Source organism: Phocoena phocoena, chromosome 8 (genome assembly GCF_963924675.1).
Source record: "Phocoena phocoena chromosome 8, mPhoPho1.1, whole genome shotgun sequence".
NCBI classification, from domain to species: domain Eukaryota; kingdom Metazoa; phylum Chordata; class Mammalia; order Artiodactyla; family Phocoenidae; genus Phocoena; species Phocoena phocoena.
Window position 1 is genome coordinate 39948219 of NC_089226.1, and position 144179 is coordinate 40092397.

The 144179-nt window shown below is 40.4% G+C and overlaps 3 protein-coding genes and 1 pseudogene across 3 annotated transcripts; 2 read left to right on the forward strand and 2 right to left on the reverse strand.

Annotated features, from left to right (window-relative positions):
• Positions 1 to 23215: 23215 nt before the first annotated feature.
• ANKRD49 (ankyrin repeat domain 49) lies at positions 23216 to 26426 on the reverse strand. Its single transcript, XM_065882969.1, has 2 exons — positions 26066 to 26426; positions 23216 to 24683 (listed from the first exon to the last, which is right to left on the reverse strand). Exons 1-2 carry the CDS (start codon positions 26321 to 26323, stop codon positions 24222 to 24224), a joined length of 720 nt encoding a protein of 239 aa, XP_065739041.1. The 5' UTR covers positions 26324 to 26426; the 3' UTR covers positions 23216 to 24221.
• Positions 26427 to 29998: 3572 nt separating this feature from the next.
• Positions 29999 to 94077, forward strand: MRE11 (MRE11 homolog, double strand break repair nuclease). Its single transcript, XM_065882113.1, has 19 exons — positions 29999 to 30018; positions 32767 to 32899; positions 37841 to 38001; positions 44734 to 44821; positions 46132 to 46273; positions 48879 to 48993; positions 52998 to 53183; positions 53671 to 53842; positions 55439 to 55519; positions 58638 to 58764; positions 61323 to 61423; positions 62661 to 62834; positions 68598 to 68654; positions 76106 to 76325; positions 77242 to 77322; positions 85208 to 85266; positions 87121 to 87188; positions 91426 to 91504; positions 93608 to 94077. The coding sequence occupies exons 1-19, from the start codon at positions 29999 to 30001 to the stop codon at positions 93662 to 93664; spliced, it is 2121 nt and encodes a 706-aa protein (XP_065738185.1). The 3' UTR covers positions 93665 to 94077.
• A 10131-nt stretch (positions 94078 to 104208) lies between these two features.
• LOC136127437 (nucleoside diphosphate kinase 6 pseudogene) lies at positions 104209 to 104688 on the reverse strand (annotated as a pseudogene).
• An 11881-nt stretch (positions 104689 to 116569) lies between these two features.
• Positions 116570 to 128410, forward strand: GPR83 (G protein-coupled receptor 83). Its single transcript, XM_065882584.1, has 4 exons — positions 116570 to 116953; positions 121669 to 121794; positions 124100 to 124233; positions 127730 to 128410. Exons 1-4 carry the CDS (start codon positions 116588 to 116590, stop codon positions 128352 to 128354), a joined length of 1251 nt encoding a protein of 416 aa, XP_065738656.1. The 5' UTR covers positions 116570 to 116587; the 3' UTR covers positions 128355 to 128410.
• Positions 128411 to 144179: the final 15769 nt, after the last annotated feature.

Genomic DNA, 144179 nt, shown 5'->3' on the forward strand with positions numbered 1-144179 from the left:
ACATGCAGAAAGGTTGATGGTAAGAATCTGGGGGAGGTTAAGCGTTTAGGTTCGTAAGTATTGTAAATGTTTTACCCCATTTTCAGGTAGTTTGGGGTGTTATATTTCTTGACTAATTGAAGATGTAATCTCTCCAATTTTAGCCACTGGCTCACAACACTGTTTTTTAAGTAGCCAATGATGAGAGAGTTCCATTAACATGGTGATGGCTGGAACTGGCTTACATGTAGGATCTCTTAATGTGTATTAACTAAATGGAAGTTTTTGTATTAAATCTGGAAAAGTTTGGGTTTTGACTCAAGAGATTATTGACTGTTTCACAGTGTAAATATTTTTAAGTAGGGAAGAGACATACCCAGTCAACAAATCTTTGTTGAGCTGACTTGATTTATTTCATTAAATCTGAGAAATAAACTTGAGAACCACGAACTGGAGGAAGTTTTCAGATGAGCTTAAGAGAGGAAGGAGAATGAAACGTGTATAACCAGAATACTAGGAAAAAGAACTTTATAAGTGGGTGAGGGGGTGTAAGTAATCACAACAGTTATGTATAAAATGAAAAATCTGAAAAATCCAAAGGTCCAAAACATAGAGTAATAAATGCAAAAAAAAATAGTACAAACATATAAAGATTTTTAATATAATTATTCAGTTATATTTTAATGAGTGGGAAATTATATGTTGTGTTATATATATCATACAACGTGATTCAAATATTTCCTATGTATGTAAAGTAAAACATGCATAGGAAAAAAGAATAAAAATATATCAGCATGTTATCAGTGGTTATTTCTAGGAATTGAATTACAGATGGGTTTTTTCCTTTATTTTCCAATTTTTCTATACAGTACATATGTTACTTTTGACAATTGGGGGGAAAGGAAGGTTAGGGGTTTTTTCTCCTTTTTAACCTCTTTTTACCCCAGTAGTATTATAGTACTTGTAAAATGGCCCCCTCCCTTTAAAATCTCTTCATAAATTTCCTGGCTCCTTACTATTTAGTGGACAAATTCTAGAGAAAGGATGAGCTCTACCAAGGCTAGCGTTAAAATGGCTGCCTCTGAGTCAGAGACTTTTCACCTCTGCCATTCATTTACTAACCTTTACTATACCTGTAATTTTTTTAAATGGATGACCAGAATTATATTACAGTGAAAGGTTAACATCTCTAATGTTTTCCTTGAAGTAGACTCAATAAACATGCCTTTGTTTTATCACATTTGACATACTTCATAAAATAAGCTGAAATAGAAGCCCAGTGTACCCTACCTGTGACAACTAAAAATAAGTATATTTTCCTCCATTGTTTTCAGGTGCTTAGCAAACTTTACCAATAGTCTTTCATCGCTTTAGATTAATTTATAGATAGGAACTAATACCGATAATAGGAATTACAGGCTAATATAAATATTTTTAAACACATCTAAACCGTGAAACAAGCGTGGGTTTCTTCTGTTTTTTCAGACCTCAGGAGAAAGTGGTTTCTTCTCAATGGAAAAATTGTTCATCTTATCCTAGAGTAAAGAAATAAGTGAACAAACAAGTAAGTTTTTACTTCGGGGAAATGCTCTTTAATTCCAACCCCGTTTTCATCTAAAATTGATTTAATTTTCTTAACAGTGCTTCATTTCGTAGAGCAGAATATAAAAGCCATACCCATGTGATTCAAGTAACTGGAGAAACCTCGGTCTTCTAGACCCTCATTACTCAGAGTATAGTGTCTGAACGTGCAGCGTCAGCATCACCAGGGAGCTGGTTAGAAATGCAAAATCTCAAATCCCAGCCCAGATCGACGGTATCAGAAACTGCTTTTTGATAAGATACCTATGTGATTTGTAGTCACATTAAAGCCTGAGAAGGGCTGAGCTGGACAGCTTTATTATTATTATTTTGTTGTTGTTACACGCCACAGAATAAGAAGAAAATGATCAAAGTAAATGACTCAATCTTGTTAGCATAATGAAAGCAGGAGATGCCTCATGGTCTCTAACCAAAAACTGTTTTAGAATTTAGAACTACAATTAGATGATCATCTTGTGACTGATAGCGATTGAGCACCTACCGTGCCAGGTACTGTGCTAAGTGCCAGACAAACAGTGGTGAGTAAAAGAGACATGGGTCCTGCCTTCATTGGGTTTCTGACAGTGTTTGAATTAATACTGACCAACTTTTGAGAGTTATCTGTGGGTTTTGTTCATCTGTGATATTGCTGTCTTGCATCTAACTTTCCTAATTGATAATGAGAAATATCTAATTCTCAGTTATCAGCTAATTCTTATGGATTCATCAGTCGCGATTTGTATAGCAGATAGTAGCAGTTTATATGGCAAAATGCAGCTGGTAACTTACAGAGATGAAGCTAAAACATACAACGTCAGTTACATACTATAACATGACCACTGTAAGGGCTTGATGCAGGCTGGAGATAGAGGGCTGAGGGCCGCTAGGAAGGTAGTGTGGATGAGTATCAATGAGTGGGAGCTGTGAATAAGTTTCTCCTAAACCGTATGGGTGAAAGTAATGTAATTATGCTCAAAATCAAACATGTATTTTTTATTATATGCCCCCAATTGATAAATCGGGTAATCTGTTGCACTTCTGTGTCTTCAAATGAAGGTAATTTGTTCTTCAAACCAGTCTTATATTACGGCATTTAGAAAATCATCTCTAAAATAAATTGCTTTGTGAGTTTTCTTGGAATGATGGATTTGCCCACTAGAGTTGGGACCTGACAAATTGGGTGGAAAGCTGAAATAAACAGCCCCCACTGGGCAAGTGTCCCAGACTTGGGTGGAACAACCATTACCTCAGGTCACATCTCTGTGGATTTTGCATGTAGTTGACTCCCAGGTTCCTAACCCTGAATTCCCATGGCCCTGGCATTTGTGCCTGTTTAACCACTACTATTCCACCCTTGTTTTCTGATGAGCGAATTCTCTGCCATGATGGCCCAAAGGTTGAAGCATAGTCTTGGAGTCACATGGAAACAGGTCTGTAGTTCTGGCCTCACTACCCCCTAGACATGGTATCTTGTGTAATGTAATGTCTCCAAGCCTCAGTTTTCTCACGTGAAAAATGAAGATTGAAACTCTCATCTCATGTGACCCTGTGGATTACATAACTACAAAAGACTGCCATGCCTGGCACATGATAAATGGTGGCTACTACTTTATTATTATTAAACCCAGGTCTCTATTACTGGTTCCTTTTTGCTACACGAATCCCCTTAAGTAACAAGTTTTTTGTTTGTTTATTTTTTCACCTTGTGTCCCAGTCTTTAGTGGCTGTATTTTCCTCCTACTGAATCCATATTCTGGAGGCTTCCTCCCTGGGGACCCCCCTCTTTTGAGGCACTTGGGCTGAGCCCTCACGCCATTCCAGATTCACCAGACAGCCCAGTTCCTGTGTACCGTTGGCTCACAGAGTTGGTGGTGCCTCGTGACTTCTACTCACTAGCTGAGTGACTTGGGTAAATTATTCAAACCTTTCTGTGCCTCAGTTCCCTCATCTGTGAAATGAACTGTACTTGTTTCATGTGATTGTTGTAAAGATTTAATATATAAATATATATGAAGAATCTAGAATATGAAGTGCTATATAGCATTTGCCAGTATGACTAATATCTTGGTTAAGAGGACCCAAGCTTGGCACCTACCCACTTCTTTCCTCTCAGCCCAGGGTTCCCTCCCAATTGTAGAGCTGTTTTCAGGACTTATAGACCCAGTTGTATGTCCGTACACTATCTGGACACTGCTTGTGCTTCCATGTCAGAACCCCTGCCTTCTCCACATCCTACCACAAATATTGCTGGCAGACATCGGCTGGGACAGCGAGGAATGAGTAATAGCTTTTCCCCAAACATAATGTCTGTGAGGAACAGTCTACTGGGGCCAGCCTGGTGGCCTCCTACCTAAAATAGGGTAAAACTAATGGAACCTAGCAAAGCAGTTGCCTTATTCTTCCTGAATTCCCTCGTCTCCCTTTCCTCATTTCCACTAGTAAATGCAGATCATCTGTCTAGAAGAAAGGACAGTGCAAGATTCCTCCCCACTGAGCCTGTGTGCTGGAAGGTCTTCTGTGGATAAAAAGGAAAGGAAAGAGTCAGGAGTATAACTCAAGACTGTGAACTTCTATTGTATCTGTGGGGTAAATTGGTTACTTAAACTATCACTATTTAAGTTCCACAATGAGGCAATGTAGCTAAACTACAAGTAACCTGAGAGAAGCAAGTCAAAAGAAGATTGGCTTTTGACTGAGAGCTGTAAATAAAGCATATACCACTGGTTTATAAACCACTCAGTATCCTCCATGCTTGGGGTGGAAGTCAAGGGTATCCAGGTCTTACTTCGTAGCCCTCCGTGCCTCGAATAGTACTTGGCTTGTGGCAGTAAACTGTTTCTGCTCGGCAATCCTGGCTTCAAGCCTCACACAGGGAGATTCCTTTTAATGCTCCAAATCCCTTCCAGGGCCACTGCCAATATTTTCAAAAGCAAGATAATGATTATTAGCTTCTTCTCTTCTCAGCACAAAATGTTCGTAAAGTATTTACTTGGTGACTATTTTCTTTAGCCATTTGGGTGGAAGTTTATTTGGTTTGATTGATTAAACCACCCAAGGTCTTTAGCCTTTGTTTAATCTGTAATTCTAGCTCATTCATTGAATTATTCCCTATGCAATTTAACCTCTACAGTGTTATTAATTTAACCTGCCCTTAAAGAAATAGATGAAAAGTCAATTAAGAAATACAAATAGCAAGATGCAGAGAAATCAGGAATAAATAATCATTAATATATGGACTTCATCAGGCAACCTTATCTGATTCTGCTTTAACTCCTAGAAGCACAAATATTTCCAAAGATAACATAACCCAAAGTTACCAGAGTAATTCATCCAATAGATCCAACAGTCTTCTAAACTAGATGTTGTTTAATCTCCCCCTTGAAAGAAACAGTAAACTCACTGGAAAACAGCATAACAAAATATTTGTAACGTGATGTCTATGCACTGTGCGAGGCAAATTATAGTCCTAAGTCCTGATACCATCAATAAGTATTGGTTTAGTAATGATTTGCACTGGGCTTTACTCCATATCCTAAAATCACATGTTTAGATTCTGCAAATCAGTTAACAAGCATTTAGTGAAAATCTACTATGTAGAAAACTGTGACCCAAGTCAAACAAAGAAGTGAATTCAGGTAAATGCCATAAGTTGTTTTTCCCATTTCTGAAGCTGCAAATGTCAATGCCCAATATTCTCCACAGATCCAAGTCGGCCCACTGGCATACACACTGACATGATCCCTCCCTAAAGGAGTCTGTACCATGCAATGGGTGGGGGCACAGTCTTTGAGTTCAGAGGAGATCTGGGTTTCAGTCTCTGCTCTACCACCTACCAATTCTATGACTTTGGGCAAGTTATTTAATCCACGATGTCTCAGTTCCCTCATGGGGATGACAATAATATCTACCTTGAAGGATTATTATAGGATTTGGATGAAATGAAATGCTTTGTACTCAATAAATAGTAGCTTTTTTTTTTTTACAGGGACGATGATTTTCCTGTACGAGCATGGACTCAGATTCTATTTCCAGAGGCACAGTCACTGAGCTGACTCACCCGGCTGAATGTCAGTCCTTCCCCCTCCTTCCCGGCTCCTGAACGGAGTGGCTGGAGCTATCTGTCAAGATTTGATACAAATAGATGGAGAGATATACCATGTTCTTGGATGGGAAGAATCAACATTGTGAAAATGACTCTACTACCCAAAGCAATCTACAGATTCAATGCAATCCTTATCAAACTACCACTGGCATTTTTCACAGAACTAGAACAAAAAATTTCGCAATTTGTATGGAAACACAAAAGACCCCGAATAGCCAAAGCAATCTTGAGAACGAAAAAAGGAGCTGGAGGAATCAGGCTCCCTGACTTCAGACTATACTACAAAGCTACAGTAATCAAGACAGTATGGTACTGGCACAAAAACAGAAAGATAGATCAATGGAACAGGATAGAAAGCCCAGAGATAAACCCACGCACATATGGACACCTTATCTTTAATAAAGGTGGCAGGAATGTACAGTGGAGAAAGGACAGCATCTTCAATAAATGGTGCTGGGAAAACTGGACAGGTACATGTAAAAGTATGAGATTAGATCACTCCCTAACACCATACACAAAAATAAGCTCAAAATGGATTAAAGACCTAAATGTAAGGCCAGAAACTATCAAACTCTTAGAGGAAAACATAGGCAGAACACTCTATGACATAAATCACAGCAAGATCCTTTCTGACCCACCTCCTAGAGTAATGGAAATAAAAACAAAAATAAACAAATGGGACCTAATGAAACTTCAAAGCTTTTGCACAGCAAAGGAAACCATAATCAAGACCAAAAGACAACCCTCAGAATGGGAGAAAATATTTGCAGATGAAGCAACTGACAAAGGATTAATCTCCAAAATTTACAAGCAGCTCATGCAGCTCAATAACAAAAAAACAAACAACCCAATCCAAAAATGGGCAGAAGACCTAAATAGACATTTCTCCAAAGAAGATACACAGAATGCCAACAAACACATGAAAGAATGCTCAACATCATTAATCATTAGAGAAATGCAAATCAAAACTACAATGAGATATCATCTCACACCAGTCAGAATGGCCATCATCAAAAAATCTAGAAACAATAAATGCTGGAGAGGGTGTGGAGAAAAGGGAACACTCTTGCACTGCTGGTGGGAATGTGAATTGGTTCAGCCACTATGGAGAACAGTATGGAGGTTCCTTAAAAAACTACAAATAGAATTACCATATGACCCAGCAATCCCACTACTGGGCATATACCCTGAGAAAACCAAAATTCAAAAAGAGTCATGTACCAAAATGTTCATTGCAGCTCTATTTACAATAGCCCGGAGATGGAAACAACCTAAGCGCCCATCATCGGATGAATGGATAAAGAAGATGTGGCACGTATATACAATGGAATATTACTCAGCCTTAAAAAGAAATGAAATTGAGCTATTTGTAATGAGATGGATAGACCTACAGTCTGTCATTCAGAGTGAAGTAAGTCAGAAAGAAAAAGACAAATACCGTATGCTAACACATATATATGGAATTTAAGGGAAAAAAAAATGTCACGAAGAACCTAGGGGTAAGACAGGAATAAAGACGCAGACCTACTGGAGAACGGACTTGAGGATATGGGGAGGGGGAAGGGTGAGCTGTGACAGGGCGAGAGAGAGTCATGGACATGTACACACTAACAAACGTAGTAAGGTAGATAGCTGGGGGGAAGCAGCCGCAAGGCACAGGATATTAGCTCAGTGCTTTGTGACAGCCTGGAGGGGTGGGATGGGGAGAGTGGGAGGGAGGGAGATGCAAGAGGGAAGACGTATGGGAACATATGTATATATATAACTGATTCACTTTGTTATAAAGCAGAAACTAACACACCATTGTAAAGCAATTATACCCCAATAAAGATGTTTAAAAAATAAAAAAAAATTTTAAAAAATAAGATTTGTTTCCTCTCTCTTCTTCAAAGACCTTCAAGGAAGACTCCAAGACTCCTTCTGCCAAGACCTTAGAAAGTTCAAGCTTTTCCTTATATCTAACCCAAATCTTCCCTTACTGATCAAGCCAGTTTCCTTTCCTGCCCCGTCTAGAGATAGAAAAGGGTAACAAACTCTCAGATGTAGGAGTCCACGAACACTTATTCAATACCCCCCGTGTCACCCTGTGAGAAACCAAGTAAATAGATTTAGCTTTGTTCCGCATTGTGGGAAGGTCTGGTAAATGGAAAATGGTTAAAAATCCAGAGGTAGAAAACCCACATCAAATTAAATAGAAGAATTGTACTAGTCTAATCCATTTGGCTCTTTCAGATGCAATCACATTTATGGCTTAATAGAGAAAATACCTGAAATGTAAATGCATATGCCTAGAAATGCATGGAAAAAAAACCCTCAAAGCAAAATGTTGTTATACATAAGTGTTTACTGTACTTGGGGATAGAGGGTGCTGGGAAAAGTAGCATGACTTTGATTTGACAGGATATTTGGATGAAGACATTACGGAAAGTGATATATTCAACTGGAGGAAAAGAGGACCAAAAAGAAGCGTGAATATCCTTTGAAGCAGAGGCTTCTTTAAAGGGAAATTCAACTCTCTCAGCTCTGGGCAAACGCTTTCCAGGAGGAAAAGAAGACAAAGGAGGAAGGGTGTGCAGAATGGGGCCAGAGAGACCTCAATGTTGGCAGCTTAACCTGAAAAGGAAAAGGGCAGCAGGCATAAGAGAGACGCTAAGAGAAAGGAATCAAATCCTTTCTTGAAGCTCGGAATCTTAGAGATTCTTCTTCTCTCTCCACTTCTCATGCCCCCAAACCTCTCCTACTCAAACACCTTTTTAGGTGTGTCTTTATCCTGAATTTGAAAGTTACAAAACCAAGTCTTTACGCTGAAAATTTTAGCCAATGGGATCTGACCTGGTCTATCAGAAGGTCGCCCTTTGAAAATATTTTTGTTTCCCCAGCTGTCTCAGGACTGTGAATAAGGAACATGGGAGCTTGAAAAGCCAGTTTAGAAACATATTGTCTATGCTTCCTTTGTATAAACATGGTCAGGAAGAAAATTTTAAGTAATTAAAATTTATGTTTGGTGACTTCTAAGCTCAGTAATTACCTTTTTTGGGGGAATTATCTTGACATGTCTTTGGTGTCTAGTAAGTTCCTTGTATATTGTAGGTACAAAAACATTTTCGTTGAATGAATTAATGAATAGCAAAAATATCGACACTTGCTGGGAAATATTTCACATTTCTTAAATTTGTACTAAACATAATAAACAAACCAGACTCAATGTTAAGTGTGCATGCGTTCAGGCACATATAGACACAAATGAATGCATCTGAGAGTACACTCTTGAAATTCACTGGGAAAGGAAATGTATAAGAGAACACTAGTGAGCTTCATTAATCAAATTTTTCATGACTACTATAAACTCTGCAAGTTTTAGCCTGAAAAATACAAAAGCCTTTGCAATTCGAAAACATTAAAGTAGTACATTAATGTATTTCCACATGGTCCTCTCTAGAAAATTTTCAAAATGTAGAAATAGCCTTAAACTAAATGGCAAAATGAATGCAATAGTCCCATAATGCATGTCTCATAAACCTACCTCTTCTTTTTAAAAAAGTTGTAAGGAGGGGGAAATCTTCAGGGAACCACTAAGAATATATGAATTGTGATGTTAGCTAAATTCTTACTTATCCAGAAGGCTCCATAGGTGGCCCCAATTCCATTTACACCTGGCAGCAGATCTGACTAGAAAATTGCATTTTTTCCTTTCATCATTTCAGGATGATGAGACCCTGTAGATCCAGGCCCCTGTGCTTGGGGCAGGAATGTGTAAAGCCTCTGAAACCTCTTCTACCTCAAGTTTGAACTTAAACCTGGAGAAGATCGTGACAACTTTGTTGTCACTGAAGAGAATACTATTTGCTACCAGTACAGTTTCAAATCTTTTTTCCTCTAAGAAAACATAATCTTATATTTTAAAGTATATCCCAATGGCTAAGAGCAAAGACATCAGCTTCTGATGAGCCTACGTTCAAGTATCAGTTATTCCACTGGGTGACCTCCCCCAAGCCTCAGCTTCCAGAGCTGCAAAATGGGAATAATAATGACAGGGACAGAGTAGGTGATTAAATAGTTAATCCCACGAAGGGATCATAAGTAAAAAAAAAATGTACGGGAGACCCCTCTAAGTTAAATGATCACGCAAGAAAGCAGGCTTGCTTAACAACAAAACCAAGTGGGCTTGCTTAGCACCAAAACCATGCAACAGAAGCATTAGACGGGTCCCAAAACAATAAAACAGTGGTGGAATGAGACCCACATCCTGTCCAGTGAGGTCAGTAAGTTAATGATTCCTAGGACATGCTTCTCTGTGCACGCTAAAGACAAAAATACAAGGAAAAGGTGACATTAAACTGAAACCTGAGATGATTTGCCATATTTTAGTCTATGTAACTGCCTTTTCGCTTATTTCCCTGTTTGACCACTTGGGGACAAGGAAACTCCTGCCCAGTGTGGAGGAGGAACTGACGATGGAAGCTTGATGTCTACCCTCCCCACTGTTCCTTTGATTATAAAACTGCAGCCCACTAAGTTCTTGGCATGCCACCCCTCTTGCCCACCCACTTGTAAATCTCACAAGTGTCCTATACTAATAAACGCTTTCCTTACCTGTCACTCTGTCTCTCACTGAATTCTTTCTGCACGGAGACAGAAGCTCTACCAAGCTCTATGCTCTACTAAGTCCCAAAACGCATTCTGCAGCTTCAGTAAGAGCACGGGGCTGTTGCAAAGATTGAAAGAGGTAATTTGTAAAAACTTTCATGTCCAGGAGACACGCTGTGAGTGATGGCCAATATAATAAATAAATAAATAAAATTATTAATGATTTCCTCCATCATCATCATCATGGTCATCATTAGAGAGACTCCCTTCACCCACCTACCCCTCCCCTTCTCACTGAACCCATATAGCTCTACGTCAGGAGCCTGGAAGGACTCAAAAACCCAGAGGAGGGAAGTCTTAGAGGCCTGGCAGCCCATTTTCCTTGTTGTCACTGATGCCATTCCCCAGACCCAAGTATGGGGTGCACAGTAACAGTCAGCTGGGACATGTTGGCCATTGCAAGGTCCTCACAGCTCTTATTAACTGTTGTCATACAAGAACAGGTGGGATAGCTCAATCACCTGAGGGTCCCTCACTGAACGGCTTTCTCCTGAGTCCCTTCTTGCTACCCAAATAACAATAGTCTAAAATAAATGTAATGTTCACTGTTAAACATCCTTAAAACCTAACTTCTGGATCTTTTGACATTTGGTTGATATTGTTCAACCCAAACCGAAGAAACTTTTGACCTTTTACCAATTTCATTCAACCAAAGGAGAAGAAAGAGGACGGAAATAAGACCACTGCTCTGGGGTACTTCCATTATTGTCATCATTAGCTCCATCGGAAGTAAAACACGCTATCTTTTAAGTTACTTAACTTCAGAACAAATGCCCCTCAATAGACGGTACGACTGAAACCAGGAGATTGAATTTGACCTTCAAGATCACTGCATTTGACCTTCAAGAAAAAGGTCATTTGCAATCCGGAGAAGAACAATTTCCCTGCACTCATGGAAGCAAAAGCCTATTTGGGATGGGTGAAGGAGCAAACGATAAGTAAAGAAGTGAAGACAATGAATGGGTCAAGCATACTTCCTCCTAACATCTGGGAATAGCTACTATATAAGTCATACAAGCCCCTCAGAGTTTTATGCAGAATTATGGGTGTATGTGACAAGGTGTGTTTTCCAGCAAGAGAGGCCATAGCTTTCTTCTGATATTTAAAAGAGTGTGTCACTGAAAACCTCCTTCTAGAAGGTCCAGTGGCTGACCCGAGCTGCCAGCCCTCTGGGCTAGGCTGGAAGAATGCGGCACCCTCCTTGGGTGCTAGTTTCCTATTTTGGCCAAGGACGTGGGGATTCCAGCCATTAAAAGAAGGAGAAGAAGAAAATGAAAAGAAAAAATATAGTAGGTTTTTGTTTTTCATCAATAGAGCCCTTTAAGACTTAACCTTACAGAATCAATCCTCAGCTTTGAAAGATTTTTCTAGGCTAAAATAGCACCTCCGTGCGACCTCTGGTGGATGTTATTAAAAATGCAGCCCCCCATGCCCCCCAAGCATTCTCCATTTTATATGAAGAATATTTGAAAACACTGCTTAGAAAAATGAATTTTTATATCCATTAAGAATAATACAACATCCAACTAGTGTATAAATCAGCTTTTATGTAATCTCTGAAAACAATGAAGGTGGCCCAAAATATAATAGTATTAACTTAAATATTTTTTTTAATCACCAGGGAAGTAGTATATGTAGATTGTGGTTCAGAGAAGTAATTTAGTAGGTCATTTTGCATCCGTCCATAAAGTTCAAGCTCTAAGACTTTAAACTTTCCTTCAAGACACTATATGATCATATGTATATGTATAACTGATTCACTTTGTTATAAAGCAGAAACTAACATGCCATTGTAAAGCAATTATACTCTAATAAATATGTAAAAAATAAAGGCACTACATGAACAGAATGAGCCGTTTTGTTGGTCTCTCTTTCCATGAGAATGGGTGACACAAGAAGCCCTAAAAGGTGTTTCTATGCTGGTTTTAAAACATAAAGTGGGAAAACATTTTTTAAAAAAGAAAAAAAAAGACTTATTATAAAGCTATAGTAACAAAGACAATGTGGCACCGGTATTGAGATCAGTAAATAGATCAAGAGGACCAAATGAAGAGTGAAGAAATACGAAAAAAAAAAAAAAAAGTGGGAAAATACACCATGGAGTCTGAAAAGATGTACCTCTGGGCCTGCAGCATCTTCTCTTAGGAATCCTTAGTGAATTGGGGTCCCACCAGACTGTTGTTCAACAGTCCTCCTCAGAAAATGTCAACTTCTCTGAGTATAGGAGTTGTGCCTTACAGTTCTTTTATATCTTCAAGCAACTGCTGGTACCCAAGAGGGTTGCAGTAAAAACCTGATGGTTTGAAAAGCATGAAATAATGCACCTAGCAATCAGAGAAGGAACTATGAAAATGAGGGGCTCCAGCAGTTTCAAAATAACATCTATGAGGGATTCTTGAGAGCACATCTTTTTTCAAATGAACCATCAGTGCAAGCTATCAATGCCCAGGCCATGTAACTCATATACCATGTGTATGTGGGATAAAATCCGTGGCTGCTTTGACCCATTTAAATGACTTAGATTCTTCTGGGTCAGTGATTTGCAAAGTGGGGTCCCTGGACCAGCATCTTCAACATCACCTGGGAACCTGGTAGAAATGCAAATTCTTGGACTCCACCCCAGACCTTTTCCTTTTCTTTTTAAAAATGTATTTATTTATGTTTGGCTGCATTGGGTCTTTGCTGCTGCGTGCAGGTGAGAGGGGGCTACTCTTCATTGTGGTGCGCAGGCTTCCCATGGCGGTGGCTTCTCTTGTTGTGGAGCACAGGCTCTAGGCGTGTGGGCTTCAGTAGTTGTGGCACGCGGGCTCAGTAGTTGTGGCGCACGGGCTTAGTTGCTTCGTGGTATGTGGGATCTTCCCGGACCAGGGATCGAACCCGTGTCCCCTGCATTAGCAGGTGGACTCTCAACCACTGCACCACCAGGGAAGCCCCCTCATCATCTTTTAAAGAATAAACCTGAATTGTAGTAGTGAGCCACTAATGGACATAGGACTTTTCCCTGTCCTCTAAACCTGCCCCCACAAGACAACACTGCTATAGTTGAGGATGGATTATTTGTTCTAAGTACTTTAGCTACATTTCTTCTGCTCAACCCAGGGAGCGCTGCATCATTTGAGCCCTTCCATCTCTCTAATCTCTCCTGTCAGCTTCTCTCTCTTGCTCTCTGAGCTCCAGCCACATGGCCCTTCTGTCCATCCCCACATGGAAGCCTTTGAACATTCTATTTTCTCTGCCTGAACTGCCTTTCTCCTAATTTTTTTTCCCCGGGTAACTTCTACCTGAATTTCAGGTCTATGCTGAAATGTCAGTTCTTTAAAGAAACCTTCCTTGGCTCCACAATCTTGAAATGCCCCTGGTTACTTTTTCTCATAGTACTCTCCTCTTTTCTTTCATTTGATTTATTGCAATGTGTTTGCAGCCTCATTTCCTTTATATACAATTATTTGTGTAACTGTTAGTTTACCATATGTCTCCCTTACCAGGCCATAAATACCATAAGAGCAGGGATGTTGTCTGTTCAGTTCATTAGAGTCCTAGAACAGAGTTTGACATAATAATGGATGCTCAACAAACGTGTGTTCAAGTGGAACTAAGCATTGTTCAATTAGCGAAAGATTCTTCTATAGGCATGTCTGCGCACGCAGCCTTGTGAACAACAGGGAACCAGTATTTCTAGTCCTAGTGCCCAAAAGCCCAATCCAAGGAGCCATGGAAAACCTAACTAACCAACACAAAGATATGGCAGGTGTCAACTTTTCCTGACTAACCGATACGGAACACAAGTAAATAAATTTGACTTGTGTGCAGACTGACCCAAATAGGGCAAAAGACCTGCTGCATATGGCTGTGGGGCTGGTTCGTTCCTGGTCGTGAGACCCAAACACACCCTCAGACGTGAACAAGGCAGAGTTAGATACTTTCTGCATCTTGTTTCCCCTAAATTAGGAGTCATATGAATAAGAGATGAATGAGGGTCAGAATTACTCTAGCTTAACTTTGGTTTACACTTTTTTGGTTAAATCATGATCTTCAGGCAGAAAAAGGGTTTAAGAAATGTGGCTAAGAAAGAAGAAAAGGCTGTAATAGTTCAGAAGAGAGGAAGAGATCACTTGCTCTAAGTTCAAGTCTCTTGACAAATTTCAGCCCTTCTGTTATGAGAATTTACAGAGGAAATCACCAAAGGTTTTGAGGAACTATGAAAAATGAGAGAGTAGTAAAGAGCTAGCATAGGCAAATATTCCCTGCTCCAAGAAAGACAGAAAGAAAGAAAGAAAGCAAACAAGCTGGCTAATGACAATTGCTACAATTTATCGAATGCTACCATGCCCTAGGCATCTTACATATATCATCTCTCTTCCTGACAATCAACCTATGGGCAGGTATAATTATTCCTATTTTATAAACGAAAAAGTAACTTCCAGAAATCATAAAAATTAAAAGCATGCCTACCTAACTCTCTCAAATCAAGTTACTAAACTAGACAGATTAGGGAGATGCTGTAACCACAGTGTAGTATGTGCATTTAGCAAGGCATGTGATAAACTGCATTTCTCTTTGGCAGAGAGTGCCCATGCCAAAGATGCTGACTGACAGATCAGGGGCTTCTAGAGACTCTACTTGGAACTGTTGGGATCACCATTTAATTTGTTAATTTGAATATAGGAACTTTCAGCAAACTCACCAAATGTGAGAATGGCACAAACCTGGTGAATGGTTTATGTGCTGAATGGCAAACTCAGGACTCAAAGGGCCTTCTACACCTAGAATGAAGTGCTAAAATTCATAGGACGGTATTGTTGGGGATACATATAACGACCTGTATTTAGGACCAAACAAAGGAATTGCATAAGCATAGGACAGAAAAGGCCTGGGTCAAATGTTTTCAGTTGGACGGGGTGGGGGGAAAGAGAAACTAAGGATGTCATAGACTGCGTTTGTTATGTGTGTTAATAATATAATGTGTCTGTCTAAACAGCTCATGTAATTTTAGATCCACCTAATAGAAGTATAATTTTCAGATCAAGGGAGGTTTTAGTCCCACCACATACACTAACCTGATTGTACTGGATTCAGTGATTTAATAAAATGGAGAATACTGGGATAGTTCAGCCAGTGTGGTGAAAGCACTACAAATTATTTTAAAGGTAACACTGAAAAAAGAAAAAAAGAAAGGTAACACGGAGTCTATGAAAGATTTGGTGGGTGCTCAAATAGCCACCACTATATAATTCAAACATGTTTCAGTGGGAAAGCACCACATTTTATCTGTGTATATTTGGGAGCAGATGTGTGATTAGGGAGTAGAAGCTGTACAGAGACTGGGGACCCTTCCAAAAAATAGAGATTGAAGACCTTTCAAAAAAAAAGTTTTGAAAATTGAATGGGTACTTTGTGCAGGTGTAAATATTCTGTCTCTACTTCAGCTGAGGCCAGGAACTCAGGAAGGCTGAGGCAGGAACTCTTTATATGCCCCCCATCCTGACTTTGTGAGCTCCTGAAAGTCTGGACACCTGCCTTAATTCATTACTCATTTCCCAGCAACCAGCCCAATACCTGACATGCAAAAAGGACTCCATAGCTGTCAAGTTGGTGAGCGAATGGTTAATTCCACCTTTTACTCCTACAGTCACAGGGAATACAGAACCTTTAAATTATAGCATCTTTAACAGGAAAATTCCCAGATAGATAGAATTTTAAGTCGGAGTAAGGAATTACTTAAGTATACTGAATACTTATATATAGTGAATTTAGCTGCTCTAGATAAGGTCTCTGCGTGCTGTTGACAATAACAGGAATGAGGTACCATAATCAGGCACGTTGTGGCTGATGCTGAGGGAAGAGGTCCTTTTACCAGGTGGCAGCAGTTCTGTGGCTCCTCGGGGGGTCTCCGTCTCCCAAAAGGAGGGTGCGTGGTCGCTCGAGGAGCGGAAGCTGAGCGGCTTCAGAACAACCCTCGCTCTTCTGTTGTCCTGGCGCAGAGGGAGCCACGGTGCTCTAGAGAGGCAATCAGGGAGGTGCTGCAAAAGGGCTGGGAACGCTTGCCTTCCTCTTTGGCCTATTATTTTCATCTTCATCATTCCTTACCAACTACTGAAGACATGTGGGGCACAAAGGGCTGTGAAACATCTGTAAATTTACGGAACAGTATGGAAGAGCACTTGGACCTAGCGTGGACTCAACCATGTTGGCTGTGACTGTGAGTGAACCAGAACTGCTTTTACTTATTTGAATGTTGTTTGTGTGTTTGGCAGGGCAGGGAGGAGACAACAGCAGTGTGTTAAAACGTGGCCCATAATTGTGAGATTCTAAAAGGATCAGGTAATCATAATTTATGAACTGATAATCCAAGAGATGGGGGTTTAAGTGTTTGAAGGATTTCTCCAGCACTGAGTGACGGTAGGCAAGTCACTTCCTTTCCTCTAGAGCAGACCTCAGTTTCCTGGTCTGTAAAATGAAGGAATTGACAAAAATGATCTGCATATTTCCGTGTGTGTATAAAATTTATGTATTTAAAATATAAACTTCATAGTTTTATGATGTGTAAAATTTAAATTTATATATTACATTTTACACATTTTTATAATTTAAACATATTTTTAAATATATTTAAAACTTAAATATATATTATATTTTACACATTTTTATAATTAAGATATAGTTTATAATTTAATATTTTTAGTATCATATGTATGTATATATACACACAAACAGTTTTTTTCAATACCTTCCAGGCCAATGCCACTACCAATTAAGTTGGAGGATACCAGGACTCAGGTAGCCTTTTATGAAGGAGGGCTTGGGGAAATGGACCAGATGCCTTCGGCCACAAAACCATCACCCCTGCCTTTGCCAAAACAGCAGCTCCGCCCCCTCCCTCCAAAACCTTTGCGGCTTCAGCTAGTCTTAGTGCGGTTTCCCCCAGTTCACCTTTCACCGCTTCTCCTCGCCCACGTACCTCCCGCGGGGTCCGAGGCTGAAAGAGAACTCACACTGCTTCCGGGACTCCTGGGGGCCGCGGCCTCCGGTCTCCCCGCGCGCCCCGCATCCCAAGCCTGCGGGCGGCAGAGGCTGCTCGCCGTCGCGGCCCGCCTCGGGCAACGCCACCGCGGTCACCGCCTCCTCCCCCCTCATGCCGCGGGGGTCTTCTTCGCGGCGCGCGGCCGGCTGGCCTTCTCCGCTCCGCCGCAGGCTGCTGGAGAAGGCAAGGAGTCTCCGGTTGCCATGGTGACTGTGGATCCTCCCCGCCCCCGGCCGCCCCCAGCCGCTCCCAGTGGGCTTGTACAGGTGACCCGCGCGCCCAGGAAGGCGCTGGAGTTGGGGAGCTGCAATTACTTACTGACCAAAGCAAAGGACTTTCTTTCCATTTATCTCTCGTTTGTTTGCGACACCAGTTTCGCAAGAGGGGGTTTACTATTCCTTGGTAGGGAAACTGAGATTAAGAAAAGCAGAGGATATCGTCTGAGGTTACACAACTAGAAGTGCCACAGCCGGAATCCGAATTCCGAAAAGTTTGGCCCCAAAGGCTAAAGAATAAATCACCACCTGGAACAAGTAGGGGCGGGAGGAGGGACTGGACAGTGAGTTCGAGGAAAGGTCTCTGGTTTCACGCAGTGCTTTGCTTGTCGTGTCCCGCTCCCTGCTACACTCACATGATCGAATAAATCAATGTTGAGGATTCCCAACTTTTGGATTGTAAGTTGTTGTTGTTGTTATTATTAATAAACAACTCTTGTAGTGTCTAAGCACTTTTGTATTCACAATCTATTTGAATCCATATAAAAACTAATTTTACACATGAGAAAATCAAACTCAGAAAAGTTTAATTTGAATAGCAAATGGGAAAATCTAGGGCTTTATTTGGAGCAAGAGGTTACTTTTGTTTTGTTTTTGCAGTCTCTTTTTTTGTATAACACTTTGACCTTATACCATGGATGCAGTATCTTATCTGTCTAAGGATATTAATGATACACTTCATTTCCAGTGTTACTTTCTTCTTGTATAATTATTGCTTCCCCCAAGTTACCTGTTCTGGTTTGTTTTGTTCTCTTAGTAGCTTTCCTCTACCTTCAGGTGATCTTTGACTGTCTTGCCCTATCTAGTAGTGGACATATGACTCTGTGCATACAGGTGGACTTATCAACTGGGGGTTTCACTGATGGGTGATCTGTCTCGGCTGTTCAGTTGGGGAAGCCCTCATGTTGGTATTTTAAGGTCTTATCTCGTGAACTGCTCTGATTCTCCATGGAGTGACTCCTCCGGTCTCCCTGCTGGAGGGAATCAGTCTGATACCAGCACCCTGGGAAGTGAGGGGGAGAGGAGAACTGAAGGCTTAATATGTAGAATGTAAGTATTCATGAAATTCCCGTTCCACTATCTGCCTTCAACTGTGCTTTGTACCCTCCATCCAGAGAGCCTGTTTGACTTCCTTCAGTGAATTACCTCCAATTTTCTGCTGGAGTGGAGGGGGGGGTCATCCATCTAGCTGCTAGGAATGGGGGATCTGGAGGTATAACTGCTTTATTTTTATTGTGATAAAATGTACATAACATAAAATTTACTCTTTTAACCATTTTTAAGTATACAATTCAGTGGCATTAAGTACATTCATAGTGTTGTACAGCCATCACCACTATCCATTTCCAGAATTTTTTCATTATTCCAAACAGAAATTGTACCCATTAAACAATAATTCTCAATTTCCCCCTCTCTCTGCCCTCTGGTAACCTCTGTTCTATCTTCTGTCTCTGTGAATTTGACTACTTTAGGTACTTCATATAAGTGGAATCATACAATCTTTTCCTTTTGTGTCTGGGTTATTTCATTTAGCATAATGTTTTTAAAGTTCATCCATGTTGTAGCATGAATCAGAATTGCATTCCTTTTTTAAGATTGAATAATATTCCATTGTATGTACATACAGCATCGTGTATATCTGTTCATCTGTTGATGGACGTTTGGGTTGTTTCCACCTTTAGGCAGTTGCAAGTAATGTTGCAATGAACACTGGTGTACAAGTATCAGTTTTGAGTTCCTGCTTTCAGTTCTTTTGAGTATATACCTAGAAATGGAATTACTGGATCATATGGTAGTTCTGTGTTTAATTTTGTGGGGAACCATTAAACTTTTTCAAGTGGCTGCACCACTTTACATTCCCACCAGCAATGCACAAAGGTTCCAATTTCTCTATATCCTTGCCAACACTTGTTACTCTCCTTTTTAAACATAACAGCTAGCTATCCTAATGAATGTGAAGTGGTATCTCTTTGTGATTTTGCTTTGCATTTTCCTAATGACTAGTGATTTGAGTATCTTTTCATGTGTTTACAGGTTGTTTGTATATCTTCTTTGGAGAAATGTTTATTCAAGTATTTTATCCATTTTTGAATTGGGTTTTTTGTTGAGTTTTAAGAGTTCTTTGTATATTCTGGATATTAATCCCTTATCAGATATATGATTTATAAATATTTTCTCCCATTTAATGAGTTGCCTTTTCACTTTGTTGATAGTGTCCTTTGATTTTAAAAAAGTTTTAATTTTGATGTAGTCCCATTTATCTATATTTTTCCTTTAATGCGGTGTTTTTGGTGACATATCCAAGAAATCATTGCCAAATCTAATATCATGAAGATTTTTTCCATTTGTTTTCTTCTAAAAGTTTTATAGTTTTAGCTCTTACATTTAAGTATTTGATCATTTTAATTTTTGTATTAACATTATAGTGTGATGTAGGAGTCCAACTTCATTCTTTTGCACGTGGATACCCAGTTTTCCCAGAACCATTTATTGAAAAAGCCTATTTTTTCCTCCATTGAATTTTCTTGACACTATTGTCAAAAGTATTCAGTCCTCCATAAATGTGAGGTTTTATTTCTGGATTCAAAATTCTGTTCCATTGATATATATGTTTATCCTTATGCCAGTACCACAAGCTTTCTAGTAAGTTTTGAAATAAAAAAGTGTGAGTTCTCCAACTTTTTTTTTTTTCGAGATTGTTTGGCGCTTCTGGCTTCTTTGCATTTCCATATGAATTTTAGGTTCAGCTTGTCAATTTTTGTGAAGAAGTTAGCTGGAATTTTGATAGAATTGCATTGAATCTATAGATCAATGTGGGGGGTAGTGCCATCTTAACAATAATAAGTGTTTTGATCCATGAAAATGGGATGTCATTCTGTTTATTTTGTGCTTCTTTAGTTTCTTTCAACAATCTTTTATAGTTCGCAGAGCAAAAGTTTCGTACTTCTTTTGTTAAGTTTATTCCAAAGTACGTTTTTTCTTGTCAATGCTATTATAAATGAAATTGTTTTCTTAGTTTAATTTTCAGTTTGCTCATTGATACTATATAAAACTAAAGTTGATTTTTGTATATTGATCTGGTATCCTGGAGCATTGCTGAACCCATTTATTAGTTCTTATAGTTTTTTCCCAGTGGATTCCTTATGATTTCTCATATACAAGATCATATCACCTGCATATAGAGATACTTTTAGTTCTTTTCCAATCTGGATGTCTTTTCTTTTCTTTTCTTGCCTAATTGCCCTGACTAGAATCTGCAGTAAAATGTTTAATAGAAGTGGTGAGAGCAGACATCCTTGTCTTATTATTATTATTTTTTTGAAAATGTGGCCTGTTTTATTTACTAGGGGAGCATTTGAAACTTTGAAAAAGAACATCCATTTTTTAAAATTAATTTTTATTGGAGTATTGTTGCTTTACAATGTTGTGTTAGCCTCCACTGCACAACAAAATAAATCAGCCATACACATAGAGATATCCCCTCCCTTTTGGACTTCCCTCCCATTTAGGTTACCACAGTGAATTAGGTAGAGTCCCCTGTGCTATACAGTATGTTCCCATCAGTTGTCTATTTTGTACATAGTATCAATATACATAGTATACATAGTATCAATACACAGTATATATGTCAATCCCAGTCTCCCAATTCCTCCCACCCAACCCCTTTCCCCCTTGGTATCCATACATTTGTTCTCTACCTCAGTATCTCTATTTCTGCTTTGCAAATAAGATCATCTACACCATTTTTCTAGATTCCACATATATGTTATTATACAATATTTGCTTTTCTCTTTCTGACTTACTTCACTCTGTATGACACTCTCTAGGTCCATCCACCTCTCTACAAATGACCCAATTTCATTCCTTTTCATGGCTGAGTAATATCCCATTGTATATATGTACCACAGCTCCTTTATCCATTCCTCTGTTGATGGATCCTTGTCTTATTCTTAATCTTAGAGTGAAAGCACTCAGTCTTTCACCACTAAGTATGATGTCAAGTTTTGGGGTTTTTTTAGATGTCCTTTATCAGGCTGAGGAACTTCCTTTCTATTCCTAGTCTGTTGAGAGTTTTTATCATGAAGTTTAGCTGTAACTCTTTGCTTTGTTATTTTAGTGGTTGCATTAGTGTTTATGGTATACAACTTTAACTTTTCATGGGCTACCTTCAAGAGATATTATACCACTTCAGGCATATTTTAAGAGCATTCCAAGGACTTCCCTGGTGGCACAGTGGTTAAGAATCTCCCTGCCAATGCAGGGGACACGGGTACGATCCCTGGTCCCAGAAGATCCCATGTGCCGTGGAGCAACTAAGCCCATGTGCCACAACTACTGAAGCCTGCATGCCTAGAGCCCGTGCTCCGCAACAAGAGAAGCCACTGCAGTGAGAAGCCTATGCACTGCAATGAAGAGCAGTCCCTGCTCACCGCAACTAGAGAAAGCCCTCACGCATCAACAAAGACTCAATGCCGCCAAAAAAAGAAATTCCATTTCTCTCCTTCCAGCCATTATATAACTGTTGACATATATTTTACTTTTAGATATGTTATAAACTCTGTAAAAATTGTTAATATTTTTCTTTAAACAGTCAATTATCTTTTAAAGATACTAATTTTCCAAATCTGTATCATAATATTTACTTGTAAAATTAATGAGACCATTTAAGGTACTTTGACAATCACAAACATTTGCAATTATCTTTTCCGTATGACTAATAGTTTTTTTAAACCATCTTAACCATTTTAAAGTGTTGAGTATATTTACATTGCTGTGTAATGGATCTCTAGAACTTTTTCATCTTGCAAAACAGAAACTCTATACCGATGGAACACCAGCTCCCTATTTCTCCCTTCCCCCAGACCCTGGCAACAACCATTCTACTTTCTGTTTCTATGAATTTGAAAATTTTATTTATTTTTTTTATTATTATTTTTTAATAGATTTATTTATTTTTGGCTGTGTTGGGTCTTCAGTGCTGCACACGAGCTTTCTGCAGTTGTGGCGAGCGGGGGCTACTCTTCGTTGCAGTGCACGGGCTTCCCATTGCAGTGGCCTCTCTTGTTGTGGAGCATGGGCTCTAGGCGCGTGGGCTTCAGTAGTTGTGGCACACGGGCTCAGTAGTTGTGGCTCACAGGCTCTAGAGCGCAGGCTCAGTAGTTGTGGTGCACGGGCTTAGTTGCTCCGTGGTATGTGGGATCTTCCCCGGACCAGGGCTTGAACCCGTGTCCCCTGCATCGGCAGGCGGATTCTTAACCACTGCGCCACCAGGGAAGTCCCTATGAATTTGAATATTTTAGATGTCTCATATGAGTGGACTCATACATAATTTGTCTTTTTGTGATTGGCTTATTTTATTTAGCATAATGTTCTCAAGGTTAATCCCTGTTGCAGCATGTGTTAGGATTTCCTTCTTTTTTAAGGCTGAATAATATTCAATTTTCTGTATATACTACATTTTCTCTATTCATTCATCTGTCAGTGGGCTTTTGGGTTGCTTCCATCTCTTAGCTGGAATGAATAAACATGTTATGGATCCAAGGAAGATACACAGGTAACAAAAGAATTCATGCTTTTTTTTTTGGTTGTTCAAAATTTTTATTGTTTTTGGAATATTTATATTTATGCTTTTGTCACTATCCACAATGTGGCTTTTAAAAAAGGCCTGAGCCACTTTGCGGTTCTCACCCCAATATAATCATCATCCCCTCATTCTTAGAATCCCTTTTCCCTGTCACTTTGTCTTTGTGTGGCTTGTATAAAATGAGGACCCTGGAAAAGAACATTTCCTGTGAACTTGAGAGTCTAGATGAGCAGTGCCCAGCTCAGCAGGACCAGGGAGGTAAAACTAGCTGGAGAGCAGATACGTTATGATCTGAACCAAGGTATAGTTGTGCGCATGTCTGAAGGGTCGTGCTGACTCACCAGCAGCATAAGGAATATGCAGGTTGACCAGGGTGAGGTAGGATGGTCCACAGGATTGTGTGGATTGTGGGAGGGGGCAGTATATAAAATTCGTGGATCAAACACCTAGCTACTTCCTGAAAATGGCCTAGGTTCTAGAAAACAAAGATCTAGGTGTCTTGATTTTTTTTTAATTTACGGAGATTCAAGACACTAATATGTTCATTCTTACGGTTTACAATGAAAGCAAATGGCTATGGTGATGCAGAGAAGACAGCTGAACTGCACCAGTATATTAAGAGTTTTAAATGAAATTCTGAGTTACCTGACCTTATAAAAATACACATTAATATACTAACTACTGCACAAAGATCTAGGATGGGGGAATATTTAAAAATACATTTCTCTTGGATCAGCACCAAAAATATCATTAGTTTTCTGTACAGCTTGTGACAAGTTTTTCAGTATAGGTAAGTTAAAATGATTTGATAAAAATCACAAACACCACGGAAATCGTTAAAGATATATCCAATCAACTTCCAAATACATTTTGACATCAAGGTCAGGCAATTCACTTGGAAGGATATTATCGTGAGTACCACTGAATTACTGTCCTAAGACTTTTGATGTCAACTTTGTATGATGGGGACATTTCACATCTCACACAAAGGAGGCACTGGGACTTAGAAACTTAAGAAAATTATTAGAACCATTAAGACTGAGGTGAAGAATTTGTGCAGCCTTCCACAATTTCAAAGAGGTAGTGATAGATGCTTGTCCTCCTGGCGATGTCAAACGCAGTTTCTTCCAGGTTGTTCTTCAGACCTGCTTTGACGTAGCGGTTCATCAGGAGGAGTTCAAGGGTATCTTTGCTGTCTCTGTTCCCAGCAGCTAGATGTAAGGGGGTCAAGAGGCCTTTTGTTTGGGCGTTGATATCGGCATCATGCTGCAGTAAGAAAGAAGCCACTCTGGTGTTATTCCACTTACAGGCACTGTGCAGGGGTGTCCAGCCATCCACAGTCACCGCGTGAACATCTGCCCTGTGTGCAATCAACTCCCGGACCACGTCTAAGTGTCCGCTGTAGGCTGCTCGATGGAGCGGGGTGTACCCATCTTCATCTCGAGTGTTCACGTGGGTGGCCTTTTCTGAAAGCAGTCTTCGCACTGTGGTCAGCTGAGAAGAAAATAGATCTTTTACAAACCCAACTCGAAATGAAACAATAAGCAAAGAAAATTAAACCATCTAGTGTTCGATTTAATTAAGTTAAATAAAAACTTCTTTGTTAGCAGATGACTGTAAAATAAAAAATACGATTTTTTTTGGGGGGGTGGGGAACTGATTTAACAATGAACAAGTCAGTGTTAACTGTAAACTGTTGATTCTAAGAGCATGATTCTCTGAATACCAAACCATACATTTATTCCTCGTCCAATGAAGGCTTATTGTATAAAAGCTATAGTCCTAGATGAATAATACAGGCTAGAATTGTATTAATATTTTATATTTCATCTGTGAAGAAAACATAGTAATGGAACAGACTGATCTTTCTGTAGTAGTATTACCACACCAATATACATACTGTATAAAACTTTAAAAAATACCTACTGTATAGCACAGGGAACTCTACTCAATATTCTGTGATAACCTAAATGAGAAAACAATCTAAAAAAGAATATATGTATAACTGAATCACTCTGCTGTACATCTGAAACCAACACAACGTTGTAAATCAACTACACTCCAATTAAAAAAAAAAAAACTTCTTTTAACAGTAGAATACAATGGTAACAAGGAAGTCAAGATTAAGGAGCGCAATTCCTTCTAACTAAAACAACCTCAGATACATGTTTTCAGGAAGTGATTTTCAGTTTGGTCTGAGGACCTCTGGTGGGATGCAGTCTGCTCTTGGCTTAAAAAGTTATCCAAAAATATAAGACCATTTATTAGTTTATTAACAGAGGCATGGGGGAACTTAGTAAAACAAGATACAAAGGGCTAAGTGGGAAGAACAGACTTTGGCTGTTAAGCAGGGTCATCCTACTATGGACGATTCTGGGCAAATTAATGTTCCTGAATCTCAACTTCTTAATCTGTAAAAGGGAAGAATATGACATATCTTATAGGGATATATGAGGATTAAATCAATAATGTAGTAAGGCACATGGTACAGTTGGTATTTAATAAATGTTAATTCCCATCCTCTTTTTACTAAAGACTTGTCTTTAGGATGACCCTAATGACTTAATATAAATGATTTAAAGATACAGATGATTGCTTGCTCTCTTTATAATTATTCTTAAAGCTCCCCAAAATACCCATGTGACACTTTGTAGCTTACTATGTGTTTTCACATACATTGCCTCTGTATAAAACCCTGTATGAAAGAGGCAGGTATTATGGTGGCCATTTTTACAGATAAGAAAATAGAGGTTCAGAAACAGTAGGCTTTGCCCAAAGTTACAGACTAAAGCAAGATTCAGGACAGGTCTTCTGGCTTCCAGTCTAATACGTTTCCTACTAAATTAAGGTTTCCTCTTTAACTGTTCTTTTTTTACCCGATTTTTTTCAGCAGCCCAAAGAAGCAATTTGCTTGGATCTTTTTCCATGTTTTTTTCTTGCAATTGATACCACTCTTCAGTTTTTTCATCTTGCTCTTCATCTTCATCAGAATTCCCTACCCAGAGACTTTGGGTGCCAGTGGGAATAAGGTGTCCATGTGTTTCTAATAATTCAAGTTGGTTAAAGTGTTCAGAAAAGTCCAAGGAGTTCTCTGGGTCTGGTTTTCCATCATCATTTACTTTCTGTTTTTCCATTTTTACTACTATTCTAAATACAAAGCATTTCAAATGCCACAGTATAAATACTCTTTCCAGAGATGAATTATGTCTGCTTTATTTTATTCATCAAGATCTGAAACACAAACACAAAAATTAGGAGCAAAATGGTTATTGAGGCTTTATCAATAGCATAGATAAGTCTTGCAAATATACACAAATAAGCCCTGTCTAAACTTTTTTGGTGTTTATTAATACCCTTCACATTCATTAAATATTGGAACTGATAGATTTCAGTTATCTTTATTTTTAATATTGTTTTTCTACCAAGTCAGTGGTTATAACACTATTTTGAATCTATTGGTTCACATACTATATTGTATTATGCTAACAGTGATTAATGCTTGAAGCTTTTAAATTATACCTAATAAAGATAACCACATTCACGATTTTTATAGACTAGACACACAGAAGCTATAAAGCAGGAGCAAAAATTTTTAGTTCCTAAAAAATCTACTTCCAAGAATCAGAGATTCTTAGAGATGGAATAGCCCCCAGAGGACATGTGTCCCAATCTCTCATCAATGCAGATATCTTTATCATGACATCTGTAATAATCAACCTATTTCTACTTTAACAATTTCAGGCTTAGGAAAATTCACTGCTTTAAAACGTAGTCCTATTCATTGACAGATAACTATAGTTCTTAGTTGGGTTCTTGTTTTGAAACGGAACTTTGGCTGTCATTTACTCCTTCATTCAACAAAGATGAATAGAATGCCTGGTATGTGCCAGTCTCTGGGTACTGGGATTCAATAATGAACAAGATCCACGTCTTAACCTCAAGAAGCTTCCTGTCTCGTCAGGGAGATTGGCAAAGACAGTGTTTAAGTGCTATAATAAGACCATATCTAGATATGATGAATATACAGGAAGGTCATAATTAACCCAGTCCTCAGGGAGTAGAGAAGGCTTCCTGAAGGAAATGATATTTATTCTGCTAGGCTGCCATAACAATTTATAAACCAGTATCAGCTTAAAGAGTTATGCAGCAGATTAAACTTTAAACAAAATGAGAATAATAGATATTTTAAAAATATTTCTCAGCTTCCCAACTATACTTGTCGAAATCTTATCAGTCTTTCATGACTCTTCTCAGATGTTGCCTCCTTCATTGTCTTTCTTGAGCCTCCAAATTAGATCTCTCTCTAGTTTCTACTTTTTTTGTGCTACATACCGTTTTATTTCACCACTAATTTTGTTCTTGTTTTAGTCTCTTAAAAGATTGTAAGCTTAAGGATAGGGACTATATTTAACTTACATTTATGTCCCACTTATATAAAGCAAACATTAAGAAATATTTGTAGAATTAAAGCCCTATCACTTGATTTTGCTTGGAATGGATTCTGAGAAATTTGAGAGTTAGTCGTGTACCCCTAAGATACTGATTTCTTTCTACCTAATTTTCACGAGCTTTAATTGATACAATCCTAATGCATCAGTAGATTTTATTACTACTGCCAAGAGCATTAAAGTCAAGTTTAAATTTATCACGCATGACCAGTACCTTCTCTGGACCTGTTACTTTGTTGCACAATGAAAGGATTGTACTAAAGGATTTCCAAAGACTGTCCAACTTTACAGAGTCAATCGAGAGACCCTATCAGAAAGGCTTTATGTTCTAATATTTTCACTTTCCTCAAACTGTTCTCTGAACTTTGCAATACAAAAGTGATCACAAATCTACTCATTAAACACTTTATTAAATACCTTACTGTATAGTTCACTTGTCATTTGTATCAACCACAGTAACATTATAGCACAGATCTTATACCCCCCTTTCCTTTCCATAAAAACTCTTTTTATAATTTAAATTTACTGTTCCAGGTACAATAAATTACATATTAAAATTTCTTAATGGATTTAATTTAAAAAGTCAACCCCAGGTGCATCTCCCTGATTCAGGGCTTAAAAAGCCGATCAAGATACCTACTTGATGATACTCCACCAAGAAGAACTAGGGTATGTTTTTTAAAGATCACATTCCATAAGAGATCTAAACTATGTTAACTCTTAACAATTCAGTGACAGGTGGGGCCGTAAACCCCATTTTACAAGTGAAGGCGCTGAGGTTCTGATAGATTAAAACAACTTTCAATGGAACTAAAAGCCCAAATTTTCTAATTCAAAAGTTTCACATTGTTTTTTAATGTACTCTATTTTACTGCTGTCAGCACAAAGCAATGCAGATGTGCTGAACCCGAGATCCAGGCAGACAATAAGGGGACGCAGGGAAAGTCTTGTAAACTGGAGTCCGAATGCTCAATCTCTGGGGAGTGGAGGTGAGGGAGAAGACCACCAGTCCCGGCCCTCCAGCACCGGCTGGTCACTTCCCAGGCCCAGGAGTCGCGTCTGAGGCCTTCCGAACTTCTACGAGCGAAGAAGCCGCTCCAGCCCTACTTAGGACCCACGACGCGGCCCGATTTGCAGGGCTCGGAGGGGTCGACAGGAGACCCGCCCCTTTGGGCCCAGGAGTTCTTAGGTGGCGCCAGGCGACCAGGAAGCGTGGCCCCTGGCCCCGGACGAGAAAGACCTACCCACCTTAGAGAGGGGAAAATCGCCGCCGGAAAGCTCGCTTCCGGGGTTCGTCCCCCGGGCTACTCAGGATTGGCTCCTGTATGAGGGCGGGTCCTCGCTGCAACTTTTCCTGCTACCTTACGGCAGTCGGCAGCCAATGAGAGGAGTTGAAGCAACTACGTCATTTATGAGGTATCGCGAGAGAAGGAGGTGCTTTTTCTCTCCCGCTTAATTCATGTTTATGGCCAAGCTGCTTCTCAGGCGGTGCTGTTGCTTTTCTTCTCAAGAATCTCCCTCCTTCTTCCCGGGTAAAAGACAGCCTCGGGTTCCAGGGTGGGGCTTTGGAGAGTCCAGATGTGGGGTAGTTTAGGAGTCGCTTTCTGTATCTGCAGGATCGCGAGCGGAAGCCCAGAGAGGATTGACTCTGGGCCGGGTAGGCTCGGGAGGAGCCTGGGAGGTTTCCGCGTTCTGGTTTCTGAGGGTCCGGTGGTGCGGGACTGCTGAGGCTTAGAATCCCCACCGAACCAGGAATCCGGACGTGGGAGGGGTCGTTCCGCGGTGGCAGCCGCTCCTCCCCAAAGATCCTGGCCATTTTCCTTAAACCACGTGTTTCTGCTTATTTATACTAGCTTTAAACGTGGACCCCCTATCTTTTCAAAACAAGCCCATTCCTTAAAAAAAAATTTTTGTGTTTAAGCAGGAAATACGGGGTCGCCTCATGCTCCAGAGTAGCCCATGCATGCAACTTAAACATTTCTGCACATCCAGAGTTCGTGTGCTAAACCAGAACTATTGGATGTGACCCTTTTTGCCCGTTCATTTAACAAGCATTAGCTTCCCGTGGGGCATAGAAAGGGAAACAGGAGAGGAGCTTAATCATAATGGTGAAACTAGAGTATCACTGGAGATATGTTTTTCTGTTTTGTTTTTAAGCTCTGAAAATAAAAGTATAGTAGGTGCTTAATTGAAAATGAGACACTTCCAAAATTGTCAGTCTGCTTTTTAAAAATGTGTTTTAAATAATATAATTTTGTTTTAGAATTTGGAATCGAGTGAGTTTTCTGACGTGTTTGAGCACAGGACCCAGGGGTACTTGGAGAGAGAAGTGGTCCTGGAGGAGCTGGACTGATCATAGAAATGAGTCCTGCAGATGCTCTGTAAGCACCTGTCTTCCGAAGTCGTCTTTGTTGCTTTAGGTTTCTACAGTCTATCAACTATGATCACCATAAAAGAAAACTTATTTAATAAATTATGAGTAAATAAAGACCTTGCCTCTGAATACAAGTGTTAGTCATCAAAATGAATATTTGGAATGGTTAACATTTCATGCTATATGTTTATTAACTAAAGATAATATGCAGCTATAGATTGGGGTTTTGCAGTAGGTTGGCATATTGCTATATAAGTTTATGTTCTTATGCTTTGTCTTAAACTATTGAAGCTATAAATATGCTTGGACTAAGTCTTACTAGCTAATGCAAGTCTTTTTTTTTTCTTAATTAATTTATTTTTGGCTGCGTTGGGTCTTCATTGTTGCGGCGGGCTTTCTCTACCTGCGGCGAGCGGGGTTGCGGTGTGCAGGCTTCTCATTGCGGTGGCTTCTCTTGTTGCAGAGCTCGGGGCTCTAGGCGCGCGGGCTTCAGTAGTTGTGGCTCACGGGCTTAGTTGCTCCGCAGCATGTGGGACCTTCCCGGACCAGGGATCAAACCCGTGTCCCCTGCATTGGCAAGGGGATTCTTAATCACTGAGCCACCAGGGAGGTCCTAATGCAAGTCTTTTAAAGCAGATTTTTTTTTTTTTTTTTTTTTTTTGGTATGCGGGCCTCTCACTGTTGTGGCCTCTTCCGTTGTGAAGCACAGCATGGCTCACGGGCCCAGCTGCTCCACGGCATGTGGGATCTTCCTGGACTGGGGCACGAACCCGTGTCCCCTGCATCAGCAGGCGGACTCTCAACCACTGCGCCACCAGGGAAGCCCTAAAGCAGATTTTTAAAGAAGTAAATTGCTTTATTACTGAATAAATTGCAAATGAATCTGACTAAAATGAAAATAAATAAAAGGACTAGAAAAAGTTATGTGGAAAAAGCTTCAAACTTGGAATCTTTCACCCTTGTTTTAATTTCTTTTTATCTATCTGTCTGTCTATCTATCTATCTATCTAATCTATCTAGGCTGCACTGGGTCTTCGTGGCAGCACGCCCCGTCTTCCTTGCAGTGCACGGGCTTCTCTAGTTGCGGGCTCTAGAGCGCGTGGGTTTAGTAGTTCCGGTATGTGGGCTTAGTTGCGGCATGTGTGGCCTTAGTTCCCCAACCAGGGATTGAAGCCGGGCCCCCTGCATTGGAAGCACAGAGTCTTAACCACTGGACTACCAGAGAAGTCCCCTTAATTTCTTAATTAGCATTGTGTAACCTTGGACAAGGTAGCAAGCCTCTAAACTTTGTCTCCATTTCTTCATTTGTATAATTGGATTACAAATGACTCTCACGGCTTCCCTGGTGGTCGCGCAGTGGTTAGGAATCCGCCTGCCAATGCAGGAGACACGGGTTCGAGCCCTGGTTGGGGAAGATCCCACATGCCACCGAGCAACTAAGCCCGTGCGCCACAACTACTGAGCCTGTGCTCTAGAGCCCGTGAGCCACAACTCCTGAGTGCACGTGCCACAACTACTGAAGCCCCCGTGCCTACACCCCGTGCTCTGCAACAAGAGAAGCCAACGCAATGAGAAGCCCGTGCACCGCAACGAAGAGTAGTCCCTGCTCTCTGCAACTAGAGAAAGCTGGCGCACAGCAACGAAGACCCAACGTGGCCAAAAAAAAAAAAAAAAAAAAGACTCTCAGATTAATTCTCATATTTAAGTGAGAGACCTCAAGGGAAAATACCTTACAAATTGCTATGGAAGTCTGGGTAGTAATCTGAAAGTATTCTGACTTACCCGTATGTATATAGCAATCAGAACTGTTCATATCATTTTGAAGTTTATGAAGAGAAATCTTTTCTGGAAAATTCTCTTATGTATAAAGATTTGAATTTTGGAGATATATATATAAATTTTTTTTGAAGTTCGTATGGTTTAGTGAAAACAGCCTGAGTGTTAATACCGGGTTTTAGTTCCATTTCTACCATTTTGTTTCATGATAAATCAGTTAATTTCCTTGTATATAGCTTTCTAGTTTTTCAGAGATAACAATACTTAACCTGTTTACGTGTGGGAGTTGAGATGAGATCAGGGATACCAAAATATTTTAAAGACAATTAAAAGTTATATTAAGTTTAAGAGAGAATTAATAACTATCATATTGCTGCTTCACACGAAAGTACTTTTGAATACTACCAAATTTAAATGGCATTGTAAATTAGTTTTGTTACTTGGCCAAAGTCATTAGTGAAAAACTAACTTTGTATGGAGAGCAAACTTCTTCAGGGGCCTGGATGTAAGTTACTAGTTTATTAGGATAAAAATCTACTTATAAAGTAAGGGGAAGGGCTTTTAAAATTAACCAGTTAATTCTAATTTTCGTGGGAAAGTGCAAAGTAGATAAATAGCAAGTTTAGATACTGGGATCAAATCCTCTTGGATTTTTGCTGTAGAACAGAGCAGGAAAACAACCAAGCTTTCAAATCCAGGTTACATATCAGTTTATGAAACTGGTTGTAATGAGGTTATACATTTCTGAAGCAGTTACAAAACCTTTTAAAAATGTGTGTACATTTGTTCTGCTTTGTATTAGTGGTAAGAAAACTGTGACATTAATGGTCTGTTGAATGCTTCAAATTTTTGGACCTAGTTTAGGGCTAGAAAAATGATTTTACGTCATAACTGCTATTATTTTATAGATTTAGGTTTCAGTTTGCTTGAACATCCTTTTAATGAATTATATTGACGTGTTTCTTCTTTTTAAATACAGCGATGATGAAAATACATTTAAAGTCTTAGTTGCAACAGATATTCATCTGGGATTTATGGAAAAAGATGCCGTCAGAGGAAATGATACGTTTGTAACACTTGATGAAATTTTAAGACTTGCCCAGGAAAATGATGTGAGTTTAGTTTGCATTTTTGCGATTTCTACCAAGTTCCCTTACTCAACTTGCTCTTTTTCCTTTTAAAGATAGAGGTTTGTTTTATAGGCCCATGTGCTCACACTGCCTGCTTAAATATCAGTATACTGAAAGCCCAAAGCAGATTTTGTGTGCTTTATTCCCTGAATTCAAGTAGGAGCTACTTTTGTAAATAGTCTGTAAAAATTTACAAATATTTACAGTGTTTACTGAGTGCAGTATCCCGTGGCAGTTTCTATTTGAAATGTAAAGATGACTGTCATAGTTTCTGCTTTCAAAGAACATGCAGCAAGCAAGTCAGTATGTGAGATACGATAAATGTCAAAGATGCTCAGATGCAAGAGCCATAAGATTATAAACAGCATTTCCTGGGAGTTTGGAGGTAGAAGAGATCACATTTAGATGAGGATAGCAAGATGAGGTGAATGAAGTGGCATTTAACTTGGGCTTAGAAGGATGGTAGGCTTTTAATGAGTGAAGAGCAAAGAGAGTGTACACCTCCCGTGAAGCAGTAGGAAGGGCACAGAGGCGAGATGATTGGTCCATTAGGGGTACAGCAGCTGTTTGGCTCACTGGTAGGTCGCGTGTTAGAAAGCGCACTGAAAGACTAGAAATGTGGTTTGAGCTGCATCAAGAGCTTCAATACCAGATTGAGGAGTTTGTACCCCGTTTAATAGAAAGTCTTCTGGCAACAGAGTCCAGCATGAAGGCAAGATAAGTTGGAGGCTTTTTAAAAGTGGTGCCATGGAATGGAAAAGAGGAAGTGAATGCAGGAGATAATACAAAGAGAGGATTTGGATACTTTGATTGGTTAGTCAGTCGTAGGGGGTGGGGATGAGGGAGAAGGGGATGACGGTGACTCTGGAGTGTATTATGTTTGGGTGGATGGTGGTACCAATAATAGAAGTAGGTTTTAAATAAGGAAGATTTCTTCCGTATTTTCATACTTCCTTATAACATCCTTCCTAATGTGGGAAGGTGATGAATTCTGATTGAGACCATTTGAGTTGGAGATTCCAATAGGACATTCAAGGAAACATTCCAGCAGACAGTTGAAATGTCCATCTCGAGCCCAAAAGGCAGCTGGGGAATAAATATAAATTCTGGGGACTTGCAAACTTCAACCTTGACTTTTCCTCAGAGTTCTCTTCAGTTTTTCTACAAGTTCTTTGGTTCTTATTCCCAAATGTATACAAGTGGAACCTCTCTACTATTTTCTACCTTCATGTCTGTAAACTTAGTCCAAAACTTTTGTCATATTTTGCTGGACTGCAGTAGCTCCCCTTAGGTTTTTTTACTTCCATTCTTTCCCCCTACAGTATTCAGCATAGCAGCCAAAGTGAACTTACAAAAATCATGTCAGATCATGTCACTCTGCCGCTTATAATCTAAGTGGCCTTCCACTGAATCTAGAATAAAAATTAAACTACAAGGTTCAGTGTGATCTGGCCCCTGCCAGGAGACTTCATCTCCTTCCACTCTGCCTGGTTGGTTTGTGCTTCATCCATACAGAGATGTTTTTTCTACTCTGGTACCTCTGCATGTGTGGTTCTCTTCCTGCTCAGAGCACCTTGATCTTGCCAGGGTTGACTTCTCAGTTCTCAATTCCAGTTTTACCTTTTTGGGGGAGGTCTTACCTGATGTCTCCAAACACTCTTATCACATTACTCATTTATTTTTTTTTAATAGCACCATCTGAAATAATTTATTGAATTAATTACGTGTGTATTATCTTCTTTACTAGAAGGTGAACTCCATGAGAATGAAAAATCTTTTTTGTTTGCTCATGTGTATCCTAGTACCTAGAAAGGATCTGGCAAGCAGTAGGCACTTTTTTTTTTGCGGTACGAGGGCTTCTCACTGTTGCGGCCTCTCCTGTCGCGGAGCAGAGGTTCCGGACGCGCAGGCTCAGCGGCCATGGCTCACGGGCCCAGCCGCTCCGCAGCATGTGGGATCCTCACGGAGCCGCGTCCCCTGCATCGGCAGGCGGACTCTCAACCACTGCGCCACCAGGGAAGCCCAGTAGGCACTCTTATAAATGAGTCTCCTTTTACCCTGAGGGCAGAGAAATTTGCAGTCAAAGAAGGTCTGTTTCCTGTCAGAGAATCTTCTGTCCTTTCTTTTCTAACTCTTAGATGCTGAAGTATTTCTTTCCCTGAGCACGAGCTTTTTTTTTTTTTCTTTACCTTGTCCTTTCCTTCCCTTCCATTTCCTCCTGTTTCCCCTCCCTGCATGCTTTAATCTTAACTGCCCCCTCCCACCTACAGCCCTATACTGGTACTTCCAAATACATGTTTACTTCCCCCCATCATTTGTGTTTATTATTTCTTCTTATTGAAATCTAAGTTTTTCCCGATTTTTAGGTTCTCTATTTTGTGGGCCTGTGCCATCTAACCAGCCTTATTTCTACTCTCTAGTTCTTTGGAATCCTTTTTTTTTTTTTTAACTTTTAATGTTGAAACAATATCAATCTTACATAAACATTGCAAGAATAGTACAAATAATTCCTTACCCTTCACCGAGATTTTCCTACACTTTACTACTACATTTGATTTATCCTCTCTCTTCATAAATACACACACACACTTTTTTTTTTTTTTTTTTTGGCGGTACGCCGGCCTCTCACTGTTGTGGCCTCTCCCGCTGCGGAGCACAGACTCCGGACGCGCAGGCTCAGCGGCCATGGCTCACGGGCCCAGCCGCTCCGTGGCATGCGGGATCTTCCCGGACCGGGGCACGAACCCGTGTCCCCTGCATCAGCAGGCGGACTCTCAACCACGAGGGAAGCCCCACACACTTTTTCTGAACCATTTGAGAGTAAATTACATATGCAACCACAGTGCACTTATCAAAACCAGGGAATTATGTTGATTCAGTACGATCATGTAATTCTAAGATGCTGCCAGTTGTCTCGACAAAGTCTGTCATAGCAGTTTGGGGGCAGGTCAGTGGTGTCCAGTTGCCAATCCAGGATTACATTTTGCATTTAGTTGTCATGTCTCTTTAGTCTCTTGTAATCTGGGATGTTTCATCTGTCTGCCTTGTCTTTCATGACCCTGACACTTTTGAAGAATCCAGGGTAGTTACTTTTGCAGAATATTCCTCAGTTGGAGATGTCTGACGTTTTCTCATGAGTAGATTCACTTTGGGCAGGAAGACCACAGAAGCAAGTTGTGTTCTCAGTGATCCCTGGAGTCACAAACCAGTTTTTAAAAATATTAAAAAAAAATTTTTTTTTGTTTGTGGTAAAATACACATACCATAAAACTTACCATCCTAACCATTTTTAAGGGTACAATTGAGTAGTGTTAAGCACATTTGCATGGTTGAGTGACCAACCTCCAGAGCTCTTTTCGTCTGGTAAAAGGGAAACTATATCATTTAAACAACTATTTCTCTTTCCCCTCCCCTGTAAAAATGTTTGTTTGCTTTGTTGTTTTTGTTTTGTTTCTTCTATGCCTTGGATTATGATCATTTTCTCCCTTTACTCAAATCACGTTTAGTTTTGAAGACCTGGCTTAAATCCCACATTTTTATTGAAGTCTCTCTGACTGTTGTCAGGGCAGAAATCTTTTCCTTCTTCCCTTCTAAGTTCCCTGGCTGGTCTAATAATCAAGTTGATGTAAGACAGATTAACAGGGTAAAAAATAAATTTCATATGTATGGGAGCCCCACAAAAGTATGAGACTCCTCAGCAGTGAAGTAATTGAGGCTTATCTGCCATCCTGAGCTAAGGAGAAGGGGAAAGGAGTCTGGGGCTTTAAAGGGGAGGAAGGCAATGCACAGGAAGATGAGACGAGCACATGTTTGGTAAACAGGTGTTTGCCATGCCATGCGATGTCTTTCTGATATCAGAAATTGTCTCTAGTCATAGCTCTCTTCCTGGTACATACCCCCTATCCAGATTCTTTTAGGCAGTTTAGAGAGAGGTAAAAAAGCTTTTCCTGACTCTGCTGGGTCTTAATTGCCTTCACCTCAAAACAGTCCCCATTGCCACAGTGGTCCATTTTGTGGTGACATATCCTGCTGCCCTCACTACTGTAGCCCATGGCGATCTGTATTGCTGGGTTCTTTTGTATAATTAAGAACTTAATCAAGTTTCTTTAAGTAGACTGTACACTTTTGAAAGTGTGTTGGACTTTCTTTCTGTGTGATTTCCCTTCTCTCTGGTTGTTCCTGAACGTTCTTCCTCGAAATCTCACTTATCCTTCATGGTGCAACTCAGGTGCCACCATGTGAGCCCATTCTTCCCAGACGTTGTCCTCAGGTGAATTTCCTCCTGTCAGTTGGAATTAATTGTAATGCCATCTCTACTCCTGGTTTGTCTGTATATCTGTTGTATGCGCGTCAGAGTCTGGCTTACGTTTAGATGCTTTAGCAGTTTGTCTCTCCCATTAGATTTTGAACATATTTAGGATAGGGATCGTATTTTACTTATCACACTCAGTATAGGGTATGGCACGCTGTCTCTATTTAATGAGGGCAAGGACATGATACATTTTGTAGATTGCTATTTCCTTAGCTGCCAGTGCCTGTAGGGACTCTAAATAATTGTTGAACGAATCAAGTGAATAATTTGGATTGAATCTGCTATCCCTTCCATAGGTTTTATTAAAGTGCTAAGTTTATGTTTGATTTGGATAACTTTAAAAAAAGAAGCATGATCACTTTGGGTAGTGTGAATTAGAAACTTGGTGTAGTAATTTGAAGATGGCCTTTTTGAAGGTGGTCTAGGAACCTAAGCTGAAGTCATATTAATAACCAGATTGAAAGGCCCTTTAACTAAACAAAATATGAAGCTTTAAATCTCCACACATAATTGTATCTTTTACAAGATTTTTTTTCTATCTCTTTGCGCTCTAGTTTTAAAAATTTTACCTATAAAGCATACTAATTTTCACACTATTTTCTGTTGATTAGGTGGATTTCATTTTGTTAGGGGGTGATCTTTTTCATGAAAATAAACCCTCAAGAAAAACAGTACATAACTGCCTCGAGTTATTAAGAAAATATTGCATGGGGGATCGTCCTGTACAGTTTGAAATTATCAGCGATCAGTCGGTCAACTTCGGTTTTAGTAAGTAAGTATATGTAAATGCTTAAATGAATGTTTCCTTATGACATTTCAATATTACATGTATGTATAATATATAATATTTTCTGTATAAGACACATGGACACAGTAACAATTAGCCATTTTACCTTTACTATAAGCTATTTCCTTGGTAAATGTAGTTCTTTGAATTTTCTGTACATTGTTATATTAAATTCTATTTCCCTAATTAATAGTGAGATGAGTAACTTCTCAAATTTTTTTTGTACATTTGGTATCTCTTCTGTTCATATCCTTTGTCCATTTTAAAAATTGGGATATTTTTGTCTTTTCCTGTTGAATTTGCAGGAGTTATTTCTAGATATTAAGCCTTTGCTAGGCACGTATTTTTTCCCAATCAGTGGATTGTCTTTTGACTTTGTTTACAGGGCCTTTTGATGACAGAAATATTTAATTTTGATGTTCATAGTCAAACACGTTATTTTTCTTCTTTAATATTTGTGCTTTGGGGACTTATTTACAGTATTCACCTAGAACCCCATGTCATAAAGGTACTCTGTTTTTTCTTAAACATCGTACAGGATACCACATTGCATTTAGTTGAAATGGTCTCAAAATCTCCTTTCGCCTATGCCAGTCTTTTCCAGACAGACACTGACACTTTTGAATTGTACTGGTCAGATATTTTGTAGAATGTCTCTCAACTTGGGTTCTTCTCGTGATTAGACTAGGGTTATTGGTTTGGGGGAAAGAATATTCTTTATAGGTGAAGTGCCCTTCTCAGTATGTAAGGAGTACATGCTATCAACATGGCCTGCACTGGTGAGGTTAACCTTGGTCACTTGGTTAAGATGGTGTCTTGCAGGTTTCTCCACTGTCAAGTTACTATTTTTCCCTTTCCATATACTGTTTGTTAGAAGAGAGTAGCTAAGTCCAACCCACACTCGAAGAGAGGGCATTATGTTTCACTTCCTGGAGAGAGCAAAGAGTATCAAAGAATTTATGGGCGTGTTAAAACCACTACAGTAATTGGTAAATATTTTAGGGGAGGCTATGCAACTATTCTGTTTCTCTTTAAAGTTTGTCCAATAATTTTAGCACTCGTCAGTGGCTCTTGCCTACAGCAGTTTTAACTGTGGTGTCCTAATGGTGATTTTCTAAACATTTCCCACATTCTTTCTGCATTTATTAATTGGAATAGTTCTGTAAAGATTTGTCCCTTGTCCCCCATTTGTTTATTTATTTATTCAATTGTCTATATCAGTAGGAATTTATTCAATTGTTTATATCAGTATGAACTCATTTTTTTCCTTTGAATTGTAATTTAATACTATTATAATCTATTTTGTTGCTCAAATAAATTGTTCCAGCTTTAGCCATTGGACACTCTTTCAGACCACCTCTTGGGTCCTTTCAACATGGCGTCATCTTTTTTCCCCCCTTTTTGGCTCTGTAAGATGCTCCAGGCTAATTTTGTATTTTCTTTTCCCTAGCTTTAGACTCATCCATTTCTTCAAGAAGTCTTGGTTCCTTTTGGAAGCTAGAATCTGGATGCTAGTCATGCACATGGCTATTGTCTTGTCACTGCTTCTAGGCTCTCTCAGTGCACAGAGCTTAAATACACACACACACACACGTATACATGTAAATGTAAAATAAATTAAAAAATATATATATATATAAAGTAACCCCTGAAAACAGACATAGCTATATTTATTTCTTATCTATTTGTATATATATATTTTAAAAATGAGTTTATATTGGGAGGTAAATTTTTGGAGATATTTTTAGGTAAGAAAATGGCTATTTTTAACTTCGGATTGATAATTTGGCTGAGTATATAATTGGATTTTAAAAGATTCTTGTAATTTTTAACATATGTCCTTGTTTTTAAGAATTCTGATCAGTCTTTACCCGTCTTCTATTCAAATCTAAAACTTTATTATTTTTAAACTGCTTCACCCACCCCATAGACGTGTTTACCTATTTCTTTACTTACTATTGCTGTTTCTTATGTTTCATTCCTTTTGTCTAGATTCAGTTTCCTTTCTGAAGTACAGTTTTTAGTAGTTTTTCACTGCCTGTCAGTAAACTCTTATTTTTAGGTGCTTTTGAGGAGTCTTGCTATCGTTTTAGTTGCTGGAAAAGCAGTATAACGTAGTACTTAAAAGCATGGATTCTGATATAAGACTGTCTGAGGTCAAATCCTGGATTTGCCCTGCCTTAGTTTCATTATTATAAGATGGGAATAGTGCTAATCTTACAGAATTGTTGTTAGGAGTAGTTAATAAGAAAATTGCTTAGAATAATAGCTGGCATAAAGAAAGCACTCAGGTAACCATTAAGTTTTTCTCATTGCCCTTAGCATTTTGCAGTCTTACTGTGACATATTTAGTTGTGGATTTAGTTCTATTTATCCTGTTTGGGCTACATGCATTTCAAACTAAGAATTTTTTTTGCAGCAATTTTGGAAAATTCTTATCCAGTATGTTTTCTGTTTCCTATTCTTTTTCTTTCTGAAAATTATTTATATTTTACCCACTTTTTAATATTCCCTATAACTTTATCTCTTTGTACTATATTTTGGATAATTTTCCCTCTGGTTTACTAGTTCATGTAAAAAATAGACCAAAAAAAAAAAAACCAAAGATAGGGAAACTCTGAGAAAAGAAGACTACTAAGTAGTGACTAGCTCAGTTCAATCCCTATCAAAATTCCAGTGGCATTTTTCACGAAAATAGAACAACCAACAGGTACATGAAAAGGTGCTCAACATCACTAATCATCAGGGAAATGCATATCAAAACCACAGTGAGATATCAACTCACTCACACCTGTTAGGATGTCTGTCATCAAAAAGATAAGGGAGAACAAGTGTTGGAGAGGGTGTGGAGAAAAGGGAACCCTTGTGCACTGTTGGCGGGAATGTAAATTTGTGCAGCCACTATGGAGAACACTGTGGAGGTTCCTCCCCAAATTAAAGATAGAATTATTATGTGATCCAGCAATCCTACCTCTGGGTGTATATCCAAAGGAAATGAAAATGGGATCTCAAAGAGGTAATCTGCATTCCCACATTCATTGCAGCATTATTCACAATGGCCAAGATATGGCAACAACATAAGTGTCCATCAGTGGAAGAAGGGATAAAGTTGTGATATATGTATGTGTGTGTGTGTGTGCAGATATATATGCACACACAGCCATGTATATATATATATTCAGCCATGAGAAAGGACATCCTTTCATTTGAGACAACATGGATGGACCTTGAGGGCTTTATGCTAAGTAAAATAAATCAGACAAAGAGACAAATACTGTGTGATATCACTTATACAGTATATGGAATCTGAAAAAGCTGAACTCATATAAATGGAGACTAGAATGGTGGTTACCAGGAGCAGGGAGTTGGGGGGAAAAGGGAAGATGTTGATCAAAAAAATATATAATTTTCAGTTTAAAAATGAATAAGTTCTCAGGATCTAATGTACAGCATAGTGGTTATAGTTAGTAATATTGTATTTTATACTTGAAAGTTTCTAAGAGAGTAGATCTTAAATATTCTCATTACGAAAAAGAAATGGCAGTTATGTGACATGATGCAGCTGTTAAGCTAGGTGTGTGTGAAGCTTGAAGTGGTAAGTAAGCTATAGTGGTTATCATTTTACAAAATATGAGTGTATCAAATCAACACATTGTATACCTTAAAGTCATAAATGTTACATGTCAATTATATCACAATAAAGCTGGAAAAAAGAAAGTATATTATAATGCTACAATAATTTAAAAAGTGGTATGACTCATGAATTGATAGGCAGATAAGTGGAAGAGTATAGAAATTCCAGAAATAGCCACAATACATGTGGGTATTTAGTATTTGATAAAGGTGGTATCTCATATCTCCACAAAAAATATAGCTTATTTAATAAAAGAACTAGAAGAAACTGTTAGACATTTTAAAAAAAGATCTGGATGTGAAAAAGACTTTTCTAAGTGTTAACACAAACCCAGAATCCATAAAAAAAAAAGATTGATATGTTTGTCTTTGTAAAAGTAAATTTCTGCATGGCAAGAGCCTCCCAAAGCGAAGTCAAAAGTCTGGGTTCAACCAGGAAGAATATTTGCAACTCATGGCAAATTACGGTCTAATTTTCCCAATAGTTAATAGTTAAGTAGTTCTTTCAAGTCAATTAAAAAAAAATCCATGACTTAATAAAAATTAGGTAAAGAATATGGACATAGTTCATAGAAAAGGAAATAAAGTAGCATTTTAACATATTAAAAGAATATGAAAGATGCAAAATGAAGTATACTGATATATTTTTCTCCTATAAGATTGATATAGATCAGTATTTCTCAGTCCTGGGTGCACATTATCATTACCTAAGAATCTTAAAAAATACTGATGCCCAGTCTCCAGGTCATTTAATCTCTCTGAGAGTGTCTTGGACATTGGTGGATCTTCAAATACTCCTAGAAAATTCTAACATGCAGCTAGGGTTTAGAACCACTGGCATAGATTGAAAAAGCTTGATAATGTATTGGGTTGGCCAAAAAGCGCCTTCGGTTTTTAAGTAAAAATAAAAGACACATTTTTCATTTTCACCAAGAACTTTATTGAACAATGTGTTCACCCTTTTGTTCCACTACCTTCTGCCGTTTTTCAGGCAACTTCATAATTCCATCTTCCCAAAACTTTTTATCTTTTTGAGCAAAGAACTGTTCCAGGTGCCTTTTGCAGTCTCCAGGGAATTGAAATTTTTTCCATTAAGAGAATTTTGTAAAGATCTAAATAAATGGAAATCGAAATATGCAATGTCTAGTGAATATGGCAGATGAATCAGAACTTCCAGCCAAGCTGTAACGGTTTTTGCCTGGTCATCAAAGCAACATGCGGTCTTGTGTTATCCTGATGGAAGAGTATGCGTTTTCTCTTGACTAATTCTGGATGCTTTTCGTCCAGTGCTGCTTTCAGTTGGTCCAGTTGGGAGTAGTACTTGTTGGAATTAATCGTTTGGTTTTCCAGAAGGAGCTCATAATAGAGGGCTCCCTTCCAATCCCACCATACACACACAACATCACCTTTGGATGAAGACCGGCCTTTGGTGTGGTTGGTGGTGGTTCATTTTGCTTGCCCCACAGTTTCTTCCCTTCCACATTATTGTACATATCCACTTGTCATTGCCCATCACAATTTGTTTTAAAAATGGAACTTTTCATTACATTTAAGTAGAGAATCACATGCAGAAATATGGTCAAGAAGGCTTTTTTCGCTTAACTTATGTGGAACCCAACCATCAAAGCGATGAACATAACCAAGCTGGTGCAAATGATTTTCAATGCTTGTTTTGGATATTTTGAGTATGTCGGCTCTCTCCCACGTGGTATAACGTTGATTGTCCCCAGTTAATGTCTCTATTTAATCGCTCTCAACTTCAACTGGTCTGCCTGACCAGGGAGCATCGTCCAGTGAGAAATCTCCAGCACGAAACATCTCAAACCACTTTTGACATGTTCGATCAATCACAGCACCTTCTCCACACACTGCACAAATCTTTTTGCATTTCGGTTGCGTTTTTACCTTTCTTAAAATAATAAAACATAACATGCCAAAAATGTTGCTTTTTTCCTTCCATCTTCAGTATTAAAATGACTACACAAACCTTCACCAATTTTCATAAGTCTTTTTTTTTTAAATGCCCCCTGATATGACAGCTGTCACATACAATCTAACAAAATTGTTTCAAATGGAGTTAAAGACAACTATGCGCTACTAGAGCCATCTTAGGGAAAAAACTGAATGAACCTTTTGGCCCACCCAGTATCTTGGTGGAGTAGGGGGAATTAGTCTCATGGATTGCCATTGTACTATGAGTAAATCATACAACCTCTGTGGAGGGAAACTGGCAGTAGTTATCAAATTTACAGATGCACGCGTTCCTTTTGACCTGACAGTTTCCTTCTAGATAGTTTCCTATACTCTCGCAAGGGCAACTTTGTACAAGATTACTCACTGTAACAATATTTGTAAAACAAAAGGCTGGAAATAGTCTAAATGTCCATTGATAGGTAACTACTTAAACACATTATAATAATCCATGCAGTGTCCTGCTAAAAAAATCACAAGGAAGCTCTTTATGTACTGGTATGGAATGATTTATAAAGTATGTAAGTGATAAAGGCAGGGGCCAGAAATCTATATTGTGCTACCATTTGTCTAAGAAGGAAGATGTATTTATTTGCTTTACAGGTATAAGATATTTTTGCACAGATACACTAGAAATTCCTAGTGTTATTTGCCTCTGAGAAGAGAATCTTGGTGACTAGGAGCAAGAGTGGGTGGGAAACTTTAAGTCATCCAAGTAGTAAGTGATAGAGCTGGAGTTTTTAATCTAGGTCTTTTGGATTCCACAGTAGATGTATTTCCCCTCCCGCTTCTACAAATAAAAACCTTTTATAAAGGCTTTCAAAATTTTGAAAGCCTATTTCCTGTTAATCAGATATTCAAATCTCTCATACAATTCATAAGCATCATATATTTGTATGGTTTTCTTTTAAAGTGTAGTACTTTGAGAACTTTTGAAACTTGAATTGAAATGAACTGCTGCCTAGGATTTTATCTTTTTAAAGCTCCAAACTAGTGGTCATTTGCCAGCTTAGATCATCCAGTTTGCCTATAACTGTATTAATTTTTTGGAGGATAACGGGGAAACAGCTTTTGTCTCTTACAGAAACTTTTCTTTCTTTCTTTTCTTTTAAGGTTTCCATGGGTGAACTACGAAGACAGCAATCTCAACATTTCAATTCCTGTGTTTAGTATTCATGGCAATCATGATGATCCTACGGGGGTAATTATTGGGTTCTTAGTTTGTTGAAATTTTAGAAACGATCAGTTTAGTTTGTCTTTGGAAAGCATTCTTTCACTTCTTCCCAGCAATTTGTAGTCAAATTGATTCAAAAGTTCAAATTGACTTTTTATCATTCATAGAAGCTTTTATACTGCTTTTCTGATAATTTTTTAAAATCTGGAATAATAATTGGCATGTGACATACACATTTATTTCATAAGTGCCAAGGTTAACAATAAGTAACCAGGAGGAGGAATAAACACCTAACATTTGTATAATGCTTTACAATTTACCAAGGGCTTTTGTATCTCTTATCACATAAATCTCACCTGAAGGAAATGAGGGTTTCATGAACAGTTTTAAATCTAAATTAGAACATCTTATTTTCTGTTTGATATGAAAGTACAGACTGTCCCTAGTTTATGAGGGTTCGACCTTAGATTTTTCAACTCTACAGTGGTGTGAAATGGATATACATTCAGTAGAAGTTGCGCTTTGAAGTTTGAATATCTTTTTTGGGCTAACGATACGTGGGAAGATACTTTCGTGTGATGCTGGGCAAAGGCAGCGAGGCACCCCGATCAGCCACAAGGTCACGAGGGTAAACAGCTGCTACACTTACAGCCATTCTGTACTCATACAGCCATTCTGTTTTTCACTTACAGTACATTATTCAGTATATTACACAAGATACTCCATACTTTATTGTAAAAGTATTTATACCTTTGCCCAACTGTAGGCTAATATACGTGTTCTGCGCATGTTTAAAGTAAGCTAGGCCAAGCTATAATTTTCGGTAGGTTAGGTGCTTTAACTGCATATTTGACTTAATGGTATTTTCCGTTTACGATGGATTTATTGGGACCTAAACCCATTGTAAGTCGAGGAAGATCTTTAATAATAGGGCTCCTAAAATAATCTCAAAATACCTTTTTGTTTTATCTGGTCATTAATGTATTATAAATCACTACTTAGCTAGTCTTTTTTTTCTCACCTCTTAAGAGGTCTGCTTAATATGACAAGGCACTGATTTCATGGCTGTTTTTTATTTTTTAGTGGACAAGACATCATGCGTTTTGATGAAATGTTAACTTTGCATTTAGCATGTGATTCCAGTCGCAGTGGGTCACTTGTAATAGAAAAAAGATAGCGAATACTTCTACTATTGTAATTTTGTTTTGAGAAGACATTATCCTAATCTAGGTTTTTGTAACTACTATATAAAATATACTTTTAATAAGTAATAATATGATATGCAGATTACTTATTTTTAGATATACATTTATATTATTTGAAAATATTGTCCATAGGCAGACTCGCTCTGCGCCCTGGATATTTTAAGTTGTGCTGGATTTGTAAATCACTTTGGACGTTCAATGTCTGTGGAGAAAATAGACATTAGTCCGGTTTTGCTTCAAAAAGGAAGCACAAAAATTGCTCTATATGGCTTAGGTAAGATGGTTTTATTTTACTATTTATGTCAATAAATGTTTAAATGTTTAAGCAGCTAGGAAATCAAATTCTGGAGTTAACTTTGCTGCTGTTTGGGGAAAAGTGAGGCAAATCTAATTATTCCTTATGGGTGACTTAAAAAAAATGATAGAAGGTTTTGGTAGAAATTTTTTAGTATTTTATAAGCACCAATAGTCCTTGATACTTATTTTTAATAGCAGTTTTGGTGAAAAAATATTTTTCCTTTAGTATCTATTTATTGTTTATTTTTTCTTTCTTTTAGACTCAGATAAAAGTCCTGAACATTAGCATTTATCGAGTAATTAGAAAAACTGCATTTTGATATCTTGGAAGTCTTTGAAAGTTCTAAAGTTTCACTGCCCAATACAGTAATCATGTAGATACTGGGCACTTGAAATGTGGCTAGATATGCTATAAGTATAACATACACATCAGAGTTCAAAGACTTAGAAAAAAATGTAAAATACCTCCGGTATTTTGGGTTAAATAAAATATCTTAAAATTAATTTCACCTGTTTCTTTTACTTGCTTTAGTATGGCTACTAAAAAATTTAAAATTACATATTTAGCCTGTTTTAGTAGCTCACATGATATTTTTATTAGCGCTAATCTAGAGCTATCATTTACAATGCTCAGAAAATTTCCTTTATCAGCTTCACTATCTTCAACTTATTTAGTGTCCAGTAGGTAAAAGCTTGTTTTTGCTACGCTTTATTCCATATGAATGGAAAACTATTTTTAGAGTGCATTCAAAGGCTATTTTTTGTGTTTTCCTTGGATTAAGTTCAGTTTGATTTGTTTTATGGATGCAATAGTTTTATTGATTTTGTAGTGTATAGAGTATTATAAAAATTATACTTCATGTTAAACCAACCTTAAAGTACCGCAAGAGAAATTGAGAAAAAGTTTCACACTGTAGCTTCTACATAGTTTTTATTATTTTTTGAGTGACTAGTATAACAGAAGCCTTAGAAAATCTTATTTACTTCTTTTCTCTTTGTGTATGTTTTTTAAAGAATAATTATGATGGATGGTTTATTTAAATACTTTCTCTAGGAAGCTTATAGTCTTTGCCCAATTTTCATAATTTCGCCAACAAGTAGAGAAGCATCGTGGTTATCTATATTTTAGAGATATGGAAAATGCGATCAAGGAATTATGTCTGATTTTGCAAGTGATAGAGCAGGAAGTGGAATATGCTTTTTTAAAAAACTACAGGTATTTTAATCACTGTAACGTTAGGGATCATATCTGCAGAAAATGGTTGATCCTCCTACTTTCAGACTAAGGACAGATCCCATTATGCCTCAGTCACTGCCAGAAGCAAACTGCTTCAGACATCCATTTTCTCCCAAACTCTCATCTCATCCTGTTCTGTTTTCCTTAACTGGACTGTCTCTACCCTCCACCCACTCCTCTCACCCCAGCTCTGTATACTCTAGAGCTCTTTTTAGTTAGCAAATTCCCTCATTTCATCAGTCTCTGAATGCTGCCTGTACTCTCTAACCCTCAGTGAAACTGAGTGGCCCCTGAGGTTACTGTGTCCCACGAAGTTCTCTCGTGGCCTCTTATGGGCTTTAGGGCAGAAGGAGTGGAGGGCAAGTCACTGTTCTCCTTGCTTCCTTTCCTGCCTGCAAACACCCTTGAAGCTAATTGCCAACTGGCTAAACTGCCTTCTCCATTCCCTCAATTTTCTTACTTGCCTACCTTCCAATTTTGTCAGTGTTCTCAGTGCTTTGACACCCAAGTAGATCAAGCTTCTAATGCCCTGGATTTTTTTATGTCTTGGCTTTTTTGTTCCAGTTATATGTTCTGCATGCCACCATCTATTTCATTGGCCACACTAGGAATTCTTTTTAGAAGCTAGACCTCTTCTAGCTCTTGTACTTATGTGGTGTTGGCCTTTCTTCCCAGCCCTTCCCTAATCACTCCATAAAGTAGCAACCTTGTCCTCCCAGTGATAATCCCCATCTTAGCATCCTGACTTTTTTCCCTTTTATAATATTTAAAATTCAAATTTTCATGTTTCATTGTTTTTGTTGGCCTCCTTCACTAGACTAAGGTGATCCTTTGGGGAATAGGAAGAGTTATTTAAAAGTCATTAAATTATTAAAAAACACAGTATTTTTATTTAAAAGCATAATATACATAAGATGATTATTTTTAAATACATTTTTAATCTCATCCCCTGTAATATCTCTTCCTGTGTATTTTACAATGTATATGTTAAATCAAAAGTACATATATACTTAGAATAAATAAAGGGAGAGTGGAAAACAATATTATTAGAAATTTTAATAAGAATTTGAGCATAGAAAACTCAAATTTTTATTCCACATTTTCCAGATCTTGAAAGTATATATGCTTGACCTGGAAAACATCCTTCAAATGCAACTAACTGCTTAGCAGCTGTCAGGCATGAGCCTGGAACATGTTCATTTGTAAATAATGACATCAGATTTCAAATATGTCTCTAATAGGAAAATGAAGTACTCAGAGAAGCACATAATTTAGAAGCAAATCATATTCGTTTTTTAAAACCGCGTAAGAAACCACTTTTAAAATAATGTAATATCCATTTCAGGATCCATTCCAGATGAAAGGCTCTACCGAATGTTCGTCAACAAAAAAGTGACAATGTTGAGACCGAAAGAAGATGGGAACTCTTGGTTTAACTTATTTGTGATTCATCAGAACAGGTAAAAGTAGTCTCTGAAAATTTTTGAGTCAAGTATTGACTCAAAATCTCTGTTTCCAAGCTTACCTATTTCAGTAAAATGCTCCTGATGCTTTGAAAGTTGTCAGTGCAGGATCAGGCAGGACTTCGATACGCATTGCGTGACTGCATCTTGAAATTGTTTTCAGTATATATTCATACTTACAAAGAATATTTCTAGCATATGGATAAGAAGAACCATAAAATGAATAATCCTAAATTCAGAAAGAAGTGGAACATTACCAGTGCCCTACCACATGCCCTTCCCTGACCACACCTTTTTCCACAAACTCCAGAGGAAGCACTATCTTCAAGTTTTATTTCATCTGTCCATAGCTTTTCTTTATTGTTTAATCACATACACATCCATTATGAGTATTTTTTATTTAGTTCTGGTATAGCTGGAACACCATACTTCATATTTTGCAGTTGGCTTATCTTCTTCAACATTATGTTACTAAGATTCATCCATTGTGATGCTTAAAAGGGTAATTCATTTTCACTGATGTATACAGAGTTCAGCTTTCTCTCCTCTTAGTGAGTGTTTTGTGTTTTGTGTTATTTCCAGATTTTTGCTTTTTTAAACCTTCTTGTTAGGAACATTCTTATAGATTTTTCCTGGTACATATATACAAGTGTTTCTCCAGAATATTAAATAGATCAACTATTTGATCAACTTTCTTTTGTTAGTAGTTTTAAGAAATTTAATCTGTTGGCGGGGTGTAGGTTTGATTGAAAGGAATAGAGATTTGAAGAAGCAAGATTTATTATGTGATCATTATAGTAAAAAAAAGTGTGAGATGGTAACAGTGATGGTAGTGAGAATGATATGTAAGGGACAAAGCTGAGAAGTTATTAAGGAAGAATCTAAAGGGGTTTGGGGCCTGATTATATAATTTATTATTTATTGAAGAGATATTTATTGACAGCAGAATACTCTGGTACTTACCCATCACTGGTACTCAGTGAAAGAAAGGCTTTAGGAGGCAATCTTATGTTGCCTTATGTATATTCTCGAATAAACGGTGTGAGTTAAAGGAGGAGCAGTCCAGAGTTTTGATATGTGTGGTCTCCATATAACAAACTGGGAGTTTGTTCCTTCTCTTGCTGAGGGCTTTCCAGTTCTGCTACACTTTGTACTTTCCCAAGGTAGGGATAAGTCAGAAGGAACAATTATCAGCGATTCCAAGCCAGAATGAAAGTTTGGAATGGCAGCACTGGTAAGGGGAATGGGTAGTATAATGTTGGTATGGCTGGTTACTGGTGATGTTAATAATCTTGATCATTCAATTAAGGTGGTGTAGACCAGGTTTCTCCCCTGTAGAGGTCCCATTTTCTACTTTGTAATTAATAAATATTTGGGGAAAAATACATTGAGACTATGTGAACATCCTGTTTCAACTTAAACTTTTGCCCACAAATTTTAGCATCCATTGGTGGATCTTGTTTCCAGCAATTAATACTGTGATGTTGTTTCTGATTTTTTTTCCCCTCATTCTTTTTATAATTATTAATTGAAATTCTTCTGTTAGGAAAATTTGTCCCTTCTCATTTATTTACTTATTCATTCATTCATTTATTTATGTTACTGTGGACTCAAGGATGTTTATTTAATTCTTTGAGTTATAATCCAATCCTTTAATTTTTTGATGTTGTTTTTGTTGCTCAGGTTGTTTCAACTCTGACCATTGGGAGCTTTTTTACATTGGCTTCTATGTCCTTTCAACATGCCCTCTTCCTTTTTGTTTTTTGAGCATGTCCTTAACCTTCTAGTACCACAAGATGCTCCTGGCTCATCTTGTATTTTTCTCCTCAAGCCCTGGAATCAACCACTTCTCCAAGGAGCCTTAATTGCTTTTACTGGAGAGTGGTATTTTGAAACCCAGATATGGCCGCTAAATGTGCTTATTGCTACTGTGGGTCTCTTAGCCCTCATGACTAGAGTTAAAGAAATATATGTATATTCACTAATCCATGCATACATGTCTGTATGTATACATGTGTTAAAAAAAAAAACAAACAAGCACGAGTTCATACTGATTCGAATCCAGCCCTACAGGATTCATTTTTGTCTTTCTTATTTGTGACTTCTTTCTCTAACAGTTAGAAACCTCGATTGTATTATCTACGGTATGTTTACTTTTTTTTTTTCAATACTGGTTGACATAACAAAGTAATTTCAAAATTGCTGACCCATAGCCCTGTGAGAAACAAATTTGCCAGCTAGAGTACAGTGTTTGTATGTTATTTTAGTCCTTAGCCTTACTATATCTAGTCAAAAACACCACTTTCTAAAGTTACTTCGGTCAGTTCCTTTTCCCTTACCCCTTCACTGTGGTTATAATAGTTTTTTTTGTGACGCTGTTAGGTTCATTTATCATCCTCTGCATTCTTAGGTACTTCTTTTGTTACTGTTTTCAGGGTCTTATAAAAAACAGGTTTTCTCATATTAAGCGAGAATTCTTGAGCCTTTTGCATTTTACTTTATTTTCCATTTGTTTCTATATGTGGACCAGTTTCTTTCTCTTGCAGCAAAAGAAGGTAAACCCTGAGCAATTCTGTCATGCAAAATATTTCCACAAAGATGTTTTGATCAGCTTCTAGGTCACAAATCAGAGTCAGCCCACCAGCATAATCTTCCCTTTACCAGTGCTCCATTAAAGCATAGTTACATCATGTCGTATTTGAGTTATTCTGCATTTCTTCAGTAATTGTGATAGGATCATAACGTTTTTTACATAAAAATGTTTTTTACATAAATATTCCTAGATACATGAGCTTCTCTGATTTCACTCCCTGCTCTTCCTTGCATTCATTCTGCTTAGCCACGCTGGTCTCCTTGCTGTTCTTGAACTCACTGAATACGTTCCCATGTCAGCACCTCTGCCATCAGCTCATCCCTCTGCCTCGGACTTTCTTCCCATGCACACCTGATCCCTCCTCTAAGTTCTCTGCTCATTTGTCTCCTGTCAGAGATGCCTTCCCTGACCACCCTTTGCATAGTAGCCTCCCTTTTCCATGTAATTTTTCCCTTTATTTTTCTTTATAGCACCTGTCACTACCTGACAAATTTTATATATATGTGTGTGTGTGTGTGTGTGTGTGTGTGTGTATGTGTGTGTGCATGTGTGTGTGTATGCAGATACGTAAACATATTGTATTATTGCTAATTTCCCCCACAATGAGCAAGGACTTTGTTCATTGCTATGTCTTCAGTATCTAGAAGAGACCTGGGAAACCTGACACATAGTAGACACACAGTAAATATTTGTTCAATGCGTGAATGTCAGTTTGCCTTAAGTGAATGCTGGTTGAAGTATTTGAACACTTTTACTTAAATTCTCAGTGATATAAATCAGTATTAGGGAAAACTTTTTTTGTCTTCCTCTCTTTGGGTTTTCACATATCTTAATAATAGCAGCTAATCTAGGTATAAAATGAGAGTTTGAAAATCACATATTCATACAATATTTTATTTAATATTGAAAACTTATCTCTGTGTAAGACTGACATTCTCATTTTTATAGTCAGTAAAAGAAACATGTTATTAAAAAAATGATGGAACATATTTAGAGTTTTGACTTTATTTTACAAAGCTTAGACTTAACTCACTTCCCATTTTCTGTACTCTGGTATACACTCAGACCAATTTATAGGTTTTTACTATTTTTAGAGCTCATGCTTTTCTGACTTTCCCATAGGGGGAGTTATTCCTCTCTAAAGCCTTTCGTGATCTGCCTGTGTATGTAGAATTGACTGCTTTCTCCTTTGAGGCTTCTACTTGTCTGTGTCCTGCAAGTTTGTAAACCCTTTGAGGGCAGGAATTAGATACTGTCTTTGCATCCCCAATCCCTTGAAAGTTTCTGGCATATAGAAGGGATGTAATAAATCTTTAGTTAATGGAAGATCTATACAGACTTACTTATTATGAAGTTTTTCTGTATCTCTGGACATTTATAATATTTATTTTTAAAAATCTTGGCATAGGAGTAAACACGGAAGTACTAACTTCATTCCAGAACAGTTTTTGGATGACTTCATTGATCTTGTTATCTGGGGCCATGAACATGAGTGTAAAATAGCTCCAACCAAAAATGAACAACAGCTCTTTTACGTATCACAACCTGGAAGCTCAGTGGTCACTTCTCTTTCCCCAGGAGAAGCTGTAAAGAAGTGAGTAATTATTATAGTTTTTAAATCAATTTAAGAAAAATTTGCTATGATAGTCTAACCATCTCATAGGCTCAAGGTACTGATGATGCTGTTATTTATATGATAGATTTATTCATAAAGATTGATCATTCAATACGGTCTTACTGTTTGCCCAGATTTTAAGCTGTTTTCAACAGGAGAAGATCCCAATGGTATTAATGATTTTGCTGCTCATTAGGCCAATTCAAGACTAATGTTTTTATTAATTAAATTTTAAGTTAAAGTGCTGTAGGAAAAATGATGTATGAATGGATTTTATTTTGGGGAAGAAGAATGTTTAAGTTTTTTCCTGGGATACAACATTAAGATTAAGTTACTAAAAACACCTTTGAAGGGTGTGATTTTATAAATAATTTGTAGAAATTTAGAAATATGATAGTTTTGACGTGCACATTTTCCTGAGGAAGTTTGCAATGTGACTATGCTTTCATTCCCCTCCTCATTTCAGACACGTTGGTTTGCTGCGTATTAAAGGAAGGAAGATGAACATGCAGAAAATTCCTCTCCGCACAGTGCGGCAGTTCTTCATGGAGGATGTCGTTCTGGCTGATCATCCAGACATTTTTAACCCCGATAATCCTAAAGTAACCCAAGCCATACAAAGCTTCTGCTTGGAGAAGGTAATTCTTATAGATAAAGGTCAGTGAGATCTGCTTTAGTTGAGAGGTTATTTGCCTTGAATTAAATACTTCGGTAGAGTACAGGGAAGTCATTATATTTGTTACATTCTCATGAAGCCTGTAAGGAACCACTGTTGTTTTATAAATGAGTTCAGTTGTATCAGATTTTTTTCTTTCTTTTTTTTTTTTATAATAGGGACTTCCCTAGCAGTCCAGTGGTTAAGACTCTGCTTTCCAGCACAGGGGGAGCAGGTTCGATCCCTGGTCAGGGAGCTGAGATTCCCACATCCCTGGTGGCCAAAAAACCAAAAACATAGAACAGAAGCGATATTGTAGCAAATTCAATAAAGACTTTAAGGATGGTCCACATCAAAAAAAAAAAAATATTCCAGAGGGAGGAATGTTATAAATAGAAGAAACTTTGTTTAATTAAGCCCCTCTCCCAGATCCTTTCCTCCTTCTCAAAAACATATACGTAATCTTTTCTCTCTTTTTATCCTAATTTGATAATTTGTTCATTTTATTAATGAAAGCAGGCAGTGGCTTTGATTGGAGAATGGCAGGATGTTATGGTAGATGAGGAGAGCCTTAGCCTCTCTAATAATCTCCATTACGCTAATAATCTCTATCACACATCCCTTTCACCCTGAAATCTCCCTCCAAATAAAATCTTAAAATGTGTGCTATGCACCTTGTCACTTCAGTGTAAGTCCCATACCCCCACCATGCAGATTGCCATCCCTAAACCACTGCGGAAATTCTAGAGCCACTATGAAGTTGGGTGAATGCATTTAATAATATGGAACTTGACAGCTTAATAACATTAATTACTGACACTTATTCAGTTCTTACGCTGTGTAGGCTCTTCTGCTTTGCGTTTTATTCTTATAAAAATCATGATAATGATAATTATCACTGATATTCATTGGCGGCGTATATATTCTGGACACTGTTGACAACATTTTGCATTTAATCCACTGAATGATGCTATAGGTAGGTAGAGTCTACCATACACATTTTATAGAAAGAGGAGCTGAACCTTAGATAAAGTAACTCGCCCAGTGTCACGGCTTACTAGCAACATGTAACTCATATAACTGGAAAGTTTAAGAGTTTGCTGGTTTCAGAATGACTAGATCCAGAAGCTCAAATTAAGACTGTAGTTTTCTCTGTTTCTGTGTCTAGTTCTGTGCCACCTAGTCTGATGGTTTCTGTCTTAAGCTTCACTATAAGGAAGGCATTTTCACGTGGTGGCCCACAGACTTACATTGTCCTTACAGCTGAAAGAATCCTTTTTTCCCAGTAGTTCCAAATAAACCCCGAGCATTGAGTTTCTCTGGACTGAGGTCATGTACTTGTCCTTGAACCCAATCTCTGAGGCCAGGGAGAAGGAAAATGAATGGATTTATCTTGGCCTAGTCAGGGAGCCCGGGATCTCTCAATCTTGGCACAATTGACATTTTACTGGGTAACACTTTGTTGTGGGAGCTTGTTCTGTGCATGGTAGGATTTTTACAAGTCCTCTCTGACCTCAACCACTAGATGCCAGCCGGTAGTACCTCTTCCCCCTAGACATGACAATATCTTTATTTTAAGATTGAAGAAATGCTTGAAAATGCAGAACGGGAACGTCTGGGAAATTCTCGACAGCCAGAGAAGCCTCTTATACGACTGCGAGTAAGTCCTCTTCAGATAAATTCAACTTTATTGATTTTCAGAGGAGAGTATTGTACAGTTTACATGGATATTTTGGGAAAAGTACCAAAGAGAGTACGTATACTAAAAAGAGCAGTCATCGTTGGTGGAAAAAATAATAAAGCAGCCAGGATTTGATTTAATCATAGTTGCGTTTTGATAGGTTTGGTTTTTTTCTCTCTATTTTTCTCTTTTTCTAAGTAGTCTATTGTATTTGATGCGTTGGCTGTGCTCTCTGACTTCATCGTTTACTGTTCCCTTCTCTCCCTCCCTTCCAGACACTTGGCCTTCTTGTAATTCCTCAGATGCATCAGACATGCTCTCACCTCCTCCAGATCTGCTCAGATGTCACCTCAGTGGGCCCCAGCCTAATTAAGATTGCAACCCCCATACCCTCTCTCCAACACTCCTGATTTCACTTCCCTTCTCTACTTTTTCTTTTCTTTTCTTCCCACAGCACATCCTCCTAACCTACTACACCCAATTTATTTATTTTGGTTATTGTTTGTCCTTCGTTACAAAACTGTCAGCTCTGTAGAAGCATGGAACTTTGTGAATCTTCTTAACTAATATATCCAAATATCCCAGAACAGTTCCTGACCATAACAAGTGCTTGATAAATATGTGGAAAGAATTGATAAGTATCTGACAGTATTAGAAAAGTCTAAGAAATTGAAGTGTTTCCTGTGCCTAAAAGCCTGCTTATCTTATCTATCATGATACATACAAACAACAAATAACAACAGACTTTTTTTTTTGCCCCTCTGCCTTTCCCTTCTCCTAGCTCCTGCCCTTTCTGATTTTCTTTCAAAAAAATACATTGTCTATATTGCTCATGTAATACTCTCTTCCTCAATCCACTATAATCAAGGCTCTGACCCCACCATCTAAGGTGGAAAAGATGACCTTCAATTGTCAAATTCAGTAGATTTTTGTCATCTTACTGAATCACTCTTCGGCATTCTCTACTACGAATGATGTTTGTCCCTTCCTATCTTTCAGTTAGCCCTCTGTTCAGTCTAGGCATATGGTCACCTATAGAATGACAACTCCCCGATTTTTTTTTTTTTTTTTGCGGTACGCGGGCCTCTCACCGTTGTGGCCTCTCCCGTTGCGGAGCACAGGCTCTGGACGCGCAGGCTCAGTGGCCATGGCTCACGGGCCTAGCTGCTCTGCGGCATGTGGGATCTTCCTGGACCAGGGCACGAACCCGTGTCCCGTGCATCGGCAGGCGGACTCTCAACCACTGCGCCACCAGGGAAGCCCCCAAAAGAAGCCTTTCTTGACTTCCCTTCAGAGTCGTTCCTTCTTCCTTTGTGTCCTCATTCTACTTTGTACATACTTCTTTTTTTTTTTTTTTTTTGAGTTTGCCAAGAAAGAGAATGGCTTTATTACATCTCACTATCAGAAGATGTAATAAAATGTTATATATATGTAATAATGTTTTATTAAATATTTTTTTAAGTTTTTTTTTTGGCTGCACTGCACGGTGTACATACTCTTACAGCACCATCACATTCTGCTTGCAATTACTTCTTTACATAGTTTATCTTCCCAGTCAGCTTGTGAATTTCTTCACCCCTGGCCCTTAAAAGAGTGCCTACACATTGTGGACACTCAGTAAAGTTTGCTTAGTGAACGAGCTTTGCGACTTTTAGGAACAGAAAATTACAAATAAAACTAGGCTGGAGTACAGTTGTTAAAAATGTCTGAAGAGTTTTGGGGAGGCCCAATAGCTTGAGCATTTGGCATTTTCTGTTTTAGAACATGGCAGCAGCTGTAGAGATGGTCTGGGTAACAGAAACATAGTTGCTTCGGGGGAACCACATAGTTCTTTTTATCGGGGCAGAAGGTCCCATGTTCCTCATCTGTGTCTGCCTGATACCATTAGAACCAACCAGACTTGAATTGAAAATTGGCATTCCTTTTTCTAAGCACACTAAATTATTAATTCATTAAGGAAACAAAAGAACAAATATTTTCACGTAAGTAGTATTCCAGAAGTACATTGTGTTGGCTAGAGGACGCTTACTGATTCACTAATGCAGTGAGCAAATGTATGTTGAGTACCTTCTTTCTGCATGCTGGTGGGCGGGGAGGAGGGCCACAGTGATGGTAAAATAGACGAGGGTTACAGGAGGTGGAGGTGTGAGGAGAGACAATAAACAAATAGTGAATACATGAACAGACTCTTAGCTAGTGCTAAGTATGATGAAGAGGGTAAGTGGGGTGGAGGTTAGGAGTAATCTGGAAAGGCTGGTGATGTGGTACAATGCTGATTCCCAGAGCATACTTTGAGAACAGCTAGTTTAGGAGAACAATTATATCTCTTGAAAGAGATGTAGTATTTTTCTTTGTAAAGAGCTTGGTACCACCATAGACTTCTTTGGAAAGAGCCTGCCTTGAGAGCAATTATTAGTTCTTTTGTAAATAGAAACAGTTGGCCCTCTGTACCTGCACTTCTGCATCCACGGAGATGGAGGGCTGATTGAACTCCGCCATTTTATATAAGGGACTTGAGCATCCACAGATTTTGGTGTTCTTAGGGATCCTGGAACCAATGCCCCGTGAATACTGAGGGATGACTGTACTGTGTTTTGAAGGAAGGTGATCATTTCTCAAAGCTCACAGACTAGCTTCTTTTCTTCCATGGATTTTTCCCAGCATTTATTTTTGTCTAGTGTAAAAGCTTATCCCTACATGATAGACCAATTAACAAATGCATCTAGGGCCAGCATTTTGTTTTGGTAGAGAATCTCCTTCTGTTTTAAAAGTTTAAAAAAATTTGTTTAGAAATTTCACATCCTTTTCAGATGATATTCCTGGTACCTAGACTGCTGGTTTTATCATGGAGAGATGTAATTTTCTGACATTGTGGGAATTCTTATTGTATCTTGATTCCATCAAACAATGTTCTGCATGAGTGTAAACCTTTGAAGTTTTATTTTCTCAGTAGAATAAATGGTATAACATCATCATGATCTTTAAAATGAATTGTGGAACATTAACATATTAACTTAAAAGTATTATACATAAACATGAATACTGAAATTGGTGATCTGTTTTTTCATAGCCTTCATAGCTTATTCTGTATTTCCAGGTGGACTATAGTGGAGGCTTTGAACCGTTCAGTGTTCTTCGCTTTAGCCAGAAATTTGTGGACCGGGTAGCTAATCCAAAAGATGTTATCCATTTTTTCAGGCGTAGAGAACAAAAGGAAGACACGGGTAAGCTAGTTATCTTTACAAATTAAAAAATGCTCTTACAGGTTTCACATAAATCAATCTCTAGTAAAAGTATAAAACAATAATGGAAAATGTTTTATTATGATTCTAATATCTCAGACAAATAAACTGATAATTGGAATAATTAAATCTCTTCTAAAAATTAGGTAGAAATCATTTGTAAACTTGTGGATATCAATAAAGAAATGAAGCCTTTTGTAGTTTTTTTAAGACGTGCTGCTGATTAACAACATACTTTAGAGATAAAGTGTTTAAATATCTACTATTTACTATACATTATCAATGTTCAGAGAACATACTCTCAAATTTTGCAGGGCTAAATATTTCAGCTTTACAGTGTACAGTGATTTAAGAAGACTCCAGTCTTTTGAAATAAGAGGTGTCCCAGAAGGTTAAAAAGATATGTACTTAAGGGCTTAAGTTTGATGTTTCTATTGATCAGATAATTAATTTCCAATTAAAGTTCACAAAAACGAATTGCCCTTATTTTAGCATTTATCAAAAACAGGTCATCTGACTGAAGCAGTGCTTCTTCTTAAGAAGTATTGGTCCTTTTAAATACAGAGGCTCATCTCCTTAGAGCTATCGAGTCAGAATTTTCATAGAAAAATATGGCCCTTGTTTACATGTACGCTACCTTGATTTTTATTAACCCCGATTTAATGAGCTTCTGTTTTTCATAGTGAAATTGTGATCACAATGGTGTGTGCTGTTAATTCAGCCTGAAACAGTCATTTGGATATTAAAATGGAGCTCATAGAATACTGTTTTAGGGGGGGAAAATCCATACCAGAGAATATTTTTATGCTATGAATTTTAGCTAGTTACTTACTGATGGTGATTTACTTTAATTGTCCATCCTTATCAATTCCTTGAATTTTTTGGGTGTAGCATTTGTGAGAATGTGGAGTATAGAACCTAGTACTTTATGTTACTTGAGTTTCATCCATTGTCAGTTTTGTTCTCATGATCCCTTTTTTGTTTAAACATTAATTGCTGAATGGAAACGGTGACCTTTTGTATATCTTATCGAAAGCATGAAATTGTTTGTTGTTTTGGCCAGCTCTGCTACTTTAACTACATGTGTGACATCATGCAAATTACTTAATCTCTTATGTTTTGTTTTCTTGTCTACAAAATCAGGATAATAACTGTGCCTGCCTCACAGGATTGTTGTGAGGGTTAGATGATATGCTGTGTGTAAATGGTCTTAACATAGTGTCTGGCGTAGTAGAATATAGTAATCATATTTATGAAGCAATATTAATTCTCCTGTCTTGAAATTCAAAAAAGATTTCTATTCACTTGTCCTCACCACTTTGTAAGAGGCACACTGAACTTTGTGCCTCTTTACCCCCTTAGCCATTGCATAAACTTTTCCCTCTGCCTAAAATACTTTTTCTTTTTCCTTTTTTGCTTAGTAAGTCTTATTCATTCTGCAAGTCTTTTTTTTTTTTTTTAATTTATTTGTTTTTATTTTTGGCTGTGCCAGGTCTTAGTCATGGCACGTGGGGTCTTTGTTGCAGCATGCAGGATCTTCAGTTGCGGCATGCGGACTTCTTAGTTGCAGTGCAAGTCTTGAGTCAAATGATAACTGCGTTTGCTATCTGCATGTTATTTTCAGCCTTCTTTGAGAAGAATTAATTTATTTCTTCTCTGTGTGTCATATTTTCTGTTCTTACCTCTGTTGTAGCACTTACCATCTTGTGTTGTAATCATTTGCTATTATGGGCGGCATCCTGTCATTTTATCATTGTGTTTTCCACACCAGGTCACACACGTGCTAGACAGTTAATATTCATTTCCCTGACAAAGGTTATGAGCAGAGCACCTACTGGACCCTATGCTTTTTGACTTCTTGCCCAGTATTCTTTTTATTCCATACCTGCTGTTTTTTGAGACAACCATCCTGCCTAGGAATGAAGCAAATGTGCTTTAAACCTACTTCCCATTTGTCTCACAGAATATTAAAAAGATTTGTGTTTAATGGCCAAGATTTAATTAATAATTTTTTCTGTTTCATCAAGGACATTCTTATGTGAAACTGGCTTTTTGTTTTGTCTTGTTTTGAACTGTGAGTACAAAGTGATGACTCTCAGTAGAGCTCAGAGACACTGCCTTGACTCATCCCAAGGAACCGGCAGTTTTACCCACGACTGCTTTTGTATCATCGGTGCAAATGTCAATACGGTGGAAGAGATAAATAACGTCTTAGTATTATTATGAAAGTACGTTTGACCTTAAGCCCCCTGAACCAGTATGGGGGACTCCCAGAGATCTGTGGACCACTCTGTGAGAATAGCTTCAAGAGACATACTACTTGGAGATTTGGAAAAGAAATACAGACTTTGGGGAAATGACTCTAGATATTAGCAAAAATGACACGTTTTTGCCTCAAAATTTACTGGGTTGAGCAAACTGACAGTTGATAAAGTTTGGCCATACCTCCTTCACTGACAGCAACCTTCAGTGAGTTTGGACACTTTAACATTAAAAGAGAAACTGCTACTTTTTTTTTTTCATGGACTTCTTTTTTCTAGGAGAAGAGATCAACTTTGGGAAGTTCATCACAAAACCTTCAGAAGTAACAACTCTAAGGGTAGAAGACCTTGTGAAACAGTATTTTCAAACCGCAGAGAAGGTAATTTCTTAGTTACAGTTCTCAGTGTAGATAATGGCTATCTTACAATAACAGATTTTAATTTAAGATATGTGTAATTGATAGTTTAAACAAAATGAATCCTCAGAATGTCCCCATGAAGTAAGCAGGGTGACAACTACATTCATTTATAGTTATTACGTATCAAGAAAAATAAGTGCTTAATTAATGTCAGTCATTAATATTGTTATTATTGTGTCTATTATTGTCAGTGTTGTTGTCCTCTTTCTTTTTATCGCTACTACCTAAGTCTGAATCCAGGATTTAATTTTCTTGCATCTGGATGTAATTTCAGAGTTACTTTATTAATAAGCCACTGGATGGTGAAGCTATTCTTATTTTTGTGGGTATATGCCACTTTGAGATCCTCTGGTTGTATTAGCTTCCTATAGCTGCTGGAATAAATGTCCACAAACTTAGTGGTTTAAAACAACACAGGTTTATTACCTTACAGTTTTGTAGGTCAGAAACCAGACACTGGTCTCACTGGACAAAACCTTGGTTTTTGTTGGAGGTGTTGTCAAGGCTGTGTTCCTTTCTGGAAGCTGTAGGGAAGATTCCATTTCCTCATCTTCTCCAGCTTCTGGAGGTACCCGTGTTTCTTGGCTCCGGGCCCCCTTCTTCCATCTTCAAAGCAAGCAACGCTGGATCTGTCTGGCCGTCATTTCCCCGGATACTTCTCTGTGACTCCCTTCTTCGGCCTCCCTCTTCTATTTTCAAGGATGCTTGTGATTACACTGGGCCCACCTGGATAGTCCCTGATAATCTCCCAGTTTTGTAGCAGCTGGTTAGCAACCTTAATTCCATCTGTAACCTTAATTCTCCTTTGCCATGTAACGTATTCACAGGTCCCAGAGATCAGGATGTGGATATCTTTAGGGGCCATTTTTCTGCCTACCACACTGGTTAACCTGCTCTCTTAGTCATCAGCTGCTATTTCTGGACTCTGTGTCCCAGCCTCTCAGGCCTCTGCATTTTCACAAGTCCTGTACTCTACTCCTGTTTCTTGTTTTTACTTTGCTTTTTCTGGCCCTTAATATTTATCAGTAGGCTTAATTACCATCCATTGATTTATTTTGCTTTGCTGTGTTTTCCTTCCAATAACTAGATGACTTTTTTGTCTTTTTCTCTGGCAAAATTATTCTGTAATTTTCCTTGCTTATACAGAATTGTTTTGTAAGGAAGATGCTGCATCCAGTGATGTATATGTCTCTTACAGAACGTGCAGCTCTCACTTCTAACAGAAAGGGGAATGGGTGAAGCAGTACAAGAATTTGTGGACAAAGAAGAAAAAGATGCCATAGAGGAATTAGTGAAATATCAGTTGGAAAAAACACAGCGATTTCTTAAAGAACGTCAAACTGATGCCCTAGAAGATAAAATCGATGAAGAGGTGAGTAACTGATTTGGGGTGGAAAATCTATTATTTAGATAATCTCTCCTTAAGAGTAGCTCTAAGTTTCTTTCTGGTAAATCACTAACTTCACAATTTGTTTAGTTTCCTCGTCTATAAAATTGAGATCATAAAGTGAGGATTAAATTAGAAAATGTCTAATAAGTGTCTAGAACACAGTCTCAAATATGATTGATACCCAGTGAATGTTAGTTTTGTTGCCCATAGCTAGTATCTTCTCTTAAAGATCATGAAAGTGCTTTAAAATGAACCTCATAGGGTGAAAATGTCTGCTTATCTCAATTTTTTATTAAGTTTTGATTGAGATTTTGAATTTCATCTAGGAAATGCAGTCCCTCTGAGCATAAAAGCAGAGGAAAAGCTCTTTAGATTTGACTACATAAAATTTTTAAATGTTTGCATGTCAAATTGTCGAAAAACAAAATGAGAAGGTATCGACATGGAGAAAATATTCGTATGTGGGCAGAGCAAAAGGTTAATATTCTTACTACATTAAAGGGGTCTTATGAATCTTAAGAAGAATATTAAACATTTCAATAGAATAATGAACAGAGGACCTGAATAGGTGGTTCACAAAAGAAATATAAATGGCTAATAGGCATATGAAACCGGTATTTAACCTAGGATAATCAAAGAAGCTCAAATTAAATGTATTTTTTATCTATCAAAGTGGCAACAATTTGAGAAAGATACTTAGTACTCTGCTGGTAAGAGTATCAGAGTTTGAACAGCTGCAATGAAAAGCATTTTTGCCTTCTTAAGCATGTCAAGAAGCTTAAGATTTGTCCTTTAACTCAGCCCTGGGAGATTTTCCTAAGACAATAATGAGATAGAGATTTAGAATGGGGAATAATTTATGTCAGTGTTATCTGCAGTGGGGAAAAGTTGGAGATGTTTTGGTAAAATAAATGTTGGCACATACACAGTATGGAATACTATGCAGCTATTAAAAATTACACTTTTGAAGAACATGCAAAAGTATTTTCAGTGTTAAGTGGGAAAAGAATTCCAAAGTGGTAAAACTATGCACAATGTCATCCCAGTTATTTTTATTTTATATGTGAGTGGGTGCATGTATGCAAAGAATGGAAGAAGATATTCCAAACATTATCAGTGGTTATGCTCAGGTAGTGGGATTATAAGGGATCATTTCCTGTATTTTCCAAATTCCCTCTGAAGAGAAGAACACAATGTTATTTTTAAAACTCATTCCCTTTTACTTTTATTTTTGTGCTTTTAGTCATTTAACATGATTCTTTTAAAGCCTTACGGTGTCAACTAATGTACAACCAGTAATATTAAATGCCAGGTACTTTGACAGGGAAGGCAGATAATCCACACTCTAAAACTACTTGCTCTGTGGCTCTGGATGTGTTAGATTCATAAATTTTTAGCAAGGGTGGATTTGTCAGTCAAGTGCCATAAATATAACATGACCATACCCCCTAAATGTAAAATGCAAAACTGCAAAACTCCTAGGAGATAACGTAGGAGAAAACCTAGATGACCTTGTATATGGTGATGACTTTTTAGATTCAACATCAAAAGCACGATTCATGAAACAAGTAATTGATAAACTAGACTACATTGAAATTAAAAACTTTTGCTCTGCAAAAGATAACGTGAAGAGAATGAGAAGACACGCCACAGACTGGGAGAAGATAGTTGCAAAAGACAAATCTGATGAGGGATTATTATCTAAAATATACAAAAACTCTTAAAATTCAACAGTAAGAAAATATAATAATCCAATTAAAAAATGGGCAAAAGACCTTACCAGACCAAGGAAGGTAGTCAGTTGGCAACTAAGCATATGAAAAGATGTTCGACATCTTATGTCATTAGGGAAATGCAAATTAAAGCAAGGAGATATGCCACTACACACCTGTCAGAGCGGCCAAATTCCAGAACACCGACAACACCACATGCTGGTGAGGATGTGCTGCGGCAGGAACTCTTAGATTGCGAGTGGGAATGCAAAATGGTGCAGTCACTTTGAAAGGCAGTTTGTCAGTGTCTTATAAAAGTAAACATACTCTTCCCATACTCTCCAGCAGTCGTGCTCCTAGGTATCTACCCAAAGGAGTTGAAAACTTATGTCTAAACAAACACCTGCACATGGTATTTATAGCAGCTTTATTCATAATTGCCAAAACTTGGAAGCAACAAAGATGTACTTCAGTAGGTAAATGAATAAACTGTGGAACATCTAGACAAGGGAGTATTATTCTGTGCTAAAAAGAAATGACCTATCAAGCCATTAAAAGACATGGAGGAACCTTAAGTGACTATTACCAACTGAAAGAAGCCAATCTGAAAAAGTAACTTAATGTATGATTCCTGCTATGTAACATTCTAGAAAAAGTAAAACTATGGACATAGTACAGAAATCACTGGTTGTCAGTGGTTGGGCAGAGATGGGATAAGGGAATGAGAAGGTGGATTCACAGAGGATTTTTAGAACAGTAAAACTACTCTGTATCAAACTGTAATGGTGGGTTATACATGTATACGTGTCATTATACATTTGTCCAAACTCATAGAATGTACACCACCAAGAGTGAACCTTAAGGAGTTTAGGTGATATGGAGTATGGAGTGTCAGTATCGGTTCATCAGTTATAACAACTGTACAGTTCTGGTGGGGGATGTTGATATTAATAGGGGAGGCTGTGCATGTATGGGACAGGGCTATATGGGAAATCTCTGTGCCTTCCTTTTAATTTTGCTGTGAACCCAAGCTGCTCTAAAAAAGTAAATAAATAAAACAAACAAACCCTCCTTCCCACCCTCCACTCCCCAAAATGATCATCCACACCTGGAGTGACATCATGACTTTTGAGAGAGAGAGAGAGTGTGTGTGGGTGTGTGGGGGTGTGTGTGTGTAGCATGGTGGCTAAGAGTACGGACTATAGACCAGATGACCTTACTCGCTATGGAACCGTCAGTGAAGTATTTAACCTCTCTGTGCCTCAGTTTCCTCATCTATGAAATGGGGATAATAGAACCTCATTCAAGGTTTTTGTGAGGATTAAAAGAATACATGTAAGCCCTCAGTACGCTGACACATAATGCCTGCTCGGTATTTTTACTCTGATGCTCATTTCTCTTCTGTGAATGACTCAGTGCTTTTGATATATCACATGCCACCTCGAGCACTGTTACATGCTGTGCCGTCTTTTAAAAAAAATATTATTCCTGTATTCTTCCCCTTCTACTGAATCTTAACAAACATGCTGCTATTTCTTTCAACAAAACTCTGGAGCCTAGATCCTATTTCCCTTTCGCTGTTATTCTGTTTCTTTTTTCCTCTTTTATAGCAGAATTGCTTCACAGAGTTTTCTGTATTTGCTGCCCAGATTCTTCGCCTTCATTTTTCTCTTAAATCCATCTATTCAGGGGTTTCGACCCCCTCTTTCCAGTGAATTTACTCTTGTCAAAGCACCAGTGACCTCCAGTGCTAAATCCATTGTCCGTTCTCCATCTTAAATCTCACTTGACCTCTTCTTAAAACCTTTTTTCCACTGGCTTTTAGGGCTCCACACTCTTCTGGTTTTCTTCCCAGCTCATTGTCTGTGTATTCTCAGTCTCTGTTGATTCCTCTCACCTCTCCAGCCTCTTAAGTTGGAGTCTCCAGAACTCAGTCCTTGGACCTCTTCTTCATCTACATATTCCTTTTGTATTCTCACCCAGCTTCCTGGCTTTAAATACTGTCATCCGGTGATGACTTTTCAAAAGTCTAGCCCAAACCTCTCCTCTCAACTCAAGACTTATGTAGCCAACACCCTGCTAGACCTTCCACTCAGATGTTTAATAGACCTCTCCAACTTCCAACATTCCCAGTCTGAATTGATGAACCTTAGCCCCTGCTCTACCTGTAGGGTTCTAGTGGAAGCATTATTCTTTCATTTGCTCAAGCGGTAAACCTTGAAGTTATCCTTGACTCCTCTTTTTCTGTCACCTATATCCTGTCTGGAAATCCTTTAACTCTACCTTCAGAATATATACAGAATGTGACTATTTCTCACCACCTTCATCTCTATCAGTGGTCCAAGGCCTGGCCATTTCTCACCTAGATTACTCCTGTTGCCTCCAAACTGGTCTCCCTGTTTCTGCCTGTGCTTTTCCTCCACACTCTGTTCTGTCCTCAGCTCAGCTGAGCTGTTGGTGATCCTAACATAGTTTAGGTGAAGTCACTCCTGCCTAAAAACAAAAGTCCTTACAGTTGCTCCCAAGGCCTTACTCAATGTGGTTTCTGTTACTTCTTCATCCTCATGTCTGCTCCAGCCCAGCGACCTCCTTGCTGTTTCTTAAACATACCATGCTTCTGCCCCGGTGCCTTTGCATATATTCTTTCCTTTGACTGGAATGATTTTCCCCAGTTATTTTCAAGGTTCATTCCCTACCTTTTAAAATCTTTGCTACCTTCTTGCTTTGCTACTTTCTCCGTGAGGCCTTTGATGATCATCCTGTAGCCTCTCCTCGGCACTGTCTGTCCCTCTTCCTGCATTACTTTTCTCTGAGCACTTAACACCTTTTGCAAAGATTTCACAGGTTCACATATTTGAAAGGACTCATAAGACTCCACTGAACATACTCACTTAAAGTTTTTATTTAAAGGCAACTGATAACGGTACAGCAAGAGAAGGAGTATAGGCAGGCATTAGGGATCTGAGAGATACCAGGCGTCTGTTTCTCATGTCCTTATATGCACACAGCAAACCCGGGACAGAGCACCAAGATCTGTGCAGAAGTTTCCAGGGAGTCTTTTATGCCTCTCTGGTCGCATAATCAAACCACGCTGTCTAACTGCTCATGCGGGTTGAAATCCATCAGTAAATAATTTGGCCCTGGGAATGCCAGAGGCTCCTCAGAGGTAAGGATGGAGCTTTCTCAGTCTAGCTGTAAATTAACTTGATCCTGTACACTTTGTAAAATACAACATAATTTTTTATTTTGTTTCTTATTTTGTAACACACACACACACACACACACACACACACGCACACTGATTGTAAGCTCCATGGAGGGCAGAATTCTTGACCATTTTGTTCATTATTGTATTCTCAGTTCCTACAATAGCACCTGGCACATAGCTTGGCTCAGTAAATATGTGCCGAGTAAATTATTAAATAAATGGAGTTTCTTTCTAGCTACATAACTATATTATAAGAGCTGTATAGCTATATAACTATATTATAAGGAACCAGTGAAAAAGGAAGCTTTGTATCCTTCATGGCACCAGGACCAGGGTTGGCAGACAGCAAACATTTGGTGGTTGACTGTTAGCAAAATGGATCTTCAGGGGCCCACCCACTTCCGATGCCATTTCAGAGAGCCTCCTGGATGACTTGCAGCCAGGTGCCCAGAATGATTTGAGCAGTGTAATAATTCAAGCCTATTAAAAGAGAGGCTTTTGTTTTTAGCTCTTTTACTGAACTATAACACCCATAGGACATTAGAATTTTTTCCTTTGCAGTCCGACAGGCTGTTTCTCAATGACTTGGAGCATTTGGTCAGCAGGTAATATCATTTTGCTTAGGGCCAGTTTTTCTTAGAGTACATTTCTGAATTTTTAACGTAAGTCACTGGGGGAATATGACTTCTTTAATCTTGTGTGAAACAAAACTGTACTTGAATTTCCGAATTTTATGTTGTAATGGAAAACATAAGTTAATCAGTTTTATATTTACATAACAGACATGTTTGTAACATTTTTGTGATTTATTCTGTTACAATCCAGGTACGTCGTTTCAGAGAAAGCAGACAGAAGAATGAAGAAGATGATGAAGTCCGAGAGGTAATTTTTCTGAAAATTCCTTTATTATATGTCAGCTTGTTAAATCAGAATAACTAGTAGGTTTATTTAGAGTAGTCAGTCCACAGGATCTCTTTTGGGTGGGTAGGACTGAGCAGGGGTTGGCTGAGGACCGCTGCCTTTGACTTATTCCAATTCGGCCTACGAGTATTCGGCTTGCTGATATTCTCTTTTTGTTTCCTTTTGCTCTTGTCGAAAACTTACTTAATTGCTCATATGTGTGTGTGGTGGGTGCAGGCATGGAGGGGAGGCGCAGGAATAGTAGCCCGAAGAGCTCTTTTTAATGAAAATAATTCCCAGCTGCTATTATAAAATAATGTAAACTTTAAACATAGAATTGCCACATGATCTTGTGATTCCACTTCTGAGTATTTACCCAAAAAAATTGAAAGCAGGGACTCGAACATGTATTTGTACACCAATGTTCATAACATTATTTACAATAGCCCACAGGTAGTAACGATCCAAAGTCTATCAAAAGATGAATGGGTAAACAAGATGTAATACATACATCCATTGGAATATTCTTTAGCCTTAAAAGGAATGAAATTGAAGTATAGAATGGAACATACTATATCATGGATAAACCTTCAAAACATTATACTAAGTGAAGTAAGTCAGACATAAAAGAACAAATACTATGTGATTCCACTTACATGAGATACCTAGAGTAGTCAAATTCATACAGACAGAAAGTAGAAGAGTGATTATCGGGGTTTGGGGGAGGTGGTTAGGGAATGAAGGGTTATTTAGTGGGTATGGAGTTTCAGTTTGGGATTATGAAAAAGTTGTGGCAATGGATGATGGCAGTGGTTGTACAACAATGTGAATGTACTTAATGCCACTGAAATACACACTTTAAAATGGTTAAAATGGTAAATTTTTATGTTACGTATATATTACTACAAAAAAGTGCAATAATACTAGGGTAGTATATTTTTAAATCTCGCAAAAAGTATATGGAAACATTGTCTTGCCATTGGCCCTATGCCTCCACTCATGAGCTAAATTCATAGAAGTAATGTAGTTCAAAGATATCAGTAAAGTCCACAGTCTGTTGTACAGAAAGATGAAGTATTATCTGAGTATAATGTTTGAGATGCTAAAATGAAGATGTAGTATTTAGACAAAGGCGAAGTATGAAATTTGGCAATGATGATAATTCATTCAAAGAAGTAATAATCAAAAAAAGGCATGTGTGTTTTAAATTTTGCTAGATTCTGCCAAATCACTCCAAATATGTTACACCAGTTCCTCTCCCGACCGATAGTATTAGGGAGTGCTTATTTCCCTGCATCCTTCCGGCCATGACATATTACTACATCTTTTGATCTTTACAAATCTAAGTGGTGAGAAATTATTTCTTACTGTTGCTTTTAACTCATACTACTTGTATTACTAGTGAGTCTGAGTAATTTTTATGTTTATAAGTTATATTTATATGAAACACCTGATCATGTTCTTTGCATAGAATATTTTTTTCTTTTGCCTAGGGCATTGGTCTTTCTCTAATTGGTTTATAAGAGCACTCGTTTTGTTATATAAAAGAAGTATCCACTTGTTCCTGAGAGTTTTTTGTTTGTTTGTTTAAATCCAGAATGGATAATGAATTAAGAGCTTTGTTGGCATCTGTGAAGATAAGCATGCAGGGTTCTTCCTCCTGTGTTCTGTTAATATGGTGAATTATATTATTTTCTATCCTATTTTTGACCCAACCTTAGTATCACTTTGTGAAGCCCCTGATAATAGGTGTACTGGTCTTTCCATGCGCCCCGGGATTCCTTTTGTTTGCTTTGATATTCATGAGTAAGATACTGTAATTTTCCTTTTGTACATGCAGTCCTTTGTCAGTTTTCAGTACCATGTTATGCTGGCTTTATAAAAACCAGCTGAAAGCTTTCTTTCTTTATGCTCTGTTCCTATTGAAATAGCCATGGAATCATCTATTCTTTGAAGATTTGGCAGAATTTACCTGTGAAACTTTCTGGTTGCGATCCTTTTCGGGAGCGTAGTTCTTTTAAGAATTTTCTCAAAATGTTGTTAATTAGTCTGTTGAGACTGTCTATCTTTTTTTGATTCAGTTTAGGTCATTTATTTTCCAAATTACTTAGAATTGAGCAAAGTGTTTTACCACAATTCTTTTAATTTTCCTTACATCTTTTTTTCCCTCCATTCTCCTTTCTTTGCTTTAATTTAACAATTCATTTTAAAATTGTTTCATGTGTTCTGATATGCAGTATTTTTATTATCATTTTCTAGGTATTCTACAATTTTTGTTTTGTTTTGCAGTTTGGAGTCCAGGCTTTTGTCTTATTAATTTCTAATTTTATTGCATTGTGATTAGAAAGTATGATAATATTCTTTTTACTATTTAGGATTGATGTTTTTCTTAGCATCCCATTATATATCGGTTAAAACATTTCATGGGGTCTTGAAAAGAAGTATATTGTTTATTTTCAGAGTACAGAGTTCAACATGTATCAGCTAGATCTACCTTATTATGTAATTTAGGTTTCCTTTTTTCTTTTAAATATATATATTTTTTATTTTATTTTATAAATTTATTTTTGGCTGCATTGGGTCTTCGTTGCTGTGCGCGGGCTTTCTCTAGTTGCAGCGAGCGGGGGCTACTCTTCCTTGTGGTGCGCGGGCTTTTCATTGTGGTGGCTTCTCTTGTTGTGGAGCACAGGCTCTAGGCGCACAGGCTTCAGTGCTTGTGGCACGTGGGCTCAGTAGTTGTGGCTCATGGGCTCTAGAGTGCAGGCTCAGTAGTTGTGGTGCACGGGCTTAGTTGCTCCGTGGCATGTGGGATCTTCCCGGACCAGGGCTCAAACCTGTGTCCCCTGCATTGGCAGGCAGATTCTTAACCACTGTGCCACCAGGGAAGTCCCTGTATATATATTTTTTAATGTAGAGCTGGTTCTTGTTATTCATGGTAGTTGTGTTCTGTAAAGTCACTGTAAACACTGAGTGAACACTGAACTGTTGCTCCGAGGGGAAATATAGGAATAGGTTCCTGCCAGCCACTGGTTACAACATTTTTGTTAACTGATTAATACATAACCCTTTCCATGTGTGTTTCTGTTTTAAGACCTTACTCAATATATATCATTGATTCATTAGCATTGAACTTGTGGCCCATTCAGTGCATGCCTTAATGAAGCATATATGACACATGTGTTTCCTCCATAAGGCACATCACAGCTTCTTGCACTTAAGAACCCTAGACAGCGCTGTAGCACTACACTGGGGGGCGTTTTAAAAGTAAAATCCCCAGCTGAAAGCACAAAATTGTGAACACGGCACTAAACGTACTGTGAAAAGGATACTCGTTTAAAGAAGGCTCAGGCTTCCCTGGTGGCGCAGTGGTTGAGAGTCCGCCTGCCGATGCAGGGGACACGGGTTCGTGCCCCGGTCCGGGAGGATCCCACATGCCGCGGAGCAGCTGGGCCCGTGAGCCATGGCCGCTGAGCCTGCGCGTCCGAAGCCTGTGCTCCGCGGCGGGAGAGGCCACAACAGTGAGAGGCCCGCGTACCGCAAAAAAAATAAAGAAGGCTCAGTGTCGCCTCGTTCGACCTCATCTGGGAAGGTGTGTGTCAGGCGATTCAGAATTTGCACCTCTCTGCACGTGTCCATGAATGATCACAAACGCATCAGGAGTTAGAAATAAATTTTGGCAAGTAGGTGAATTTGCATATACGGAGTCTGAAAATTATGAGGACTGACTGTACTTCATCTGGGACAAGAAAGATGAATTGAAATCTTTTTCAACTATTTTTTCTTTGTATCTTTTTGGTTGTATTCCCTAAAGTTTTGTTCTTTTGGAGTTGTAATGCCATGTTGAGCCGTTCCCGTAGTGACTTAGCTGTTGTTTCACTTCAGCAAGTTCATCAGCGTGAAGCTGGGTTACCTCCGCCTCTCCCCACCCGCTGCACTCCTGCTTCTGCCCTGCCTGCTGTGTGCTTATCTCCTCATCTAGCCCTGTCTCTCCATATTTCATGGCACCACACAGAGCTTAGAAAAGCTCTAGATGCCTATTCTTAGACCCAGAACTAGTCATTCCAAGCAAGAGAGACTGTTGTCATGGCCTCTTGGCACGGGTAGATCAATTTTGGAGCTCTCTACACTGTCTGAAACTCTTCTCAGCTTTCTCCCTTAGCCAGGCCAAATATTCACTATACCCATTAACTCTTTCTCCTAGGTTTTGTGTTTTGTGGGTGGAGCAATTTTCTAATTTTATTCAAAAAGGTATTTTTTAAATTTTTGTTCTCCTTGTTACATTTTGATAGGTTTAAAGGAAGAGATCAGGGCAGTATTGCTCTTATTCTGTTTTTAATCAGAAAATCTATATTCATTTCAGAGTTAGGATATTTCATTAAGTCTCAAACTTGTCTTTTCTAGACAGTTTCTTATCAAATTAAAATTTATTAAGTTAAAATCTTGGCCCTCACATTTTTATTATTTTCCAGGCGTTCAATTGTTTTGTTCTACCTAATTCTTTTTACTATATATTTGTAAGAGATTATTGCTTGTGTTTTTCTGATTACAAAAGTAATATTTTAGAAAACGTACATTGTAGCAAATTTGAAATATTCAATAATAATGAAGAAAACAAAAAGCACCCTAAAATTTCATCACCCAGAGATAGCAGCTATTTTTGGTGAGTTTTTTTCTTTTTTCTTTTCTTTTTTTTTAGTTTCATGAAAAAAGGAATCACTATCTTTTATTTAAATCCATACACCTAAAACAAATATCATATAATATCGCTTATATGTGGAATCTAGAAAAATGGTACAGGTGAACTTATTTGCAAAGCAGAAATAGAGACATAGATGTAGAGAACAAACATATGGATACCAAGGGGGGGAAGGGAGAGTGAGATGAATTGGGAGATTAGGATTGACATATATACACCACTATATATAAAATAGATAACTAATGAAAACCTACTGTATAACACAGGGAGCTCTACTCAATGCTCTTTGGTGACCTAAATGGGAAGGAAATCTAAAACAGAGGGGATATATGTATATGTATAACTGATTCACTTTGCTGTACAGCAGAAACTAACACAACATTGTAAAGCAACTATACTCCAACAAAAATTAATTTAAAAATATAAATCCATACACCTATTCTCAGTCTTCATCTGGGTTGAACTCTCAGCATCTTTTAAAATAAAACTATTTTTCAAAAAAAAATTAAGAAAACAAGTCCATTTATAAGAACATCAAAAAGAGTAAAATACCTAGGAATAAACCCAATAAATGAAACATAAGACTTGCACAATAAAAATCATAAAATGTTGCTGAAAGTAATTTTTAAAGTCCTAAAAAAAAAGTACTGGGCTTCCCTGGTGGCGCAGTGGTTGAGAGTCCGCCTGCCGATGCAGGGGACACGGGTTCGTGCCCCGGTCCGGGAAGATCCCACATGCCGCGGAGCGGCTGGGCCTGTGAGCCATGGCCGCTGAGCCTGCGCGTCCGGAGCCTGTGCTCCGCAACGGGAGAGGCCACAACAGTGAGAGGCCCGCGTACTGCAAAAAAAAAAAAAAAAAAAAGTACTAAATAAATGAAATGATATCCCATGTTCATGAATTGGAAGACTTAGTACTGTTTAGATGACAGTAATCCCCAAACCCCATCTGCCTTTTTTTTTTTTTGGCAGAAATTGACAAACTGATCCTAAAGCAATGGTAATTAAAACAGTGTGGTACTGGGGTAAGGCTAGACAAGTAGATCCATGAAACAGAATCAAGAATCCAGAAATAAACTCTTGACATTTATGGTTAATTGGTTTTCCAGAAGGGTGCCAAGATAATTCAATGGGGGAAAGAACAGTCTTTTCAACAAATGGTGTAGGGACAACTGGATATCCATATGCAAAAGAGGCTGGATCCTTATATCACACAGTATAAAAAAATTAGCTCAAAATGGATCAAAGAAAGGAAAAAAAAGGATCAAAGACCTAAATATATGCATTAAAACCATAAAACTCTTAGAAGAAAATATAAGAGTGGATCTTTGTGACTCTGGATTAGGCAATGGCTTCTTAGATATGACACCAAAAGCTCAAGCAACAAAAGAAAAAATAAACTGGAATTCATCAAAACTTAAAAACTTTTGTGCATCAAAGGACACCATCAAAAAGGGAACAGACAACCCAAGAAACGGAGAAAATATCTGCAAATCATATATCTGATAAGGGTTCGATATTCAGAACAAATAGAGAACACTTATAACCCAACAATAAAAAGACAAATAGCCCACTTCAAAAATGGGCAAACTATTTGAATAGACATTTCTCCTAAAAGATACACAAATGAAAAGATGCTCAACATGATTAGCCACGAAGGAAATGCAAACCAAACCCACACTAATACACCACTTCGTATCCATTTGATCTTTTGTTGGGTCTTCATTGCCGCATGTGGATTTTCTCTAGTTGCATCAAGCAGGGACTACTCTTCACTGTTGTGCGCAGGCTTCTCATTGTGGTGGCTTCTCTTGTTATGGAGAACAGGCTCTAGGTGCGTGGGCTCCAATAGTTGTGGTGAGTGGGCTTCAGTAGTTGTGGCTCATGGGCTTAGTTGCTCCGCAGCATGTGGGATCTTCCAGGGCTTGAACCCGTGTCCCCTGCATTGGCAGGCAGAATCTTAACCACTGCGCCACCAGGGAAGTCCACATCCATGTGATCTTGATGCTTGGAACATTCTTTTTGGGTGGCATGGGGTTCATGACACAAGATTATTTTTCTTTCTCTATAGATTCAGTTACTTTAATTGGTTCTTCACTAGAGAAACAAGAATCTCATAATTGGTTCTCATTACTTGCTTGTAAAGCTCCTTCTGCCGTGCCTCTAGATTCCGCCATTCTTCCTCGGAGAAATAAACGGCCACATCCTTGTAAGTCAGAGGTAACGGAGCTGGCTCGGCCATGGGCCCTTGCAGTCCCACCAGGCCCCGGACGGGGTTACGGCCAAGCCACGTGTCCCGGCTGCCCACGGCAGCCTCCAGCTCCCCACTGACCTCCAGTTTTTTTTTCTTATTATTTATCAAGAGCCCATTGTACAAAGTAGCTCAAATGATGACAGTCTCTTACAAATGGCGGTGTTGCGTTAGGGGCGGTTGCCAACATTCCTCCCAGTTCTGAAACTTTTGATTCTGTGAAATTTTATGGTTCCCGATACACATTTTCAAAAGGTCTCATTTTACAGGTATCGGTAGTATTGTAAATTGATCTAACAAATCGTAGGCACTGAATTTGATTGATGGGGGAGGGAGCTTCTCCTGTTTTACATGTTTTAGCATGATTAGTGAAAAATAATAGTTTAGACAGTTTGGCAATATGAAATGTCCATCTGAGTGACTGGATTAATGACTTTTAAGCTGCTGCATTGTCTACTGATGTGTATTTTCCTCTTGTCATCCCTCTTAGGCCATGAGTAGGGCCAGAGCCCTCAGATCTCAGTCAGAGGAAGCTGCTTCCGCCTTTAGTGCTGATGACCTTATGAGTATAGATTGGGCAGAACAGATGGCTGATGACTCTGATGACAGCATCACAGCAGCAGCCAACAAAGGAAGAGGCCGAGGAAGAGGCCGGAGAGGAGGAAGAGGGCAGAATCCAGTGTCAAGAGGAGGATCTCAGAGAGGAAGAGGTTAGCACTGAGTCTTTCTTACACAGTCACACTTGGCAGTTGTGTGGGAAATTCAGAATTGTGTTCATATTGGCAGAATTGAGTTACACAGTCCTTTAAAAATTTATTTTTACAATGCATTAAAATGGTCTTTAATGTAGTTCCAACATGTACATTTCACGTAAATAAATTCTGAATGGCCACATGCACATATAGTTTGAATAGTTCTTAACACGTTCTTTTTTTAAAGAATTCCATAGTGCCTCTCACACATTGGAAACATTTAATAGACATGTTTACTCTCCCATGTACAAAGTAATAGTGAGGCAAACACTTAAGGAAAATGTCTAGCTAATGCCCACTAACAGCAGGAAGAAAACTCCAGATTATAAAAATTATTATTTTTGAAAACTGCCCCTACACAATTTGATTTTTTAAAGCAATCATTAAATTAATTGCCATCATTGTGTCTAATGTGATACTATTGTCATTGAATAGGCCAAATAATAGAAGATAGTCATCCAGTGACTTCCTGATGCATTATAGAAATCCATCCCTAGGAAGAGTTTTAAATTATTTTTCTATTAACTATTTATCTGTCGGAATTTTAAGCTGTTAAAGTGGGTAGTACTTTAGTTAAAAATCTCCCAGGAGAGAAATCCCCATCTTCTAGTGATAAATGTTTTCATTATCCTTACATTTATAAATGTTTTCCTTACATTGTAATTGGAACAATATGAACCAAGTGCGGCCTAAGAATAGTCTCTGAAAATTGATTGATCAGACGCTAGATGTTTCTTCTTATATATATCTTTGACATTTTACACATAGACTATGTTTTGACATAACTTTATTTAGTGGTGTTTTTTTAAAAAAACCAAAAAAACCTTAGCCACTGATGGACTGGTATACTGACCGCTCATTATTCTAACAGCAGGCGCTGCTCTGGAGACTTCTACTCGAGGCAGAAGTTCAAAGGCCACTATGTCAACATCTAGAAATATGTCTATTATAGATGGTGAGTATAGACTGCAAAAGATCACCTAGCAGGTACTTATAAATTCCAACACAGGAAGACTCAGGAAAGCCCATGAGTAAACCTTACTGGTTTGTGTTGAATCACAGGATAAATTATGCTGATTTAAAAGACCTTTGCCATTCATGGAGGCTATTGAAGAGGGTGGGCTCTAAAAATTAATTTTTATATCCCACTTTAGACAAATTTGGTTATTTCCCTTTTATAGTGGGATCACTAAGACGTGGAAAAGGCAGTTGGTCAGCGTATCAACAATGATTAAGAGAGAAGGAACTGCTCCTTAATGTACTGTAAACTTTCTTTCCTCATGCTGCTTTTGTCCATCTCTACTGTTAGTATAGAGTCATGTGAGCTGCATTTAAGGGAAGTTATAGTTAGGATTCTTTGAATTGATTTTGTGTATGTTGCTGTGGTCTAAAAATTAGCCTCAAACTAAGGGAACCTATTTTTATAAACTATTTTAGTAATAATTTAATATAGAAATTTAATAAACTATTTTTAATATTACAGTTTATGAGATCAGAGGAAGTTGTAAGTCAGATCTGTGTTGTAAGTTGTAAGTCAGATTTAAAATATATGTTAAAATAGGTGGTGATATATTTTTCTCCCTACCATTCAGAGTATATCCATATGTATTTTATTTATATTATCTTATTATTTGAGATTAAATTTTGACAGATTGGAGAGTTGGACTAAATCTCACAAGATGAAATTTATCAAGGGTAAATATAAACTGTATTTATGTCCAAAAGAACAGCTGCACAGAGAAGTATATGATATTAGTAGGGAACCAAGTAAGAAAGACTTAGGTCACTAAGGTTGTGCAGGTTGATCTAACTGTCCAAATCTAATGGTGCCTTAAGCACTATTAATAGAAGTAATGCTTCTTGGCAGCAAGGAAGTTCTCCCTCGTACTGATTGGATGTATCATGCCAAGAATACTGTGCTCATCTTTTGAAACCGTATTCCAAGAAAGATGTCAACTTTATATGATCATTCAGAAGAGAAACCATATAATATAAAAAATTTGATAGAAGGAACTTGTGATATCTAACCTGGGAAAAATTCAAGTCTTTACAGAAATTAAGTTCTGTTATATCAAAGATCGGATAGATTTGATTTGTATAGTTCTAAAGACAGTGGTTTTAAATCCATTTTAAGTTATGGATTCTGAAAGCTATGTCTCCTATCTTTAAATAAGTACCCATATGCAATTGCGTGCCATTTCAAAGGGCTCAGGGACCCCCATGAAGCCTATCCATGGGCTCCAGGTTAAGAACTTCCAACCCAATGAGGATAGATGGAAAAGCTAATCACACACAGATTTAAGTTTATTATGTGATAAAGTGGACCTGGAAGGCTTAAGAACAATTTCACCTACTCCCTCTTTTATAGATGAGGGAATTGAGCTAAGTAATTTGCCCTAGATTGATAAAACCACTAATAGTACTAATAATAGCTAATACTTATGTGACGATTACTGCAGGCCTCTCAACAGCTCAGTGGGATAGGCACTTATTATTTCTCTGTTTTACAGAAAAGGGATCTGAGGCTTTGAAAAGACTGGCAACTTACCCAAGGTCTCACAACTAGTAAATTCTAGAACTTGAGTTGATCCCACATTCTCTGACCTTCAGAATGAGTAGGTAACCACTCTACTGTTAGTTTCCAGAGCAAGAGAAGATTAGAGGTTGAGCTACTGGCTCTCAGTAGAGAAGTCTTTGCATTATACGGAATAATCTATCAACCAACATAAAGATGGTGTAAGGTGCCTCAGAAGGAAGTGAGTTGTGACTCCATCAGAGGAAATTTTCAATATTTTCTGGATGGCAGTTGACATTGGAGAAAGGATAAAAACATCAGCTCTATTAAATGATTCTTAAAGAACCTTCTTATCAAAAGTTCTGCTGTTATTTTGTTGTTGTTGTTTTGTTTTGTTTTTTTGCGGTACCCGGGCCTCTCACTGTTGTGGCCTCTCCCGTTGCGGAGCACAGGCTCCGGACGCACAGGCTCAGCGGCCATGGCTCACGGGCCCAGCCGCTCCGCGGCATGTGGGATCTTCCCAGACCGGGGCACGAACCCGTGTCCCCTGCATCGGCAGGCGGACTCTCAACCACTGTGCCACCAAGGAAGCTCCATGCTGCTGTGTTTTTATTGAAGGATTATTCAGTACTTGAGTAGGGCCAGCTGAGATCCTTATCTTTTGACTTTAGAAGTATATTGTCTCTGTTGCCGTTTAGAAAATGGCATTTAGAAAGATGCTGTGACATTCTTGGAAGGTGTAAGATAAAAGCAGAGAAGGGAAAAGGAAGTGAAAAAAGGCAGCACAGTAAGCGATCTGGGATGAGTTCAACGTGTAAAAAGCTTTGTGACTTTGGACAAGTCACTCACTCTCCTAGTTTGTTTACGTGTGCATTGGGAATAATCTTGCCATATTGGATTACTCTGGGGATTAAAAGCAAAAAGCCTTGGAATTCCCTGGGGGTCCAGTGGTTAGGACTCCACCAAGGGCCCAGCTTCAATCCCTGGCTGGGGAACTAAGATCCTGCAGGCCTCTCAGTACAGCCAAAAAAAAAAAAAAAAAAAAAGGAAAGCCAAAAGCCTGGCACATAGTAGGCTTTTGTGAAATGTTTATATATATATATATATTATAAAAAAAGAGAAAACAGAGGGAGTTAGAAAAGGGTCGTGAGTAAAATATGAACACGTCCATGTTAAACTACCAAAAGTTGGTCAGCGTGCAACACACAGGCATAGACTTTGTAAATTACCTGCCTTTACCTTAGCCCAAACTGCCTTTTCTCATCATGGCTTTGTTGTTCTATGTGAAACTTTCCTTGACACCAGTGGGCAGAATTAATCACTCAGATTGAGTCTTCAGGTTTCCATTGTTGTCATTAAGAAATCAGCTATTGGGCTTGCCTGTTGGCACAGTGGTTGAGAGTCTGCCTGCCGATGCAGGGGACACGGGTTCGTGCCCCGGTCTGGGAAGATCCCTACATGCTGCGGAGCGGCTGGGCCCGTGAGCCATGGCCGCTGAGCCTGCGCGTCTGGAGCCTGTGCTCCGCAGCGGGAGAGGCCACAACAGTGAGAGGCCCGCGTACCGCAAAAAAAAAAAGAAATCAGCTCTTAGTTTAGCTTGTTGCTTTATTTAAAGTAGTCTGTTTCTCCTCCGGCTGGCCGTCTCTGGTGTTCTGTACTTTCACTATGATGAATCTAGATATGGGATTCTTTTTATCCTGCTTAGGATTTATGGGGTTTCATGAAACTGTGAATTGGTGCCTTTTATCATTTCTAGAAATCCTTTGCTCTTATCCCTTCAGATATTACCTCTGTGCTATTCTTTTTCTTTCCTTCTAAGACTTCAATTAAATAAATGTATGACCTATTCACTGTGTCCTCCCACTGGAGGAGGAGTACTAACTTCCCAGAGTAGTTTTAAGTGTTAAATGAGCTATGCATAACCATTACTGAGCACAGCACTTAGAAAGAATCCAATAAATGACTGCTGCTGTTAGTATTAGTGACAGTGTTTACAATTAACTCATGATAATGGATGTTTCTATAAATCAGTCTAAATTTGTCTTTTATGCAGTTGATTTGGTCCAATGGTTTTGCAGTTTAACTCCAACGTGGGCCTTTTTTTGAAAAACGGAACTGACTTTTTAATATGGTCTCTGACAAAATAACCATGGAGTACTAACTATAGTTACTATAAGTTTGGGATAAAAGCAACTTTCCCTAACACGATACACAAAAATAAGCTCAAAATGGATTAAAGACCTAAATGTAAGGCCAGAAACTATCAAACTCTTACAGGAAAACATAGGCAGAACACTCTATGACATAAATCACAGCAAGATCCTTTTTGACCCACCTCCTAGAGTAATGGAAATAAAAACAAAAATAAACAAATGGGACCTAATGAAACTGCAAAGCTTTTGCACAGTAAAGGAAACCATAAACAAGACCAAAAGACAACCCTCAGAATGGGAGAAAATACTTGCAAATGAAGCAACTGACAAAGGATTAATCTCCAAAATTTATAAGCAGCTCATGCAGCTCAATAACAGAAAAACAAACAACCCAATCCAAAAATGGGCAGAAGACCTAAATAGACATTTCTCCAAAGAAGAAATACAGACTGCCAACAAACACATGAAAGAATACTCAACATCATTAATCATTAGAGAAATGCAAATCAAAACTACAATGAGATATCATCTCACACCAGTCAGAATGGCCATCATCAAAAAATCTGCAAACAATAAATGCTGGTGGAGAGGGTGTGGAGAAAAGGGAACCCTCTTGCACTGCTGGTGGGAATGTGAATTGGTACAGCCACTATGGAGAACAGTATGGAGGTTCCTTAAAAAACTACAAATAGAATTACCATATGACCCAGCAATCCCACTACTGGGCATATACCCTGAGAAAACCAAAATTCAAAAAGAGTCATGTACCAAAATGTTCATTGCAGCTCTATTTACAATAGCCCGGAGATGGAAACAACCTAAGTGTCCACATCGGATGAATGGATAAAGAAGATGTGGCACGTATATACAATGGAATATTACTCAGCCATAAAAAGAAACGAAATTGAGCTATTTGTAATGAGGTGGATAGACCTAGAGTCTGTCCTACAGAGTGAAGTAAGTCAGAAAGAGAAAGACAAATACCGTATGCTAACACATATATATGGAATTTAAGGAAAAAAAAATGTCATGAAGAACCTAGGGGTAAGACAGGAATAAAGACACAGACCTACTAGAGAATGGACTTGAGGATATGGGGAGGGGGAAGGGTAAGCTGTGACAAAGCGAGATAGAGGCATGGACATATATACACTACCAAACGTAAGGTAGATAGCTAGTGGGAAGCAGCTGCATAGCACAGGGAGATCAGCTTTGTGACCGCCCGGAGGGGTGGGATAGGGAGGGTGGGAGGGAGGGAGACGCAAGAGGGAAGAGATGGGAACATATGTATATGTATAACTGATTCACTTTGTTATAAAGCAGAAACTAACACACCATTGTAAAGCAATTATGTTCCAATAAAGATGTAAATAAATAAATAAAAGCAATGAAAAAATTTTTTTAAAAATGAAGCTTGGTCACAAAAAAAAAAAGCAACTTTAAACTATAGCTTCTACGTTCGTATTGTAAATGGAGGAATGAAGAGATAAATAAAGGTTCAATCCTATTATAACAAGCTCCATGGAGTGTAAAGATTTGTACAATAGTCCTGGAGTTTTATTGGGAAAGGTAGATGTTACACTTATAGCCAGCAGCGGTTGTGAATGAGAGTTATCAGCCCAGACTTTTCCACTGAAGTTTGTCTGCAGAGGATAGGGACTAAGTTAATAAAAGAAGCCTCTGTCTTTGCATTTAATTTATACCATGGTTACCACTGCTGCTACTCCATCCACTATTACTAGCGAAATCATTTGAATACCTACTACATCTAGGTGCTTGCCAAAACAATTTACATTAACTACCTCTTTTTATCCTGTCCACAATTTTCAGCATGAAGTATCAGTAACACTGTTTTATAGGTGGGGAAACCGAGACTTGAAGAAGCCAAGGAACTTGGCCACAGTCACCCAGCTAGTGAGTCCACATGGCTCTAACTCTAAAACCAGAGCTTTTAACCCCCAATACTGTATATACTGCCTTCCTAACAGAACCAAGTGCTTAATTTTCTGATAATGTTAATTTATCACACAAATATTTATTGGGGATAAAAAGAAAGGAAGGCTCTTGTTTCTTCCAGGAGCCGAGAGTTTGAGGGGTCAATTAGTGAATAACGATTGAGCAGAAATAGTTTTTGAAAGAGTCATGATTGCTGGCCTTTGCATTCAGTTGCCCTCTCCAGCCTTTTTCTTTTTTTTTTTTTGCGGTACGCGGGCCTCTCACTGTCGTGGCCTCTCCCGTTGCGGAGCACAGGCTCCGCACACGCAGGCTCAGCGGCCATGGCTCACGGGCCCAGCCGCTCCGCGACACGTGGGATCTTCCCGGACCGGAGTACGAACCCGTTTCCCCTGCATCGGCAGGTGGACTCTCAACCACTGCGCCACCAGGGAAGCCCTCTCCAGCCTTTTGAGTAGAGTAGGATGTGAGGCTAGTAGTGATTGAGTACGGTGGGTAAGAACTCTGCTTCTGCCTTTCCTTTCTCTCAGGTAGACATCCTAAGATTGGGGATAGAACCTGGAATAGGAAAAATGTGTAAATCATAAATTTAGGCTAGGTGGAAAGATTCCTGAGTTTTCTGACTAGGAGAATTTTGGACTTTGTAGGGTTCTTTGAACATTTGACTTCTTCAAGTCCTCTGTCTTTTTATCTCCTCTTGCTCTGTTGTTTAGTTTGGGGGTTATCTTGGGGGAAACTTTTTTTTTTTTGTATTAGGAAACTGGTAAGGCATAGGAGAAAATTAAACCTCTAATTGGGTCTTTAAATTTTATTCTAGGTTTTTAATAATCTGCACTTAATTCCAGTGGGGGTGTGTGTGGGGGGGTTACCCACACCACCAAGCCGTCCTCAGACACCTGCTGGGTGTCCTGCAAGTCAACTCAATTCTGACACTACCTGCCCAGAGACAGCATCAGATCCCACAGGGGAAGGACTCAGTTCCAGAAGACTGCCCCCCTCTACTTCAGATGCCAGTCACAAGTCCAGGTTGTTATCTGTACTTCTGACTAATAGGCTATCAATCAGAGGTCCCCTGACTCCCTCCTTGGATTCAACTAACTTGCTAGAGTGGCTCACAGAACTCAGGAAACTAGTTTACTCACTAGATTACTGGTTTATTACAAAAGATATGAAAGGATATGAATCAATAGCCAGATGAGGAGATGTATAGGGGCGAAGTCCAGAACAGAGGAGCTTCTGTCCTCATCGAGTTTGGGGTCCAAGCATGCTGGCATGTGGAAGCATCTTGATTCACCGCCTGGAAGCTCTCTGAACCCCCTTCCTTTTGGGTTTTTATGGAGGCCTCGCTACATAGGAATGATTGATTAAATCATTGACTGTTGGTGATTGATTCAACCTCTAGCTCCTCTTCCCTCCCCAGAAATCGGGGATGGGACTGAAAGTTCAAACCCTCTATTCCTGGTTGGTTCCCCTGGTAACCAGCCTCCCTCCTCAGTTGTGGTCCCAAAGTTATCTCATTAACATAACGAAAAGCACCTTGATGGCTCTCATTGCTTTATGAAATTAGGGTTTTAGGGGCTCTCTGCCAGAAATGTGGATGAAGACCAAATGTATATTTCTTACTGTAAAATCAAAATATTATAGTTTTGGTCTCAGGAAAAATAAAATGAACTAAACTTCATGTTTCTAACCAAGTTTACAAAGCTGAAAATGTAAGGATTCATAGGAAGGTTATCATGGAATGAAAGGCTGTTTTCTAGCATTCCCTCTGGACTATTTCTTAGGTACTGAATATTTCTAACAAAGTAGAGGAGAATAAGGAAGCGCTTACTGGAACCATGTGGCTCCCACAGGGAAAGAGATTGCCAACTATGAGAGAAGGCAGACCTGAGGAGGGTTACTTTCACTGTATTTGGAGTTCAGTCCATTAGGTGATCAGATTTTATCCTTCAGGTATTTTTCTATAAAATATTTTTAGTGTAGGTGTATTTATGAACACTGCTTACTACTTTATTTGAGTAAACCGGGAAATCATATGAGACTGGTAATTAGACATATAATTCCATCTCCCGATTTTAAAGCATATTAAGTGGTTTTATAATCAGTCATCATAGATTTTTGCAGATAGGACTTAGGAAACCTTCAGTTAAAGAAGTGTGCAAATTTTTCTAAGCTTTTTTAAGAATAACATAATGGATGTTTCATCTTTTTCATTATAGCCTTTAAAGCTGCAAGACAGCAGCCCTCCCAAAATGTTGCTACTAAGAATTATTCAGAGGTAAGAAAAAAAGTTTTCTAATTGTGTACCAATTTATGTTTCCTACATTATGATTGTCAATTCTTTGGTCTACAAAGTAAATAAAAGAAGAAAAAATGTGGAACATTAAAACTGCAGAGAACTTTACTGATTATCTAGACTGAGGGCTTCTAGGGTTTCTGCGCGGGAGGAAGGTTTCTCTTTTTCTTTCTTTAATAATGGATCACATGATTGGACACCCATAAATGTATGTACCCAGTAATATTTTTAAGGATAATAATGTTGAACCAAAAGAGTCCATGCATGGAAAACTATGATTGAAGATGGGCGTTCAGTGCGTAGAGAGGTCTTATTTATTGCTGGCTTCCTTTTGTTACTTACACTCTCATAATACTCTGACTTGTGTCTTAATGGCTGAAGCCAGACTCAAGACAAGCTACAAGGTCTGAGTCTACGGACCTCTGTGTTCAACTCTAGATTTAACATGAAACTTCTGCTCTTCCTTTGGATTCCAAGAAGAGTCCAGAATGGGCTTGATTTTCCTGTTACCTCTCTTTCAAAACACATGTGTCTTACTTCCCAGGCACCATCCCTGGCCTCTACCTACTAGATGCCTGGGGTGTCCCCCCTAGTTATGATAATCAAAATGTCTCTAGACATGTCCAGATGTTTCTGGGATGGGGGGCGTTTAAAAATCACACCTAGTTGAGAATCGTTGCTCTATATCATACTGCCCCACTAGCATTTTCTCAAATTTCACTCCTTGATTTCTTGAGTATGTGACACAATTGACCACCTCCTCTTCCAGAAGACTTCTCTGTTTTTTTGTTTTTTCCTCTCTTATTATTATACAATTATATATGGGTACACTGGTGCTAACTTTTATCCTGAGCTCCATTTCATTATTCCTATTCAACTGTTGCCTGCTATCGCTTCAAGATCATATCTGAAAACAAAATTATCATCATGTCCACAAGGTAGCTTCCCTTCTAGATTTTTCTTTTATAATGCAAGAACATGAGTTCAGAAAGAGCAAGTCATGGTAACTTTTTCTTTCATGTTTTTGATTGAGGTGACATAGTGGTAGATCAGGGGAATGCTGAAGGCATTTGATCCCTTCAAGGCACTTAAGACAATCTCCTGATAGTTTCATGGACAAAATGCAGAAATATTGGCTGGATTCATAGCCATTTAGAAACTTCATTTAATGGTCTTTGATTAATAGTTCAATGTCAGCCTTGGGTGGGGGTGGGTCTCAAGTGCTGCTTTTTTCACTGTTTTGTCTTTGGCTTTATCAGTTGGATGAAGACATGGCAAATGTGTGTATTAAGTGTCAAGATAACACAAAATGTAGAGGAGTAGGTAGTAATTTGGATGATAGTATCAAGAATCACAAGTATCTTTCTTGGGGCTTAAAAGCAGCAAGTGCTATTTAACAGGGATAAATGTAACAGAAAAACAGATATCCGGTACTTCCCACACAGTCTTATACCTCATTTAAAATTGGAGATGAAACACCGATGGCCTAGTTCCTCATTAGAACCCAAGAAAATCACAGGGCACTGTCCGCACATGACCCAATGTGAGTCATTCACCAGTCTGAGTGCATGTTCCTATAGGTACCCAGGCTGCCGTGGTAGTAGGAGAGAAGTGAGCTCACACATGTTGTATAAAAAAACCATTTGTAAATGAAGAGTGACATTAGTGGGGAGGTTAGGCAGAGCTTTCGTTTTTATGGTTATTGCTTACATGGTATCTGCCTCCTTTTTTGTAACTTTTTATAAAAATATATATTTTTGGACATTAGTTAATGCATTTTTATTCAGATTTTCCATTCCCACAAAGACTATTTGCTGTTGTGTTTCTCCCCCTTAGGTGATTGTGGTAGATGAGTCAGATACCGAAGAAGACATTTTTCCTACCACTTCCAAAGCTGATCAAAGGTCGGTGCAGTGACTTCCTGCAAAAAGGAACATCTGAAAAAATTAAAAATTATCCAGAATTCAACATACATATTTCTCTATGCTATAGAAGTCTGATTTTTTAAAAAAAAATTTTATTTATGTATGTATGTATGTATGGCTGTGTCGGGTCTTCATTCCTGCACACAGGCTTTGTCTAGTTGCTGCAAACGGGGGCTACTCTTCATTGTGGTGTGTGGGCTTCTCACTGCGGTGGCTTTTCTTATTACGGGCTCTAGGCGTGCAGGCTTCAGTAGTTGTGGCTCACAGGCTCAGTAGTTGCGGCACACGGGCTTAGTTGCTCTGTGGCATGTGGGATCTTCCCAGACCAGGGTTCAAACCCATGTCCCCTGCATTGGCAGGCAGATCTTAACCATTGCGCCACCAGGGAAGCCCTGGAAGTCTAACAGATTTATTTCAGCTAGTCACGTATGTTCAAAAGTGAAAAATAGACCAAGGGGTAGTTCGTGGAGTCAATGCAGCATTATTACAAGTATTTTCACTGAAAATTTGAATAACTTGTCATTCATTTCCTTTTGCCTTTATTACCCAGTGATTTTCTTGCTGGAGTACTATGTCCTTTCCAATGAACAGAAAATAGCTTTGTATTTTGTTAATATTCTGTTTCAGCTTTCAGCACTTCCTGTGTGTCAGGTACCATTCTGAGCCTTTGCCTATGAATTAGCTTATTTGCTGGTCACAGTCACTCCAGGAGGTAAATGTACTTATAACTCTATTTTCCCCCTTTTACCTTTGAAGAAAGTGAGGCGTGGTAGTCTACGTAACTTACCTAAGGTCACACAGCCAGTCACGGAGCCAAGCATTCTGCTCCAGGACTCGTCTCTGCTGTTGCCGCTGCTGCTTCTTTTCATTTTTTAAAAAATTTTATTGAAGTATAGTTGATTTACAATGTTGTGTTAATCTCTGCTGTACAGCAAAGTGAATCTGTTGTACATATACATATTCTTTTTCATATTCTTTTCCATTATGGTTTATCACAGGATACTGAATATGGTTCCCTATGCTATGCAGTAGGACCTTGTTGTTGATCCATCCTGTGTATCAATATAATAACTTGCATCTGCTAACCCCAAACTCCCACTCCATCCCTCCCCCACCTGCCTCCCCCTTGGCAGCTACAAGTCTGTCCTCTATGTCTGTGAGTTTGTTTCTGTTTTGTAGATAAGTTCATTTGTGCCGTATTTTAGATTCCACATGTAAGTGATAGCATGTGATATTTGTCTTTCTCTTTCTGACTTACTTCGCTTAGTATGATCATCTCTAGGTCCATCCTCTGCTGTTGCTTCTTCACATAATAGATTAAGCTCTCAGACCTCTGTGCATGTAATAAGAATCATTTAATTGATGAGAGGAGATTTAGAAACGAACATTTTGGCAAGAAATCTGAAATCATCCTTGGCAGATTTGTGTTCGTGATGACAGCCACGGGGTGACGCAGTTTATGCTGTCTTTGAAGAATTGTTTAGTAATGGCATGGTTTGTATAGGTATTTCACTCATGATTTAAAGTATTTAAGCTCTACCACTTACTGAGTGTGGACGTTGTGCAAGTTTTGTTGACTTCTGTGCCTCAGTGTCCTCATTTGTAAGATGAAGATAATAATATTTACCTCAAAGTGTTGTTATGAGGCTTTAAAGTGAGTTAATATTTGTGAAGTGCTAAGTACAACACCTCTAGAAGGGCTTTTTGAAGAAATAACAGGCTAGGGAAATAGAACAAGAATAATGGAAAGAATGGTAAGCAGTAACAGCACTAATATTCTGGTAGTTGACTTTAAAAAGGAAAGAACTTCCAGCTGTAAAACTCCTTTCTGCTGGATGGGCAGTGGAAATCCACCCACTTTCCCCTGGAAAAACTGCACCAAACTCTACATGGTTGTACTGGGGACAAAAGGACCCTTCCAGATTTGATAGAGCTGGTGGCAACCTTCCCCTCCCTGCCGACCTTAAAGCAGTGAGCAAGAGAAGACCTGGCCCCATCAGGCCAGGTAAAGGAGGAGAGATGGAGGGGATTCTATTAAACCTTGCAGCGCGGGGAGCCAACATTTTGGGGGCACCTTTTATGTAGGCCAATTTAACATGTTCTCTTATGCTTGTGATGCTGTTACAACTGACATAATTGGCTGAACATCTCTAGGTAGGAATTCTGACTTGTGCCTCCAAATTATATCTGTACAAAAATGGAGAAGACTTACAGCTCCTGGCACTCAATGTAATACACCCTGTCTGCCTTATTTTTGAGCCATCCACAAGAAACTAATCCAATTAAACATTTTTTGACATCCAGGACAAGAGTCCATTTATTTGACCCAGTAGTCAAAACTGTATAACTATTCTTCTCTTCCTGCCACTGCTCTCTGAGGATAGGGGACCTCTCATAGACTGGATCTGTAGGTGTGTGAGGTCCTCTGGTGCAGAACTGGGGGCTCCTGCTATGATCAAATGAGCCAGCATCTGGTATAGAATGCCTGGCTTGTTTCTGGACACCACTGGTTGTTTGTCTGGGGAGACATCAGCAAGCAGAGTCAGGCCTCAGTGGGTGCTTCTTCCTATAACCCCCCTCTTTCCCCAGCTCTCACCTGCGGTGGCTAGCCTTGGCACTGTGGCTTCATGCTTTTGATCTGCTTCTTCCTATCACAGATGATGGAAACAAGTCAACAATGATCAGTTCCTGCTTAGGTCAAGTACAGAGAGTTGGGGACTTCCCAGGTAGATTGGTTGATAAATTCCTTGATCCTCTACCTCCAAAGCTATGTTGCTCTTCAAGTTTGCTCGGCAAATCCTCCTGTCCTTTACTTTTGTGCCTAAGAGCCTGTGGATTTTTCTGTTTCCTTCTGATGCATAGACCTCTTGACTCTCAACAATTTGTCCAGACAAGCCCTTTGCTATAGTAACATCCCGAAGCATGGTAATAAATTGTTGGCTAAGAGTTCACAGACACTGCTTTTATTTAAGACAGGAGCCGGCAGACTTTTTTCTTAAAGGGCCAGGTAGTAAATGTTTTAGGCTTTGCAGGCCAAGAGGCAAAACTGTGGATATTATGTAGGTGCTTATATAACCATTTAAATATACCCATTTCAAAATGTGAAGACCATTCTTAGCTCACAGGCTGTAAGGAACAGGTAGGCTGGATTTGGTGTGCTAGCCAAGTTTGCTGGCCCCTGTCCTAAGATGACCTAAAATTTCTGTTAGTAGAAATACATAGGAATATGAGTTGCATTGCTACAAGTTAAGCTTCATAAAAGAAGATTTCTGATTATCTTGCTTACTGATGTTTCCCAGGGCCTATCATAGTACCTGGCAGGGGTCAAGCACTAAGTAAATATTTGTTTTTCGGACTGGACACAAATAATATTAACAGTGAGACAACCCTAGAAAGCGGTGAGCCTTTCCTAAGATCCTTTTATCCTGTTATAGAAACGTAACTGAGATTTGATTTAAAATATTTCAGTATTGCCATAATTTTCAGGAGTAGAGGGTGGTAGTAGGTACATGTTAATATATGCTAAGAACTATGATGTCAGCAAACATCTGTGGCGTGCTTCATGTGTGTCAGGCACTGAGCAAAGTGTTTAAGTATATAAACACATTTAATCTTTAAAAAAATCTTATCGGGCTTCCCTGGTGGCGCAGTGGTTGAGAATCTGCCTGCTAACGCAGGGGACACGGGTTTGAGCCCTGGTCTGGGAGGATCCCACATGCCGTGGAGCAACTAGGCCCGTGAGCCACAACTACTGAGCCTGCGCGTCTGGAGCTTGTGCTCCGCAACAAGAGAGGCCGCAATAGTGAGAGGCACGCGCACCGCGATGAAGAGCGGCCCCCGCTAGCCACAACTAGAGAAAGCCCTCGCATAGAAACGAAGACCCAACACAGCAAAAATAAATTAATTAATAAACTCCTACCCCCAACATCTAAAAAAAAGATTTAAAAAAAAAATTCTTATCATCCTCGTTTTACAGGTGAGGAAATTGTGGCACAGGGAGGCTAAGCTGCTTGAAGCCGTGTGGCTCCTAAATGGCAGAACTGGAATTCAGACCCTGAATTTCATTGCCACTAAGCTTCTACTGCCTCTAATGTAGCTCGAAGGGAATGTGTTATTTTTATTCATGGCTGCTACTAAAATGAAAAACTTAGCTCGAAAGCCTTCTGTGATGAATTCTTTGGTTCATTTTCTCTGTTTTGCTCACATTTTGCCTCAGGTGGTTGAGCACTTCATCATCGAGCAAACGCACGTCCCGGGGCCAAATCGCTAAAGGGGTTGATTTTGAATCAGATGAGGTAATAACGTAATACGTTAAGTCTTAAATGATTCTTAAATGTTTATAAAATCTGAATAGGGACTGCTAAGCTAGTTGCCGAAAATTATTTCTAAAAATAGTTTCATTGATCACCTTCCTTTGAACCATAGTTAATACTGAGTCAATGAGTGGCCTCTGTTGAGTGCTCATCGATGGAAATACCTCAGATGTGAAAGGCCTGCAGATCCTTAACATATAATATCACTCAGCTCTTACTTAACTTGCCCAGTTAACAGTAGGATCAGAATCGTTTTTTCAGCTTCTGTTGTTTATGTTTGGAGAAATAGTGGTGATGATATCGTGGAAGCCTTTAATGTTGCTTTACAACAGAATGTTTATTAAATGTTCACTGTATGCTCTCCACACTTCCTGTATATTTAAGGCGGTACATGGTGGTGTTTTAACATAAAACTTACCATCTTAACCAGTTTTAAGTGTACAGGTAGTTCACTAGTATTAAGTATATTTACACTGTTGTACAACAGTCTCCAGAACCTTTTCATGTTCCCAAACCAAAAATCTATACCCATTGAACCACATCTCCTCATTTTCCCCTCTCCTCAGCCCCTGGCAAGGGGCTCTTCTACTTTGTGCATTATGATTTTGACTACTCTGATACTTCATATAAGTGGAATTATACAGCATTTGTCTTTCTGTGCCTGTCTTATTTCACTGAGCATAGTGTCCTCCAGGTTCATCCCTGTTGTACCACATGACTCACACCTTTGGTTTTTGAGCTTCACCTGCTGCCGTCATGTTCTCTGTGTCCCAGCTGTGGTTTTGAAACAGCTTGAAGAGAAGACGCCCCAGAACTCAGGCTGCAAAGAAAAATGGCACCATGAGCTCAGTCTGCCTATTAAATACTAGCATGTTGCCTCCAGGAGAGAAGTGGGCAGTTGTTGACCCGTTTATTAATTCCAAAGCATCTAGATATACATGTGGTTATATGTTACTTACAGAAATTCATATAGTTCATGTTAGCTCCAAAGGAGAACTATTAGCAAATTCTCTACTCTAGTTTGGATTTATCTCTGGTTTATCAACAAGTTCTGCCTTTTATGGTAGCAGAAAGTGAATCAATAAGAGAGAGCGAATTTGTGTTTCTCAAGGCATCCATATCTCACTAGAGATGGCTAATTTAGCGAACACTGGAACATGTTAATATCACCAGCAGAGCCTAACACCAAATAATTATCCCTTTTTATTAATGTCTTAAAGGAAACATAAATCAAAACTTTACAAATTTGCTTTCTCTTTTGAATAGTTATAGAATGTATATCATTGATTTTATGTTAACCTCATCAAATTATGTATTTGGGGCTTATCGAAGGTTTAGTTTTCATTCTCTCTAATTAAATTCTTAGTTAACATCTGATATTCCTGCCTGTTCTTACTATGCATATAATCTACGTCCCAGCAGTCTTTGAAACTAAATAGTTCCTCTACTTATTTTTCCAAAAAACATATTTGAAAGATTGCTTTCCTAGGTTGTTTCTTGTACCAGTCTGAGAGTAGCTGTCTATTTCTAGCATTAAATGGGTAATGGAAATAAAAATTACAGCTATTTCTGAGTTAGGTCATGTGGCTTCATTATTTTTTTGGCTCTGAATTTCCAGAGCATCAGATACACCAGTTATAAAATGTAAGTGGAAAAAAAAAACAAAAACCTATTTAGAAACCTAATAGAAATGACTTGAAGAGGGTTTTTTTTGTTGTTTTTTTGTCTTGCCCATGCCTTATTTGCTTTTATTAAGGTGAATAATTGAGAGAAATATATATGATATATATTGTGGGCTTATATATATACACACATATAGAGCAGGATAAATTTTTATTTTTAATGCTTGCTAAGAATTTAGTTGGACTTTCATTGTTTTAACAATGAAATAGCTACTAAGGAAGGGAGGAAGAGAAAAAAATTGACAAACTATTCATATTTATAAAGGAAATAGAAAAATGAAAGTCTACCCCATGTGAAAGGAGGAAATGGCTCTTACTGGTATTGTTTTGCCCATAAGAACTTCTGTCTTGTTTCAGTGAAGCGTGGAACAGTCACTAATTTTACATTTGGATGTCATTCCAGGATGATGATGATGATCCTTTTATGAACCTTAGTTCTGCAAGAAGGAACAGAAGATAATATATTTAATGGCAGTTTGAAGTTTTCAAGATTCAGGAAAAATCGAAACGTTGCAAACTACGAGTTTACCAGTTGAAGATTTTTTGAGTATCGCTGTTAACTGAAGAATTTGAATGAGTCTTACTTAACAGAGAAACTAATGTATAAAAATTTATGTTTTTGAATATCATTTCCTGAACATGACTTCATTATTTGAGAAACTTCCCAGCTCAAGGGCGTATAGAATAGCATTGGTTTTCCTTATTTTCTAATCTGGTTGTTAACATTACCTGTTCTATAAATGCTCCATAAAACTTAGAATGTTGTTTTTCTGACATACATCAGTATATGTCTTACCGAGTGAGAGCTTTGCTTAAATATAGTCTTGAGTAAGGACTAAAATAAATCTACCATTGTACATTTCTGCTTTATAATCGAAGACTGTGCCAGTATTTTAAGGTTATTATATTTAGCCAAAGTTGAGGAAGAGAGCTCATAGAATCTAGCCCTTTTTATAATTTTCGTAATTTCTAGACATCCTGGATTTCCTGCAGGTAAAACAATTTATATGAAACGATTCCTAAGCTCACTGTTACTCAGTATATGTTCTTTTTCTAATGCTTGTGATAGTATCAGCCAGAAACTTTGAATGATTACATATACCCTATACTTTGAATAATTAGATATGTTTGTATCAAAAAATAAAGTCTGTCACAATTGTTTTTTATTCCAGTTGTAGCAAAGATTCCAGAGGATTATGTTCCCATTGAATGGTGGTAATTTTCTCCATTATTTTCTATTATTAATGGTTCTCTCTCTCTCTCTCTCTCTCTCTCTGTCTCTGTCTCTCTCTCTCTCTCTCTCTCTCCCCCCCCCCTCACCTGTTTCTAGGAGGAAAGTGTTAAAATAATTTAACCATATCTTCTTAGAAGCTATTGAAGAGTTTTGTTTTGTTTTGTTTTAGATAGAGTGGTCACTTGAACCTTATGGTTATATTAGATAAACATTGAAATATAACTTCTGTGGAATATCAGTGCCAAGGTTTCTCATTAATATTTTATCTTAACATTGAGCATGGGCAATTCCAAAATCTTAGAGAAGCAGCTCCTGTTACATTTTCTTACGTGTATTCGGGGGACCTAAGGATTTGACCTCTTCAGATTTAAGTTCAATAATCCCATTCTCCTTTTTAAGACTCTGTTTAAAGACTCCCTGAGAGTATTCCTTCTTTTCATCTAACAGTGCAGCTATATATTCAAGACTCCTTAAGGAAGTTATAGATCTTGGTGGTACAACAGCCTGACATTTCTTTATATGTAGAAACAAACGCTAGACTGAGTGATGTTCCTGATTATTGGCATATTCATACCTAGAATGTGTCAAACTATAAAAGACAGCATTTGCTTAGTGGCTGCCTCTATATCATAGCCCTTTTAATGGGTCTAAGTCAAGAATTGCGATTAGCCGTAGTTTCTTTAAAAATGTTTTCTGTGCCTCACTTGAGCATAAGGATTATTTTAGCAGGTTGCATTAACTCAGCAGAAGGCCTTGTCCTGTGAAAGATTCTCAGACACATCTGCTCCCATCTTTAATATTCCCAGTATTTGAATGAAGCAAAGATGAAATCATGAGTAAGAGTTGCTCTCCATGGTGGGATGGAAGCTGGTTTGGGTGGCTGTCTGGGAAGACTCAGCCAATGGCTCTTCTCACCTGCCAGTGAGATGTCACCTGCTGGGGTGAGGGTCATAGTGAGGGAGATGGTCACTAATGCGTCCTGACAGGTTCCTGAGAAAAAAAGAGTAAGGCTTTCTCCCTTTCTACAAACTGCTCTACGGTATGAAAGAGGTTCTAAATGTGATTCTGTTAGCTCCTAGGAGAAGTGATTCCATGGCAGTGAGAGAGGGTGAAACTCTCAGCCAATTCAGGTCATTTTGCGAATAACGTGTGTCACCTCCTGGAAATACAGTAAATAGGAAAGAAAAACCTTTTTGATGAATATTGCTGCATAGTTAAATATGCCACATATCCTTGATATTCTGTATTGATGCAGTGAAGTCTAGGGTTTTTTGGACAGTTCTCAGACATGTTGGGATAGGTGTGTAGCGGTGATTTCCAGATGACTGCAGAGCCCCTACAGTTCCTCGAGGCTGAGACAGGGCCTCAGTGAAAACGTTCTGAGGGAAAAAAATCCTTCCATCGTTTACCAAAGAATATCCCTCTTTCTGACATTTTGTTGTGTATCAAAAATACAATAGTGCGTTTACAATTCTAGGAAATAAAACTGGTACTTAGAAAAATTCAAGCATTTAGGCATACGACTTTCAATTTGGGTACAAATTGGACATTTTTCCCCTAAACTTTTAAAATTATGACCTGCAATAACAGAAAAGTCATGTGCTTTAACAAATAATGATAAAGTGAGCCTCATGGCATTCTCTATACAGGTCAGGAAATAGAACTTGACCAATGCCTCAGAAGCCCACCAGTGTTCTCTCCTGGAAACACGCCTTGACTCCTGCAATTCAGAAGTTCTTACTTTTGCCACAAGGTGGTGCTTCCAAATCTAAACTTAAGACAGTGTAGTTTTGCAGTAAATTTGGAACCTGTGCATACTAAACTATGCTAAAACTAAGCTAAATTAGAAAGTTAGCTTTCTAATTTTATGTGTAAATTGTTTGACATATTTCACCTGGCTCAGCCTGTTGAAATTGCCAGGAAATTGCCCGTAAAATTGATAAATTTTACATGTAAAGGGTCAAGAAGAAAACGTTTTATGTTTTAATAAACAAAGAGGAAAAACTCTTTATTAGAAAAATGGAATAAAAAAGTCTCCCATTGTAAAAGTTTTCTGTTGAAATGTACTATATTTAAAAATAGCGGGACTTCCCTGGTGGCACAGTGGTTAAGAATACGCCTGCCCATGAAGGGGACATGGGTTCGATCCCTGGTCCACTCTCTTCCGCCTCTCTTCTGCGAAGATCCCACATACTGCGGGGCAACGAAGCCCGTGTGCCACAACTACTGAGCCCACGTGCCACAACTGAAGCCCGCAGTGCCTAGAGCCTGTGCTCCGCAACAAGAGAAGCCACTGCAGTGAGAAGCCCTCGCACCACAGCGAAGAGTAGCCCCCGCTCCACACAACTAGAGAAAGCCCACGCACAGCAACGAAGACCCAACATGGCCAAAAATAAATTAATTAATTAAATTTAATAAAAATAACTATCCCCCAATGTAACCTGATGTCCTCTTTTGTATCTCATACATTTAATTCACAGTATTTTGTGGCTTTTTAAAGCTAACTACCATTAAGGTTATTATAAAAGATTTTATAGAATGAAGAGTTGGTTTTTTGAGTCCAAAGAGCTTCCATATTTTGAATGAGAAATGTCCATATTTCATCATTTGCTTATCTCATTTTCTGTTAATAGTCTGAACTTAATGTTTAATAGCTAGGTCTGAAAATACTAGTGATTTAGCTTAGCCTCTTAAGAAGTCAGTTCACGTAGCTTGCTATTGCCATGACTGATAACTAGATCTGATTTTAGCTGTTTAAATCGTAAAGGAAATGCATATTTATTCTTCAAAATTCAGACATTGAAATTTTATCAAAACGTGTGTATTTCCCTATAATCCTCTCCCCAGACACAACCTCTCAACAATGATGTATATATTTCTCCAGTTATTTTCGGCATGACTACTAACAAAAATTGTTGAATTAGAACCCCAAATTGTATAGTCAAATATTTTAGTCTTTGTATCAAGGTATATGTTCACCTTGATACTTTTCTTGACATCCTGATTTTTCCATATCTTCTTTATCAAACTCTTTTATTTAAACCATCATTGCCTGTTTTAAGAGGTGATTGTACTGCTTTCTGATGTGTAATTTAAATGTTATCACTCAATAATAATTTGGGTCAAATAAAAGAATATTTAATCTGTGTGCCTTGATGTCGTAAGTGGTAAAGTGAGATTCAAAGGGCTCTTGGCTGGTGATTGCACGTAATAGTTGATTAAATGAAAGAAGCACAATGGATATTAGGCTGGTTGGCCCAGGCCACGCTCTCTTCTGCCTGTCAGAGCCGCTAGGCAGTGCTGATGGTTCACGCACAGCTACCTAACACTAGTGCTTGAGTACCCTTGACCACAGTGCCTGTTTTAATTTCAAGAGTTTCATGTTTGTCTTGTTTAATAATCAGTATTTTCTCCACTGTAAGCTTATAAAACTAACTTCAGCCTACCTATGATTGCATTTGAACTGATTGCGGGGTGTATCTGGACTTTGCGCAAATGCTGCTAGAGGCAAAAAGCCACTGCCTAATGGAATAAGAGGTGCAATTGCACATCTGTTGGTTTTTTGTGGGGTTTTTTTTTTTTGTCTGTTGGTCTTAATAGTCCGGAAATAGGACTTGTGAAATGACGTCTATCCATTCATCATAGACATATCTGAAAACGCCCAGTGGTTGATCATCCCAGTCTTGATTTCTGAACTTTTTAGTAGTGCTTTAAAACCAGGTCATGTTTTTTAAACTTTTAATTTTGAAATAATAACAAATTTATGGAAAATGTGTAAGAATAATAGAGTACTTTTTACCTTTTACGCAGAGTCACCAATTTTTAACATTTCATCATTTAAAAAGTTATTCTCTGTGTATGTTCCACACATATATATTCATATACAAGCAGGAACATGCACACTTACATAGACTTTTTTTTCAATCTTTTGAGAGTAGGTTGCAAGGGGTAATGCTCCTTTACCCCTTATTATTTTCTCCAATGTATATTCATGTGTCCTCAAATCTTACTCCCTTCCCTGTTGCCCCATCCCCTTCTCCTCTTTCTGCTCTATCCATTGTAGGTAAACAGTTTCATTCTTGTTTATCCTTTCTGCATTTCTTTTTGCTAAAAGTGGATATGTGTATTTTTAATTTCCCCATTTTTCTTATACAAAAATTTGTACGCTATATATATTCTCACTCTGAACAATATATCCTAGAAATTATTCCCTACAATTTTATACAGGTCTTTTCTGTTTTTCATAGCTACACAGTCCTCCATTGAATTTAAATACCATGGTTTATTCTATCATTCTCCTACATATGGGTATTTAAGTAGTTCCAATATTTACAATATATAAATAATGCTGCAATATTAACCTTATTAGTATTTTCATATTTTTGGAAGTTTATCTTCAGAGTAAATTCCTAGAAGGTGGGATTGCTTGGTAAAAGGGTGAATGCATATGTAGTTTTGCTAAATACTGCCAAATTCCCTCCAGAGAGTTTGCATCGTTTTGTATTTCTGCCAACAATGTGTAAGACTGCCTATTTCTCCATATCCTCACCATCAGAATTTATTGTCAAGCTTTTGATTTTTTGCCAATCTAGTGGATGATAATCTCCGTGTAGTTTTAGTTTTCATTTCTGTTATGAATGAAGTTGAACTTGTATGTGTAAGGGCCATTTTTGGTGCATTGCTTGTTCGTGTATTTTGTCCATTTTTCTAGGATTTTTAGTTCCTTCCCCTCAAATTAATTTTTTAAAAACTTTTATATTAAGGATATTGACCCTTTGTCTATAATGTATTGCAAAATTTGTTTTCTTGCTCTCCTTTTGTGCTCTTATAGTTTCATTTCTTTCACATTTACATCTCTGATCCATTTAGAGTTTACTCGTGTAAAGTTGTGAGAAATGGATTTAATTTTATCTTTTACAAATGACTATCCAGTTGTCTGTGCATCATTTATTAAAGCGGCCTCTTTGCCCCATCAGTGTGCTAGATTTTCATATGTAGTGTGGTCTATTTCTGGACTTTCTATTCCATTCCATTAGTCTGTCTCTTCATGCATTGATAGCACGAAGTTTAAATATGAAGGCTGTGTAGTATGGTATAATGTCTGATAGGGCTAATCACCCCTCATAGCTTTTCATTTTCAATGTTTTCTTAGCTATCCTTTTATGTTTGTTTTTCCAAATGAACTTAAGTATCAATTTTGCAGCTTCAGCAACAAAAAACTTTTTGTTTTTTTTTTTGGAGGAATTGCATTAAATTTATAAATTAGGAAGAACTGACTGGATGTCAAGTCTACTTTATATGTTTCAGAAATGTTCTAAATGTTCTTCATAGAGGTTTTGAACACTACTAAAATTTAATCTTAAATATTGTCTTTTGTGCTGCTATTGTGATTGTAGTTTTTCTCTTCCATTATATCTTTTTTAAAAAATTTTATTAATTTTATTTATTTTTGGCTGCATTGAGTCCTTATTGCTGTGCGCGGGCTTTCTCTAATTGCAACAAGCAGGGGCTACTCTTCGTTGCGGTGGCTTCTCTTGTTGTGGAGCATGGGCTCTAGGCACGCAGGTTTCAGTAGTTGTGGCATTCAGGCTCAGTAGTTGTGGCTTGTGGACTCTAGAGTGGGTTCAGTAGTTGTGGTGCATGGGCTTAGTTGCTCCACAGCATGTGGGATCTTCCCCGAACAGGGCTGGAAACTGTGTCCCCTGCATTGGCAGGAGGATTCTTAACCACTGTGCCACTAAGGAAGCCCTTCCATTATATCTTATAACTGGTTATTTTTATATATGAAAGCTATTCGTTTTTGCATGATAATTTTATATCCTGCTAACTTGCTGAATTCTGTCATTTAAATTTGTTTTATCTTTGATGCGCTAGGATTTTCCAGGTGTAATTTTATGTGACCCACCAATAAAGATATTTTTGCTTCTTGTTTCAATTCTTATGCCTTTAATTTTTTCTCTTATCTTAGTGCATTGGCCTCCACCTCCATGTTAATATATCAAAAAAACTGGCAAAGTGCAGACAGGGAATGTAAAGTTTTTTCTATACACTTTGGTGGAATGTTACCAAAGTTAAAAAACTGTAACTAGAAATAGCTCGGAAAATTCTTCTCCAGGCAAATTTTATATATTTACCAAATAATAACTTCATTCAAATGGAATTATATGATGTGTACCTTATTGTGTATGACTTCTTTCTCACAGTGTGATGTCTGAGATCATTCATGTTGTATCATGACTCTGTACTTTTTCATTGCTTATAGCAGTTTCCACTCTCACCAGTCCATATCCTTGCAAAATATTTGGTATTTTCAGTCTTTTTAATTTTAGTCATACTGATGGATATGTAATAGTATCTTCTTGTGGTTTTATTTTCATTTCTCTGATGACTAATGATGTTAAGGAACATTTCGTATTTTTTGTGCAAATTTTGATGTCATCTTTTGGGATATATGTATTCAGATATTTTGCCCATTTTTGAATGGGTTGTCTGCCTTTTTCTTACTGATTTCTGGGAGATATATTTTATACAATTCCTTTGTTGAGTATATGTATTGCAAAATCTTCTCCAGTGGCTTACCTTTTTGTTCTGTAAATGATGTGTTGTTGAACAGAAGTTTTTAATTTCAACAAAGGTCAATTTGTCAATGATTAATGTTTCTGTGTTCTGTTTGAGAAAACCATGCTCTATCCTAAGATCATAAAGAGATTCTTCTGTGTTATGTCCCAGAAGCTTATCTGATTTGCCTTTCACATTTAACTCTGCAGTCCAGCTGGGAGTTGATTTTTATGTGTGGTCTGAGATAGGAATCATGTTTCATTCTATTCCACATGGAGATGCACTGGCCTCAGCACCATTTGTTGAAATGACAGTCCCTTACCCCTGCTCCGCAGAGCTATCTTAGTCATTAATTAACAGACCATATATATACAGATCAATTTCTGAAATCTTTATTCTGTTCCATTGCTCTATTTGGAATTAATTGCTATAGTTTTTTAATGAGTTTTATAATAAGAACAAGTCTTCCATCTTTGTTTTTTTCCCCAAGGTTTTCTTGGTAATTCTTGGCTCTAAAAATTTTCAAGTAAATTTTGTAATTATATATACTGCTTGTGAGCTAATATAAGGTCTTAACAAAAATACCTGTGTGGTTTCAGTTTGGTTAAATTTTTTTTTTATTGAAGTATAGTTGATTTACAGTGCTGTGTTAATTTCTGTTGTACAGCAAAGTGATTCAGCTATGTATGCGTATGTATATATATATATATATATATATATATACACATTTTTTTAATATAAATTTATTTATTTTTGGCTGTGTTGGGTCTTTGTTGCTGTGCGTGGGCTTTCTCTAGTTGCAGCAAGTGAGGACTACTCTTCATTGCGGTGCGTGGGCCTCTCATTGTGGTGGCTTCTCTCGTTGCGGAGCACGGGCTCTAGGCATGGAGGTTTCAGTAGTTGTGGCATGCGGGCTCAGTAGTTGTGGCTCACGGGCTCTAGAGTGCAGGCTCAGTAGTTGTGGCACACAGGCTTAGTTGCTCCACGGCATGAGGGATCTTCCTGGACCAGGGCTCAAACCCGTGTCCCCTGCGTTGGCAGGCGGATTCTTAACCACTGTGCCACCAGGGAAGTCTCTACATTCTTTTTTAATATTTTTTTCCATTATGGTTTATCTCAGGATATTGAATATAGTTCCCTGTGCTATATAGTTGGTTATAATTCTTAACTGTTGTCAATTGCAGTTGATTTAATTTAAACCTTGATCTTATTCCCAGGCTTGGCTAGATATTTCCTTTGATAATCAAACCGATTTTGGTTGCCAAAGCTAAAGTTTGCTGGCTGAGATTAGGAAAATACCCTGTTCTTGCTGGTATCTTCCTGTTTCCTACCTGAAACGTTATCAACCTCATTTACCTGGCCTAATGTGCCTTTGCCCATTGGTGGCATAGCCCAGTCAAGAGAGGGTAATAATGTTTCTTATGCCCCCACCTCACCCACCTTCTTTTCCTCCAACTTGTTTAAAGCATGTGCTGTTTTTCCCTCCTCTCCTGAAACGCTTCCTACACTTACAAAACAGTCAATCCGGGCTTTCTTCCAGTTCTGATCTTCACTACCCAACCCCCTCTGCCACTCCACCCACTAGTTTCCTTCCATCTTCATTTCCACCTCCTAATACGCATCTCCTCATATTCTGCAGGGGTCCCTTCTCCTCATCAGATGCAGCAGGTGCTACTAAGGGAATGAGGAAAGGAGGAAAATGAGGCAGAGAACTGTTCATTGAGTTGCTCTTGCATGCCAGGCCCAGGTGTATATACACATTGTCATTATTTAATTCTCATAACACTACATAGTAGGCGTTATTACCCTTTTTTAAATAGCTGAAAATCACACAACTAATAAATGTAGGGCTGAGATTTAAATCTAATTCTATCTGAATCCAAATCTCATTCTTTCCACATGACCACACTGCCTTCCATGAACTGAGGCATGTTCTGACTTGCAGCTTAAAACAGTCTCAAATCCTAATGCATCTTTGAACAGAGACTATACAGAAAAGAAGGGCAAAGTCCAAAGCAGAATGTGAGCTAGATCTCAAGTTGGTGACTGGCCCAGATGGGGTGAACACCCAGAGGAGAGCTTTCCCTTGGAGAGAGACATTTCAGGTGGTTACAGGGATTCATATTAAACAATGAGCAGTAAATATGGGTGACTCACTGACCAAGTTCTTATGAATATTGAAAAGTAAATGGTTTCCAGTTGGTCCAGATAAAATCTGTAATAGATGATAGACAGACAGACAGAGAATGGGTGACCACTGGGATTCTCAGGATTGATTCAGTTAGGTTTAATGTGTCCATCAACTAAAAACTTGTTTAATAGTAATTTCCCACAGGAGGTTTTTCTATTTTGGGGTTTTTTTCTCCAAATCATATTTATTATTTTTTCTCTGATTATTTAAAAAAACTATAGGAAAACTAAAAAGTACTAAACAACACAAAGAAAAAAATATATATATAATTAATATAGTAAATGTATATGTATTTGTGAATATAGCTGCTTTGTTTCTTTAAGATAAATTCTTAGACGTGAACTTTTTGGACGTCAAGTGTGGGTCATATTTTAAACACTTGGTAAAAACCTACAAATTCCCTTGTTGAATGGCCAGAGGACATGAATTTTAAAATGACAGACTGGAAATGCAAATAGCTAATAAGCCCAGGACTTTATTAGTAATTAAATTAACTTAAGGGACATATCATTTTTAACTATTGAAATAGAAGCTTTTCATTCATGCGATTTTTTTTTTTTTTTTTACTTCAGAACAGGTTTAATTACTCCAGTTAAGGATAGAGAGATAGCACCTAGAGTAGTGCTCCCAGCCTTGAGGTTTCAGTAGAACACTGACTTTCATTAAGGAAAATAGACCAAATATTGCTAATACAGAGCCACTGCGTTTCTCAGGCACGTCAATTAGGAAAGCTCCTCCTTGAAAACGGATGAATAGTTCTCAGAGAAAGGAGGAGCCATTATTCCTCCGAACCACCCATGGACATTCCAGAGAAGAGGCAGATAGAGAGTTAGATTCTAGAAGAGATGGCAGCAAGGAGCTAGGCCCTTATGCAGGTGGCGGTGGCCAGCAGAGATGGTGCAATGAGCCCCAGGCCTCCCTGGTCCTAGGAGAACACTCTGGACCAGAGGTCTGTGAGAAGAGGCCAGGTAATGCCACCAGTCTTCACAGACAGACAGCCCTCCTCTGGACTGTAGTGTAGCTAAGGCTCCTCTTCCTCATACCAGCACTGTTCACTGAAGTCAAGGGAAAAGGCTGCAAACTCTCTAGTGGCTGAAACCACAGTCTGAGCCATGGGTTGTGTTACAGGTGTTGGTGAGGCCAAAACTCCCACGAACTGAATCTGGGGCCACGTGGCATGCTCAAAACGCTCTGGTGGGTCCCGTCCCTCTGGGTCCTCCAGATCTGGATGGCATCCTTGTGGGGGGAGGATTTAGGCTCAGACTGGCCCACTGGCCATGAACTCCACCAGCTGCTGAGAGAAGAAATGCCCTCCACGTTCTTGGTACAACTTCTGGCAATCTTCGCTTCTCCACAGAAATTCTCTCATTTGTACAGCGAGGAACTTGTTGCTCTGAATCGGCTGATGAGCAGCCTCCAGAATCAGTGGGTGAACACCTGCAGGCTTGAGCGGGGCCAGAGTGAGGTGGAGAGCATGAGGGCTCCGCAAGATCGAGGTCATCTGTCTCCTGCCATCAGAGAGCCTGATAAGAGACCCATCAGGGCTGCACTCCCCACCCTTCCTACTCTGGAGCCCTCATTCATTCGATATTGAGTGCCAGCGATGCGTCGGACACTGAGCAAAGGCAAAAAACAAAAACAAACAAAAAGCAATAAAACCCCAAATAAAAACAACCCACCATAGACATGACCTCATGGGACATTTAGTCTAAAATACGTATACCATTTATTGAATTCTGTTTGCCAGGACTGTGCTAGGCACTTTATAAACATTACATCTGATCACCACAAAACTCTGTGGTAGTTATTGTTACCGACCGAATGAGGAAACAGATGTTCAGAGACTGACTCACATGTCACATGGCTACACAGGCTGAGGATTGAATCTCAACCTTGGCTGACTCCAAAGAGCTCACCATCAGCTTCTGGATGAAGAGGATTCTTTCAGAATGCATTTCAAAAAATCAGTTCAGGACTTCCCCGGTGGCTCAGTGGTTGAGAGTCCGCCTGCCGATGCAGGGGACACGGGTTCGTGCCCCGGTCCGGGAAGATCCCACATGCCGCGGAGCGGCTGGGCCTGTGAGCCATGGCCGCTGAGCCTGCACATCCGGAGCCTGTGCTCCACAGCGGGAGAAGCCACAACAGTGAGAGGCCCGCGTACCACAAAAAAAAAAAAAAAAAAAAAATCAATTCAATGACTGGGTGTTGGTTAGGGTGCAGGGAAGTGGTGTTCTCATGTTGCTCATGGGAGTATAAATGGATATATCTTTCCTGCAAAGCAATCTGGCAAGATTATCATAAGCCTTGAAGAGTTTTCATCTTTACCTGAAATTCCATTTTTTGCATTCTATCCCAAGGAGAGAATCAGAAATGTGATCAAAGATTTATGTACAGACATACCTCAGAAACATTGCAGATTCAGCTCCAGACCACCGCAATAAAACAAATATAATAAAGTGAGTCACATGAATGTTTTTGTTTTCCCAGTGCACGTAAAAGTTATGTTTCCACTATAATGTGATCTATTAAGTGTGCAATAACATTATGTCTAAAAAAGAGTACATTCCTTCATTTGCTGACTGACCAGGTGGTGGCTGCAGAAGGGTGGGGTGACTGTGGTAATTTCTTAAAATAAGACGACAGTGAATTTTGCCCCATCGATTGACTCTTCCTTTCAGGAACAATTTCTTTTTAGCATGCAGTACCATTTGATAGCATTTAGCCCACATAGAAGTTCTTTCAAAATTAGAGTCAGTCTTTTCAAACCCTGATGCTGCTTTATCAGCTAAGCTGATTTAATATTCTAAATCCTCTGTTGTCATTTCAACAATCTTTCCGGCAGCCTCACCGGAAGTAGATTCCATCTCAAAACACTTTCTTTGCTCACCCATAGGAAGCAACTCCTCATCCGTTAAAGTTGTATCATGAGATTGCAGCAGTTCAGTCACATCTTCAGGCTCCACTTCTAGTTGTCTTTTGCTATTTCCAACACATCTGTGGTTACATCTGCCACCGAAGTCCTGAATCCCTCAAAGTCATCCATGAAGGTTGGAACCAACTTCTTCCAAACTCCTGTTAATGTTGATATTTTGGCTTCTTCCCATGCATCATGAATGTTCTCAATGGCATCTAGAATGGTGTATCCTTTCCAGAAGGTTTTCAACCGACTTTGCCCAGATCCATCAGAGGAATCACTGTCTATGCCAGCTGTAGTTTTACAAAATGTGTTTCTTAAGTAATAAGACTTGAAAGTCGAAATTACTCCTTGATCCATGGGCTGCAGAACGGATGTTGTGTTAGCAGCATGAAAACAACACTTATCTCTTTGTACATCTTCGTCAGAGCTCTTGAGTGGCCAGGTGCATTGTCAATGAGCAGTAATCTTTTTTTCTAAGCAGTAGGTCTCAACAGTAGGCTTAAAACATTCAGTAAACCATGTTATAAACAGATGTGCTGTCATCCAGGCCTTGTTCTCCCATTTCTAGAGCACAGGCAGAGTAGATTTAGCATAATTCTTAAGGGCTCTGGGATTTTTGGAATGGTAAATGAGCACTGGCTTCACCTTCAAGTCACCAGCTGCATTAGTGCCTAACAGAGAGTCAGCCTGTTCTTTGAAGCTTTAAAGCCAGGCATTGACTTCTCTCTAGCTATGAAAGCCCTAGATGGCATCTTCTTCCAATATTAGGCTGTTTCATCTACATTGAAAATTTGCTATTGAGTGGAGCTGCCTTCACTAATTATCTCAGCTAGATCTTCTGGATAACTGGCTGCTGCTTCTACATCAGCACTTGCTGCTTCACCTTGCACTTTTATATTATGGAGATGACTTCTTTCCTTAAACCTCACGAACCAACCTCTGCTATCAAACTTTTCTTCTACAGCTTCCTCACATCTCTCAGCCTTCAGAGAATGGAAAAGAGTTAGGCCTTGCTCTGGATTAGGCTTTGGCTTAAGAGAATGTGGGAGCTGGTTTGATCTTCTATCCAGACCACTGAAACGTTCTCCATATCAGCAATAGGCTGTTTCTCTTATCATCTGTGTGTTCACTGGAGTAGCACTTTTAATTTCCTTCAAGAACTTTTCCTTTGCAGTCACCACTTAGCTAACAGGTTGGTGCAGGAGGCCTAGCTTTCAGCCTATCTTGGCTTTCAACATGCCTCCCTCACTAAGCTTAATTATTTCTAGCTTTTAATTTAAAGAAAGACGTGTGACTCTTCCCTGCGCTTGAACACTTAGAGGCCATTTTAGGGGTATTAATTGGCCTAATTTCAATATTGTTGTATCTCAGGGAATAGGGAGGCCTGAGGAGAGGCAGAGAGATGGGGAATGGCTGGTTGGTGGAGCAGTCAGAGCATGCATATTTATCAATAAAGTTTGCCATCTTACGTGGGCATGGTTTGCAGCACCCCAAAACAATGACGATAGTAACACCAAAGATCACTGACCACAGATCACCATAACAAGTGTAATAACAATGAAAAAGTTTGAAATGTTGTGAGAGTTACCAAAATGTAACACAGAGACAGAAAGTGAACAAATGCTATTGGAAAAACGGCACCGATAGACTTGCTTGACACAGCATTGCTACAGTTTGTAAAAAACACAGTATCTGCCAAGTGCAATAAACGAAATGCAATAAAATGAGGTATGCTTGTACAACAGCTTGAATATTTGATAATAAAAAAATGAGTATATATATAATATACTCTAACAATACATATTATTATAATTTATAATAATATATGTAACTATATAGAGAGTATATATACAATTATATATTATTTAATGTATCAAATTAAATGATATAATGTCTGGAACTTGCTCCAAAATAATCTGGACCAGGGGAGGAGAAACAGATTGAAGCTGGGTGATGGATACATTTGTTTATTATGTCATATTTCTATATAAAAAGGCTTAAGATATTTATAATGAAAGATGATTCCATCAAGCATTATTTATTACAGTGAAAAATATGCCATGAGACAAAATATACAGCCGTTAAAAGGGATGTTTTTGAGAAAAATGTAGTAACATGAAAAATGCTCTCAGAATGATGTAATCAGGGCACAAAACTGATAAAATTTCATTTCAACTATGTGAAAAATGGAAAGGAAACACACCAAAATGTTAATAGCAGGATTATGGTGATTTTTATTTTCTTATTTATGTTCTTTTGTATTATTTTACGAATACCATTTATACTCAGAAAAAAAAAAAGTAATGTACTGAAGAAAAAAGTCTATCTTGACCTCTAACAGGTCCCTTACTATTGTCACTATTGGAGATGGGTCACTGGTCTAATTAGCCATCTGAGCCCATGTGACCTGGGTGGTAGTTTTTGGTTATGTGTAAAGGAGGTTGTTGGAGAGGAAATAAAACAGCTGGCTTTGTCATTTATACCCTATGTTTCTGCAGGACACAGCCAGTTGTGTTTATGAGAGATATTTCCATTGTCAAGGAGTGACACTCAAATTAACAGCTCTGCTCTAGTTCTATAAGTGTTTTGGAATTTTTTGTCTTTAGAAACATTCCATTGATGTTTTCATATATACATTCATTAAGTATTTAGTAAGAGCCTGCTCTGTGCCAGGCACCATGCTAGGTTTGGTTTAAAATATGAAAAGAGCAGAGTACCCGCACTGAAGGGAGTTCAGTCTAATAGGAGAAACTGGTGGAGACAGTTATATCGTATAGAAAAGGCTGAGGTAGAGGTAAGCTCAGGCTGAACCGTCAAACCCAGAAGTCACTTGCTGCTAAGACCTTTCACTTAGCAATTAAACTTTTGGTATAGTATAAATGGTATGGTCTTTTTCGTCACACAATTTAGATTAGATATTATTACTCTGCCCTTAATTTCAGGCTTTTATGATATTCCTAATGTGATTTTTTTAAATAGTCTGACTGGTTGGCCAGGATCTGACCTTTACATTCCAATCTTACATGTTTACTCCACTGCAAATAGTATTTTTTTCCTCAGAGAAGTATGACCATCATATTTCAAACACCACAACCTTCCTTGGTTCCCTTGCCTGCAAGCTGAATTTTTGACTGTAATGTGTCTTTATTATAGCATGAACTTTATAAAATAGAAGTCAGGGTAAAATTAATATGAGAAAAGGTGGCGTTTTTTATTCTGGCACTCAAAACCAATGGATTCAATTGGTAATTCAAAAAAAAAGGTCTTATGGAAGCATTTTTCAAAAGAGTGTAAGATGATCAGTGAAAGCTATTGCTTATATCCTGCAAAAATGAGTTGCAGATCTGGTGATGCTTTCTAGAAATAGCATTAACAAAATTTGTATTTGGTATTGCTATAAAAAAAAACCCCACTAATCATCATTCCTCCCTCTATAAAATGCAGTATTAATCACATGGCTTAAATATCATGCTTAATTATTCTCTTTCACTTTCGGAGGATCTGATTTGAAACAAAGCACACAGCAGGAATTAAAGAGAAGGAGGAAAAAATCGCTCAAGAGCAATTAAGAGCATAGAATTAGAGCCGGTGCTAAGAAATATGACTCAACCCGTAGGATTACAGAAAATCTCCTTGTAACATTAGTTCCATGGCTCTACCCATAGAACTATATTTTCTTCTCTTTGCCTCCTCAGAGATTGACTGAAGAAATCATTTTAAGTGGTTAACCAGCAATAGAACCAGAAAATACAGTTATTTTCTCAGAAGGCAGATTTTACATTGAGTTTAGAGGATGCAGTTTGTATAATTTTAAACGATTAAAATGTAGATATGTCCCTGGACCCTACTAGATAGAAAAAGGAGTATTCAGAAAAATTAAGATTTGCATCCTGGGTTGTCTAATTCCATGTTCAAAGCCTCTGTCACAGTCCTGGCCATTTCCCCTGTCTGGGTACTGGGCTAGGCTCTAGGAGGTAAGAAGATAAGAACAAGATCAATCTTAGCCTGGAAGAGCTGACAGTTTATTTGGAAAGACAGATAAATTGCAAACTGACTGCCACAAGGGAAAGGTAACCTCAGAAAACAGCTCACATGGTATGGGAGCAGTTTTATTTATTTATTTATTTTTTCAATCAGATTTTTGCTAGTTTATATTTTTTTTGTCACTGAAATCATTAAAACAATTTTTAAAACATCTTTATTGGAGTATAATTGCTTTACAGTGGTGTGTTAGTTTCTGCTCTATAACAAAGTGAATCAGCTATACACATACATATATCCCCATATCTCCTCCCTCTTGTGTCTCCCTCCCACCCTCCCTATCCCACCCCTCTAGGTGGTCACAAAGCACCAAGCTGATCTCCCTGTGCTATGCAGCTGCTTCCCACTAGCTATCTATTTTGCATTTGGTAGTGTATATGTGTCCATGCCACTCTCTCACTTCGTCCCAGCTTACCCTTCCCCCTCCCCTTAAATGAGAGATTTGGGGGCACTGACTCTGCTTGTTCTGGGGTTGTGGCCACCAAGGGTGTCTGAGAATATTCACAGGAGAGAGAGCAATTGAGCTGGGTCTTGAAGAAGGAAGAGGAGCCTTTCTGGCCCGGGGGGTGGGAGAGGGGATGAGTCTAGACAGAGAAATAACAGCATCTTCAAATAGACAGCACCAAAAAATTGCTGGGCTGTGACAAGACCCCAAGATTCTAACCCTAGCAAATGGGTGAACAAGAAAAGGGGCTAATATAAGAAAATGAGGGAAGAGTGGGATATGGTGAGTTTAGTTTGTAGCTGGTTGAATTTTAAGTATTCCAGGTGGAAATGTCCAACCGACAGTTGAATATATAACGTTGATCTGGAGCGTTCAAAGAGGTAGTAAGTAGAGGTGCAATTTGGAGTGATTGGTGGGTGATGATGGTTCAACCAGTAGAGACGGCTGAGATCACCCAGGGGGACATTTAATTCAAGAGGAGGAGATAGTGAAGGATGGCACCCTAGATAACCAACACTAACGAGCGGTCCTGTGGGGGTTACAACAAATGCTACTATTTATCTACATCATGGGTTAAATGGGCTATTATGAGTTGGTCCAATACCCATGCCACCATTTATAAAGATTCCTATGTAAAAGTGCAGAGTGAGTTCAAGCAACTTACAAAAAAATTGGACCACAACCTGTAAGTTGCTTGTGTGTACTTCCTTTTACTTATCCTAAATATACCATTTTACTCCATGGCTCCAGTGTCCTGGAACTTGGAAAGGAATTCCAGCCAACCATTTCCTGGAAACTAATGACCTGCCCACATGCTTTATGTCTGTATTCCATTTGAGACTATCTTCAGCCGTAGCTTATATTTTAGCCCTACTTGGTTCATTTGTAGCTCAAGAAAGATGACATCCAACTTTTGCCATTAAAACAAACTCCGTGTGACTGTCATGTACTGGCAATGGTGCTACGGGCCCTTTCTTTCCCTCTGCCACTGTGATTGTCACCAGAGAAGGACTGTGGGAGTGGCGACTTTTTAAATCAAGTAGGGCTTTTCAGGAAACAATATTGGTGTTCAGTGAGCAATTGCTCGTGGTGCCAGGAATCTTGGTGTGGTGAGACTCTCAGAAACACCTTTCTAAGAGCTCTGTGTGATATTGTTATTCTATAATTCTTTGTCTAGTTTTTGTTAAAAATACTCGTGAAATGATTTGCTTTTTTAATTTTTTGTTTCAAGTCCATTTGAAAGAGTTAAACACTAAACTCCGCTCTCTGGTTTCTTTAACACGTATGACTATTATTAGGGAGAGAAATATAATTACTATTTGGCACTGAAGGGGTTCAGATTGAGCATCCCTGAAATATGCCACTTTGGCTTATGGACTAGTTTGAGCTGAAGTCAATTCAGGCCCAAAAGATTCAGGAAGAGCTGTTGCTGTTACCATTGTTTTACCTCCCCCTTAACTGCCTAAAAGAATTTAGACAGAGGGTCTGGTCCAGGAAGAGAATTATCACCAGAGATAACTACAGAGAGTGTGGGCTACACGTGGAAACCTGGGGGAATCCAGCAGGACCTATCTGTTCAACATCCTCTCTGTTCCACTGTCTCTGCACGGCATGGCAAACATTTGTTTACCAGACATTGGTTCTTCCCATTTTCCTGTGAATTGTCTTCCTTCCCTTTGGAACCACAGACCCCTACTGCCTTCTTCTTAGTTCAGAATATGGCATCTCAGCCTCAACTGCCTGACTTTCAGGGAGCCTCTCACTGTCTGTTGGGATCCCATACGTAGGTAATTAAATTTGTTTTTCTTTCGTTAATCTGCCTTTTGTTAATTTAGTTACTAGGCCAGCCAAAAGAACCTAGATGGATAGAAGAAAATTTTTTCTCCCCAACAGCACATACTGACTCTACACGGCATCTTTGGTTCTATTCAGAAGGGACAAAAGAAGGAGCTGCTTCATTCTGGAAGCTCTGTGTCTTCCAAATCTCTTTAGTTACTGCAGTAGTAATGCTACAGAACTGAGAAAGCCTCTGAGGGAGGAACTTCTCTTAATAAATTAGTCTTAATGTGAGGGGGTGAGGGGTGAGAGATGTTCTTTCATTAAGCACTAGGCTGTTCCAGCAGTTCAGGGTAAGTCGAGGATGGTGGTGCTTGGCTGGAAACTCAGGAGGCCCAGGCCTGGCTGAGCAGAGAGCCAAATGCCTGGAGAAGAAGAGGAAGATTCTAGAATTTATACCTACCCTTGTATATTGTGAGTACCCCCGACCCCCTCAGGGCATACGAGTCCAACTTCCACCTCCAATCTGAGGGCCTTCTCTGGCCTCTGGAGCCCCCTTCAGCTACCTACTTGGCAAGCAGGAAGTGAAGGAGAATTACCACATCCCTGGGAGCGGCGTTCAACCAGTGATTGACAGGAGGTGGTATGTAGATACCCCAGCTCCCTCACCTGGCTTGGACAGCTGACGTGTATGCTTTATACTGGCTTTCCCAGCAGGATTAAGCTCAGTGGCCCACAGTGGTAGCTGGTCTGACAGTACATTCTTCATCAGCTACCTCCCCTTCCTTGTCTCACTTCTCCTCTTGCCCTACCCATGTTTGCTTTCACTTCCCCAATAATCCCTTGCACTGGAAACTTTGGCTTAGGATTTACTTCTGTGGAAAGGTGAGAACTAAAATATGTCACCTCGTCTTTCAGAGAGAAAGTTTCAAGCCCCTGGCACAAACGCCGTCACACCTACAAGGTGGGCATGGTGAGCAGGAAATCAACGTGAAGGCATGAGGTGCATCCAGATTAGTGTGAGGTCCAGAGCACCAAGCAGGGTACTTAGACGACAGAGCTTGGAAGGACACTGCTTACCCTGGGTTTCTTTCTCTGTGCTTGATGCTGAGAAGCCCTCTTCTGCGCATACATTCTTTCTCAACACTGGGATTAATTCGACTAACAAGGGTTCCGTTTTCTAAATCACCGTCACATTCCAGACTTGCCTCCCTGAGATGCTGCCAAGTCATCCTGATGGAGCACCCTGTCCACCCAATGTCTTGAGTTATATGTTCACGGGCAGTATCTTGGTTTCTTTCCTGTAGCTAAATATCTATGATTTCATGCGCCTGGCACCCTTGTCCCTTCTCCTAGGATCAGTCACATAATCCTCTATTCCAACCACAGGATTCTGTGAGACCCACCAGGTCCAGCAGTAGAATCGAAGGACATCTGCTCGTCACCTTCTCCTCCCAGACACAGCTGTTTAACAAAGGAATGTAAGGTGATGAACTGGAGACAAGAGCGGACGTCTTTGAACTTCTGATAATGGAGAAAGGTAGGCTAAAAGCTCTGGGAGGGGCTGAGGTCCATGGAGGATCTTGGGTGTTTTTTAGTGTTTGACTTCGAACACACCGAGAACTTGGCAATCATCCCTGCTTCCTCCCTCCAATCTCTGTCACCCTGCTCCTCCCGTTGTCGACACCTGGATCCAAGTCTCCCCTCTGTTCCTGGATCACTTGAACAGCCTTCAAACCTCCTGCCTCAAGCCCCAGCGCCTCTATTCTCCCGTTGCTAGACTGTTCTTTCTAAAATGCAGAGCTGATCTTCTCAGTCTCTACTTATAGCCCTTCTGTGAATTCCTGTAGCTCTCTGGAAATCATTCAAATCTTGATGAGGATTTCAAAACGGATGAGACACTTCTTGTTTGGGTCCCTGTCTACCTCCCCAGCCCTCTCTCTCCACTCAACTCTTTGAACAAAAAAACATGTGTTGCCTGCCATTTCCGCAAACAAAGACTGTTGCCCGCCATCAAGCCATCTCCCACTGCAAACCAACCGGAGTGCACCCTGAGGAGAATTCAGGATGGAGAAAAAGAGGACACTGGCCCTAGATAGTTAAGGTGTATGTCAAAGGAATGATTTCAATGAGCCCAGACTCTTGCATCTTCCCATACATAGAAAAACAATAAGTTCATTAACTTGAGATGTGTGGGGTTTTTTATTAGCAGTCATCTTTTGGTGTTTGTTTGTTTTTATTTTAACAAGAACTTCTCTATATTGTGGATCCTCCCTTACCTCTCTGGAACAGTTCCTCAGAGCGATCTGAGAGGCTATCTCCTGGGCTATAATCTTGAGTGTGGTCCCTGAATAAAACATAACTGGCAACTTCTAGGGTGTACGTTTTTCTTCAGTCGATCGCTCTTTGCGTAACACGCTCTAGCTCTTTCCACTCCTGTAGTTGTCGAATGAGCTGTACTCACATTCATCTCGGTACCTTTGCATGTGCCATGATTCCCTCCTTATGGAATTCTCCATCTTCTTCCCTCTGCCTCCTCCTCTGGGACCTAATATCTCTTGCTGGTCCCTTAGGACTGAGCTGAAGTGTCACTTTCTCTGGGAAGACTTCCCTGATTCCCTCTCACCTAGACAAGTGCACCTGGTACTTTAGTACGGTGACACTTATCAAACCGTTTTCTAATTGCTTATTGACCTGTGTCCCTGGAGCTCAACGGGGTGTAGAAGCTGATGTCTAACTTTCCTGGAAAATTTCCAAAGTGAAAGGTGGCTAGGCTTCCCCTCAAGGCCCAGTGAGAAAAGAGGACTTTGGTGGGAGGGGTCTATTCTCCAGGGTTTAGGTGGGACAAAGGTGCAAGATTTCTCCTGAACCAAGTACCTCAGAAGGTACCTGGGCTTGAGTTATTTGATGGAGTCCCAGCCTAAGGGCACTGCTCAGCAGGGTGTGATGACAAGAAAAAGTCTACATGGCGTTTGCCAATAGGACGGGTGAGGGGGCAGTTATAAGCAGTCGACCAGTTACTGTATATAGCACCCGAGAGTAATGTGGTGGGAGATCCCTACCCAGGTCTCTGAAAACCTCACTTACAGGAAAAAGGAAAACTTTCCACCAGGGCCAGAAAAGTTAAATACTCAGGATTTCACAGCGAGGATGTGATAAAACTGGAATTTGACTCTGATTCCATGGGATCTGGTGAGACAGATGGCAGGCCAGGGGTGACTGGGAGAGACATCACAGTGGGGAGAGAAAGAACAGGTCAGCAAGATATCAAGATTTCCTGGAGGAGCAGGTGGGGAGCAGAAAACAACATGGGTAACATCCCTTACAGATACAGCTTCAAAAACTCCCAGGGCAGAAAACTCAGTTACCCAGGAAGTGGGCACAGAGCTATTGATCTCCTTTGATTCCTGGATCACGTCAGGAGAACTGCTTTGAAGTGTTTCCTTGAAAAACTAAGCCCCCACCCCCCACCCCGCAACACACACACACACACATATTGAGTCTTAGTGAAGGGAAGGAAACAAAACCTGGCCAGCCTCCCAGGACATCTGCAGTCTGATCACTGAAGGCGCCTGGAGAAAGCCTACATCGATTGCCTTGCTCACCTTGTGCCAGAACTGCCAGGCCCCAGTGACCCACCTCAACCTGAAACCTGCCAAGCCTGACGCTCAGACTCGACCAGAGTCGCCCCGCGCGGAACAAGGGGTTGCCTGGAGAGGGACGGCCCCAGTCCCTACCGCGCGCCCCCCCCCCCCCGAAACCCCAACCGCCCCGGGGCGCCTTCCGCCGGCTCCCCTTCCGATGGCGAGGCTTAAGCAGAAAGCAGGCGGATGAGTGTTTTTAGGGAAACAGCCCTGACGCCTGGCTGGAGTTTTATTTCTAGAGCGAGAGGGGGCTGGGGCCGGGGGTGGGGAAGCCCGCCGAGCCGGAGCGCGTCACGGTCGCCCGGAGAGACGCCGCGCCGCCCGATAGGCAGAGGCACTCGCTCGCCCGCAGCCGGGTGGCGCAGCGGAGACACAAAAGTGCGGCCGGCGGCCCGGAGCGCGCCGATCGCGGGCGAGAGGCCGGCGGGGAGTGGGCGCCGGCCGGGCGCTGCGAGGCCGGGAGTCCCTGCGCACACAGCCCCGCGCGCTCCTCTCCCCGCGCCCGAGCGCACGTGCGCGGCCTGGTGGGACGTCCCGCCCGCCCCGTCCCGTCCCGGGCGCGGAGGCTCCTGCAAAGATGACCCCTCGGTGCGTGCTGCTCTTCCTCCTCGCAGTGGCGCGAGCCGCGGAAGAGCACCGCCCGGAGGCGGCCCTGGTGGGGCCCAACGCCTCGCACTTCTTCTCCTGGAACAACTATACCTTCTCCGACTGGCAGAACTTCGTGGGCCGGAAGCGCTACGGAGCCGAATCCCAGAACCCCACGGTGAAAGCCCTGCTCATCATGGCTTACTCCTTCATCATCATCTTCTCGCTCTTTGGCAACGTCCTGGTCTGTCATGTCATCTTCAAGAACCAGCGGATGCACTCGGCCACCAGCCTCTTCATCGTCAACCTGGCCGTCGCCGACATAATGATCACGCTCCTCAACACCCCCTTCACTTTGGTGAGACCGCGAGGGCTGGGCTGGCGCTCCGCTCTCTCCTCTCTCCGTCCTCCTCTCTCTTGCTGTCTCGATGTCTCTCTTATTTCCGTTTCTGTCTCTCTCTGCGTCCCTCTCCCTCTCTCCACCCGATTTCTCCTCATTTCCCTGCCGGTCCCCCTCTTCTGCCTGTCTTCCTGTCTTCATCTTTCTTAGTCTCCTCTCTCTTGCCCTCTCATCTCTCATTTCTCGTCTCTCAACACTCTCCTCTGTTGGTCTGTCTCTTAGTGTGTCTGTCTCTGTCATTCTTTGTTTGTCTTTCTGCCTGTCTCTCGGGGGTCTGTCTCTCTTCTCTCTCTCGGTGTCTTCATCTTTTTTTCCTCTCTGCGACTCTGTCTTTCTCTGTCTCTGTCTCTCATCATCTTCTAAGCCAGCGCTTCTGCAGCTCATGGCATTGGGGTCAATGAATCGAGTGTCTGCAGCCAGCTGTGAATAAATGACCATTTCCTGTTCAATGTCACTGAGCATGAATCTGCTTGACGATGGTGCAGTAAATCAAAGCCCCTTGAAATTCCAGCATAAATTGTTAGGTTAATTACCCCCCGCCACCCCGCCTGCCAACCGGAGTACAGCCCATTAAATGCCCCAGCATGGGGTGCTGCTTTGCACCAAGCTGAAATATCAAACAGTTGCTAGTTGTTAATGGAACCATGAGTGAATTTTCCTAAACCACTTATTTAAATTGCATTTGCTTTCTGTGGTTTGACAGCAAAGTCTGTGTGTGAAGACTGTGTTGTGGAAGAGATGAGGGTTAGGTGGGCTTGGGCCCCAGAGCTGGGGGCATTCGCGCAAGGGTGGTGGGTGAGCCCCCCTTCTTGCTCCCACGACCTCCACCGAGCCCTGACTGCTGGGCCTTAGGGGTGTCACTTCTCTCCCTCCGTGACTTGGGACTGTGATGCTCATGGATGATTGAGACTGGGAGGGCTATGACCAAGTAATCATGACAGTTACACCTTGTATTTCTGCAGCATGAGTTACATTTTTCCAATTTCTGGAATAGTCTTTTTGATACTTGAGTTATTACCAAACCATATCTGTTCATATCTCTTTCTCTCTATCTCTTTCTCTTTCTTACACACACACGCACACACACACTTGACCAGAAATAACAGACAAGCAAAAAGAAGAGGGTGAACTCCCACAAGCCTATCCACCTGTGAATGTCCTTCCAACCCTATGTTTAAAAACTACATTTTCTCTCGTCCTCACTTATGAGAACTTCACTCACATTTTGCAGATAAGGAAACTAAGGCACAGAGAGGTTCAATGTCTTGTCCAAGGTCATATGGCTAGTAATTGGCAGAACCAGGATGAGAATTACTTCCCCTGTCTCAAGTGCAGCCAGAGGTCTGTCCACTAAGCCACTCACCTGGGACCTAGCGGGCAAGGCACCCTTGGACCACTAATCCAAACCATGGACTTCTCCTGCTCTCCTTCCTGCCTACATTTAACAGATTCCTGGTCACTCAGGATGTTCTGACTAGTCAAGGACGAAGGGACTTCCAGATACCCCCCTGCCCGCCCACCCCCCCCCAACACACATACACACACACTCCCCCCCTTCTGCCTTAAAGCACAGGACAATGCATCTCTGGCTCCTCCTGGATCCCCCTTGGCTTCTGACTTGACAATCTGCAGTGCTGGGGTTGGACTGGGCCACCCAGGATGGGAACTGGGAAGCCCCAGGGTATGGCCCTATGCTGCTGCCCAGAACAGGATGCATGGCTGGATCTGCGGCAGACACAGGGCAGGTGGGGAGGGAGGCCAGGCTGCGGCTGAGAGCTGACAGCCCCTACCCGGAGGATGTCCTGCAAGAGAGGAGATGTCAGCGTCCTGAGAACCCAGCCCCCGCTCCCGCTTGATCCAAAGCAGCTTGGCCTTCAACCTGACCCACGCAACCACCCCAATCCAAATTCCGGTCAGAGCTTCCAAGGCTCTTGCAACCAGGGTCGGGTCTTCTAAGCCCTCAGCCAGGCTCCTTGAAGGGGTAAGATGTCCTGCCCTTGGCTGGTTGGTGATGATATCCTTCCTCCCTGGTCTCCCTTTATGTCCACTTTACACTCTACGTCGGCATGAAGTCCAGCTCTGGTCATTGAGAGAAAAGCAAACAGTTATTCACAACTCCCACGGCAGAGCCGTACACAGAATGTGGTGGAGCCTGGAGAAGGTGATCGTTTACTTTGACCTGCCAGAGTCCCACGAGAGGGTCAAAGGAGACTTTTCAGGGCATGTGGCATTTCGAAGGGGCCAGGATAAGTAGGCATTTCCCAGGCCTAGATGAACGTTCATTGCAGACAGAGGGACCCGGGCGAACAAAGGCAAGGGTGTCCAGGTTCACGGTGTGTTGAGGGAACGCTGAGCGGTTCACTGTAGCTGGAGCAGCAGAGGCAAGAAGGCCAGCGGAGGAGGCAGCAGGGCAGGGGGAAGCAGAGGTGGCCGGAAGGGAAGGCTGGGGCAGGGCTGTGAGCGGGCCTGGGCGCTCGTAAGGCATCTGGCTGTCTCTTGAAGGCCATGATGATTCTAAGCAGGCATCTGATTTTTGATTAAGAAAATGCTGTCAGCAGCGTGAAGGCTGAATTACAGGGGGACAGACTAGAGGACAAGGAAAGCCGTCTGGAGGCTATCATGGTCCAGGTGAGAGATGACGGGGGATTCCACTCGGGCCACGGCCTTGGGACTGAAGAAGTGGGGATGGATTTGAAAACCCTTCGAGGTAGCACTGGTCGGCTTTGGTGATTCATTGATTGTGGGAGGCGAGAAGTAGGAGTAGCTAAGGATTTCCTGCTCTGTAATGTTTCTGGGCTGCTCCGCCCTGCCTATTCCAGAGAAAATAGTGTCCATGGTCTGCTGTCCCAGGTTCATGATCAGACCAGACTTGTCCCTCGTGACTCTCATCCACACATTCCAGCCAAACAGTCCCAACCCTTGTTCCCCAAACAGGTCCTGGGATTTCTGACCTAGTGCCAAGCCCTTTGTTCTTATCTCCCCATGGGCAAGTCCTACCTATTCTTTAACGTTCATCTCAAATGCCTAGTATGTTATAATAATGGCAGTTAATAGTGTTAAGTACTTGCTATGTACTAGGCACTGTCGTACCTGCTTTACCTGTGTTATCTGCCTTACATGTGTTTGAGTTTCATAACAATCGTGTGAACAAGGGTTAGCCCCATTTTACAGATGAGGAAAATGAGGTTCATTGGGCCTAAGTGCCTTGCCCAAGGTGGCAGCTATCACTAGCAAATACTCTGCTGTAAATCACTACGCAATATTCTTCCTCTCGAGCTGACCTGCTCTATTTCTTTCGGTGTCTTCTCTCGTTCTCTCTGCCTCGGTGCACTCCCACCCCGCCTGGTGGCCCTTTATCTGGGCCTTCTGTAGGGCACTGACTACTTTCTGTCTTGCATCTGAGATACCTGAGTCCTCCTCTGCCCACATTGGAAGCTTCTTTATCAGAATCAAGGCCTGATCTCTCTTGGGCGTGGGGCATCACTCACAGGAACTCAGGAGCTGAGTGAGTGAGCAAATAGCCATGGAGGATGTGGAGTGAGGCCTAAGTCTGCTCCCTCGACCCTACATGCCCTGGGAGCTTGTCTTGTCTGCCTGCCCAGACCCTGGTCCCTGCTCCCACCTCTGCAGGCCCCTGGGACTCCTTTCCAGATGACATGTTGCAGGCCTGCTTAGCTAGGGTTCCAGAGCACAGCCCACATGCTGTGTTGTGACTCTTCAGATATGTCTCCTCCATGAGTCTGAACTCATATGAGCCTAAAATGAATTTTACTGTTACCATAAAAATGGCTACTATTTATTTCTAATCATATCTTTCTAGCAATCTGCCAGACGTGTTCCACACTTTGTAGCCTTTTTAAAGTTATTTTATTTTTTAATTTTTTATTTACTTACTTATTTTATATTAGGTAGTTTTTTGTGTGTTTTGGCTGCGTTGGGTCTTCGTTGCTGCGCGTGGGCCTTCTCTAGTTGCGGTGAGCGGGGGCTACTCTATGTTGCTGTGCACAGGCTTCTCACTGCGGTGGCTTCTCTTGTTGCGGAGCACAGGCTCTAGGCGCACAGGCTTCAGTAGTTGTGGCACGCGGGCTCAGTAGTTGTGGCACGCAGGCTCTAGAGTGCAGGCTCAGTAGTTGTTGGCACACAGGTTTAGTTGCTCCGCGGCATGTGGGATCTTCCTGGACCAGGGCTTGAACCCGTGTCCCCTGCATTGGCAGGCGGATTCTTGACCACTGTGCCACCAGGGAAGTCCCTGTAGCCATTTTTTTTTTAAAAAGTTGATCCCTACAATAAGATACAAAGTAGAGATTTTTAAGCCTTTTTTGTTGTTGTTGTTAATGAGTAAACTGAGGTTCAGAGAGGTTACCTACCTTGCCAAAGGTCACACAGCTAGAAAAGATTAGAGGTGGGAAATCTAACTCCAGAGCCCATGTCCTTCCCACGCTGTCCTGGCACTGAACAGGGCCCAGCCATAACGGCAGGGTCAGGGTTTGTTGAACTGAATGACAGAGAAGGAGTCATGCTGGAGATAAGCATGCGTGACCCACAGTCCAGCAGCACAGAGGAAGAAGGAGGAGGGGGAGAAGGCTCCTGTGGGATGCTCCTCAGAGACCACAGGGAGCGAGCGTCAGTGTCAAGGCCTGTCTGTCTCCTGACGTTTGTGGGCTCGTCTCCAGGTCCGCTTTGTGAACAGCACCTGGGTGTTCGGAAAAGGCATGTGCCACGTCAGCCGCTTCGCCCAGTACTGTTCCCTGCACGTCTCAGCCCTGACGCTGACAGCCATCGCCGTGGACCGCCACCAGGTGAGGGCACCCACCCGCCGACGCCCTGTCCTTCCCTCCCCGGCTTTGCTTTCCAGGGGGCTGAAAGCAGTGTTTTAGCCCATGTTTCAGTGAGCACATTTGTGTTCTTATTGACCGCTCTGAGCATTAAATTAGGCATATAGCCGCTAAAGTGGGGCTAAAATAGGCATATAGCTCCCTTTGTGCTAGGGGCTGCAAAATATTATTCCACGTTTGTTGCTCCAGTGAAGACTCGCTGCTGGCATTTTGTGTGTCAGAAATGAACGAGTTTGTTTTGGGGGGATTGAAAAGCAGATCTGGAAAATCACAGATGAAAAGAGAGTGGCAAATGCAGGTCCGAGGCAAGGCTCCTGGCTGGGATATGAGATGGATATTTCTGGACCCAGGTTGTTGAAGAGGTAAATAAGCTGGAGGGGGACGGGCAGGTGGCAGGCGCAGGTGTCGGGTTGGGTAGGGAGGCCCAGCTCACTGTCCCGCTCCATCGGATTCACATGGGTCAACATGGTGAAGGGAGCTGGAAAGGACCTGAGGGTGCCCGTGGCCTCTGACTGAGGCTTCTACTCCCTTTATCAACCTGAACCACGATGGCGTGTGAGGGGCAAGGATGGCAAAGTCCAGAATGGAGATGTGCTGGGCAGCTTCTAAAGCCTAGTCCGTTCCTCCCATAAAACCTTAAAAAATTGGGAGCAGACTTTGGGAGGACACAGCAGAAGGTCCAGTGTGTCCTGGGATGGCGTCCTGAGACAATGGTAGCTCTTTATGACCTCTCTTTCTGACCCGACTCACCTATCCCCAAATGGCTTTTTCAAGAAATAATGATTCTAATCTTGCAACCCACGTGTTCATCAACAGGTGAATAGGTAAAGAAGATGTGGTATATGTGTATAATGGAATACTACTCAGCCATAAAAAAGAATGAAATTTTTGCCATGGATGGATTTGGAAGGCATTATACTAAGTGAAATAAATCAGCCGGAGAAAGACAAATACTGTGTGATACCGCTTATATGTGGAATCTAAAACAATACAACAAACTAGTGAATATAACAAAAAAGAAGGAGACCCACAGATACAGAGAACAAACCAGTGGTTACCAGTGGGGAGGGAATGGGGGAGGGGCAATATAGGGGTAGGAGATTAAGAGGTACAAACTATAGCTTATTATAAAATAAGCTACAAGGATATGTTGTCCAACATGGGGAATGTAGCCAATATTTTATAATAACTATAAATGGAGGATAACCTTTAAAAACTGTGAATCACTATATTGTACACCTGCAATTTATACATTACACATCAACTATACTTCAATAAAAAAAAGAGGAAGAATGATTCTAATCTTAAAATGAGGATGCTGTTAAATTCCCAAGTCTTTACTTAAACCTTTTAGGAGAATTGATTGGCATACAGTAGCAATCAATTCCAAGATGCTTTTCAGCCCAAAGCCTCTAACAATGGTTTAATTTGGGGCTTGGGAAAGCTGAAATTGCCCCACTGCAATTTTAGAAATGGCTTTCAGAGACAATGTGGTGAACCCCCAAATAAAGGGCAACGCAGCTTCCCATGGTAAGTGGTGAGAGTCTCCTCCCGACCTGTGTCGCCTTCAGACCCCTCGGAGCCCTTTGTAACTTAAAGGATCTGGAATCACTGGCAGATGAGATGAGATCCGGAGGTGCCACGGCTGCTTCTGTGCCAGCCTCGCTGTGGGTGTCATGGGAACAGACCTCCCCCTTCACCGCTCCCCCATCCTCTCACTGCAGTCGGCTTCTGCCATGCATGACCTGCAAGAGGCATTTTTTTAAAAATAATTAATTTATTTATTTTTGGCTGCGTTGGGTCTTCCTTGCTGTGTGCAGGCTTTCTCTAGCTGCGGCGAGCGGGGGCTTCTCTTCGTTGCGGTGCATGGGCTCTAGTTGTGCGGGCTTCAGTAGTTGCAGCACGCGGGCTCAGTAGTTGTGGCGCACGGGCTTCGTTGCTCTGCGGCACGTGGGATCTTCCCGGACCAGGGCTCGAACCCACGTCCCCTGCATTGTCAGGTGGATTCTTAACCACTGCGCCACCAGGGAAGTCCTGCAAGGGGCATTTGAACTGCCTGGAGTCTCTGAGTCTAGATGACACCCTCTCTGTACCCCCGTGGGCTGGACGGTGTGGTGATGCAGCTCAGGGGCTCGATAGTGAGTTAAGGGGTGCTTGACTCTAAGTAGGACCTACCTGCCTCATTGTGACACGTGAGCTGCATCGTCTGTATTTCTTAGTTGCTTCAAACTGTCTTCAGCCAGTGATGCCCAATTTGCTTGTCTTCCAGGTCATCATGTATCCGTTAAAACCCCGGATCTCAATCACAAAAGGTGTCATCTACATCGCAGTCATCTGGACCATGGCGACGTTCTTTTCACTTCCACACGCTATCTGCCAGAAATTATTTACCTTCAAGTACAGGTGAGATGAGCTAGTGGGGAGCAGCCTGGGGATCCGGAGAACCTTGACAGAGGGAAATCTGAGCCCCCTCTGAATCTCAGAGTTAACCAGTACCTGCTGCGCTGAGCTGTCCTCTCTGTCTCCTTCCCATCCTGTTGCTTCCAGGCCCGTGCATATCCTCTGCACTTTTTCTGCTTTTTCTCATCTTTTCTTCGCAACACTTGTAGCTTCTTCTTTAGTCTCTGTCCCTTTGTCTGTAAGGTCAAGGCAATTAGCAATCAGCTTCTGCCACTGGGGACAGGTACTAACCCAGACTGAGATTCAGAGTCACCCAGGCCCTGTTTAAAACGGTGATGTTTAAATTCTCTCCCACAACCTACAAACATGTATATCTCTAAGTGTCTCAGGCAGGATGCTCTACCCGCCTCCCCACTACCTCCCTTCTATCATATGCTTTGTCCTGTGCTCTCACAGAATGGAAAGCACTCAGTGTCTTGAAATTTAAACACTCGTGCGTGCTGCCAGTCAGTTAAAGGTGATCTCCCCTGTTAGACTGTGAGGTTGGGGGGAGCTGGCGCCATTTCTGATTTTGCCATCTTGGTGTCCCTAGCATCTATATTACTGTCTCACATCACGAGCTCTCTGTACGTAGTTACTGAATGAATGAATGAGCTTAGAGTGATCTTCATCAGTTCATTGTTGTTTCAGCTGAAGTTCCAAAGAAACAGATCCTGAGATAAAGGAAGGTACATGTGCCTGGGAATTTTAAGAAAGTGCTCCCGGGGTAATGGGTAAGGCAGTGGAGAAGCTGGACAGCAAATGGGGAGAGACCAAGGGAGGGTGTGGTTTGCAGGGGGAGCTCTGGAGCAGCCTGCTAACACAGAGTTTGCCTGCTTTGAGCCAAGGGGGCTGGGCTTTTGTATTCCAGGCCTTCCTGGGGGAAATGGAGATACGTGGCCACTTCTGGCTCGTAATGGATCTGTGGAAAGTATCTCCAGTGGCCTTCGGGTAGTCCTAGGCCCCTAGAAGATCACGGCTGACAGCTGTGTCTTGTCGGGTGGGCCGGAGCTGGGGGGCCTGGTGCTCCAGACCAGTAAAGGGGATCTAGGGGGTGCACTGCCGGCAGGTCTTACCATGTGCTGCCTCGCCTGAGACATACATACAGTCCTGTGACATAGCGGGGTCCAAAGAACAAGCTCTGAAGGCCGATTTCAACTAATTTATAAAGTCTCTGTCCCCGAATTCTAGGCTATCGAATGAATCACATACCCACCCCTTCCAAGCATTCAGACTCCTGAACTGCCTTCATATATGGAAGGCTATTTCTTTTTTCTGCTAACAAAAGCAAAGAGAGTTTTCTTTCTTTCACTAGTGATGGCCAGCTGCACCTATAACAACATCAACAAGCTACATGGTATGATGGAAAAAAAAGTAGCAATTTTGAGTTGCTGCTCAGAGATGTCACAGTACGAAAACCCTGCTCGCACCCAGAGTCTGGACATTTAGATAAAGACCGGAGCTTAGGATTCCTGCCACAAGTTCCCGCCTTGCTTTTCCTGGGGCATCTTTTTTTTCTATTTTAATTATTTTTATTTATTTACTTATTTGGCTGCGTTGGGTCTTCGTTGCGGTGCACGTGCTTCTCGTTGAGGTGGCTTCTCTTGTTGCGGAACACAGGCTCTAGGCACGCAGGCTTCAGTAGTTGTGGCATGCGGGCTCAGTAGTTGTGGCTCGTGGGCTCTAGAGCGCAGGCTCAGTAGTTGTGGCGCTCGGCTTAGCTGTTCCGCGGCATGTGGCATCTTCCCGGACCAGGGCTCAAACCCGTGTCCCCTGCATTGGCAGGCGGATTCTCAACCACTGTGCCACCAGGGAAGCCCATCGGGGAATCTTTTAAAATGACCACTTGTGAAAAATTAGTGACCTCTGCCTCAACCACCTTATAAGTAACAGGTGTTTGCTACCCTGGTCTCTCTTTCTGCTGCTCACCTGTGACCTGGGAGGGAGGACTGCCCTTCTCCTAGCTCACGGTGCCCCCATTCTGGGATGTAAGTAATAGTCTTGTGGCTTCCTTTGTGTGAGTGTATTGAAACTGCGCCTTCAATCAAAACAGCCCCTGGGTTTTCGCTTCTGCAAAGTGGAAGGAAGCTGCCGAGGGAGCTCCCTGCCACCTCATTCAGCAAATCATAATCTGCATATTCTTAACCCACCAGCTCTGGCTTTCCCAACATACACAGATGTCCCTAAAAATTTTCAAGAGGACTGGGTACATTCCAGAGAAAATAAGTACTTTTTGTCTGAGTGGCTAAAGGTGTATGAGTTCAGGCACTGCCACTCACATTCTCAAGACGCATTTCTTTGCCCCATTCCTTGGATCCCCTCTGGAATGGGAGTAGGTAGTACAATGGGAAATTCCAAGATTTCCTGAGTCCATCATGCTCCCAGGATGAGTTAATTCTAAGACTAGGAACACCACTGTTGCATTCATTCATTGAACAAATATTTATTGGGTGTCTATTCTGGGCTAGGAATAATACAAAGTAAAGAGGACACAGAGTGATCTAGGTGTATTTCTCTTTTTTGAAAATTGAAGTACAGTTGATTTACAATGTTGTGTTAGTTTCAGGTGTACAGCGGAGTGATTCAGTTATATATATATATATATGAGTGTGTGCGTGTGTGTATATATATATAAATTCTTTTTCAGATTCCTGTTGATTATCTATTTTATATATTGTAGTGTGTATATATTAATCCCAAACTCCCAGTTTATCCCTCCCCCCCGACCTTTCCCCTTTGGTAACCATAAGTTCGTTTTCTATGTCTGCGGGTCTATTTCTATTTTGTATATAAGTTCGTTTGTATCTTTTTTTTTTAGACTCTACGTGTAAAGCAATATCATATGATATTTGTCTTTCTCTGTCTGGCTTTCTTCACTTAGTATGACCATCTCTAGGTCCATCCGTGCTGCAAATGGCATTATTTCTTTCTTTTTTTTTTTTTTTTTTTTGCGGTACGCGGGCCTCTCACCGTTGTGGGCTCTCCCGTTGCGGAGCACAGGCTCCGGACGCGCAGGCTCAGCGGCCATGGCTCACGGGCCCAGCTGCTCCGCGGCATGTGGGATCCTCCCGGACCGGGGCACGAACCCGTGTCCCCTGCATCCGCAGGTGGACTCTCAACCACTGCGCCACCAGGGAAGGCCATTATTTCATTTTCTTATGGCTAAGTAATATTCCATTGTATATATGTACCACGTCTTCTTTATCCATTCACTTGTCGATGGACATTCAGGTGTATCTCTTACCTGTATAGAACGCCCAGCCTAGTGGGAGAGCTGAAAACGTAATCAGATAATTAGGCTGCTCATCACATGTGCTGTAACAGACGGATGTACCAGGAGCCCAGTGGAGGGAGAGGCCAGTGGTTCCTGGGATGGGGCTTTTCCACGCTGATTTCACACCTTCCTTCTCTATCCCTCTCCCTCTCTGTCTGTCTCTGTCTCTCTCTCCCCTGCCCCCAGTGAGGACACTGTCCGCTCCCTGTGCCTGCCAGACTTCCCTGAGCCAGCCGACCTCTTCTGGAAGTACCTGGACTTGGCCACGTTCATCCTGCTTTACATTCTCCCCCTCCTCCTCATATCCGTGGCCTACGCCCGTGTGGCCAAGAAGCTGTGGTTGTGCAACACCATTGGGGATGTGACCACGGAGCAATACCTGGCCCTGCGACGCAAGAAGAAGAAAACCATCAAGATGCTGATGCTGGTGGTGGTCCTGTTTGCCCTCTGCTGGTTCCCCCTCAACTGCTACGTCCTCCTCCTGTCCAGCAAGGTCATCCACACCAGTAATGCCCTCTACTTTGCCTTCCACTGGATCGCCATGAGCAGCACCTGTTACAACCCCTTCATCTACTGCTGGCTCAATGAGAACTTCAGGGTCGCGCTGAAGGCATTACTGCGCGTGTGCCAGAGGTCACCCAAGCCTCGGGAGGAGCGGCCGCCCTCCCCGGTCCCTTCCTTCAGGGTGGCCTGGACAGAGAAAAGCAGCGGCCGCAGCGCTCCACTAGCCCACAGCCTCCTGCCCCCCTCGCAGCTGCAGTCTGGGAAAACAGACCTGTCGTCCGTGGAGCCTGTCGTGGCAGTGACCTAGAGGAGGAGAGCAGGAAGTGGGGGGGGCAGGGCTCTGTCTCCAGATGAGGCTGGGAAAGGGTCTGAGGGAGGACAAAGCCTGGAAAACAGCCTGTCCTCACACCTCTTCACATGCTGGAAGCAGTTCCTGAAGAAGCCCAAGGACGTTTGAGTGCCTAGGCAACTCTGCCCAGGCTCCTCGACCCGTTAGATGGGAAAACGAAAAGACAACACCCAGCTTGACACGTGTTTGTGAACTCCTGTCTGAGACATGCTGGTCCCCTGAGCCAGGGGACCCAGAACGGCTTCAGCCCCCGTGGGGGCTGAGTCAGTCAACTGCCTACACCTGTCAGGCAGCTGCCTTACAGCCCTCCCACCACTGAGTACCCACGAAGGACCCTGGAGTCAGACGTGCGCAGTGGCTGACCCAGATGCACAGCTGTGCTTGAGAAAGGCCTGTCGGCCAGTGAAAGGTCAGCGAGCCGGAGCCGGCGTGGAGGTGTGTATGCCTTGCTTTCTGAAGTCGCTGGAGCTGGCTGAGTCCCGGTTCTGTGGCGGCCCAACACATGACAAGAAAAGACCGACTGGGTTCCTTAATATAAAGAGGAATTACTGAGTTTCCGTAAAACAAAGAAACACTATTATGGAAACTTTGGAACATTCAGAGAAGCACGAAGAAGAAAATAAAAATCACCCCCTTCTCCCTCCAACTTCTGATAAGTTCTGTCAAAATACTGTGGCTTTCTTTGCAGCTTCTTTTCGTGTATGTGTGTGTGTGTGTGTGTGTGTGTGTGTGTGTGTGTGTGTGTCTATGATTTTCACTTCATGCTGAATTACACTTCTCCATTTAGAAGTAAGCAAGAAACTGGGCATAGCCGAGAACTCCTGAGCCCCTCTCCCGGGAATAGTGTCCACCAGAAGACTTCGAAGATGAGGTGTGAGAAGAGCCCAAGGGAAACACCGTCCCAGAGCGGACAGACTGCCTTCGTCTCGCAGCCAGTGGTGGCAAGGGTCCGGCTGAAGGACCTCTCCTCGGAGGGTGGCCATCGTGATGAACCGGGAATAAAACTCATCCGGGAGGCATAATTCCTCCTCTCCTGCCAGCACACAGAACAAGAGGTGGTGAAATACTGCCCTGCTTTTGCAGGAGATGAGGGAGCAGGCTTTCCAACATGCTGGAAATACCCGTGCTTAGACACCTCATCCTCCCAAGCTGTCTAGTCAGGCCATTTCTCCTCCATGTCATCTGAATACTAAGGCTTCTTCACGCCAGTTCTCATAAGGCGACTCACTGTCAACATCTCTCACGTGTCACTTATCAAACCCTATGGCATCGTGATGGTCCTTAGTGACTCAACTTGCCAGAGAAATCTCATTCCAAAGACAGTGAGTGTTTTCATCACCTTCCATCTGGCCCTGAGTGACTCACTGGGTCACCCGGAAGAGAGACGCATCGGGCAGAAGAGAGCTTCATTCATCAGCCCTAAACAACTGTCGCTCTCACACTGGTTTGAGGTTTCTTTCTAGCACCAGAGAGATCCTGAAAGCAAAGCATGGTCATGGAGCTAAGAGGGAAACTGAGGCTCAGGGAGAAGGGGTTTGTCTAAGGTTCACTTAGATCTCTTGGCTGTTAATTGAACCTGAACTTGGTCATATCATCTGCTTCTCTGTAAGGAACCATGGGGGTTCATTATCCTATTCTCTCTATTTACGAGGATGTTTGAAAATTTTCAAGACGTAAAGTTTAAAAAATAATCTTCTGAACAGTGGATAGAAAAGTGACTTTCATGGGACACAGAGAGCCTTTTAAGCCCATAGGGATCCCCAGGTGGATTTTTTTTCAGACCAAGTGGCTCCCAGGCCTGTGTGTATTGTCTCTTAATGCTGCCATGGAAATTCTTACCAGAAAGAGAACAGGTGACAGGGTTACAGAAAATTTGTCCTGCTCTGAAATCACGGGGAAGGCTTCACTTTGTTCCTTCCTCTCTGAGGGCATCTAGAAATTCTGCCAAGTCCCAGAGGAGGCTCTTCTCTTGCAGAAGACCCTCCCCACTGATGGCTCATGAAGTCTGGGTCTCCTGTCAGCTCCCTGTCTCCCCCCACCCCACGTTCCCTGTGTGCCTCAGAGCAGAAGTGATTTGTGTTTGTGAATGTGACATGTGTAAAACTGGAATCTTCCCGCTGTGCCGTCACGAGGACTTGACTGTAAATTGCTCCTGTCTCAATAAAATACATAGTGGGTGTGTGGCCTGTGCTTCCTGGATTTGTGATTAGGCCACAGCTGATGACCTTTAAAGCGGGGATCCGCGAGGATTAGATGAAGAGAGCGTGGAGAGCCTCGGCCCTCACCTCTACATTTCACAGCTGCATAAAAGCTCAAACAGAGTGGGTAAATAGTCCGTTGAAAACCTCTGGTTAGTGCCTTCTTCCACGGGGCTGGCTGCCGAGGCCCCTCTTTTGTGAAATCTGTGAAATGAATCTGTGCTGAGTTATTTAAGCCGGGACTCCATCTGTTCCTTGGTGATTCAGGAGGAGGCGAAGCTGCCGCTCCCACGCGCAGGGTGCAGTGGGTACCACGTTCCTGTTCACAGGGTTTCTGCCCCCCTGGACCTGGGCTCCCCTTGTCCCACCAGCTAAGCTGGGTAGGAGCCTCTATAAGCGGCTCTTTGCAGGAAACCGCCCTCGACAGGAAGCCCCTTTTCTTGTCGCTTTAGCGAAGCTACATTGTAACTGACCCTTCGACCAGGCAGCCGCATGCTCTGCTCATCTCTGGCCCAAGCGCACCTTTCACATCTTTTGATCACACAGTACCTTGCCTAACGTGTGGGTTCTTTTTGTAGATCAAAGAAGTAGAAACGAAGAACCAGTACTTAACAGATGACCAGATCTCTTCCCTAGCTTCCCCTTCAGTAATCTCGTGAACAAGATAACATCTAGAGGAAGGTCAGGAGGGGTTGATGTCCACGACTCTGACCCCCTATCTCAATGATTAACTGAGGTTACTTCCCTGTTTCCCTTTAAATCTTTCATGGCCAAGCAGAGTCTTTGGAGGTGGTTTCTGGGGACACTGAGTGTACCATCTCCCCAGGTTGCCGGCATTCTGATTAAAAGCATCTTTCCTTTCTACCAACAGTTGTCTCTCTCCCTCTCTCTCTCTCTCTCATATTGACTTTTTTATTTTTTTTTGGCGGTACGCGGGCCTCTCACTGTTGTGGCCTCTCCCGTTGAGGAGCACAGGCTCCGGACGCGCAGGCTCAGCGGCCATGGCTCACGGGCCCAGCTGCTCCGCGGCATGTGGGATCTTCCCGGACCCGGGCACGAACCTGTGTCCCCCGCATCGGCAGGCAGACTCTCAACCACTGCGCCACCAGGGAAGCCCTCGTATAGACTTTTGAGTGGTGAGCAGACAGACCTGATTCGGTAACACCTCCACTGCATACATAATTACCCCGATGCCCTCCAGAGCCCAGGAAATCAATGTTAAATAATTACACAGTAGGGAATTTACTGTGCCTAGGGGAACATTTGAAAGAAAATGAAAGGCAATGGAGAAAAGAGGGGAACTAGGATCTGCTGACACCTACATGAGACACTGTGCTAACTGAGTCCGTGAGCTCATTCTCCCTCAGTATTTCTCCAAGGTGAGCATTATTATTTCTACACTGCAGATGAAGAAACTGAGGCTCAGGTAAAGTTCCCAAAGCCTAATCTTGAGATGAGGTTCTGAGAAGCCTTGTAGGAAAGAACCTTAATTTGTTTTTAATCTGATGTTCTATGAATTTCCTTGATTACGGGGCACTGTTGACTGTCCCCAAACCAGTGCTTGAGTTACATGCTTAGGGAAATGCTTGACTACATGGGTTCCAGGGCCCCTTGCAGCTCCATGGTCAGTGAATCCATGCTTCTAGAACAAGTAGAATCTCATGCTGCCTTGTGGGCTCACCTCTGGCTAGAAGCGTCTTCCCAACAAGCTGTTAGCGATGCCTGAGCGGCCAGTGCCCTGCTTGACCAACTATATCAGGTTGCCAAGGTTAACAGCTGTCTCACAGCTGGCCAGGGCCTCCGGATCCCCAGACAACACAGGCAGAACTTGGCTAAACCCTCACTGCTCCAAGCTGGTTGGGATGTGCCTCCAGGGCCCCTAGGGTGACGGAAGCTATGCCAGAGTGCCTGGGGCCAGGGAAGACTGGCGGTCTTGCAGTATCCAATGGGGAAACATGCTTGTCCTAGAGTGTTGCCCCAAGACGGTAGAAGATGCTCCCAGTGCTGTGGGATCAGGTTGTCAGCATCCTGCTTTGGCATCTCTGTGTACCCTCCCCACACCCTCACCCCAGTGCCTTCGCCCCTGCCATTCTCTCTCCTTTCAAGGTGTAGTTAGGGAAAGAACAAATACAATACATGCAATGCTGGAGGCATTTGGGGAAAAGAATAACCAGTGATATTTAATGCGAGAAAGCCCTGGGGTTCAGGTTTTAGAGCCTCTCTTGCTGAGAATAAGCTATTTGCTGCTTCATGGTGACAAAGTGCTTGATGTTAACAGCTCCTCCTTGCCTCCTGTTTTTAACCTAGCGGGGACCCTGTCCTCACACTGGTCATGAATTTAAGTTGCTCAGCGTCGACATGAGGAAGGCAAAGGAATCATGAACACAGGGTTCAGGATGTTGATTACGTCATGCGGACAAGGGGTAGGGGTTGGCACGTAGGGCGATGGGAACTGTTACCGCGTCCAAGCTCGCTCTGCTCGCCGCACGACAGACCAATGAATCGGGAGACAAGGTGCTGAGGCAAGGAGTACGACTTTATTAGGAAAGCTGGCACACCGAGAAGATGGCGGGACTAAAGTCTCAAAATAACCATCTTATCGGGATTTGGATGCCAACTTCTTTTATAGCACAGAGAGGGGGAGGAGATGAGGAAGTAAAGTAAAAAGGCCATACTTTTTGCAAATATCTCCTGGAATGGCCGGCCTCCGGGAGGGGATGTGTTAATTTCTTCTTTCTTGCAGCCATCCACAGGTGGAACAGGGTGGGGATGTTTCCCTGAACAAAGGCACTTCGGTTTGACATTCAAGCAGAAGGGCAGCATTCCCTGAGGCAGGCCATTATGTATAGACAGTATCCTTTTAGTGAACAAAAGCAACGGGTAGCAAAGGTTAAAGCAAAAGAAACAGCTCCAACATGTAGTCTGATTTGGCTTTTCCCTGTTACAGAACCACCTGGCTGTAAATCATTGTCAAGGTTCTAGCTTTCGTTTGGGGCAGTGGGTTCTTACTACCTGATTAAAAATCATGAATCACATAACTAACCAAATAGCTAAAAGCAGATGGACCAACATTAAGAGTGTGCCATAAGCCAAGGATTATAATTCATCAAATTCTGTGCCTCTGCAGTCTATACACAAACAAGCAGTGAGCCAACAGAAATGGAACCTAGAGGTCCAAGGCTTCACTTTTCTTCCCTGCATCCTTCCAATCTAGTTACATCTATATTTGTATTATTAGAATATGCAAATAGAGTTCACAGCTGAGACAAGTAGGATATGACAATTATATTTCTTTTTTAAAAACAATCTTTTTTTTTTGGATTTAAAACTTGCCTCTATTTCTTTGCTTTTGTTTTCTATATCACAATCACTACTTCTGTCCCAATTTTTCAAAATAGTTAAAACCCCTTTGTGAGGTGACCACACACATCCTGGTCTGCCAGTACCCCTCTCCCACGCCTCCTGGGCCATCTGAGCTGCTTCTCCTTGGCTAGCTGATCTCTATGTTTACATATCTCTATGGCAGCAGAAGACCTGCTTTCCCAGGACTCCTCTTCTCCTCTCCCTAGTGGTTAGATGTTCCAATTTCCTAGATCCAGTTCTTCCTCTTTCTTCGTTTACTCCTTACTTTGGAAGAGCACATCTTCCGGCCATTGCCCAAGAAAAGAAAAATTTCTTTTGAGACCTTTGTATGTCCCGAGATGTTTTTAATTCACATGTAATTAGAACTGCATCTGACCGAATATAGGGTAATAGATTGAAAATCACTTTCTCTCGGAATTTTGAAGGCATTTTTATTAGTTTTCTGTTGCTGCCATGACAAATTATGACCGCCTTAGTGGGTTAAACAACACAAGCGTATTATCTTACACTTCCGTAGGTAAGTCAGAAGTCTGACACAGGTCTCATGGGGCTGAAATTAAGGCGTCAGCATGGCTGCATTTCTTTCTGTAGGCTCCGGGTCTGATCTTTTTCTTTACCTTTTCCAGCCTCCAGAAGCCACCCGTATTCCTGGGTTCACGGCCCCTTTCCTCCAGCTTCAAAGGCGGCAACATGGCATCTCTCTGACCTTCTTTAGCTTCGTTTCTCCATCTCTTCTGTGCCTCCTCTCCACTTTCAGGACCCTTGTGATTACACTGGGTCCACCTGAGTAATACAGGATACTGTCCCATCTTAAAGTCAGCTGATTAGCAACCCCAATTCCATCTGCAACCTTCATTCTCCTTTGCCTGAATATGTTCACAGGTTCTGGGATTAGGAGACAGACGTCCTTGGGAGGCCTTTATTCTGCCGACCAGCATTGCTCACCTACCTTCTTACACTTCTGCTGAGAAATTGGATGCTTTTCTGATTCCCAGTTCTATGCATGCAACCCAAGTTTACCTACCTTAGGTAGAGGCCAAACAGGTGAGTCAAAAGAGTCAAAAGACTCTAATAAGAATCACTACTTCTGGGACTTCCCTGGTGGCGCACTGATTAAGAATCCATCTGCCAGTGCAGGGGACACGGGTTCGAGCCCTGGTCCGGGAAGATCCCGCATGCTGCAGAGCAACTAAGCCCGTGGGCCACAACTACTGAGCCCACATGTCCCAACTACTGAAGCCCACACACCTAGAGCCCGTGCTCCACAACAAGAGAAGCCACTGCAATGAGAAGCCTGAGCACTGCAATGAAGAGTAGCCCCTGTTTGCCGCAACTAGAGAAAGCCCGCGTGCAGCAATGAAGACCCAAAGCAGGCAAAATTTTTTAAAATGTTTAAAAAAGAATAAGTCTCTTTAAAAAAACAAAAGAACCACTACTTCTGCATCTGTCAAGTATTTAATATTGGCACCAACCTGTGTGATTCCCCCAGGGAGGTGATATTGCTTTGAGCTTATATTTTCACTGCGAGGAGGAGCTTCAGGTGCTTCCACTGACACCGCTGTAACGTCCTCGTGTGTTGATTCTGCCAGTTGCTAAGTATTCTGACTGTTTCCTAGGAACTCAGGATTTAGCCACAGAATAAACTCATGGACCCGGTATGAGTGGGACATAAGCCGCAATTCCATTTATCACTGACCTCCACAAGTCCCCACTCTCATCTATGAACCACAATGTCTTTTTTCATCTCTAAGAATTGATATGACCAAAAAGTCGGTGTCCAGTTATCTCCAAATGTGTACACTGGCCATTGCGTAAGCCCCTTTGGAGAAGGGCCGGATAATTGATTAATGAGCTGAACCTGCTGATCGTTATAGTAACCATCCTTTCTGTGCCACTAAGAGTGAGTGCTACTACGTGGCTTCTGCCACCCCAGAATCCAATCCCATGAACCTCACTGGAATCAGGAAGCATCCTCATATTCGTTTCTGATGCATGGAAGAAATCCACTCTAGCACTTTTACATATGCCTGCATTTCCCTGGCTGTTGTGTTTCTCTATGTCAAGGATAGGTCTGAGCCCTCTCAGAGGACATATTTAGGGGTGAATGCATGGGTCACACCTGCCAAATCCACTTCAATATTACCATCTCTCACAGTCTTTGCTTTACTCTTTCTAACTTATGCTTTATAATATCTCAAATTCTTTTGTCATAGAACACTATGGAGCCCAGAGACAATAGAAACCTAGCAAACAATTAAAACCATTCTCAAGGCTCCAAATAGCTAAAATTATCTTGAAAAATAAGAACAGTTTTGGAGCTCTCACACTTCCTGATTTTAAAACTTATTATAAAGTTACAGAAATAAAAAAAAAAACTGTGATACTGGCATAAAGATAGTCATATAGATCAGTGGAATAGAATAAACCCTCACATATATGGTCAAGCGATTTTCGACCAGGGTGCCGAGACTGAAGAAGGAAAGGAGTCTTTTCAACAAATGGTGTTAAGAAAACTGGATATCCATATGCAAAAGAAAGAAGTTGGACCCTTTCCTCATACAATATGCAAAAATCAATGCAAAATGGATCAATTACCTAAAGAGCTAAAGCTATAAAACTCTTAGAAGAAAACATAGGGGAAAAAAATCTTCACAGCATTGGATTTGGCATTGATTTCTTGGATTTGGCACCAAAAGCACAGATGAAAAAAGTTAAAATAGATAAATTAGACTATAGCAAAATTTAAAATTTCTGTGTATCAAAGGAAACAACAGAGTAAAAAGGCAACCTTTAGAATGGAAAAATACTTGCAAATCATATATTTGATAAGGCATTAATATCTAGAATATACAAAGAACTTCTACAACTCAACCACAACAATAACAAAATCCAATTTAAAAATGGGCAAAGGACTTGAATAGACATTACTCCAAAGAAGATATACAAATGGCCAAAAAGCATATGAAAAGATTTTCAACATCACTTATCATGAGGGAAATGCAAATCAAAATCACAATGAGATACCACTGCACACCCATTAGGATGGCTACTATCAAACAAAAGAAAACGAAAAACAGTGTTGGTGAGAATGTGGGGATGTTGTAACCATTGGACATGGTTGGTGGGAATGTAAAATGGAACAGCTGTTGTGGAAAACAGTATGGCAATTCCTCAAAAAATTAAAAATAGAATGCCATATGATCCAGCAATTCCACTTCTCGTTATATACCCAAAAAAATTGAAAGCAGGGTTTCAAAGAGATATTTGTACATCCATGTTCATAGCAGCATTTTTCACAAAAGCCAAAAGTAGAAGCAACCCAAATGTCCATCAATTGATGAATAGTAAACAAAATGTGGTATATACACACAAAGAAATATTATTCAGCCTTGAAAAGGAAGGAAAGGGCTTCCCTGGTGGCGCAGTGGTTGGGAGTCTGCCCGCCGATGCAGGGGATGTGGATTCGTGCCCCGGTCCGGGAGGATCCCACGTGCCATGGAGCGGCTGGACCCGTGAGCCATGGCCGCTGAGCCTGCGCGTCCAGAGCCTGTGCTCCGCAGCAGGAGAGGCCACGGTGGTGAGAGGCACACGTACCACAAAAAAAAAAAAAAAAAAAAAGGAAGGAAATTCTGTCACATGCTACAATATGGATGAAACTTGAGGACATTATGCTCTGTGAAATAAGTCAGTAACAAAAAGACAAATCATGTATGATTTCACTTCTATGAGCTATACAGAGTAGTCAAATTCATAGAGACAGAAAGGGCAAAGGAGGTAACCAGAGGCTGGGAAGAGGAGAGAATGTGGAGTTGTTTAACAGGTACGGAGTTTCAGTTTTGCAAGAATGGAAAAAAGTTCTGGAGGTTGGTTGTACAACAGTATAAATGTATTTAACATGACTTAACTGTATACTTAAAAATAGTTAAGGCGGTAAATACTATGTTATATGTATTTTAACCACAATTAAAAAAAAAAAAGAATGTAAGTTTCACATGAAAAACAAAAAGCCATTCTCAGTAGCCCAAGCTGAATCCACTGACTCTAGAATCTCTGGTGTGTGTTCCCATGTTGATAAAGTCAGCCTAATCTACATTTTTATTCCTCCCTCCCTCTTCTAGCACTCTGGATTTCAATTATTTAAATCACGCAATTTGTTTGGCATGAAATATTTCCTCTGGGTTTGATGATGTCAGTGGCCCCTTATGGCCCCCTGGGATCTACAGGCAAATAGGAGGTAGTAGGGCTGGGTCTTGAAGAGACTTGACATTTCATTTCAAGGAATCCTCTGATGAGGTTAGTACCGGTCTGTAAGCAAGGGGGACCAGCTTCATCAGATGGAGAGGAGGAACTGCTTCTTCATGCAAGAGGCTCAGTGAAGTTTGGGGTTATTGGAGTCATCTTAATCCCCCACAAACATTCCTATTCCAATTTTAGGTGCTGCCTTTCCCCAGTAAATGCCTTAACTTTCACATTAGAGAACAAATGAGGCTGTGAATTCAACCTATATTGAATTCAACTTATGTTCAACCTATGTCTGATTAACCACTGAATTAGCTACGCGAGCTCTGCAGTTTTGAGATATAGCAAATTCTTTTAGGGCAAGCATGGACTATTCCTCATTCTCTGATGTAACATCTTCATCCTGTCATTTTCTTTTTAAAACTATTATAGCTGAGTTAGAAGCAGCCATCCCATCTCACAACTTGTCTATTTCTTATGTCCATTATAATGGTCAATCACCGAGGCCACCAAAGCTTTGCAATTCATTCCAAGTGACTATGGTGGATCACTTAAGTCAGGGGTCCCCAACCCCTGGGCCATGGACCACCAGTCCATGTCCTGTTAGGAACCAGGCCACACAGCAGGAGGTGAGCGGCAGGCACGTGAGCAAAGCTTCGTCTGTATTTACAGCCGCTCCCCGTTGCTCACATTCTGCCTCCTGTCAGCATTATGGTGAGCTGTATAATTATTTCATTATATATTACAATGTAATAATAGAAATAAAGTGCACAGTAAATGTAATGCCCTTGGATCATCCCGGAACCATCCCTCCCCGCCCCCACCCGCCCTGGTCCATGGAAAAACTGTCTTCCACGAAACTGGTTCCTGGTGCCAAAAAGGTTGGGGATTGCTGATTTAAGTGACTGCTCAACCAAAGCATGCTCTGGAACAGCTGAGCCTCTTCCTGTGATGCTAAACCAATCCTCATTGCCTTCAAACCAATGAAACGAGATAATGAATTCTGGATTCCCATTCCCTTGAAAGTCTGTAGCCTGCCACCATTTCTGGAACAAAAATTCTTTTGATTCAAGCATTTAAAAAAATTTATTGAAGTATAGTTGATTTACAATGTTATGTTAATTTCTGCTGTACAGCAAAGTGACTAAGTCATACATATATATATATATTTTTTTTCATATTCTTTTCCATTATGGTTTATCACAGGATATTGAATATAGTTCCCTGTGATATACAGTAGGACCTTGTTTACAATTTTTTTATTAATCAATGTTCTTTGTTACAGAAAACATATCCCACTCTATCTAGTTTAAATCACTGGAAGAGCTCTTTTTTTTTTTTTGCGGTACGCGGGCCTCTCACTGTTGTGGCCTCTCCCGTCGTGGAGCACAGGCTCCGGACACGCAGGCCCAGCGGCCATGGCCCACGGGCCCAGCCGCTCCGCGGCACGCGGGATCCTCCCGGACCGGGGCACGAACCTGCGTCCTCTGCATCGGCAGGCGGACTCTCAACCACTGCGCCACCAGGGAAGCCCTGGAAGAGCTCTTTGACCTTCACATAGTTCACTTCTGCCTTTCAGGTATCTGTGTATCTGCTTTTCAGAACCTGGGTCACATGAAGATTGCTAATTGCAAGCGTTATAGAATATGTAATTCTTAAAAAAGCATTCCAGGCTCTGTAGTATAAGAAAGCGTTGGAATGGACGTCAAAATGAACCAGCCTGATGTACCTCATGTAGCAAAGATCCATAGGAAGTAATCTCTCTTGGTCTTTGAAAGTCTAAAAATTACTTTATTATCACTCTGAAATGATAGTTTAGCTGTATAAAGAATAGCAGGTTGACATATTTTCCCTCAACACTTTGAGGATATTATTCTACTGTTTCTGACATATATTGTTAGTGATAAGGAGTCTTCTGTTAGAATGTCTTTTCTTTGTGGGTAGCTTTAAAGATTTTTATCTTTGATGTTTTTTGAACTTTTGCTACTAAGTATCTAGATGTATATTTGTTTTTAATTATTCTATTTAGAACTGTCTAATCTTTCACCATAAGGATTTATGTCTTTTCTTCAGTTCTGAAAAATTACCTGGCAATATCATATTAAATATTATCTATCCCCATTTTCTCTTTTTCTCACCGTATAACTCTTGCTTGCCATTCATTAGAACTTCTTATTAGATCCTCTTTGAGTCTTAGTTTCCCTTTCATAGTTTTCATCTCATTTCTGTTTTCCATCTTATATGCTTTCCAGAGGTCTTTTAATTCACCATTTCTCTTTAGCTGAATCTAGTCAAGCATTTATTGTATTTTTTTAAATTTAAATGACTCTTATTCCTAGTGTGACTACATGCTCCTTTTTGAGATATAACTGCACTTTTCTCTTAATGTCTTCTCTTAGTATTATGGACACTATTCTTCCCTTTATCTTTTTGAACAGGTTAGTGATTCTTATGGCAAAGTCCGTCAGAGGTTGAGCTAATATCTTTGGCTGCAAATCTTCCTGTTTGTTGTACCTGCTAACTCTCCTTTATGAGGGTGGATTTCCTTACGTGTTGTGTCATTTTTGCCTAGGAGCTCATGTTTAGCAGAAGTTGTTTTCTGGAGAAGTGCTGTGGAAATGCCAGGCATATGCATTATCCTGAGGAATGGGTTAACATTTGCCTCTGTTGGGGGCCCCTGAATTTCAGATGAATTGTTTCATTGTGGTTTAATCAAACTTTATTTTTTGACTCCATCATAATTTTAAAATGCATTCATTGATATAATAATCCCCTATCTTTGGATGAAAGTTTGGAAAGTCTCTATGCCTTTTAAAAATAAACTTTTAGGGCTTCCCTGGTGGTGCAGTGGTTGAGCGTCCGCCTGCTGATGCAGGGGACACGGGTTCGTGCCCCGGTCCGGGAAGATCCCACATGCTGCAGAGCGGCTGGGTCTGTGAGCCATGGCCGCTGAGCCTGCGTGTCCGGACCCTGTGCTCTGCAACGGGAGAGGCCACAACAGTGAGAGGCCTGCGTACCGCAAAAAATAAAAAAAATAAAAAAAAAAAATAAACTTTTATCTTTTAAAATAGTTTTAGATTTACAGAAAAATTGTGAAAAGCATACAGAGAATCCTCTTCTACTCCACATCTAATTTCCAGTATTAGAAACATCCTATATTAGTATGGTAGATGTATCACAAGTAATGAACTAATATTGATACATTGTTATTAACTAAAGTTCATACTTTATTCAAATTTCCTTAATTTTTACCTAATGTGCCTTGTCTGCTGCAGGATCCCGCTCAGGATAGCACATTATAGTCATCATGTCTTCTTAGTCTCCTCTAGACTGTGACAGTTTCATAGACTTTCCTTGTTTTTTGATGATGATTTCCTTGTTTTTGACTTTGAGGAGTACTGGTCAGGTTTTTTGAAGAATGTCCCTCAACTGAGATTTGTGTGATGTTTTTCTCATGATTAGACTGGGGTTTGGGGAAGGAGGTAAGGTGCTATTTTCATCCTATCATATCAGAGGTACATATTAAGAACATGAATTGTATCACTATTGGCATTAAACCTGATCACCAGGCTGAGGTACTGTTTCTCATGTCCCCCCCGCCTCCACCACCCCTTTTTATACTTTACTCTTTGGAAGGAAGTCACCATGTACAGACCACACTTGAGGAGAGGAGTTATGCTCTGCCTCCTTGAAGATGAAGTAGCTGCATAAGTTATTTGGAATTCTGCTTTGCAGGAGATCTGTCTCTCCTTTCCCATTTATTTATTTATTCACTCATTTGTTAACGTCATGGACTCATGGATATTTATTGTATATTTCAGGTTACAATCTATTACTACCTTATTTATGTTGCTTCCCAAATTGTTCCAGTTTTGGCCATTGGAAACTCTTTCAGTTGGCTCCTGTATCCACTTGATATACCCCCATCAATGTGGGTCTTTTTAAAAGTACTTTCTTACTTTCTGTTATTATAAGATATGCTAGGATCATCTTGTTTATTTCCTGCCCCAGGCTTAGAATCAGCTAATTCTCCAAGTATTCTGGTTCATTTTTTTGGAGAATGGTATTAGAAACCAAGCTTTGGGTGCTAGGGGTGCCCATTGTTACTGGAGTGTCTTTAGACCTTCCAGGACCTCTCAGTTAGAAGAGTGAGGAAATAAACACATGTATACTAACCTTGTATATGTACGCATATCTATAAATATTTGTATATATAACTATCTATACCTGTATTAAGGTAGACATGAGTTCATACTGATATCTCCAACTTTAATCCATTGCCAGATGGATCATTTTAGCCTCCTCTCCTTGTGTATATCCCTTGCATTGTAAACTCCCACTCCAACAGTGAGAAACCTGGCTGCCACCATCTGCCATCCTTTTACTTAACTGTGTAAGCAAAAGTGTGCATGTATAGTAGTGAGGAGAGATAAGAGTCCTACCTTGATGAGGTGGCTTCATCCTCTCTGGTATGGGCAGATGGTTAGAGCCAACTTTTTCTTGTAGGTGCTCTCAAGGTCTCTGCAGAGACTTTCCAAGGGCTCTACCCATCAACCACAATCCTCAAAACAAAGGAGATGCATTTGATTCCCTGGAACACTCTGCCCTCAGCCTCTGGTTCACATGCTGTAGTTCATGCCCTTCCTCATAGCTCCAGCTCCACTGTCTTTCTCCCATGTGATTCATGTTTGTTCACAGAAAAACACTTGGCCATTCTCTTTCTATACATTAGAGCAATGCAGGCTATGCTAGCATGGCAGCCTTCTGTTGGCTACACTACCAAAGCAATGAGGTAAAGTCATTCCTTATCCTGCTTTCTGTGATTGCCTGGAGCCAAGTCAGACACGTGTCCACAGTATCCTCAGACTCCAGGGGACACATATCAGGCTCTCAAGGAAGCTCCTTCATTAGGCTTGAGATGAAGAAAGTAAAATCTCACACTTCCCATCTGAAGCAGGGGTGGGGGGGTGGGGGGGAACTAATAGACAACAGCTCTCTTCAAATAATGTTTTTCAGGCTTCCCTGGTGGCGCAGTGGTTGGGGGTCTGCCTGCCAACGCAGGGGGCGTGGGTTCGTGCCCCAGTCCGGGAGGATCCTGCGTGCCGTGGAGCGGCTGGGCCCGTGAGCCATTGCCGCTGAGCCTGCACGTCCGGAACTTGTGCTCTGCAACGGGAGAGGCCACAGCAGTGAGAGGCCCGCGTACCGCAAAAAAAAAAAAAGTTTTTCTATAAATTTCTTCCCCTCTTCAAATCCAAGTCCTTTCTATATCCTTGATTTAGCTGAGGGATTCAAGAAGAGAAGGTATGGTTTGAGCTCTGTCTCACATTCACTTTGGCATTCATCTGATAGCCATAGAATTGGTTTCCCAGTGAAACCAAAACCAGAAGGGTCCAACTTTAACAACTTCTTATGTAACATAAGAATCAGAGATTCAAGGAATCAGAGGCTTCTAGCCTTGACAGAGCACAGGTACTCAACCCAGACATAGTCACTTCAAAGAAAGCTCTGTCTAGAGCTAAACCTCAAAAATGCTATATGTGATCTTACACACTCAAAGTAATTTTATCAGCCAGAGGCTTGGTTTTCTTTCTGAGGGGAGCTGAAATCTCTTCACTCCCTTATTATACAAAGTTTTGCTGATGTGCTTTTTCTCACCTAAATTTTTTTTTTTTTTTAATTTCCTTACCTCTCCCAGGCCCTAAGGGTATTTGTTAGGTCATCACTTTAGAACTTCTTGTTCCTTCTTGCAGATCCAGGCTATAGAAAACAATTTTTTTTAAAACTGAAGTCTCATCCTGCAACCATGTTAAATCAGTAATTCATTCTAGTAGATATTTATATATGTGTGTGTGTGTGTGTGTCTGAAGTCTCATCCTGCAACCATGCTAAATCAGTAATTCATTCTAATAGATATTTTTATGTGTGTGTGTGTATATGTGAATATATATATATATATATATATATATATATATTAGATGCTTTA

Coding starts and splice junctions, on each gene's coding strand:
- MRE11 (XM_065882113.1), top strand. CDS start 29,999: ATGAGTCCTGCAGATGCTCT. Junction 32,900..37,840: donor GACTTGCCCAGGAAAATGAT/GTGAGTTTAGTT, acceptor TCTGTTGATTAG/GTGGATTTCATTTTGTTAGG. Junction 76,326..77,241: donor AGGATCTCAGAGAGGAAGAG/GTTAGCACTGAG, acceptor TTCTAACAGCAG/GCGCTGCTCTGGAGACTTCT.
- ANKRD49 (XM_065882969.1), bottom strand. CDS start 26,323: ATGGAAAAACAGAAAGTAAATGATGATGGAAAACCAGACCCAGAGAAC. Junction 24,684..26,065: donor GGGCTGCTGAAAAAAATCGG/GTAAAAAAAGAA, acceptor TTTTCTTCTCAG/CTGACCACAGTGCGAAGACT.
- GPR83 (XM_065882584.1), top strand. CDS start 116,588: ATGACCCCTCGGTGCGTGCTGCTCTTCCTCCTCGCAGTGGCGCGAGCC. Junction 121,795..124,099: donor TCGCCGTGGACCGCCACCAG/GTGAGGGCACCC, acceptor CTTGTCTTCCAG/GTCATCATGTATCCGTTAAA. Junction 124,234..127,729: donor TTATTTACCTTCAAGTACAG/GTGAGATGAGCT, acceptor CCCTGCCCCCAG/TGAGGACACTGTCCGCTCCC.